Source organism: Panthera tigris, chromosome A1, assembly GCF_018350195.1.
Source record: "Panthera tigris isolate Pti1 chromosome A1, P.tigris_Pti1_mat1.1, whole genome shotgun sequence".
Taxonomy (NCBI): domain Eukaryota; kingdom Metazoa; phylum Chordata; class Mammalia; order Carnivora; family Felidae; genus Panthera; species Panthera tigris.
The window spans coordinates 148816541-148960719 of record NC_056660.1 but is presented as its reverse complement, the minus strand read 5'-3'; the positions used below and the strand labels follow the sequence as shown (position 1 = coordinate 148960719).

The 144179-nt window shown below is 36.9% G+C and overlaps 1 pseudogene; it reads left to right on the top strand.

The window, feature by feature from the left end:
* The first annotated feature begins 114162 nt into the window (after positions 1 to 114162).
* Positions 114163 to 114419, top strand: LOC107179418 (annotated as a pseudogene).
* Positions 114420 to 144179: the final 29760 nt, after the last annotated feature.

Here is a 144179-nt window from a genome sequence, read left to right as displayed (position 1 = left end):
GTGAGAATTACATTACACACATGTGGCCGGAATCCACAAGCATGTGTGTGCACCTGTACCCATACACACACATGTGCATGCGCACACACACACCCCATTTCTAGAGCTGTGTTTCTCAACCAGTAGCAGTTGTGTCTCTTGGAGACATTTGCAAATGTGTGGAAATGTTTGGGGTTATTATGATGAGGGAGGGACATTTCTAGCACTTAGTAAGTGGGATCAGAGATGCTAAACATCCTGCGATGTGTGGGACAGTCCTGCACATTTAAGAGCTATTTTAATATCAACAGCATACTTGATAAACATTACTCCAGAAGAAACTCTAGAAAGAGAACGTTATTAATATATAATCTTTAAAACACCTCTTCCTGTCACTGGTTGCTACCCAAATCTCTCACAAACATGAGATGTGACCCTGAAATGCTTTCTCTCTCCATTTCTATTCCTAACCACATAATATTTTCCTGATAATCGTGGGTGTTTACCTCTCTTCTTCTTCTCCATCCCATTCAGTGATTGATCACCTGCTTCCACTTAGTCTATCAGGCTTCCTGCATTTTCTCTGAATTTTCCCTTTTCCCCTAAGAGACTTCTGGAAATAGTTCAGCAGGCAACATTTTGCTCCTAAGGGGCTAGAAGAAGGAAGAGGGGAGAACTTGAGGACTCAAATGTTTCTGTTTTTTCCTATTCCGCATGCAGAAATGGCATTGAGGCTGCTGCTGTCAGCACCTGAAGTCTCAGGGAGAGTGAAAAAGACAGTGTGGAAGGGCTGGGTGGGGAATAGGTTGCCATTTCTGAAGCCGCTTTTACAGGCATCTTCCCCAAGGCAGGCAGAAGGACACCAGTACTGAGAGGGACCATTTCCCAAAGCTGACATTGTAAGTAGACACCTATGTGGTACGTGTCATCAGGAATCTATGCCTCTGTCTCTCTTCCGAATTGGGTTCATAGACAGATAGGTAAAGAGATGGTATTGTCCACATTAGTGATGTCTTAACTGCAACTGAAAATGTTCATTGTATATAGGTATATAGAATATTACGTTCTCAGTCTAAAAACATTGATAAAATAGGGGCATATGTTTATAAAAATAAAATTTCTCCCTGAATATGAATAAGCCACTAGCAGTGTTATATAAACTATTGAATAATTTTTATTATATAAAATCAATGGTTGAAGGAAAGAAGGAGTTCAAGTGAACATATAACATATTTTAAGTGATGATAAGAATCTTTGCAATTGCATATCTCAGTATGGTACTCAGATGGTTCTCTGAACTTGTACACTCACCAAATAAGAACTTTATATTTCAAGAGAATTGAAAGAGGAAGAAATTATCCTCATATTTGTCTATCTTTTCTGTCTTTGACTATGAAGATAGATTATAACCTGAAGAAGGGACATACATCATCTATGTTAGGGCAAGTTCAAAAAGTAGGAGACACCACCCAAACATCCCTATCTTTTGTTTAAAAACTGTTATGGCTCATACAGAGAAAGACAGATACCATATGGTTTCACTCTTATGTGGATCCTGAGAGGCATAACGGAAACCCATGGGGGAGGGGAAGGAAAAAAAAAAAAAAAAAAGAGGTTAGAGTGGGAGAGAGCCAAAGCATTAGAGACTGTTAAAAACTGAGAGCAAACTGGGGGTTGATGGGGGGTGGGAGGGAGGGCAGGGTGGGAGGGAGGGCAGGGTGGGTGATGGGTATTGAGGAGGGCACCTTTTGGGATGAGCACTGGGTGTTGTATGGAAACCAATTTGACAGTAAATTTCATATATTAAAAAATAAAAAAAAAGAAAAAAAAACTGTTATGGCTCATAAATTCAACCTTAAAAATCATAGCTTACATTTAGAAAGAAAACAAAAATTCTGTTTCATGTATAGGCATGTTGGAATAACCTAAGAAATGTCATAAACACATCACATTCTTATTTTACTTCTGTTCCCTGTGCTTCCTTATATGAGCAATTCAAATAAAAAGATAATAAAATGATATTCATAAAATCGAAAGAAAAATCCACGGGGAATGAAGAAACTATTAAATTTTTAAAAAAACTGTGTAGCATCTTGGGCTTTAAATTTATTGTTTCACCAAACAGTATTTACAAGGTGGGAAAAAGTGCCTTTAGTTTGGTAAAAGCTAACCCTGAGCTTTAACTTTAAAAGGAGTGCTTGTGAAAGTCCCCTGGGACATTGGTGTACTTGGATAGCTAATGTTCATACCCAGTTGTTGGTTGAAACACAATAATAGGAATCTGGTGTTAAGTAAAAACTCAGTATAGGCAGATCAAGAATAACACTCAATTCTGTACATTTGGAACCCTAGGTTTGAATTGTTATTTTGATGAAAGGGGATCTCTAGACCACTTATTCTATCTAGCCATCATGCCTTCACCAAGACTGCATTATTGAAAAATACAGTAGTTAAATATTCTGTAATCTTATTTCTGTGGCCGAACTTCTGCATGAAACTGAAATAAGGCAAGCATTCATTCCATGATGGTGAACTATAATGTCTTATTGGCATTATACATGATAATTCTACCATCTTCCTCATTACTGAGTCCAAGAGTAATGTGGCATTGCAGCCTCTTCACATTGATGGATGGAAAATGATTTTAAACTCTCGGTATAGATGGAAAGAGTATGGTGCAGATAGATTGGGTTGAGTACTTGATCATTCTGGAAAAAGCAATGGTTTAGGAATTACACTTGATTTTGAGGCCTGATTTAAGCTTTGCACAAGTCATTGAACTCCGGTAGCCCTCATTTCTGAAATAGGGATAATGCATCAACTCCTTTCCAGCTTCAAACGTTAGTTGTGAATAGTACTTAGCAACCTTCTGTAAAGCACCACCCCCAGTTGATAAAGTTCATCAGTCTGCTCATTTTGTGATACGTTGCAAACCATTGTGTTGCTGCACTTGAACTTTAAAAGGGAATTTTAAAATTGTATGTCAATTCTTTATTAATTTGTAAATGGCCCAGGTCTTATTCATCTTTTTATCCCTAGGACCTGGCATAAAGGCTGATGCAAAGTAGACATTAAGAAATTCATTCACTGAATGAACAAAGCATTTTTCAAACTGTCAAGACCATTTATTAATGGCATTCAAAATTAAATTTTTTCACCCCCATGTTGCCTTTTCTGCTTGTATTGTTTTTTCTCTTTACCTATGCTATTACCTAGTTTCAAGTTTCTTCCTTGAAATGTTTTAATATTAATGTAAATATCTATATGTCCATGTTGAATAGAAAAGCGATCTAATTAGACAAACATCCCTTTTTAAATGATACTGTCCACATAGCTAGAACCTCTTAAAATTAATTTCTAGTATTAAGAATATAAAAATTACAGAAGTAGTTAATTTTTTGGGGGGGTAGTATAAACATTTCAATATCAAGATATGACTTTGGGCCATAGAAGAGAGGGGCCAGGGAGGAAAAAAAAAGAAAATGAAAAACATAAAAAAGAAAAAAAATGGCAAAGAAAAAAACTAGTATTTTTTTTCCTAGCCCTCCACAGGCTGAGAGTGTGTCATTTTCAGTTTCTTAAAAGAGATAACTGAGACTCTGAAGCATTAAGTAACTTGCTCAAAGTCACATATTTGATTGGTAGCATAGCTACTCATATGTTTAACTAAAACTCTTGCAATCTTTCCGCTAAATCATTTTATAGTACTCCAAAAATATAGTTACTGGGTTCAAGATAATTTAAACTCTGCTGAAAAATTATTAGGAGTTCAGCCCAAAACATATATTCTCCTACAACCATATTTTTAAATAATAAGTACTTTAAAACCATGTTGCAGTCAAAAACACTTCTATTCTTCTCTATGTTAAGTAGAGAACATATCTTCATTCTGAAACTTAAGGTGACAATTCATGTCCTTGGTTTTTTAGTCCTACTAAAAATGTAGGAGTTTTTTTTTTTTTTGAGTTTTTTTTTTATGAGTCTACTACTGTTCTGAAATTCACAATCAGTCAATTTCTTGGGCAATTATATATGTAGTTTATGGACTATTCTATATATATGCTCTAACTGAATTAGAATAGTAGTATTTAAATAAATTTATTTGAAAGAAAATTTTACAAGTGGACAGATACAGATTCATGGCTTTCCTTTTTTTTTCTACCAAATAATTACAAATCTTCTTGTTATTCCTTTTTAATTTTTTTTTTGTTTATTTATTTGTGAGAGAGAGACAGAGACAGAGTGCAAGCAAGGGAAGAACAGAGAGAGAGGGAGACACAGAATCTGAAGCAGGCTCCAGGCTCTGACCTGTCAGCACAGAACCCGACGCAGGGCTCGAACTCATGAACCATGAGATCATGACCTGAGCTGAAGTCAGACACTTAACCGACTGAGCCACCCAGGCGCCCCTTATTATTCCTTCTGAATTGTGTCATGTTTTATTTTTCTACTCGATTCCAATACCTAATAAATTATTGAAGAAATTTCCTTGGAAAATACTAACATTTGAGAAAACAACCTCTGAAATGAATTCTCCCAAACATGGTGATTTTATTTTAATCAATGTAACTTATAAACCCCAACCTGCTACTTTACTAAGGGACTTTTCAAAAACTTGATGTGCAGGGGTGCCTGGGCAGCTCAGTTGGTTGAGCACCCGCCTGACTCTTGGTTTTGGCTCAGGTCATGATTCCAGAGTCATGGGATCAAGCCCCGCCTTAGGCTCTGCACTGAGTGTGGAGCCTACTTAAGATTCTCTCTCTCTCTCTCTCTCTCTCTCTCTCTCTCTCTCTCTCTCTCTATCCCTCCCCCCTGCTTGTGTGCTTTCTCAAATGAAAAGCAAAAACAAAAAAACCCCAAAAAACTGAACCTGATATGCATTGTGATTCTCTAGGAGCAAGATTAGGTGAAGCATATTTCTCAATTATGTTTAATTATTGTTACTTCTAATAGTAGTAGTGACACAGCTACTAACATATCCAGAATATCAATTTTGGAAATGTTGCTGTAACTATGTAACTTGAAGGGTGAGCTTGTGTGTATAAGCTTATATACACACAACACAAAACCAACAAAAAGCCTCTCCTAAGAAATAAACTAATATGTATTTATGCCAAAACGCCAAAATAAGGTTTTATGGTAGGCATAATTATAAGAACCTATAATTATAGAGATCATATTATATCAACAACGTTTATCAAGTATATCACTATATGTGAAGTGTTGTGCTATGCAATTTGAAAGACACAGAGAGTAATAATATTTGGTCTCTGACTTGAGAGGTTTAAGTTAAATGCAAAGACAGAGCATATAAACATTTACAAATAAATATAATGAAAAGTCAGTGTGTACATGTTAAATAGTAATAAACAGTATAAGAATCAGAGAGAGAGTGGAGAAACCCTCGTGAGCTCAGGTAGTCATTAAAGCTTCATAGAGATGGAAGGTTCAAACTAGACTTTGAACGATACACTGGAATTACATAGGTGGAGGTGTGGATGGGATGTTCTATGCAAGGGGATGGTACATACTCGATGATACAAAAAAAAGTCTGTTTGAGAGATGGATATGACTGAAGTGGAAGATCCCTGTGCAAAAGCAGGGATGAAGTGGGGAAGACAGTTGTTATAACTGACAACACTAGTTAGGCATTTAGACCTCATCCTATTTGAGAAAGGTTTGAATGACACTTTAGGAAAATCAGTTTGCAAGCTACACACAGTATAAATTGAAATGGGGTAAGATGGGGAGAAAAAAGTGGAACAAAGGCAAGTGGAATGAAGTCAACAAGACCACCACACGCATTTGTGCTGGTTGTGCACTGAACATTTCTGGGGTACTATTATATAAACATATATCTGTGTTCAGTGACTTTGCAGATAAAAGGGAAATAAGGAGAAAATGGTATCAAAATGGAGGACAGCGAGCAAAGAAATATGGCAAAGAAAGGTTTAAATTAACGCAGCATGTTAGGGCCCTGATTAGCAAGGTCAAACTATTTTTCAAAAAAAGGGAAGATCTGTCCATGTGTGAAGTTCAAAGAAAAGGAAGCAATGGCAGAATGATTAAAAAGAGATGTACTTAAAAGAACTGTTTTCTACAAAGGTTGAGATAGAAAGGCCAGATAGAGGATCTGGTCTTTGATAACATTTGGATACTTTTATTTTTGAACCTAGAAGGAAAGAAGCAAAGATGGATATAGATCATTCCATCATTATTTCCTCAGGGAAGTACTACAAATATGCCTATGGAATGCGATAGAGAAAGTCAGACAATTCTGAAACACCAAATGCTATTTGTCCACCTGGGAAGGTTGAGAATGGATTTTCATATGATCCTGGGACTAAATGGTTATACCTGCTACAATGCTGAATTTTAATATCTGGTATTTTAGGGACAACAAAATTAGCCCTAGTGTGCCCTCCAGCATACCCAGCTCTCTAACAATATATTTAGAGGGATAAGGGAGATGAGACATTCATTTTACTCATTAGTCAATAAATTTGTTGTTAATGTCATATTAACCTTATGCTATTAGGTCAGTTAATTCTGTGTTTAATTATACAGCTTTACCAATTAATTAAGTTATGTAATTAATCAATGAATATCTACTTAACATTTTACAATGATCAAAATATTGGGCTGGCATTTAGAGGCTACATGGACTTATAATATTTGGTCCTTATCCTCAAGGAGTATACTGTATAGGTGGAAAGACCATGCACACATACAAACACATACACTCACAAATAGGTATAATAAAAGCCAATGTAAAATACCAAATGGTTGGTAAAGCTAACAAGTATTGTGGGAACTCAGAGGAGAGAGTAGATGATCATTAGAGGGCAGAGCTTTGTAGAAAAGTGTGGCTGTCCTTTACCCTGAAAGCTAAATAGTGATACCTATTACAAAGTTTAATTTAAGTGTGTGATCTTGTTTATTTAAAAACAGATTTTTTTAACATTTATTTATTTTTGAGACTGAGAGAGAGAAAGCATGAACAGGGGAGGGTCAGAGGAAGAGGGAGACATAGAATCTGAAACAGGCTCCAGGCTCTGAGCTGTCAGCACAGAGCCCGACGCAGGGCTCGAACCCACAGACCGCGAGATCATGACCTGAGCCAAAGCCAGACGCTTAACCGACTGAGCCACCCAGGCGCCCCTGTGTGTGCTCTTGTTTAAAACCAAAGGGATATAATAATCCCGGGTATGTTTACTATAATTTGTAGTGCATGTTATACTCATGAGTTATGTTTTATTTATAACTAAGTTACCATTTTGGACTATCATAGTCTTTAACAGTAGACATTTAATTTTTCCCTAAAAGTAATACATGATTATGGTAGGAATCCTGGAAAATATAAAGTAGTATATATATAATATTATATACTTAAGTATAGATAAAACATGATCCCACCAGAGATAAATACTATTACTATATTGTCATAGGTTTTCCTATGGCAGGTTTGAATATTTTATGTAGCTCTTATCTGAGTCTGTCTTGTACTTCTTGACTCGATTCTGCCACTAGAATGTCTGTTCCCTGAGTTAAGTAATCTTTGTATTTCCTTATTAGTAAATCACCATTTCTCCCATATGTGTAACAATAAATAGAAACCATTGCTTGCTTTTCACAGTAGACCGTGAAATTCTCCCTTTTAAATTAAAATTTTCTGTAAATAAAAGTTTTTGTCACTCACAACCTATTTTCAAACCTAAATCTGAATAATACTTCTTACATGCATCTTATTGTAGTTTAAAGGCCTCTCAGGTATGAATTCCCCCTTTTATTATAAGTGATACTTAAAAATGAAGTGCTTTTTCTTGCTTATAGATACTTAAGTTTCTCTTGTACCCCTCCTCCCCAGATCATGTATGAGATGTTCTTTTTCAGAATCTTTTAAGTTTCCAAGATACTGATTCATTCTGCAATCATTATGTACTCTGGAGTGGGATGAAATTCTGAGAAAGGGTTGGCAGCTGATTTCTATGTAAGGAAGTTCTTAACCATGTTAAGCATAGAATGACCTGTCCTGAAACAAATGTCTGTAACGTTTGTTCCCACATTCTAGATTCTTTGAAGGTTCATGTGAACTGCTAGAGAGTGTTCCCTTAATCATGTTGAAGAGTCACAAATAGGATTTTGGACAGAGTTGGACTTCCAAATAATTGAATATTTGCTCTGCTGTCTATGAGCCAACATATTTTTTTTAAGTTTTAGACAAAAAAAAAACCTAAAAAAAATAGTAGCATACCGCAGGAAACTTTGCTCAGTGGCTTATACTTACGGGAGGGGGGCTTGCTGGATGTACTGAAAGAAAGTAGCGCATATCTATACAAAGGAGCATGATAGTTAGGGCTGTAACTATTCCTTTAAATTTACTTTAAAAATATACTTATGAACAATATTTTGAACATGAATAATAAGACATGCAGATGGTAAAAAAACTCTAATAGTTCTACAGACCTTCTTGCCAGAGGGTGTTACCAATTGTTGTGTGTGTGTGTGTGTGTGTGTGTGTGTGTGTGACCTTCTAGGAATAGTTTCTGTATGTATAAGCATACTTAATCTATTCTTTCATAGATGGAAATATAGTGCCCATGCCATTCTTCAAGAAACTTGTCTTTTATGTCTTCCACCTTTAAAAATTATCTTCATAATATACCTTGGGAATTATCCTATATCAGTGTCTATGTATATGTGTTATATTCATTACTATATATGTTTTTTATATAGATATACTAACATTTATTCCCCTATAGATGATTATGCAAATTGTTCCTGGCATTTTTATATTTCAAAAAATCTTCCAAAAATATTCTTCTACATTCTTATCTTTTCACATATATGAAATAATAGCTGTAGGATAATTCTTGTACATGCTACACAGATGACTAAGAGCCAAATTCTTGAGCCTTTGATTTGATGCCAAGATGTAAAGTTCCTGGAAGTTTATTCCAAGACCCATAGAAACTGAGCTCAGCAAAACTAGTAACATCATTTGAATGATCAGAAAATTTTGCTCGAAGGGAAATGATCAGTCAGCTGCTTGGGTTGTAGGGTAAAAAAACCTTAGTGAAAAAAAGACTTGGATGTAGTTCAAGTACTTATGAGTGTAGGGAGCTCTCCAGTGTACTGAAGAGCTGCCACAGGAAGCAGTCTGTTCCAGTAGACCAGAAACCTCAGTTTCCCAATTTTTGTCTCCCCTGTCTTTGATCTTGCCCTTGAGATTCTGAACATTTCCAAGTCATCTATAACCCCTCAGCCTATTCTTTCTCTGTTTTTAATTCACTTCATCCTCCATCTGCCTCAATCCAAGTCTATTATGCCTGTTTTTCCAACCGACACCGGCTGTGACCCACTTCCACCCTTTGATGTCAGAATTCCAAGATAAATAAGCTAAAAATGCAGAGGTAATGTCACTTGCATTTGACTGATTCCTGATAATGGTTTATATAGGTGTGTGTATGTGTGTATGTGTGTGTGTGTATGTCTGTGTGTGTGTGTACACAATTTAAAGGTACATCAGAAGTTCATACCTGAGTGTCTTGATCTTTCTATTGCTGAGCTTTGTTTTCCTTTCTAATAAAAGAATGACTTATTTATTCATGCTAATTATAACTGTCTGTAAATTTTTTGAGTAGCAAAGAATTCTTTTCCTTCCTGCTGAAGGCATGACAATGGATAACTTCAAAAAGCCAATGTATTTGTTCTATTACTTGGTTTTGACATTTGGACCACTTAATACATTGACTAGTTGTAAAGAAATATCAGAATTCCTACATCTTTCCAGCTGGAAAAATGCAGGGGAGGACATTTTTCTGTATTTTTGGTTTACATATTCTTGCAAATCCTCTCACTAAAGGACTCAGATTATAGGGGGCAGGACAAAGGGAGGGTCTGGTATAGTTCTCTCATCTAGACATATGAAAGGAGAGAAAGGGAAAGAGAAATCTTGGTTACAAGTATGAGGAAACATAGTCAAAGTTGGCATAAGCAAAAGGAAGTTATTAATGTGCCTGAATAGTCTAATAATGCATCTTGATTCAGAGGCTTCAGGTACCCACTATCACCTAAGTTCTCTATTTATTTTTGGCTTTGCTTCATCTGTGTTGGCTTCCATCTCAAATATGTGGTCCCTGGATGGTAGTATGGTCATCACAAAAGCTTAGCCCTACGTTCTCCCAGATTCAAATTCAATGAATCCCCTTTCCCACTCTAGCAAAAGTCTAAGACAAACTATCAGTGTTCTGATTATTTTTGGTTTTAGTCACAAGGCCTATCCTCAAACAATTATAGTAGATGGGGCATGAAAACTATTATCTATTTATTTTTGGGTCTCTTCTACCCTGTATCTGGTTGAGAAGGCTTATTATCCCACTTATAAAAAATTCAGGGAATTCTTATCAAAAGAATATAGAATGGTCAATGACAAAAAGATAAAATAAAAGTAAAATATACACGGGGCACCTGGGTGGCTCAGTCAGTTAAGTGTCAGACTTTGGCTCGGGTCATGATCTCATAGTTCGTGACTTTTTGCTTTGTGTGGGGCTCTATGCTGACAGCTCAGAGCTTGGAGTCTGCTTCGGATTCTGTGACTCCCTCTCTCTCTGCCCCCACTCACACTGTCTCTCTCTGTCTCTCAAAAAGAAAAAAAAATACACACACACACACACACACACACTATATAAAGAGAAATATGCTACATAAAGAGAAAATATACTAAGGGGGAAAACTAAGGGGTAAAAATTATTTAGTAATGTAATGAAAAACCAACACTTATTAAACTGTTTGTATTATGTCAATTGATCCCTGGTAGGTCTTGTCAGGTAGGAAATATTTTTATGATTTTTAATAATCATACATAATTAAAAATAAATTCTTTTTTAAAAGCAAGATATAAATTAGTTTTTTTCTGAATTAGAAAGTTGTATCTTGCTCTAAATTACCTCTCCTATTTCTCAAAAGATTCATAAAAGTGGGTGAAAGCTGTTCATATAAACTTGTAAAACTTTAGCCTGGGGACTGACATTATACTTGCTGAAAATAGATCTGAGCACTTTGCTTCTTCTAAACTTATCATACACTTTCAGAGTGCACAGCATATAAACAGTGACCCTTTTTTTTTGGCCTAGACTACCACTCAACCATTCCCTTTCTCAACTGGAGTGGTTGGACAGTGTATAATCAAAATTAGCTCTTTATATTATCCATATAAATCCATCCATGATGATGCTTGATTATTAAGAATCAAAGTAACAACCTATATAGATTGTTTGTATTGTTGTTGTTGTGTTGCTTCCAAAGGCATCCTTTCCTTCAAATTGCTACTGGAACATGGCAACAGTCATTTCCTGCCTTTGGCTCTTTGGATGGCCAGTAAACAGTGTTACTTTATACTACTTGTCTGTTGTCCATTTTCACTTATTTGTCCCTACTATCTTATCTTCATTCTGTTTTTGATAAAACCCTACTAGCAATTCTCTTCTTAACTTACTATTATAACACATCCAATAAGTACTTAGTTAGGTATGATGCTTCAGAAAATTCTTATCCTGGCTTCATATCACAGTTGTAATATTTTTGATGTTGCTTATTGTCTAAAATTGTAACTTGCCTTTTCCATTTTCTTTATAGTATAATAATACTTAACATCTATTTAGCATCGATACTTACCATTTCTTATGGCACCTTTCACATTAAATAACTATCTTATCATTAGGAAACTCAAACACTGATTTGGCTTACTTGAGAAAAAAATGAACAAAAATCAATGATTAATAATAAGAATCATCATCTCTTTCCTTTGAGTTATATTCTTATATAACAGAATATATTTGGGGACTGCTAGCATATGCACATACTGTCCTTTTGGAGTATATTTTCTATACATGCTAGTCCAAGGGAGATCCTAAGAGACATATTTTCTCAATTTTTGCTTAAATATAAGTAAAAGGATAAGGTGTATTTCTCAGTAATTCATAACAAAGTAATGTTGGAAATATAAGAATGTATAAGACCACCAAAATATAGGAAATAATAAGATTGGAGAGAAGAAAGTGAATGGATTTTATGGAGGAATAATTGGAGAATTAAGAAGAACTTATATACATCTTATTGTCCTTTAATTATTTGAAAGGTGTTAATCTTTTATCCCCCTTACTACATGGTAATTTATTTGAGTGTCAGGACCATAGAAATTCTCCTTTGAAATCCTAGGCCTTTCAATGTGGAGATCAAATTTAATGAATTTTGAATACTGAGACTAGAAAGATAGCCAATCCAAGTGAAAGAAATATTTATATATGGCTACCACTGGAAACCAATTAACAATCTCATCTACAGTCACTCAAGTTATTTATGTGACTGTGACAGGATAACATTTATTAACATCCTCCCTTATCTGAATCATCAAAGGGAATCCTGATGAACCTGCAGAGAGGAAGATTGGGCTAGGGAGGGAGAAGAAAAGACTGGTTAATTACATGGACCCTGGTGCCAGACTTTCTGCCTTAGGGTCTGGATCTGTCACTAACCACATTTGGAAACCTGGGAAATTACTTAACCTCTCTATAGCTTTGATGAGGGTTTATAATGGAATTTATCCTTTGGTGTTATTTGGATAAATAAATGGGTTAATATAGTAAAGTTTATAGAAAAGAGCCTGCAACTTACTAAATGTTAAATAAGGGCAAACAATGATTATGGGTAGGGATAAGAGAAAAGGCTTGACAAATAAGTTAATGTACAAAATAAAAAACCAAGAGAAAGAAAAAGAGGCAGAAAGAGTGGGAATGTGGGAAATCAGGATAAGGGGGGAGTTTGATAAAACATTTTGGGAAATGATGAAATGTGAAGAATGTGGAGTTCTCCAGAGCAGGAAAGGAGATAAAAGAGAGAAAAGACATAGGAAATGTTGCCATGATTGATCATGAATTGCATTTTCTTTAATATTCTCTGAGAGACACAAATAAAGAATAGGACTGTTTTTTAGATTTATTGCAGGGGAGGGAGAGGATTTGTGTAAATTGGATACTGTTTTAGAACTAAGCCATATAAATCCTCACTTTTACAGGTTTTATTCATATGTTCCTTGATTCTCTGTCTTTTCTGTCCAGTCCTTCTGGTTATTGAGTTCAAGCCATAGTCCTAGGGAAATATGAGTGAGAACAGAAATGCAGAGCTTATACGTCTGGGCTCATGGTTGAGAGGAGGCATGAAAACAAAGAGAATCTTAGCCCCCTCATGAGCTCATAGGTGTTGAGCCATGGACATTTATAGGCAAGTTTTATCATGATCACTATCATTAGAAGTAAAGAGTTTAAGCCCATCTGAATCTGAAAATGCCTCCAGCTGCTTTTTCAATTGTTTATATGTGATACTCATTACCACAGTTAGTATAGAAAACCAATTTCAAAAAGCAGTGCAGCTCTCACACAATCCTTATAAGAATGTGAGTTTTAATGGCTTTGGGGAAAGTAAAATAACATAGACATTCAAATTAAAAATCCACATATACTTTGATCCGTTGATCTAATATCTGGGGATCAATTTTAGAAAAATAAAAGCACAGTATGTAAGAATATCAACACACATACACACAAATAAATTAGAACTATGTTTGGATGAAGTGAAAAAAAATTAACAAGCACATGTATGATCCCAGTAGAAGGAGGGGAGATAAAATTGAAACCTGTATCAAAATATAAGATTATGGGCATTATAATATTAAAATAAAATGTAGAAAAGAAAATGGAACCCATAATTTTACTGTTAGTACCTTAAAAATGATTATACACTTGAAGAAATGATCAAAATGAAAAGGTAAACTTTGGGATGGAAGAAAATATTGCAAAATATACATCTAATAAGGTGTTAATATCCAAAATATATAAAAAGCTCATATTACTCAATAACAAAACAAAACAAAAAAAAAACCAATCCAGGTTAAAATCAGGCAAAGGACCTGAATAGACATTTTTCCAAAGAAGATATTCAAATGGCCAAGATGTACATGAAAATTTGCTTAGAGTCATTAATCATTAAGGAAAAGCAAATCAAACCACAGTGAGATATCACCCCACACCTATTAGAATGACAATTGTCAAAAAGAAAAGAGATAAATGCTGGTGAGGATGTGAAGAACAGGAATCCTTGTACACTGTTGGTGGGAATGTACATTGGTACAGTCATTATGAAAAACAGTGTGGAAGCTCCTCAAAAAGAAAAAAAAAAAATAGAATGCCGTATGATCCAGAAATGCTACTGCTGGGTATATATTCAATGGAAATGTCACTATCTCAAAGGCATATCTGAATCCCCATGATCAGCGCAGCATTATTTATAATAGATAAGACACAAAAATAACCTAAAAGCCTATCAACAGATAAGTGGATACACACATACCTATACTAGAAATACTGTTCAGTCATAAACAAAAAGAAAGTCCTGCCATTTATCACAACATAGATGGAGGGCATTACGCAAAGTATAATTAGTCGGAAAGAGAAGCACAAATACTATATGATTTCACTTATATGTAGAATCTAAAAACAAAAAAACAAACTCATAGAAAAAGAGATCAGATTTATGGTTACCAAAAACAGGGAGTGGTGGGAGGGGGAACTGGACAAAGGTAACGAAAAGGTACAAACTTGGAGTTATAATATAAATGCATACTGAGGATATAATGTACAATATGGTGACTATAGTTAGCAACTTTCATATATACCATGCGAGCAGTATTAAAAGAGTAGAACCTAAAAGTTCTCATCACAAGGTAGAAACATTTTTTTTTTTAACTATAGAGGTGATGTGTGTTACCTAAACATGTTGGAATCATTTCACAGTTTATGTAAGTCAAGTCATTCTGCTGTACACTTTAGATTTATACAGTGGGATAAACACACACCCCAGTGTTTATAGCACCATGATCTACAATAGCTAAATTATGGAAACAGCCCAAGTGTCCACTGACTGATGAATGGATAAAGAAGTCATGGTGTGTGTGTGTGTGTGTGTGTGTGTGTGTGTATATATATATATATATATATATATATATATATATATATATAATGGAATATTACTCAGTCATAAAAAAGAATGAAATCTTGCCATTTACAATGACATGGACAGAACTAGAGACTATTATGCTAAGTGAAATAAGTCAGTGAGAGAAAGACATACTATAGGATTTAAGTCATGTATGGAAGTTTAATAAAGAAATGAGCCAAGAGAAAGTAAAAAGAGAGAGGGAGGCAAATCAAGAAACAGACTTAACTAAAGAGAACAAACTGATGGCTACCGAATGGGTGGGCGGGGGGATGGTGAAACAAGTGATGGGGATTAAGGAGTCCACTTGTGAGGAGCACAGGTAGTGCATGGCAGTGATGAATCACTACATTGTACAACTGAAACTAACATTACACTGTATGTTAAGTAACTGGAATTTAAGTAAAAACAGAAGAAAAGAAAAACATAAACAATAAACCTATAGAGTGCTATATATCAATTATATTTCAAAAAAACTGGAAAAACATGATATTAAAAAGTAACTTTCAAACCTTGGAGGACATTATCACAAGGTGAAAGTTAATGAATAATAATAAAGATAATACAAGCTTTAAAAAGGAGGTGATATTTATAATTATGGAAGGATGTTGCACATTAGGACTATGCTGAGAAAAGAATATATAGTCACCCTACTGATAATTCACCCACAGCTACATGAATATTGAAACCCTACACAATTATCAGGACCACTGAATTTTACTTTCTCTGAGAATTTCAGATAATCAAAAAATGTGAGAATTCATAAGGAGCTTAGAGATATCATCTAGTCGTGTTACCTACATTACAGAAGAGAAATCTGAAGATCACATAAGAAAAAATGACTTGTCCTAGGTCACACAAGTCTTTGGCACAAAAGTTATAGAACACAGGCATTTGATTCCCAGAGTAATATTCTACTATAATAGTTCCATAGGTAGTACAAATACTATAAAAATACCATTATCTTATTATCCAAAGTCAGGATTTCTTGTTTTGAGGTAAATGGCGTTTCCATATGATGGATAAATAATGTAATTTTTCTCTTAGAAAGTTACAAAAATCAACCCAGAACAGAGTTTGTATGTCTGAGCACAGGACGCAATATTTTTTGCTATAGGTCACCCATCCTTTTTTAAAAAAATATTTTTATTTATTTTGAGATGGCAAGTAGGGAAGGGGCAGAGTGAGAGGGAGAGAGAATCCCAAGCAAGGCTCAAACCCACAAACCATGAGATCATAACCTGAGTCAAAGCTGAATGCTTAACTGTCTAAGCCACATAGGCGCCCCAGGTCACCCATCCTTTTATGAAGTTTATATTGTGTCATTTGCACATGAAGATTAACCACTTATTCAACAGTCCAATCTATATAGTTCCAGTAGCAGATTCACATGGTGCAGGTGTCATAGAGACCTGGAACTCTGAAGACATTGTAACTCACCCAGGATCAGCCTAGAGAAAGTTTCCAATGAGAAGGTTGTGGCTTGAGGTGCCCAGAGTGTAAGTGATTCATTCAGGGTCCTAATGGATCAGAGTAAGGAATAAAAAATTTTGGTGGTCACGAGTGCTGCAATTTTAAGTGGGTTAATCTGTGTAGGCCTTTTGAGAGGTGACCTTATGGCAGGAAGGAATACACGATGCAAGATAAAAGAGAGGATAGAGGATACAGGAAATTCCCTATGTCTCATTATTTGATTTTGTGGGTAAGACTGTGGGTTCCAGACTCAGATTGGCTGGATGTGAAGTCTGAACCCACTGACTGCATCACTTGAAAAAGTGACTTAATCTTTTAAGCCTAGTTGTCTTAATCCATCAAGTGGGGGGAATTTATTGGCCTTACCTTTAAAAGTTGCTGTATAAATGAGAGACTGTTAGTAGCATGCTCGGAATAGGGCCTAAAATATAATATGCAGAGACTAGGTATCAGCTGTTGTTATCATTGCCTTTAGTAGCAGACGCAGGACGCGCAGTATGCCAGGGACCTCAGGGATGCTTTCTCGACCTCACCGCCTTCAATGCCACATCCTCTCCATCACTATTTTGCAATAGGAACACACACAGCAGCAAAAAGATCAAAGCCTGCTTTCCCTTCCTTCAAAACTTTTGAGGTGCTCCTAAAGGGAGAGAGACAAAAGTTTTTCCTCTGTATTTGCCACCTGTCAGCTAAAAGACCCCAAAAGGGAAGAGCATTTATTTATACCAAGGATATTCTTACAACATAGCTCTTCTTAGCATTGCCAAACTCTTTGATGCTCAAATCCAGATATCTTGGTATTTGTACAGTACCCAGAATAATTCCTTGTTCAAAGTGACAGATTAATATATAAAAATATAGCATATACAAATATATAAATGTTAAATGACTGAATCATTGAAAGATTACAAAGATGGGAAGAAGGCTGGCATTGAAAGAATAAAACCATACAGGGAGTAAAGCTTGCAAAGCATGATTTGGTTAATTTAAAAAGTACATTGAGACGAATGGAAATTATCAGCCAGAGAATGTGGAACCATCTGGAAAAAAGAAACGAGAAACATTAGCCTAAAACAAGAAGGATGCCTGGAGTGAGAAGGGAATGGGGCAGAAATAGAGAGAAAAAGGAAAGAAAGTGGCAAGGAAGAGAAGAAGATGGAAAAGAGGTATGAGAGGCAGTCGTAGAATTTTATAGGAAAATAAAAACAGTAGATTGAAACGACTGGGGTTTTGGCAAGCAGGAAAAGACAACAGGCGTGACAAGCATGAAGCTGCAGAGAATGTCTGTTCACAGACTATTTGTGACTCACTGATGCAGCTATTTCACAAGAGATTTGAAAGACGATTGGAGAGAAAATTGAGGATATTATACACACAGGACTTTTTTATGGTTCATCATGATTATTTACTTTTTCTTATTACATATAAAACGATTCTAAACTAAAACAATGATCTCCCTTCAAAATTTTGTGTCACTTGTTTTATTCTATATAAAAAGCACATCAGATTGGAAATGTGTGGAAGGGATGCTTCTCAGCATTCAGTTTTATATCCCTGAAGCTAATTCCATTTCCATGCCAAGTAGATGTTGGAAATTTTCCGTTGACTATTACACAAATTTCAAAAAGCCAAACCATTGAGTCAGAGGATAGTTTATGGCCCATTAACAATACATTTGCTTCTCAGAACTGTAAACACGGCCTTATGGATCTTAATGTAATTGTTTAGGATGAGTGTGTTGGCAAGAACTGTTGGAGTCTGTTGACACAGTCTGGAAAGCAATGTGTTTTAAGCAAATCTGCAAAATGTTACCAACTCATTAAGCTAAGAGCTTTATGCCTCAGTGTTCTAAAGCAATTCTGTAAGATACATCCGAACAAGGCTGTATATCCATTTCTGGTTCTGCCTTGATTGATGTGTGTATAAAAGGGGCTGACTGTATTTCTCATTGCATTATGCTTATGGTATTTCATCATTATTGTTGCTTTTTTTCATTAAACATTGTTCTTTCATTCTGTTATATAACTAAAAGAATGCAGACAAGCATTTATACACATTCTATGGAATAGATTTGGCTGTATTTAAATATACCATAGGGAATACAAAAGTGCTTCCAAAACTATGTTCCACAGATGCAATATTAATACAAATACACTCCCATTCTCCTTGCATGTTCCTTTAAAATTCAGTCTACCATAGGTGCTTGCAACCAGAAGGGACTTTAGATATCATGCAATCCAACCTTGCCCTCACTGAGGTAATACTTTCTAGAGCATCTCTGTTGGGGAGACTAAAATTCAGTACATTTCAAGCGAGGTAGTCTTGATTCTTTTGAAGTGTTTTCAAATGCAAATGAAAGAAACACAACTCAAACAAGGGGCATTGGTTCCTAAAACCGAAAAGTTTAGCAGTGTTTCTCATTTGCAGCATGGGTGGTTTGAAGGCCTCAAATTATATTACTATCTCTCTTCACCTTTTAATCCTGCTTTTTTTCCAGATGAATTTCTCCCATCTGCTTTCTCTTTGAGGTGCCACTCAGGGGTCCAGCATTACATCTTAATATCTCCATGGCCAGCTCAAAGAGAAATTCACTTTCTAACGGTTCAAGTCAAACTTCTAGATTTGGATATAGCAGACTGACTTCTATCACAAACTCATCTCTAAACCAAACACTGGCACCAGGGATGAGAAATATATGGAACTCTCTAGTTAGGTCATATACTCACACACAGAGGCAACTACCAAACCAGAGTGATTTGTTAATTTAATTGGTCTGATCTGCTCTAGATTATTTTCAATTGCTTTCTTTCTCTCATCCTCAACAATACTATGAGACACAATTCTTTCTTTTACCTCATTAGTTGATTCCTTCCTTTCTACTGATACTGGTATTGCCTTAATTCAAATTGTTGTTAAGACTTTCCCTGGGACAATAGAGATACCTCTTTGTCTCTAGTCTTCTCTAAACTATTTTTTCATATTGTTTCCAGAGTGATTAAGTTTAAACTCATATTTCTCTACTGCCCCACACCAATCCATCTAACCCCTTTAAGATCTACTCATTCTTTTTATTTCTCAAATTCTACTTTAAGTCGAGATTAGTATTTCTCTCTTCTACTATCTCATGATTTTCTCTACTGTCATTTACATTAAGTTTTATACGTGTGTGTCCTCCACTAGATTACCAGTCATTAGAAGGCAGAAACTATATCTTACTTATTTTTTATCCACAAAAGTAGTGAGAATGAGGTCTTGCCCAAAGTTAGCTTTCACTAAATGCTAGCCAAATTTAGTGAAATGCCAAACTGTCCCATATAAACAATAAATATTTTAAGAATGCAATCTAGGCCAAAGTACTCAAGGAAAGGCACATGTATTTGGTATGTAAGATTTTATAGACTTATTGAGAGCCAGGGGTAGGTCTCAGTGTCTGGTTAATATCAGGAAGATATTTTTCCATTGATGTTTTGTATTTCTATAAATCTTGCAGGTGAAGAACTAACAACTGTAATTCTTAACTATATTTTTAAAGATGTTTTATTGAAAATATATAGCCATTGGAAACACAGGATAATATGCCCCTCTATAGCAAAATGTGTGTTTGCTTGTGGTGCATTATAAAAGGTTCGGGTTTCCTTCGAGTTTCTGTCCTTTCTGCAGCCCATTGCATGCACATGTGGCCCTGAGTTGATCCTTTCACAGCATACTGCAGGAACCAATATATGGAAATGGTGATTCTGTGGTTATTGCTACTATGGAGACTTACAAAGCCTTCACCTTGAACTCAGGTTTCTCATGTCTTCTGTCAACATTCATGAAACTATGGCAGGCTAACTTGTTCCTTTGTAAGTATGGAAAATATTAGAACCTTCACAGATCTGAATAGGCTGTGTCATAAAAATGCCCTAGAAGTTCTTGTGTACTTATGGCACTTTGATTTTTATAGTGTTATACCATGTCAATGATATACCACCAATGGTATGGCAGAATGCTAGCTGTGGTCTTGTATGACCCCAATGCATAATTTATATCTACAATAAAGTCAACATTTTGCTACAGTTATTGGCCACTTATTATGTACCAAATGCATTTCATGAATTAATTTATCATATTCTGCATTCCTTAGTGAATAATACTACCACCTACTATGCCTGGGGTTCTTTCCTAAGTTGTCACTCTCACTTTTCTCTATACTTAGACTTATATTTCTGGAAATGTATTATTTTTTGTCTCTCTGCTTTTCATATCCACACTTCCACCATAATCTCTCCCTCGATTAATGACAGTCTCCTAAATCTTCTTCTTCTCCTCATCTTGTGGTCTGTACCATCAATTCTGTATACTGAATCAGAGTAAACATTCCAAATTGGAAATATGACCAAATTACTTTCTTAAAAACCCTGTCATTGACTACCTTTGCCCTCGGGATAAAACCTATACTCCTAAACCAACTGCATTTAACAGAGACTCAAAATGATAGTAGATGAAATAAGACAGAAGTGTATTTCTCTCAGTTACCATTTTGGAGAATAGATCATGGTGATTCTGCTCATTGAAGTTGTTGAGCAAGAACATGCTAAAATAATCAGGATTTATCTAAGCTATATAATTCTTGATAAATTAGTTTTTTTTTCTTTTGTCTCTCTCTATTCATGAAAATACAGAGTGGAAAGCTTTTGAGAGGCCTTCTATTCCTGACTTTCTCTGAGTATAGGAAATATAATTTTGTAGAAATTTAGTTAAGAAAACAATAATGATCTTTTATTACTGAACTCTTCCCAAAGGGCTGGACACATCTGTTTCCCTGTGTCTTTTAACTAGTTTTATTTTTTTAATTAACATTTTATACTATCTTTGGTATGTAATCCTCTTCATATTATTTGTGGAAGCAGAATGAGTATGAATAAACACATAAAAACATTTTATATAATTTCTTTAGAAAGACATTTGCAGGAATCACTTTTTTTTTTAAGAGAAAGAAAGCCTGCACATGAGACAGACAGAGGGGGAGGGAGGGAGAGAGTGTGAGCAGCACAGAGTCCAACGTGTGCTCCATTCTATGACCCTGGGATCATGAGTTGAGCCAAAATCAAGAGTCTGATGCTCAAATGACTGATCTACCCAGGCACCCCACAGGGACCCCTTTTAAATGGATATGGATAGGAAGGGTTTAACCTTTGCTGAGAGCTTATGCTATCAGAAGCAAACCGTGACATATTTTTTCAGAGAAGCAAAGAAGCATTACATCCTAATTTTAAAAATGATTCTACAATTTTAAAAAGGAGCAGTCAGTAATATAAGAACTGATAAAAAATGGTGGTAGTGGTAGGGAGAGGGCTTAGAACACAAGGGAATTCCCAGATATTTGTTACTTTTTATACTTCTAAAAAATATTTTAGTTAATATACCCACTGTCCGTTTGTTTTCCCTTTCATCTTTGCAGATAGACCTGTATCTATATATGTATTCAAAATAGATGTATAAGTCTTGGAGATAAGAGGATAAATGAAGTCTTATGTCCTGGAAAAGGAAATTGGGATTTGTTAAACTTTAAAGAAAGTATCTCGGGTGAGGGATGGTGCATGTTTATCCTGACCTTAGCTTATAGAGAAAACAGTCTTTTTCTTTTTATATATGTTCTTGCAGTTGTAAAAACTGCATATAATATATTGACTTTGGCAGCTTGCATACACCTAGTCTTGCCAATACAGTTATTTGTAATTAAACTGACTTTCTTTGAAATGTTTAATTGGAATCCTTAAATTGTTCAGCAGACTCATAGCCCAATTGATTGCCTGTCTCCCAAAGGGCATCTCTTGACCACAAACCTCCAAAGTGCTAATTGCTTTACTGCCCAAAACTCTAAGGACCAGAAGTTTGTGAATTGATTTGACATCTGACTCAGTCATTCATTTACAATATATTTACATCACACATTATTACACAACAATCACAGATGCCCCAGTGTTCAATTCAGAATGCCTGCCTTAATTAATCCCAATATTTATTTTATTTTTTTTTTCAACTTTTTAAATTTATTTTTGGGACAGAGAGAGACAGCATGAACGGGGGAGGGGCAGAGAGAGAGGGAGACACAGAATCGGAAACAGGCTCCAGGCTCGGAGCCATCAGCCCAGAGCCTGACGCGGGGCTCGAACTCACGGACCGCGAGATCGTGACCTGGCTGAAGTCGGACGCTTAACCGACTGCGCCACCCAGGCGCCCCCCAATATTTATTTTAATGTGAAATGACTTGCTCTTTCTCAAAGACGTTGAAATCTGGAAAGTGGGGGTAATGGTGCTCAAGAGTGTATATGTTGAGCATAAGCCCTAGAAGCAATGCTGACAATAACGTTGTGGAATAAAATTTGGGAGATGTTTTCATTTCTTTCACTTTTAGACTTCTGTCCTTCTAGACAATGTGGACAACCTAATCCATAAGCAGTTTTGAAAATTGACCAGGTATCCTGAGCCTTAAAACAAGATGTTGAGTTTTGCATCACTGAAAGGTTATTTTAAAGTTAGTTATTCATTAAAAGTGGATAGAATTAAAGATATATAACCTCTATCACAAAATTTCTAATTAGAAGGAGAAGTACCTCACAAAAGAAAAAAAAAACATATGGGAAGCAGGCTGACAGTAGATTTTTCAATTACATCAATTAGAAGTAAAATTTTCTTCTTTTCTTAAAGAAAAAGATGGGCCAAACCAATATTTACTTTTATTTTTGCCATCTACTATTTTCAAAAGAAACAGAAGACAGTATAATGATTTATGAGATATAGACATATACTTGAGGCATGAAAGGCTCATATGACTCATTTATCACTTTAAGTACTTAAACTCTACATAGTTTACATTAATCTATTGATTTGCTTATTAATCACAGACAGAAAGTTGACTTCATTCATTTTTCAAATTTGAGCATAAAATTAAATTACCAAACAAATTCCAAATACCTAGCAAATTAAAGGCTATTTGGCTTCAACTCTGACCTTTTTGCTTATACCTTATTTTAATGTGTTCTCTGAAGTAACAAAATATAACCAATTACTCATCTATAGGTACCCTCTTATACTTGTTCACTTCCAACCTTTTCTATTGCTGGTCTGTTGTTCTGGAAAACATTTTTTTCTAAATATCTACAGCCAAAATTTTAACAATCTTTTAAGTCCCCTTTAAATGTCTTTTCCTTGTTTGCCACTGTTCTTTGGGGCGGGTAATGATTCGAGTAAGATCAGAAGAATATTATTCTCACTGTTGTGTAGAGGGGCTTAAGAGCAGAAACAGAACAGTTAAGAGGTTGTTGCAATAGTCTAAGGAAGAAACAATGATAACCTGGAATAGAGTATAATCAATGGAAAGGAGAGAAGTGGACAGATTGTATGTATATTCTGGAAGTAGAATTAATTGGTCTACCTCATGAATCAGATACAGACATAAATAAAAAAGAGGAATTAATAATAATTTTTTTTTCTTTTTGTCTTGAGCTAAATGAAGAAGGGTAGGGAAAAAACACATTTTCTTGTAAAATTGAAGAGATTATTTTAAGCCATATTAAATTTGAAATGTCTATTAGAGACCCAAATTGATGGGACAGGAAGATATCGGATACAATTCAGAATGTTAGAGGACGGTGTGAAGGCTGAAATTATGAATATGGGAAATGAAAGTATGGATTACCTTTAAAAGCCCTGAGAATAGAGGCAATTGCCTAGGGAAATAAGTAGAAAGGAGAGGACTCTGAAAGGATCAGAAAGGCCAAAAGCCAAAACCAAAACCAAAACACCACACACGCATACACACACACAACCCAGAAGGATTTGGTTTTGCAGAAGGAAGAACTGTTAACTAGTGTCTTATATACTAAGAAAACCTGGCAAAATATCCATTAATTTGGCAACATGGATATCATCTAGAACTTTGGCAAGAACTTTGATCAGGAAATATTTGGAGTGGAAGCAACATTGCTACAGGTAGAATTGTGAACTGAAGTTCAGGAAGTAGAGAAAAATTTTAAGAAGTTAACAGCAGCTGAAAGCTGAAAAATAGGGAAGAACGTAGGGCACAATGTACTGTTGAGGCAGGTTTCTCTTTTTAATAAGGAAGAACATGTCCATTAATGGGAATGACCCAGTGAAGAGGGGAAGACTGAAGACGCAAGAGGGGGTTGAGGTGGCAAAATTTTTAGAAAGACTCTAAGGATTCAATCCAAGGGACAAGGAAGGAGGTACTGGCCTTTGGTCAAAGAAAAAGCGGTCCTCTATTTTATTCTGAAGAAGAGAAGACAGATGCAGGGGCAGGTACATCACAGATTTCATTGTGGGAATGTGAGACCTGAAATCAGCTTCCATTTTGCCAACGAAGTGCTGCGTAAAGGCCTTCCAGCATGGGAGCTGCAGAACGTGGGCCTGACAACTGGAGGAGAGAGGAGAATTTTTCAGAGTTGCCTCTGCAAGTGGGAAAGTGAGTTTACTGCAGAAGCAGATAAAATTTCATGGGACACTATTGTATACCTAATTGAGATTTGAAATGGAAACTTCTCAATTTGATTCTGTGATTTTCTTCACTCACGTTCAAATGCATCTGGAAAGATGCAGAAGAAATCAGATTACTTTTTACTTTACATTGTAGTTAAATATTTACATATCTTATTTTTCCTCCATATAATAAAGTCATGAAGAAACAGTATGGAAAACAACACTAAAAATATAAAATTCCCATCTGTACTCCCCACAGCACTTAGCACATTGCAATCTCTTAATAAATTTATCAATACATTTTGGAATGAATGAACATTTTCCTTGCTGTCTTTGTAAATTGGGTCAAGGTTTTTTTTAAGTTAAAAACTATTATGAATCATTACCTAGGAAATGAATGTAAAACAGGAATGTCACACTTTTTAAAAATCAGATTTAAAATAAAATATAGTGTCTTTCCATTTTTTTTCTTTTGCATTCCTTTCAGTCTCTCAGGAAGCTTAAAGAATATGTCCTAATGAATCTCCAAAATAGTATCCCAAGGTGGAGAAGCACAAAAGTGGCTGAGAGACGAAATAGAGATGCAGAGCAGTTCAACAGATTGCCTCAGTGGACTGTAAACAGTACATATAGTGAAGGCGGGGTGGTAGCCTGGGCTTCTTGCTGCAAACACCAAACTGACTCATAAAAGAGCTAGAACTGTGATACTAGCTTGTCAAGCGCAATGTGACCTGAAGCAAATCTCGATATGGAAACCTGTTTGCATATTAGCAGAAATCCTTGCATTTAAACATCTTACTATGAAATCTCCAGTTGCTATTCAATATTTGGGTAACTTTTAGTTAAAATATTGGCATAAATTCATAGTAAGCATAATGGATTTTGAAAACATGTTTTCAAGACTGTCTTGAAACTAAAATATGCATAGATATTCATTACATAAACCATAAAACAACACAGAACCATGACTTGTCACTTTGGGAAATGAAGACTGGCAGTTGTTATTGTTTTCCTTTTAATTGGCCTTAAAATAATCCAAGTGAGTGATAGTAGTCTCAAAGATTCAAATACCTGACAGCTTGTCTTTATCTGAAAAAAAAAAAAAAGTTAAAAGAGCTAAAACAAAAATGATGAATGGAAGGAAAAAAATCTGCTGAAAAGTATTTGGGGAATTATTTGGCTTTTCTTTCTTCTCTCTTCCTGTCCATAGAGAAAAAGAATACATTAACTAATTAACTTTGATTCTGTTAAAGGAAACTTCAAAAGGAGAGAATTTTTTGCCTATGAAAATATATTATAGTATTATCATCACATGCTGCTTCTGTACTTACCAAGTTCTTATACATGCACACAAATGAAACTATCATTCGTTCAACTTATATTTATTGAATACCTATTATGTGATCTGCAAGAGCTGTAAACAAAGAACAAAAGATTATATAAAGATGGCTGATAATGTCCAGAATGGATGGCCGGAAAGGCCTTGCTGAGAAGATATTTGAACTAAAATGTGAATGATACAAGGAAGCAGTACATGAAAAGTTCTGAGGAGAGAATTTTTCAAATGGAGGCAGTGGAGGGGAGCTTCAGAATTTTTATATAGAAAGATCTTAGGGATTTAGTATTTAAGATGAAAAGCAGGAGCGTTCCTAGAATTTATCATATCCTAACTAGCACACTTCTTCTAATTGGACTGCATACTCATTTATTTTAATGAGATGGTAGAAATAAGCGAATAAAAAATATGATGATATTAAAACCCTCATGCAGTGTCAGATGAGTAAGGTACCTTTACGCTGCTCTCTGGGGATGAAGGAATAGCAAATGCTGAATTCCCAAGGCAGGAATGCAGCAGTATTAACTGGGAGTTTAGGAAGAAGAGTAGTGTGAGAAGAGATGGAGTGAGGTCAAGAATGAGAGAGGCAGCAGACCATGGGGAGGACTGGGTCTAGGACAAATTAAGGTAGATGTGTTTGATCTGCGTGCAGAGAGCAGCTGTTGGAGGGTTTTAAATACACAAGTAATGTGATTTTACATATGTTTATATTTATTCTGCTCTATGAGGAAAGGATTAAAGATGTGTTCAAGAGAAATCAAAGGTAACAGTTGGGGCTGTTATAGTAGTCTGGCTGGGCAATGATGGTGCTCTGAATAGGTGAGAGCCAAAGGAGATTGAGACGGTAAATGGATGTAGAAAGTATCTGGAGACAGAGCAGGCAAGACTTACAAACGGGTTGGATATTGGGGGTGGTGATGAGGAAAATGGTAGCCTCAGACTATTAATTGAAAGGAGAAAACAAAGCATATGTATGTGTCTCTTTGTGTCTATGACTGTTGATAATTTATATTTTAATACTACTGTGTACAGTTAAAATTTATTACACTAAGTTTTATTGTCTCTCAGTTATAATTTTGAGAGCAAAATATAATGTTGACATACTCAACTGAAGTACTTTCTTCAATTTGTTAGTGATTCCAGTGGAAAATAAATAATATGTTGAACTGCTAAGAAAGAAAAAGTAAAATAAAATTGATTTAAAAGTACAAAGTGATTTCTGATCTCTTTTGTATTCATTTGTGTCATTAGCTACCATATACTTGAAAAATTTATAATCTCTAGATAATTTGACAATTGTTGAAAGCTTACAAGATCTTAAATTAAAAATACAAATCAATTAGGATAAGATTTATGTATTATACCAGTAAACATAATATCTCTTAAATATCACTTTCTATTCATATATGGTGGCAGACTGCAAAGCACTTCATCAGTTACTGTGTTTTCTTTTTACGGCAATTATGTGAAATGCCAGAATAGCCATTATGATTATTAACCCATTGAGAATGCCAGGACTTAGGCTAAATGACTTGCTCAAGATTGCACAGATAATAATAGAAAAGCCTGACTCAAAACTCATGACCTCTAGCTCTAAATAAAGTTGCTTTTCTATTATAGGAAAGCATATACACACATACACACACACACAGAAATAGGTTTTAATTTAGAAGTATGCTTGTATATAAGCTGATTTATCATATCTACTAGGAAGCATTTCTACAATACATGTTAAGGCCATTAGATGTGATATTTTTGGATAAAATATAGATCTAAAAATATTTTGGAAAATTATAGAAAGAACAAAGAGAAATGTTTCTTCTGTAGAAAAATATGTACTGTAAAATTTAAGTCTTTAATACATTTTGAGTTAAGTTTTGTGAATGATGTAAGATAGGTGTCCAATTTAGTTATTTTGCATGTGAATATTCAGTTTCCCCAAGTCCATTCATTGAAGGGAATATTCTAATCCCATTAAGCATTCTTGGCTGTCAAATACTGTTTGACCATATATGCAGGGGTTTATTACTGGGCTTTCAATTCTGTTCTATTGGTGTCTTCTTTTATGCCACTATCATATTGTTTTGATTATACAGCTTTGTAATGTAGTTTGAAATCAGGAAGAGGGATGATTCTGGCTACTATCTTCTTCCTCAGGATTGCTTTGGCTATTGGGGTCTTTTGTAGTTTTATTCAAATTTTAGAATTGTTTTTTCACCTGGTCTCTGTGAGAGTAGGACTGACTCTGGACTGGTGTTAGCGTAGGGCTGGAAGCAGGTCACAGGGTTGCATCAGAATCCAGTTGGGTCTGAAGCTGTAAAGCCTCTTACTGGGGCCACAGACAGATGTGGCTCCTCCAGGGTCCCTTGGTAGATGGCACTGGTTGAAGGACCATGACCAAACAGGGCTAGAACCAGATCCTTAAGGGGTCAGGGCTGCCCTAAGTTGGCAGGTGGGACCATGTTTGTGTAGTCTGCCACCAGGGTGCTGTCCTGCCTTCCTGAAGCAGCTCTGTTGATATTGGGCTTCAACCAGGGTTTCACAACCTCCTAACTGGATCCCAAAGTTCTCACAAAACCACTGTATTGGTGGATCTCTTTCAAATCATTGTGTTAGATGTGAGCTGGGGCTCTCCTATTCTGTCATCTCGTTGACATTCTTGTTATATTTTTTATACTGTGATTTTGGATATTTCCTTATTCTCTGATGTATGGAATGTTACGTAGCAAGCAATGGTACCTTGAACTATGTTCTCTCTTCTGCATTAAATAAAACGCAAATTGCTCCAACAATTTCCTCAAATAAATTTTAAAAATGGGAATAGAAAAACTGTTGTTCATGATATATTTAGTGTATGAAATAATGACTAGAGAATATCTTTAAAGACTACTCCAAAGTAAAAAAATCCCTAACAAGGAAGGCAATGTTTCATCTTTACTAATTTTTTTTTTCAGATTTTAAATCAGACAACACTTAGTCTAGCTCTGTTCTAAAAAATAATTAACTTTGGTACTTTGAGTACTTTAAGGTACTTTGAATTAAAGTTGTAAAAACTTGAGGAAAAGGGAAGATGGCGGCATAGGAGGATGCTGGGCTCACTGTGTATCCTGCTGATCACTTAGATTCCACCTACACCTGCCTAAATAACCCAGAAAACCGCCAGAGGATTAGCAGAACAGAGTCTCCGGCGCCAAGCGCAGACGAGAGGCCCATGGAAGAGGGTAGGAAGGGCGGCGAGGCGGTTCGCGCTCCATGGACTGGCGGGAGGGAGCGGGGACGGAGGGGCGGCTCGCCGGCCAAGCGGAGCCCCCGAGTTGGGCTGGCAAAAGCGAGGGGCCGGACGGACTGTGTTCCGACAGCAAGCGCGACTTAGCGTCTGGGAGGCCATAAGTTAACAGCTCTGCTCGGAAAGCGGGAAGGCTGGAGGACAAAGGGAGGCAGAGCTGCTGAGCCCCCGGACGACAGAGCTCTGTTTGGCGGGGAACAAAGGCGCTCGCCAGCGCCATCTCCCTCGCCCATCCCCCAGCCAAAATCCCAAAGGGAACCAGTTCCTGCCAGGGAACTTGCTTGCTCCGTGCAAATACCCAACGCTGTGCTTCTGCGGATCCATCCCTCCGGCGGGTCTGACTCCATCCCGGTGCCACAGGGCCCCTCCTGAAGTGGATCACCTAAGGAGAAGCGAGCTAAGCCTGCCCCTCCTGCCCCTATGCACCTTGCCTACCCACCCCAGCTAATACGCCAGATCCCGAGCACCACAAGCCTGGCAGTGTGCAAGTAGCCCAGACGGGCCATGCCACCCCACAGTGAATCCCGCCCCTAGGAGAGGGGAAGAGAAGGCACACACCAGTCTGACTGTGGCCCCAGCGGTGGGCTGGGGGCAGACATCAGGTCTGACTGCGGCCCTGTCCACCAACTCCAGTTATACACCACAGCACAGGGGAAGTGCCCTGCAGGTCCTCACCACTCCAGGGACTATCCAAAATGACCAAACAGAAGAATTCTCCTCAGAAGAATCTCCAGGAAATAACAACAGCTAATGAACTGATCAAAAAGGATTTAAATAATACAACAGAAAGTGAATTTAGAATAATAGTCATAAAATTAATCGCTGGGCTTGAAAACAGTATAGAGGACAGCAGAGAATCTCTTGCCACAGAGATCAAGGGACTAAGGAACAGTCACGAGGAGCTGAAAAACGCGTTAAACGAAATGCAAAACAAAATGGAAATGATGACAGCTCGGCTTGAAGAGGCAGAGGAGAGAATAGTAGAATATCTTTAGAAGATAAAGTTATGGAAAAAGAGGAAGCTGAGAAAAAGAGAGATAAAAAAATCCAGGAGTAGAGGGGAAAATTAGAGAACTAAGTGATACACTAAAAAGAAATAATATACGCATAATTGGTATCCCAGAGGAGGAAGAGAGAGGGAAAGGTGCTGAAGGGGTACTTGAAGAAATTATAGCTGAGAACTTCCCTCAACTGGGGAAGGAAAAAGGCATTGAAATCCAAGAGGCACAGAGAACTCCCTTCAGACGTAACTTGAATCGATCTTCTGCACAACATATCATAGTGAAACTGGCAAAATACAAGGATAAAGAGAAAATTCTGAAAGCAGTAAGGGATAAACGTGCCCTCACATATAAAGGGAGACCTATAAGACTTGTGACTGATCTCTCTTTTGAAACTTGGCAGGCCAGAAAGGATTGGCACGAGATCTTCAGTGTGCTAAACGGAAAAAATATGCAGCCGAGAATCCTTTACCCAGCAAGTCTGTCATTTAGAATAGAAGGAGAGATAAAGGTCTTCCCAAACAAGCAAAAACTGAAGGAATTTGTCACCACTAAACCAGCCCTACAAGAGATCCTAAGGGGGATCCTGTGAGACAAAGTACCAGAGACATCATTACAAGCATAAAACATACAGACATCACAATGACTCTAAACCCGTATCTTTCTATAATAACACTGAATGTAAATGGATTAAATGCACCAACCTCATTTTAGATGTGAGGACACCTTTAGATTGAGAGTGAGGGGATGGAGAACTATTTATCATGCTACTGGAAGCCAAAAGAAAGCTGGAGTAGCCATACTTATCTCAGACAAACTAGACTTTAAATTAAAGGCTGTAACAAGAGATGAAGAAGGGCATTATATAATAATTACAGGGTCTATCCATCAGGAAGAGCTAACAGTTATAAATGTCTATGTGCCGAATACCGCAGCCCCCAAATATATAAAACAACTACTCATAAACATAACCAACCTTATTGATAAGAATGTGGTAATTGCAGGGGACTTTAACACTCCACTTACAGAAATGGATAGATCATCTAGAAACATGGTCAATAAAGAAACAAGGGCCCTGAATGCTACATTGGATCAGATGGACTTGACAGATATATTTAGAACTCTGCATCCCAAAGCAACAGAATATACTTTCTTCTCGAGTGCACATGGAACATTCTCCAAGATAGATCATATACTGGGTCACAAAACAGCCCTTCATAAGTTTACAAGAATTGAAATTATACCATGCATACTTTCAGACCACAATGCTATGAAGCTTGAAATCAACCACAGGAAAAAGTCTGGAAAACCTCCAAAAGCATGGAGGTTAAAGAACACCCTACTAACGAATGAGTGGGTCAACCAGGCAATTAGAGAAGAAATTAAAAAATATATGGAAACAAACGAAAATGAAAATACAACAATCCAGACGCTTTGGGATGCAGCGAAGGCAGTCCTGAGAGGAAAATACATCGCAATCCAGGCCTATCTCAAGAAACAAGAAAAATCCCAAATACAAAACCTAACAGCACACCTAAAGGAAATAGAAGCAGAACAGCAAAGGCAGCCTAAACCCAGCAGAAGAAGAGAAATCATAAAGATCAGAGCAGAAATAAACAATATAGAATCTAAAAAAACGGTAGAGCAGATCAACAAAACCAAGAGTTGTTTTTTTGAAAAAATAAACAAAATTGACAAACCTCTAGCCAGGCTTCTCAAAAAGAAAAGGGAGATGACCCAAATAGATAAAATCATGAATGAAAATGGAATGATTACAACCAATCCTTCAGAGATACAAACAATTATCAGGGAATACTATGAAAAATTATATGCCAACAAATTGGACAACCTGGAAGAAATGGACAAATTCCTAAACACCCACACTCTTCCAAAACTCAATCAGGAGGAAATAGAAAGCTTGAACAGACCCATAACCAGCGAAGAAACTGAATCGGTTATCAAAAATCTCCCAACAAATAAGAGTCCAGGACCAGATGGCTTCCTAGGGGAGTTCTACCAGACGTTTAAAGCAGAGATAATACCTATCCTTCTCAAGCTATTCCAAGAAATAGAAAGGGAAGGAAAACTTCCAGACTCATTCTACGAAGCCAGTATTCCTTTGATTCCTAAACCAGACAGAGACCCAGTAAAAAAAGAGAACTACAGGCCAATATCCCTGATGAATAGGGATGCAAAAATTCTCAATAAGATACTAGCAAATCGAATTCAACAGCATATAAAAAGAATTATTCACCATGATCAAGTGGGATTCATTCCTGGGATGCAGGGCTGGTTCAACATTCACAAATCAATCAACGTGATACATCACATTAACAAAAAAAAAAAAGAGAAGAACCATATGATCCTGTCAATCGATGCAGAAAAGGCCTTTGACAAAATCCAGCACCCTTTCTTAACAAAAACCCTTGAGAAAGTCGGGATAGAAGGAACATACTTAAACATCATAAAAGCCATTTATGAAAAGCCCACAGCTAACATCATCCTCAATGGGGAAAAACTGAGAGCTTTTTCCCTGAGATCAGGAACACGACAGGGATGCCCACTCTCACCGCTGTTTAACATAGTGTTGGAAGTTCTAGCATCAGCAATCAGACAACAAAAGGAAATCAAACGCATCAAAATCGGCAAAGATGAAGTCAAGCTTTCGCTTTTTGCAGATGACATGATATTATACATGGAAAATCCGATAGACTCCACCCAAAATCTGCTAGAACTGATACATGAATTCAGCAAAGTTGCAGGATACAAAATCAATGTGCAGAAATCAGTTGCATTCTTATACACTAACAATGAAGCAACAGAAAGACAAATAAGAAACTGATCCCATTCACAATTGCACCCAGAAGCATAAAATACCTAGGAATAAATCTAACCAAGGATGTAAAAGATCTGTATGCTGAAAACTATAGAAAGCTTATGAAGGTAATTGAAGAAGATATAAAGAAATGGAAAGACATTCCCTGCTCATGGATTGGAAGAATAAATATTGTCAAAATGTCAATACTACCCAAAGCTATCTACACATTCAATGCAATCCCAATCAAAATTGCACCAGCATTCTTCTCGAAACTAGAACAAACAATCCTAAAATTCATATGGAACCACAAAAGGCCCCGAATAGCCAAAGTAATTTGAAGAAGAAGACCGAAGCAGGAGGCATCACAATCCCAGACGTTAGCCTCTACTACAAAGCTGTCATCATCAAGACAGCATGGTATTGGCACAAAAACAGACACATAGACCAATGGAATAGAATAGAAACCCCAGAACTAGACCCACAAACGTATGGCCAACTCATCTTTGACAAAGCAGGAAAGAACATCCAATGGAAAAAAGACAGTCTCTTTAACAAATGGTGCTGGGAGAACTGGACAGCAACATGCAGAAGGTTGAAACTAGACCACTTTCTCACACCATTCACAAAAAGAAACTCAAAATGGATAAAGGACCTGAATGTGAGACAGGAAACCATCAAAACCCTAGAGGAGAAAGCAGGAAAAGACCTCTCTGACCTCAGCCATAGCAATCTCTTACTCGACACATCCCCAAAGGCAAGGGAATTAAAAGCAAAAATGAATTACTGGGACCTTATGAAGATAAAAGCTTCTGCACAGCAAAGGAAACAACCAACAAAACTAAAAGGCAACCAACGGAACGGGAAAAGATATTTGCAAATGACATATCGGACAAAGGGCTAGTATCCAAAATCTATAAAGAGCTCACCAAACTCCACACCCGAAAAACAAATAACCCAGTGAAGAAATGGGCAGAAAACATGAATAGACATTTCTCTAAAGAAGACATCCGGATGGCCAACAGGCACATGAAAAGATGCTCAACGTCGCTCCTTATCAGGGAAATACAAGTCAAAACCACACTCAGATATCACCTCACGCCAGTCAGAGTGGCCAAAATGAACAAATCAGGAGACTCTAGATGCTGGAGAGGATGTGGAGAAACGGGAACCCTCTTGCACTGTTGGTGGGAATGCAAACTGTTGCAGCCGCTCTGGAAAGCAGTGTGGAGGTTCCTCAGAAAATGAAAAATAGACCTACCCTATGACCCAGCAATAGCACTGCTAGGAATTTACCCAAGGGATACAGGAGTACTGATGCATAGGGGCTCTTGTACCCCAATGTTTATAGCAGCACTCTCAACAATAGCCAAATTATGGAAAGAGCCTAAATGTCCATCAACTGATGAATGGATAAAGAAATTGTGGTTTATATACACAATGGAATACTACGTGGCAATGAGAAAGAACGAAATATGGCCTTTTGTAGCAACGTGGATGGAACTGGAGAGTGTGATGCTAAGTGAAATAAGCCATACAGAGAAAGACATATACCATATGGTTTCACTCTCATGTGGATCCTGAGAAACTTAACAGAAACCCATGGGGGAGGGGAAGGAAAAAAAAAGAAAAAAGAGGTTAGAGTGGGAGAGAGCCAAAGCATAAGAGACTGTTAAAAACTGAGAACAAACTGAGGGTTGATGGGGGGTGGGAGGGAGGGGAGGGTGGGTGATGGGTATTGAGGAGGGCACCTTTTGGGATGAGCACTGGGTGTTGTATGGAAACCAATTTGACAATAAACTTCATATATTGAAAAAAATTAAAAAAAATAAAGTAGTAAAAACTTGTATTTACTAAAAATCACCTAGGTTTATCTTTTTACAAACCATAGGTAATGACATAAGATTTTTAAAGCAAATAGTGGTAACAAGAGTTTTCTTTGGTGATAATATCTCTTAGAGAAGGAGACAGATCAGTAAGTTACATGTTTATTTTCCTTCTCTTGAGATGTTATTACGTTCTACATATTTTCTTGAATAGATTAAAAAAAAGTATTAAATCTCTTTATCCTTTGGTTAGAAGGAGACAACGAAGGTTGGAAGTGAGTATTTTACCTAATAGATAAAAACTTCTCCCAGAGGTAAACTTTAAACTGCTGTGTGCAGCCTGTTGCTATTGGCAGGCACACATGAGCTCAACTTCAGACCAGCAGGACTTACAATTCACCTCCATGGGAGATGCTAGAGGTTATGCTGCATGTATACCCACAATAAGTTTCATTAAATAGTATTTATTATTTTCACTCAAAAAAATCAATAGAGACTATAAAATCTATGTAACCACTGACCTTTTCTACAGGGTGGAACAGTTATAAAATGCTTTTCTCCCTCTGGGGAGAAAAGGTGTTAAGTATGAGACATTAGAGGGCTTTAACTGGCAGCTTTCCATGGTGGCCCCATTGATATTTGGTCTTGCTGTAATGGAGTTTTTTAGGATGCTTCTAGGCACAAGTGATATTTAGGGATGGACTTAATTGTTAGTCTTTCACTGAGCAAATTTCCCATAGAAAGTAAAAGATTTGGCCTAGACCTTCTACTTTCTTCAATCAGAGCACTCATGACTGATGGAATGACGCCTGGTTGTAGGGAGGTACGTATTTCATTCAGACAGAGATGCTACTGAGGACCACAGTCCAGGGTTGAAGTCTCACCTGGAACTTTCGGAGACTTCATACAACTCACTTAACTAACATGTCTTCATAAGAAATCGGTCCTATAACTAGTACATTGTTCATTATTATCAGAAATAAGTCATTGTCTTTCCAGAGAAATGCACTGAGACATCTTTAGTAGCTGAAGACAGTGCTTCTCAAGCATTTTTTTTTTAAAGACTTGGTTTGGGACTTTAATTTAAAATCGTAATTAAGATTTATTAGCTTTCTCCCCAAGAGTCAATTATATCCTTATCCTATGTAGGTGCAAACCAAGAACAAATCATTAATTTTTGTAAAAGATATTTCATTGTTTCTTTCTCTATTTACCGAAGAGACTTAAGAAAGAAATCTCTCTCCTGGTTCTTAGCTTGTTTAGCTTGATAAAGAATGCAGGTTTTCATGGGTGGCAAATATAGTCTGTGAAACTTCTTGGGCTCATGAGCTGAGTTGTAGTAGGGACTCAGGCAAGTGATATTTCTAAAGGAATACCAAGTTCTATGGAATGGCTTTGGGTTTGTTCAAATTTTATTTTCATTTATTTACTATGCAGTGATGGCCAGAGCCTGGATTCAAAGAGGTCTCTTCCCAGAGCCCCATCTTCACATACTTGTGGGATATCTATGACCTTTGCCTCTGTACCCACTGTCCCCAGTCTTGACAGATAAATCTATATTAAATTAATAATTGCAATATCACCTTAATTATATTTACTGTTTTAGCCTTCAATGTGTACTTAACATTTTTAGTTAAGTCCTTTTTCTGCCATCATTTAACATATATTGGTGAGAATGTGCAGAAACAGGAAACCTCTTGCACTGTGGTGGGAATGCAAACTGGTGAAATTGCTCTGGAAAACACTGTGGAGGTTCCTCAAAAAATTAAAAATAGAATTACCCTATAACCCAGAAATAGCACTACTAGGAATTTATCCAAAGGATAGAGGAATGCTGATTCATAGGGGCATATGTATCCCAATGTTTATCACAGCACTATCAACAATAGCCCAACTATGGAAAGAGCCCAAATGTCCATAAACTGATGAATGGATAAAGAAGATGTGGTCTATATATACAATGGTATATAAGTGCATACTTGGCAATGAGAAAGAATGAAATCTTGCCATCTGCAGCAATGTGGATGGAACTGGAAGATATTATGCTAAGTGAAATAAGTCAGTCAGAGAAAGACAGATATCATATATTTTCACTCATATGTAGAATTTAAGAAACTTAACAGAAGACCATGGGAGAAGGGAAGGGGAAAAAATAGTTTCAAACAGAGAGGGAGGCAAATAATAAGAGACTCTTAAATACAGAGAACAAATTGAGGGTTGATGGAGTGGGGAGAGGGGAAAATGGGCCATGGGCACTGAGTAGGGCACTTGTTGGGATAAGCACTGGGTATTACATGTAGCGATGAATCATGGGAATCTACGCCTGAAGTCAAGAGTACACTGTATACCCTATATTTAGCTAACTTGACAACAAATTATATTTTTAAAAAATACAAACAAAAATTTCAAAGGAAAATTTACACTTTTTATATTTTTTGAATTTGAAATAACTTCCTATTTTTAAACAGACCAGTTTTCCATCTGCATAAACATTATTTTCATAGCATCCTTGCACAGGATAATGAGTTATTACAATATATTATTGGAAGAAAAAATGAGGGAGGAGGACATAATCTTTGATATGCTGAGAATTAATTCTCCAAATGGTCCCCATCAAAACATAGTCAAGTATTTTTTTTTTAAAGTTTGAGGAACTGGTGCGGTGAATTTGAATATTCCCGAGTCATCAAATGAAGATACGTAAGAATTATTATAAACAAACTATTTATCAAGGGCCATTTTTATTCCAGCCATTTTTCTTCTTTCATTTTCCTTTCCTCCTTTCTATGCTTTCTTCCTGATTTAGCTTAACTTCTCCTTCATGTATAAACTCCATGTCTCAACTTTAATATTGTTTTGCCTGTCCTACTGCAATTCATTTTTAAAGAATGGAAGAATGTTTTAGTTAAATTTATTCAAATATTCAGCTGTCCTAGGTTCTCAGAAATTTATACATATGACAAGTTTCCATCATTTAAAAAAAAAAAGCAGTAAGATTCTAGCAAGTAAGTGTTCTACTTCTGTTTGAAATTTAACAACCATGCTTTCAAAAGTTAATGTCAATATTTAGAGTGCAGTTGGGTTTATGTAGTTTACTGTCTGTCCATATAGAGTGGCATTTAAAAATTCAGTCCTCTACTATTCTTTACCAATTTTACTTGTTCTTGAGGTTTCCGTTCTAACTTAATCCCACAATGCCAAATATACTTCTGGGAAGTTAGTAGATACCTTTCTACTGCATGCATACTTATTGAGTTCCTAAAAAAGGCCCATATTTTAAGTTTGTATTAGGTTCCTAAAATAAATCAACTGGAGCCAAGATGGTCATTGCTGTCTCGATCAAAGTAACCAAGTGAACGCCAAATCTCACTCTACTGTAAACACAGCTTTTTAGGCATTTCTTACTAAGTGTTAAGAAAAGACAAAGTCTTGAAGATGACAAAACAAACACTTTGCGCTTGTGTAGTTCCCTAGAAATTCAATATGCTGTTAAATTATCACTACCAACTGAGAAAATAATGTGTGCTAGGCAATACGACAATGCTTTATGTATCTTATCTTTTTCAAAAACCACAAGCTTTTGGGACAAATTGCTTAGGTTTAGATTCTAAGTCCCAACACTGCCACTCACTACCTGCGTGATCTTAGGGAAGTTAACTAACCTCTCTGCAGCTCAGTTTCTTAATTTGTAAAATGGGCAGAGTGACATAACAGGCCTCAAAAGGCTGTCACAAGAATTATGCAAGATATTTACATACCATGAGCTTAGCTAGCACTATGTGTGGCACATATAAGTGCTCAATAAATATTAGCTTTAATTTACAATAATTCTGACAAATATCCTGAAAAGTTTGGTAAGGGTTATTTTTTCACACGTGTAGATGAAGAAAAAAAAGATTATAATCTTTTATTTATCAGGATAGTCTAGATTAACCTATGTAAATAAAAGCTCAATATCTCAATGACTTAAAAACACAGTTATTTCTTGCTCATGGTATCTGTCTATCGTGAATGGCTGGAAGCTCTGTTCCTATGTCATCATTGTCCTTCCTCCACGACAGGCTGATAGATTTCCCAAATGTTTTACATGATAGAGAATTCTGTAGGTTATTGCACTCACATTAAATGTTCTGACCCAAAAGTGATGCAAATCACTTCTGCTCACAACTTTTGGGCCCAAACTAGTTATATGACTACACCCAACTACAAAGAGCCAAGAAGTTTAATTCTGTCAGGGGCACTAATGACTATCATAGATCTCATTATCCATTAACTTAAATTATTGAATTCTTATAATCTGACAATCACTTTTCTGGGCACTACAGATATAGCAGGGAACAAACCAGATATGGAATAAGTTCCCATGAAGGCTACATTCTAATGTGGTAGTTAATAAAAAATAATAGAAAGCATGAATAAATGGATAATTATTTAATAAGAAAAATCAAATGTTAACTATGCAAAAAAGTTATAAAAGGACAATCTCATAAGAAGTAATTTGTTAGTAATTTAGACCGATGAGCAGAAAAAAAAAGTCTCTCTGAGGAGGTGACATTTGAAATAAGAACTGAATAGCCATTAAGAACTGGTCCCATGAAGATTGGGAGGAAGCACTCAAAGCAGAGAGCACAGCAGTGCAATAATTTCAAGGTAGAAACACATCTTTTGTATTTGAGCAGAAGGAACATAAGTGTGGAGACAGCATGATGGTTGAGGGAAAGAATGTTAAAAGACAAATGGCAGCAGTAAGCCAGGGAAAAGTTTTGTGTTTTTTTCTACTTGACGGGAAGGTGAAGGGTGAAACATTAAAATAGTTTGTAGTTTTAAAAGATCCTATGGGGTAGGGGCACCTGGGTGGCTCAATCGGTTGAGCGTCGACTTCGCTTAGGTCATGATCTCACTCACAGTTTATGAGTTCAAACTCTATAAGAGGCTCGCTGCTGTCAGTGCAAAGCCTGCTTCAGATCATCTGTCCCCTTCTCTCTGCCCCAACCCCATTTGTACTCTCTCAAAAACAATAAAACATTTACAAAAGAGAGAGAGGGAGGGAGGGAGGGAGGGAGAGAGAGAGAGAGAGAGAGAGAGAGAGAGAGAGAGAGATCCCACAGTGTATTGTGAAGAAATGGAGTATGAAAGGTCAAGAGAGGAAGCAGAAAGTGGACAGATATGAAATATGTTTTGGGGAAGATCTATGATCCTGTTAATGGATTAAGTGGAGGATGTAGGAATAGAAATGAACCAAGAATGATTTCTCAGGATTTTTGCCTTAAACATCTATGTAGATAGTAAATTAGCACTAAGATGGGGGAAATTGGGAAGAAAAGCAAGTTTGTGAGTGTGAATGGGGTAGGAATATGGAGATCTGCTATGATAATGTCAACTTTTGGATGCATAGTTGACATCCAAATTGAGACATAATAAAGGAAGTTATATATAGGAGTTTGGAGACTAGGTTAGGTTTAGATATATAGATGTTGAACAATTCATTAGATGATATTTAAAATCATGGAACTGAATAAAATAACCTTGTAAAATATGTAGATAGAAAAGAAAAAAAATACCAGCAGTGAGGCCCACATCACTCCAAAATTTAGTGACCATAAAAGGCAAGCAAGCAGGACACTGAGAATGACCAGTAGTAGGAAAATAATCCCACACTTAAGTTAGGAGGAAAATAATCCCACACTTAAGTTACCTTCTAAGTCTTTCAAGAAGCAATCAGTACCAATGAATGTTCTTGAGAGATCAAGTAAAATAAGAACAGAAAAGTGTCTGTTGGGCTTGGCAATATGGAGGTTATTATTTGCCTTACCAAGAGCAGTCTCTATGGAAGGGTATAAGAATGAACTTAATTGGAGTGAGTTAAGAAGAGACTTTGAGGTGAAAAAGTACAGATGAGACTTTCACTATGAAGAAGATAAAAATGGGGTGTTGATTGGAGGAGGATGTAGTGTCAGTGAAAGTTGTTTAAAAAACTGAGGGATGATAGATATAATCTAGAGGATGGGGGGCAGGGAGGAAGGGAGATTAAGAGAGAGAAGAAAAGAAAAAACTGATGGTGCAGACAAAGTTCAGGAACAAAGATCCTGAGAAGAAATGGGTGTCTGGAATCCAGAATACAAGTGGACTCCAGCAAGGATAGTTCATTCACAAATGCAGGAAATAAGGGAAGTATCTATGCAAACAGAGGTTTATTGGCAGATCTGTGGGAAGTAGAGGAGACACCTCTGGTTGGAGTGCTTTTTTTTTTTTTAATTTTAAGTATAAGATAAGATCAACAGCTGCATGTGAAATGGGGGACTACAGGTGGCTCTAGGAGAGAGTTCAGGGTGTGAGCTATTCAATTTGGAGAGTGGTAAAACCACAATAAGTATGAAAATATTGCTGTGTTGTGTTGGATGATCATTTTATCCCTGTGTACATGTTCATAAATATGTTCTCATTTGTAGTGAGATCCGTTAGACTGATTTATATTACTCTCCAACAAAGTTCAGTTGTTTGGATGCAGGGATGGACGGGTAAAATAGGTAAATGTAATCAGGACGAGGCTTTGCCAAGAAAGATGGAGGAAGAGATATGTGAAATAATTGTAATGGTAATTATAATGCTAATTAGCTCTAAATTTAGTACACAGAAGTGGGGCTATGACAGGTTAGAGAGTAGAGCTTAATGGTAAAAAAGTGGTATGGTGCTGAATTAAAAATCTTACTCTTTGGGGGTAGACAGGCATATAAATAATTAACTATAAAACAATGTGATATATCCTATCTTTAGGCAAGTTTAGAGTCCTATGGGAATAATTAATTCTGCCTGGGGGTAGGGGTTGGGGAATATATTGAATACACTAACCTCTTTCTAACAATTATGCCAAATCTTTAGAGCAGAGGTAGCCTTTTTACTACCTAGGCTGTAAATAACGTTTAGAATTTGGAGAGCCAGTCACTATGTTGAGAGCATATTTTTTCTACAACCCTCCCTTATGCCAGAAACAGAGATATCAGTTAAGAAACTACTATTGTAATCTGGGCACATGGAAATGAACTAAATTTTACCAGGTTCTCAAGTGATAACTGAAATGAATAAATGATCCCCTGTTGGACATTAGAACTAGGGGACAAAAAGAAGGAAACATAAAAGACGTAGTTTGGAAGAAGGGAAGAAATAGCAATACCATGCTTATATAAAAAAAAAAAAAAAAAAAAGAGCAGAGCCTGTCTGGGAGAAAAATGGCTGACACTGGGAATGAGAGATTTGAGCTGGTTATAAAACATGTTTTGGGATCAGGTGAAAAAATACAGTTGGTGAGCCAGGACTAGAAATGAAGACTGGGAGCCACTAGAATAGGAATAATAGTTGAGCACCATATTCATCAAGATGCTTCTCAGCCCCCAAACCTGTAATGGTTACTTATGTTATCAATTTTAACATTGCCATAATCTCTTCCAATCTAGACATCAAATTTCTTCCCTCACTACTTTTCTAGTCAGCCCAGACACCTTACCAACCTCCACATATTCATGCTTATATCTACCCCCTGCATTTGTCTTGTTCTGTTTCTTTTACCTGGAATGTTTTCACTCTTTCCTTAGCATGTATACAAATCTTACCCATCTTAAAATCTACTTTTTCCTTAAAACTCTACTCTAGACCCAAATTGTAGCTATATAACAGACATATAACTTCTTTTCACACTTAAGGTTAAAACTTGCTCTTGTAATAGCTCAATTTTTCGATGTGGTTAATTTCATTTGCCTAAATGGATTTATTGGCAATAGAGCTGTAATCAAAGGAGCACTGGATTTGTGTTCTTGAGTTCTGGCTTCAAATCTTTAGCTTTTTAACTTCACAGAGCAGTGCAAAACATTTTCCTTAATTGGTTTCTTTACTCATAAAATAAGGATTGCAATTCTTAACCTTCAAGGTTATTATTGGATTACATGAAATGGTGTGAAATATTAGAGTTTTTCATCATGGACCACAAAATCCACTCTAACTAGTTGTGATAGTTAGTATTTATTTATTTATTTATTTATTTATTTATTTATTTATTCATTCATTCATTCATTCATTTAGAGCAGAGGAGAGAGTAAGCAGTTGAGAGAGAGAACCCAAGCAGGCTCCATACTGGCAGTGCAGAGCCTAATGCAGGGCTCAAACTCACCAACTGAGATCATGACCTGAGCCAAAACCAGGAGTCAGACATTTAACTAACTGGGCCACCCAGCGCCCCTTGCGATGATTAATTTTATGTGTCAACTTGGCTACGCCATGGTACTTAGATACTTGTTCAAACATTTTAGATCTTTCTGTGAAGGTATTTTTTTAAATGTTTATTTATTTTGGGGCTCCAGGGTGGCTTAGTCACTTAAGTGTCTGACTTCAGCTCAAGTCATGATCTTGTGGTTGACGAGTTTGAGCCCCACGTTGGGCTCTGTGCTAACAGTTTGGAGCCTGGAGCCTGCTTCAGATTCTGTGTCTTCGTTAGTCTGTCCCTTCCTTGCTTGAACTCTCTCTCTCAAAAATAAGTAAACATTAAAAAAAAGAAAAGAATTGTCAACTTATCGATTATTAGAAAAAAATCGTGAGAACGGAAGTCTTCTGTTATTCCCCTTTGTGTACCTCTAAAGTCCCAAACTTCTGATATTCAGGTCACACACAGATTCTCTAATCATCTACTTTTATCTTTGTTCCATGTTTCTCCTCTCTCCCTGCAATGCACCACACTGTTAACATTTTAAAATTTAACTTCTGCCAGGACTAGTTTTCCATTTATTCCTGAAATCACATTTTAGGCACAATTTTAGTAGTAGGCCCATTGTTTTTATGACAATGTCTGGCATTTGGTTCATTGACTGATTTAATTTTGGGTCAATTGATTTAAAATGTAGACTACTGATGTAGAAATTTCCACAGTACTCTGTATTAAAGAGACTTACATTGGTAAGCTTGATAAATGCAAAAAGATAAAAGGAAATAAACACGTATTTGGATGGCCAACAAAATTAGCCAAGTTTCAGACCAGAAAGTATGAATACTATTTAAAAATTCTGAGTCAGGGGCGCCTGGGTGGCTCGGTCGGTTGAGCATCCGACTTCGGCTCAGGTCATGATCTCACGGTCCCATGAGTTCGAGCCCCGCGTCGGGCTCTGGGCTGATGGCTCAGAGCCTGGAGCCTGCTTCCGATTCTGTCTCCCTCTCTCTCTGCCCCTCCCCCGTTCATGCTCTGTCTCTCTCTGTCTCAAAAATAAATAAATGTTAAAAAAAAATTAAAAAAAAATAAAAATTCTGAGTCAGATAAAAAGAAAAAAAGAGTTGCTTTTTTTCCATGAAGAAATGGGATTTATTAACTTATCTGATTCTGTTAATCTCTCATGATGAAAATATTAGGGCTGGACCACAATGAAGTGAAGATAGGTATGCTAAAAGCTAACAGCTAATATAACTGAGTCCTAAACTTCATGCTAGTCACTGAGCTCAATATTGTAAGTGCAATTGATTTAATTCTCACAATAGTTTTTAATGCAGGTACAACTTCCCCACTGTACAAATGAGTAAACTGAAGAACTTGTAAGGTTAAGAAACTTTCCAAAGATATAATAAGGGCAGAACATTCGGGCTCTAGAATGGACCTCCTAACCTAGATTCTACTATTTCTCACTGAACAGCATTATTACTGGGGTGTTTATTTTTTGTTCTTATATATATATACTTTTCTTTGATTGCCAAGAGAAGTAAGAATTAGTGAAATTCAGCTTCCAAAGATTTTGCTATCCATACATGAAAGTTGCTCACCAGATCATTTTCTTTTTCTCTTTTTCGCCATCCACCTTACTTTCACCCCGCCCCCCCTTTTTTTGTCAAGTAACATATGAACATAATGTACGTGGCTCTAGACAAGGAATACCCTCTGGCTCCACCCTACTCTGGAATGAGAAACGGGGTACATACACTCTGATGGATGAAGCTCAGGGGTCTATGAGTAGCAACGACATATAAAGGTAACTCCTGAAGACTTGGCCCAGAAGGCAGAGAAGTATATAGTAAGTTTGGGGATGTTCATATGCTTATCAAGTGAATTAAATGTTGAGGACAGAGAAGCGAATCACCCAAATAATATATCACAGTGCATCTATCAGATGACTGTAAAAATTTTCTTTCTGTGGGAAGAGGAGACTCATTTTAAAACTAATTTGGTCTTTGGGGAGTGGGAGAAGGCTTCAAAAACATTTCAAGTCTTGGGGCACCTGGATGATTCAGTTGGTTATGTCCAACTCTTGATTTAGGCTCAGGTCATGATCCCACAGTGGTGTGATTGCCTGCTTAGGATTCTCTCCCTCCCTCTCCTTCTGCCTCTCCCCTGCTTGTGCACACGAGTCCTCCTTCAAAAAATAAAAATAAATTTTAAAAATCAAAAAAAATTTCAAGTCTTAACAGAATTACACAAATACAAAATTATATAATTACAAAATTTTTTTCAAGGAAATGATTATAAATTGGAACAAAATTATACCCCAAAATATATTATTTTCTTTTTTTCTTAAAGGATATTGTGTTTTCAGCCCAATAGTGTTGTATTTCAAAATGAAAGCCTGAATGACTAAAAATGAGAAAAGACCCTATTTTTATTGTTCTCCATTCTCTTTGTCCTGGGAGATTAATTATCAGTCATTTTCTTTGAGAAGTTTACCTTCTTTTGATGATTGAACAGAATTAGCTTAACAATGAGGAGGGCAAAAGTCTTATGATGGCACCACAGAATCTCCATCTGTAAATTATATGGTTATCTGAATTAGTTGGTCATTTTTTTTTTTTTTTTGGTGTGTTTTCTGAAAAGAAGCATGAGAATGAGGAAGAACAGCAATTTAAAAGTGTGAATGCACTGCTTTTAATATTGCATGTAACCTGGAAACTGAAGTTTTGGAAGTAAATTATAACAAGAGAGACTTCAATGGAGAATATGAAAGGAAACAGAATTAATCTTCAGAGAGTAGTTCTCACCATTTAGCTGGCTTGCGAGAGTGGACCCAGATAATATACAGGTATGCTGAATAATGTATTGGGTGTTTGCCAATCCTTCAAGCTGAATTTTCTTACCTCTGGGAGAAAAAGTCTTTTGTGTATAGGTCTTTGTTCTTTTTAGAGTCCATAACCCTGTTTTATCTGCAATCGGTGCTTCAGCAGGAAGTATGTCTGTTAATTTTAGAATATGTACAATGATAACATTGTGAGGAAAATGGTAGAGAGGAAGGGTAATTGAAGTGGAATTTTACATTTTTTAAACAAAAATAATGGAATATTTTGAAGTTCATCTAGGAAGATTCCATATGTTCAGTATAATACTGACCTCCTACATAGTTCTTTAAAATGCACCCAGTATATATTCCCATGAAGCACGGCAGGAGAGAAGTGATTTGCCCTGTTTTAACTATGGGAAAAAAATCAGGTAAAGAGGTCAGGTGACTTGCCCAAGAGCTAAATGGAATAAGTCCAAATACTTTAGAACTTCTGGCTTACCTCTAACTGTGAGTTTACCTACTTGTATATTGTGATACTTTAATTATAGCATTTAGGTGCACCTTAAAGTAGCACACTTTTCATGCCTCAGAAAGGTAACCCCTCTGAACATGCCTAATGAGATTCCTAGGGGTTGGCATTCTGAATGATTGTCTCTAAAAGATGGTAAATGTAAGGCATGTTATGTTGATATAAAAATGACTGGGAGCCAGATGCTCTTTCCAGGATTAAATCATGATACTCTGAGTATAAAAGCTACATAAATGGGGGCATCTGGGTGGCTCAGTTGGTTAAGTGTCTGACTTTTGTTTCAGCTCAAGTCATGATCTCACAGTTTGTGAGATAGAGCCTCAGATGGGGCTCTGGACTGACAGCGTGGAGTCTGCTTGAAATTTTCTCTCTCCCTCTCTGTCTGCCCCTCTCCCACTTGTGCTCTCTCTTTCTTTCTCTGAAAATAAATAAACTTAAAAAAAACTACAAAAACTATTCCTCATCTGCCTTCCTAAGTACCCACACCTCTGGTTTTTGTCTGTTTGTTTTTGAGAGAGAGAAAGAAATAGAGAGTGTGCAGGGGAGGGGCAGAAAGAGTGGGGAGACAGAAAGTCCCAAGCAGCCTCCACACTGTCAGTGCTGAGCCCGATCAGGGCTAAAACCCACAAACCATGAGATCATGACCTGAACCGAAACCAACAGTTAGACGCTTAACCGACTAAGTCACCCAGATGCACCTCCATCTCTGTTTTTAACCCCTCTTCATTATTCCTTTCCAGTCTCCACCAGGAACTCTGGATCCTCATGCTGGAACCTCGTTAGTATCAAGGGCTCCCTCCTGAGGTGTCTAATGCATAGATTTTGAAATCTTATCCAAATAACTTCCATGTTTTGGTCTTTACTCCTTTTCTCATCAAAACTGAGCTGTTCTCAATCTATTCCCTTAGGATATTGCTGTGCAGCAGGGGGTCTAATCCGCTAAATGTAAATGGGTTTTAACACCTCTCAAACCACAGCTCTCTTCCCACAGACTTAAGCATACATTAACTCTGTTACAGATGTCCACACTAAATGCAACTTTCACTCTCCAGCTCCTTTCTCACTCTGAGCCCTTTCCATACTGTTTTTTCTATACAAAAGAAAATGCTACAGTAAAGGCAAAGCGGGAATCTGTAGATTACATGGGTGGTAAATAACCACTTGATTACACCGGTATGCCTCATTTTTCTAAAGTTCACGTTATGCAGCTTCATTTTTATAAAAGACATATATTAGTACTTGTTTTCACTAAATGAAAGAAAGCCAAAGAGGATTTTTGCTTTGTGAAAATAACATTTGGTGTTTGTTTTGCAGAGAGTTCTGTTATAGAGGCAGTTTGCACCCTGAGCAGCAAGAGTGAGTCCATTAAACTCCTTCCCCAGAACTACACTCAGCATCTCCGCATCAAGTGGTCATAGCTTTGAACTGTGTCTGTGAACGTCTGTGTTTTATATCGACTTGTTTTGAGTTTCCATTAGCAAAATATGTCCTAAGGAATCAGAAAAGCCTAACAGAGGTTATTTATTATTATTATTATTATTATTATTATTGCATATGGGAAAGTTTGAAATTTTTCCATGCAAATTAATGGTAATTGCTTCTTTGCTTTATGCCATTTGAGCTTATGAAAGTTTTCATAGGAACGCTCTATTTTCGGATAGCAGGAGAAACATGTATAGCTTTCCTTGAGAGTATCTTCTCCCCCCTAATTAGGTGAAAACTCCTGGAAGTAATGCCTGCTGTTTTTGTTTTGTTTTGCTTTTAAAGCTTATTTATTTATTTTGAGAGAGAGAGAGAAAGGGAGAAAGAGGGAGAGAGAGCACACACGACTGGGGGAAAGGCAGAGAGAGACAGAGAGAGAATCCCAAGCAGGCTCTGCACTGTCAGCATAGAGCCCTACATGGGGCTCAAACCCATGAACTGTGAGATCATGACCTGAGCCAAAGTCAAGAGCCAGATGCTTAACTGACTGAGCCACCCAGGTGCCCCAGTTTTTACTGCTGTCATTATCTTCTTGTCACTTTTACAAACTGTTGCAATTATACCAATAATGAAATTATCAGAAATTTAATGCTTTTTCATTCAACTTATACTTTCATTTCACATATATGTCCACACATATGTGTATATTTGAACCATAAACTCAACTCTAACTCATGCTCTTCTTACTCTGTTTCACTATATTTCAGATAAAAGTAGGCACGTTGCTAGGTAATGCATGTGTAGGTGGCAATTGATTTAAAGTTTATTGTTCATATTTAGAACTTTTAATGGCATTCACATAGCTAGTAGTTAAAATACTTGTTAAATAAATGTTATTTCAGAGTGTAGAACTAAATTTCCAAGTTAGAAACTGGCATTTATTCCTTCCTAATGTATTTGTCTTCTGTATACATTGTTGGATATAGATGAGGAGTTTCTGAGTCATCAGAAAACAGGAAAACAAGATAGGAATGATCTGAAGAGCAATGATGCACATTAGAAAATGTCAATCAAGCTGCTACTGGGTTTAGTAGATAAATCTTCAAACTGTTTTGAAAAGACTGCTCTTATATATGAAGTTTAAAAATGCTCCTTTGATATATAACATTTATAATTCATTTCTTCCTGTTATGTTTTCATGAACTTCTGCAGAAAACTTCCCATCATAGTAAGAGTCACAAGGACAATTATTTTGACATTCTCTGGGAGCACTATTAACACATTGGAACAACAGGTACAAACTAGGACAGTCGGGTGGAAACCAAGGCAAATGTTTACCTTTCAAAACGTCCTATGAACATTTTAGCTCATCCACATAGAGAAGGCAAACACTATCAAGATAATTTCATCAGAAATGTGTTCTTCTCTCCTAATGTTTGTATTTAAACTTATAAATTATTAAAATGTTTTTATGTAAGTGTCCAACCCTGAAAAGTCTACTCTATTAAAACACTCTGAAGAACACTGCAAAAGCTCAAGTTTACTGCTTGAGAGACTTTTGTAACAGTGGGTAAGAGAATGGGCTTTGGTGTCAGACTTGGGTTTCAATGTTAGTTTCTCCCCTTACAATTATACAAATTTGGCCAATTAGACTCTATGAATGTCAGTTTTCTCATCCATTAAATGAGTAGTTTCTGAGTCATCAGAAAACAGGAAAACAAGGTAGGGATGATTGAAGATATTAATGGTAACTCAGTCAAAGATCTCATTTGGATTAAATGAAATAAGGTAGGAAAGTACTTAGTAGAGTATCCAGTGTATAAGTGGTCCAAACATGTCAGTGTTGGGATAGGAAATTGACATAGTCGCTGAATTTCCCTACTGCTTCTTCCCGAGTGTATCAAGAATGCACAATGCTGACCACTGCTTACCCAGGCCACTCCACAGTGTTGAGTTTGCAGTGAATAACACTGAGGGAGAGGAGGAGTAAAGTCTGCTTGTAGGACAAAGAGCAGGCTTGCTTAATGCCTGTCCTAAAACATGAGGTTCCACAAGTGTTCCTTAGCTGCAGTAAAAATCCAGATTATACACACAGAATTCATCTGGGCCTTCTACATCACTCCCATGGAACTTGGGGTCAAAGGGAACTAAAGCAAACATGATGCTCATGCCACTTGCTGGGCTATGCGTAATATATTTTTTTGTCTCTGATCCAGGGGTTTTTTATCTTGCCAGTATCCTTGAAATGTTAACAGGTTAACTTATTAGCTTTTAAGTAGGGTGAAAATCAAATCCCCAACTCAATAGTTTTGGTGACAAGGATAGGATACTGAAAGACATATGGCTTTCAGGTACAAGAAGGACAAACCCAAAAGGTCAGGTTCAGGGATCTGAAGGACTCCCTAGAATCTGGTAGCAAGTGCTCTTGCCCAAGCCATGGGCAAGAATGGCAGGAGTGGGGAGTGGACAGAATAAGGGTTTCTCCTTGCCCTATTAATGAGACAGGTGGTGAGAAGTAAGTCTGAAACAATCTGCCCCAAAGGTGCCTTGGTTATTACTCTCTATCCTCCAGGCAAGGATGTTATCATGACAGTGGGACATAAGCCTCACAGTGCCACCTGAAAGGCAAGGTGGCTTGTGGTTGTAGAGCTGAGTAAACTCTTCATCAAGAATGCCAGCAAAGATGACCCTATTATTTGACAAAGACCTTTGGTTGCGTCAAAAATGTAGGAAGTCTGATCTGCACAGGAGCTGCTGCTTGAAACAAAGTAAATGCAAAACCATTTCTTACAATGCAGAGCCAGCCATGTGCATGCACCTGCTGCAGCCCAACCTGGCTGGCAACAATGACAGAATACTGGGTATGGGATGAAAAGAGGAGCTGACGGCTGTGAGGTTGGAGCTAAAGTGACATGGATAGGGGAAGAAAAGTTCCCCTAAGCATAGATGCTTGGGTGCTGAGAGGTAAACAGGGAAGAAAGCAGTGCTGTTTGGATTCCACTCTGAAACAAGGGATCTAAGTGAGAAAAAAATTCTCTCTGCGCCCTGCACTCCCACACTGTCTTCTGTGAGACAGCCTCCTCTGTCACTCCACCCATCGTGAATTCTCTGCTGGGAGATAGTGTGAAATCCCTGCTGCCGTTGCTCTGACTCCTAACCCACATACTTTAACTTGTTGGTCTATGTTCTTTTAGGGGAAGATGGTGCTCATCTTCCACTGATAGGGTTTTTATGGGACTTACAGTCTCCAAGGAAAGTTAACGTGACATTATATGTGGGGCCCACTGGGCTAACTCACTGTACTGTTTTTGTGGCTCCCATATCTGAATGGTATAATGGAATAGTGTGTTAGATGCCTGCATGTCTCCATCTCATGAGTTCCAGAGGGAATTTTCTTGCTTGTACATTCTGTTGCATGTACTCTCTTTTCCAGGGTGCTCCAGCAGAAACAATAAAAAACCCGGGAAAGGGAAATCCTAATTTTAAAGATGCAAACACTCTAGGAACATTCAGAGAGGGCATTTTCCATTGAAACAGTGCCATCTATCTAAACAAGTCACCAAGTACACCCCCTTTGAAAGAACCATTGGCTTGCTACCACTATGCTCTTTATGGAACCAAATACCTTACGAGGATCTTGCGAGTTTCCAGTGTGAAATTTGTATTTATAGGTGAGTAAACTTGAACTTGATAACTAACAAGGTAGGTTGGACCTGATATGCTTCACCAGCCATGTGGAAATCACATATTTATTAGTGCAGCTAACCTGGCCCTGATATCATCTCAGTTTTACATGAAAAGGCAACTTTCTCCTTTAGGGGAAAATTATCACTCACTCCACTGGCTTGAAGTAAAGCAGCAGGAACAATGGGTCCCTAGATTGACAGAGGTTCCCCTAAATATCAGGGTCTGATACAATGATAGTTTAGCTAAGTTGACGCCTTACAGTGTCCATTGGTCTTTGTTACTGTTCAGCCTCAAGGTGAGGATTTGCAAAACCAAAAGCAAATGCTATCAATCCTTTTGGTGGGCAAATTCCAGACAGTGTCCTAACCCTGGTCAGTCCTCTCCTTGGTGAAACTGGATACATTTTATTGACTCTTGGGCTGTTCTGACTTGGCTATCTGGCTGCCACTTGGAAGACCTCACACTGGCAGACTAAAAACACTCCACTTTGGTGCCATTATAATGGCCCATCCGCTGATAAAACCAAATAGTATCAAGAAGATAAGCCCTACATCACCCAGGTCACTGCCATCACTATCTGGATTTATTGTCATACCAGATTTGATAACACAGGTACTGTCACAATGGATCTTATGCTTCAGATACAGAAGCCACCAATGTTTGTTAGACTTGTGATTCCTGCCAAGGTTGAACTATTTGCATTGCAGAGAAGGAAGAAAAACTGCTGGGGACATTGACTCTGTTTACTCCTGAAAAATTCAATACATTAACTTGACCCCCTCTTGGGGCTATTGCTATCTTGCCATTGCTGAAACTTGTTCAGTTTCCCATTTAATCAGCCAACTCCAGGCATAGTAATATGGGTCTTGAAATTAAACTGTGTCATGTTTTCAGCTTTCAGTCTATTTAGAGTTCAAAAATAGTATGCCTTTTGACACAAAGACTGGTCCAACATGGGCCAATTTTTAAGGTATTTGATGGGCATTCCACATTCCCCACCATTTTCAAAAATCTAGTATTGCTTGAGCATCTTTCTTAAAAGTCAACTGAAAAATATTTGACTCCCCCTACCTCCTTCCTGATCTTCCCTTAGTAAAATAGTTTGTTCCCTGAAAGCCACTGTGTTCAGAAAAGTGTTCATCTTTGTTTTTTTGTTTTTTTTTTTGGTTGACTTCTGGGTGATGATCAGGAGGAAAAGAGTTGGGGTTATATTGATCTATTTTGAAAATTCATAATTCTCCTTGACTACTCCGGGGCATGATGCTTACTTCTTTTCTCTAACTGTATGCAAAACCACTGTGTGCGTGGTATCCATCTGGCTCTCTGCCAACACCCCTATAGGAGTCAGAAAAAAGGGAACCAACACATCAATACATTATGCTGATACTCACTTGGCTTGTTATGCTGTGAGTAATAAAAATCCTTTGTCTTTGAACCAGGAGTCTTGTATCTTCTACCAGAATCCATAAAACAATAAGAGATTGATTCATCAGCTTGTAAGAAGGGTAAAATAAAATCTCAGACATGACAATTAGTGATGAACTGCAACTTTCTATTCTTAGGTTACTGGTCTGAAATCTGGGTGGTTGAAGCTTTCTTAACACCAACAAAAGGAATTTAAAGTAAATTACTAAGCCTAACTCAATTTGCAAGTTTTAAAGTCAATGAAAATTGATTTTGCGGTCTTTTTTTTTTAATAAGCTAATGATTGGGTGTTATGCAACACTAAAGAATATTGTCTATGAATGTCAGATCTTACCTTTTCTAAATTATAAATTTTATGATTATGAAAGAGAGATACTGAAGTTGGGGGAAGCTGTTCTATTATTGCTTACTCAAAATTGGTGGTAAAGAATTCAGCTAAGCAGTAGGTTCACACACCTTAATTTAAGATGCTTAAATTAAGATGCTTAATTTAAGATTCACTTTCCTTAAGATGCTTAAATTGAAACATGAAAAAGATTATAATAGAATGAGGATTTAGTAATACCTGGATTTTAACTAGGCATGTATTTTTTTTAAGAACTCTACTTTTCAAAAGCAATTCCTCTTCTTAGAGGTAAGATTGAGCTGTTCATTACATGTGTGCCTTTGAAGGAAAATAAACACCACACAACTTGAAGCCTTGAAAAATGTCTAAAGTGCTTCTTCATGGCTGTTAAGGCTATGTGGTCTTGCTCTCCTGCTGTTCACCACCCACTGGTCAGTCAACGACAGTCAATCAGCAAAGAATAGCAGCAGTAAATAACAGGAGAGATCACACACAGTTTAAACCGCCAACCCATGAGCTGCCTATGAAAGGCACATTCCTGAAGAAAGGCATACTTGATTCCTAGCTGGATTCTGTGATTTTCATCTTCATCAAAAATATCATATAAAGAATAAGATTCAATTAGAGAGACAAATTTTGTTTTTGTTGTTTTTTTGAAAACACATAAGTAAAAAAAAAAATTGTTTGGTTTAGGAATATGGCTCAGCCCTGTCTCCAAAATTTCCTGAGTGTCTCTAAGCCAAGTGATGATAAGTGATTGCCTTGATCACTGAAGAGTCAAAGTCCTTTGCTATAATTCTGGGGTGAAATCGTCCATTCTTATTCATTTTCCCCAGCTTTCCCTGACACTAGTGAACTATGAACTTGGTTTAGCAGCTTGTATGTGAGGTGCAGAATAGAAAAGGGGACTTTTGAGCTTTGGACCAATAATCACATTGACCCACTAATGAATGAGAGTTTTCAATTTCCAGATACATACTCAATAAACTGTATAATGCAAACATCCATTTAAACACACGCATACCTTTCTTTTACTTCTGTGTTGTTTGACAAGCTTTTATTTGTACATAAACATTAGATTTTATTTTGAACTTCTAAGGTATATATTACATTTTTTTTAATGTTTCAAGTTTTTATTTAAATTCTAATTAATTAACATACAGTGTAATATTAGTTTCAGGAGATTTTAGTGATTCATCACTTACAGTGCTCATTGCAACTGCCCTCATTAATACCCATCACCCATTTAGTCCATTCCTCCCTGCCATACCTCCCTTTCAGCAGCCCTCAGTTTGTTCTCTATAGTTAAGAGTCTCTTTTATGTTGTGCCTCTCTCTCTTCTTTTTTTTCCTTTCCCCTATGTTCAACTATTCTCTTTCTTAAATTCTACATATGCGTGAAATAATATATTATTTGTCTTTCTCTGACTTATTTTGCTTAGTGTAATATACTCTAGCTCCATCCATGTCAGTGCAAATAACAAGATTTTATTCTTTTTGATGGCTGAGTGATATCCCATTGTTTATACATATACCATTCTTTATCCATTCATCAGTTGATGGACAGACATGTGGGTTCTTTCCATAATTTGGCTATTGTTGATAATGCTGCTATAACATTGGGATGCATGTGTCCCTTTGAATCAGTATTTTTGTATCCTTTGGGTAAATACGTAGTAGTGCAATTGCTAGATTGTAGGGTAATTCTGTTTTAGCATTTTGAGGAGCCTCCATACTGTTTGACAGGGTGGCTGCACCAGTTTGCATTTCCACCAACAGCGTAAGAGGGTCTCCCTTTCTCCACACTCTCACCAACATATGTTGTTACCTGTGTTAATTTTTAGTAAGGTATATATTTCAAAGGCCATTATATCAATTGATTTCTTAATTTCTTAATATCTTTTTTCTTCTATGCAATATCAAGTATAAAGTACGTATGCCAAATTTTATGGAGAAAAAGAAAGGAATAATTACTAGAATCTAAGATTTTACAGTTAGGAAAGGAAAATAGTACATGAACACTATGCTAGGTCAATGTCAGATGTTTATATATACTTTAATGGAGATGCCAATAAAAAAATGCAACCTTTAGGAGAGCAAGAGGCCATTTTTGGCTTTGTGTGAAGGATGGTTCATGAAGAAAGTGCAAGTAAAGCTAGGGCCTGAGTGTTGGTAATGAGGCTGGAATACTTTAAATCACTATGTGGTTGATTTATTAGAACACTTGCCACTACTTGTACTCTACTTCCATTGTATTTCCAGAAGTGTGCCTGATAAGCTTAAGTTGTTCCTGTCTCAAAGCAGCTTAGGTTTTCCCCAGGATTCTAGCGTTCTATTCCAAGCACTTTGATTATGCCTACACAAACAAATGTATTTTACATCATGATCCAGTATACATAAACACATATATTCAACTAAAGCAAAATGTTGATATAACATTAGCTACCTGACTTATATATATATATATATATATATATATATATATATATATATATATATATATATATAATTATATACATTGTATATTATATATATATATTTTTTTAATCGAGGTAAAACTCCTACAGTGAAGCACACAAATCCTGTGTGCAACTTGTTAAATTTTTACATGGAGGTATATAATACCCTTTATGTTACCACAGCCTCAATCATGATATAGAACTTTTCTAGGCCCCAAGAAGTCTCCCTCATGTCCCCTTACACAAAACATTCCCCAAAGAGGTAACTGCTATCTGTAACTTTATCAAAACACATTAGTTTTGCCTGTTTTTGAATTTCATGTGAATAGAGTATCTGGCTTCTACCAATCAACATTATGTCAACAGTATGCAGTGTGCTGCATACTCTAATTTTCATTTAATTTAAGATAAATGACCAGTGTATTTTAAAATTGAGATAGAATTCATATGCCATAAAATTTACTGTTTTAAAGTATACAACTCAGTGGTTTTGCAAGCGGGCCTGTGTGTGTTGGGACATGCAACTTCCTCTTTGTGCAGGAATCCAATGTCAGCTAGAGGTGAGAGCGTAGGGCCTTCTCAGGTCTATTCTGCACAAGTGCCCAGCCCTGGATACATGCACAGTCCTCTCTATGTGTTTGGCCTTCTAGATTCTTAGAAATGTATCAGAACATTCCAAAGTTTTCAGTGGACATCAGTACTCAGATTTTCCTTCTAAGCTATTAGCCTATTGTTTGCCCCAGTTGTTATCTACTGCATTGGGCATCTCAGATGTTCAACAGTTGTCTCTGTTTTTAAAGCGTGCCTAGGAAAAAAACTGTTTTCACTAGTCAAGCTCCAATTAGATCATAAAAGTCCAGACTTGAGAGTGAATTCTTCCAGGGATCTACCAGACAGGTCAAATGGCAATTCTCTGCTGATATACCATGAAAAAGCTCCTTCCTTGTTGGACCCTCTCCAGTGGTAGCCAGTCTGCTGGATTCATTGTATTTCTGGCTGTTGGGCTATAAGTCTACAGCAGGCAAGATAAAATGCCACAAAATGACCTGTTTTTACAAATGTCCAGCCAAGTCCTCAGTTTGCTGAAAGCCTTTGTTTCATTTCCCAAGTTCTGAAAAAGTTGATTCTGACTGTTGGTCAGTGCTTTTATTGCTTTTATGGACATTCTTACTCTACTCTATTCCCTGACATGAACTCTACACCCATTTTTTTACACACTGTAATATTTTTAGTCTCTTTTATTGAAGTAATGGTTACCACCCACTAAATTGTTTAATGGCCTACTCATCAGTTGAATTCCACAAATTGAAAAATTAGGATTCTAGTCACCTAAAGGCATTTATGTAGTTTTAGTGGCAAGAAGCATACAATCTTGTAGAGCACAAAAATGAATGTAATAGCCTTAAACAAGGCTGGAAACAAACTAGCTTACAGAGAAATAAAACATGAGGGTCTTGGGTCCTGCAGGATAACTCAAGCTCTCATCCTGCACATTTGCCTTGATTATTGTGAGGCAGTAAGCCAAAATAAATTCGACTCAAATTATCTATATGAGGCTATTTCAAGTCTCTACTTCAGTTTTTATACATAGCTACTGTTATCAGCTAAATTGCTTCCCCCATTCATATATTGATATTCTAACTCCCAGTACCTGAGAATGTGACTGTATTTAAATATGGTGGGGTACCTGGGTGGCTCAGTAGGTTCAGCATCCAACTGGGGCTCAGGTCATGATCTCACGGTTCGTGGGTTCAAGCCCCGCATCGGGTTCTTTGCTGGCAGCTCGGAGACTGGAACCTGCTTCAGATTCTGTGTTTCCGTGTCTCTCTCTGTCCCTGCCTCACCTGAGCTCTGTCTCTCTCTCTCTCTCTCTCAAAAATAAGTAAACATTAAAAAAAGAAAGACAGGGCCTTTAAAGAAGTAATTGAGGAAAATGAGGTTGTAGGGGTGGTTCTTAATCCAATATGACTTTTGTATTTATAAGAAGAGGAGACTTGGATACAGAAAACATGCAGATAAAGGACAGAGTGTGTGAAGGCAGAGAGAAGATGGACATCTGTAAGCCAAGGAGAGACGCCTCAGAAGAAACCAAACCTGCCGACACTTTGATATTGGACTTCTAGCCTCCAGAACTGAGAGAAAGTCAATTTCTGTTGTTTAAATCACATAGTCTGCAGTATTTATCAGAACCCTAATAAACTAATACAGCTACTAGGTATATATACCTAATTTGTTTATGTCTTTTTTTCATTTATTTTTCTCACTTAATCAAAGTAACATTGTCTTCATTGAAATATTATGTATGAGGAGCATAAAGCCCTAAAACCACTCCCACCCCCAAAAAAGCCTATTTTGGCATTTATTTTGGAGATAATTATTACAGTTTTTGACTCTGACCTCATCAGTGGAATTTTCTTGTGGGTTTTGAATATTTTTCAAATCCTGAGTAAAATGTTAAGCCTAAAAAATCAACTGAGATAAGTATATCCTTGGAGCTCCTCTTTTCCCTCTCCTATGAGACACGGCATCCACCCTATTTTTCTCTTAGGTTAGGCTACAAGTTTCACACTGGAAGCCAATTGTTATAGAAGTGTGATCCCATTTTCTCTGCTTGATCAGTACTCTTGGGTTGCTGAACCTTAGTGCCTCCAATTCCAAGCTGAATTGCTTATATGAAGAGGGGATCATTTCCCCGGTTTGATTTACTCAGGTGGTTTTAACCCTATTTGACTAGTGACATTGCTTATTTGGGTCCAAACCATGCACTCCATTATAGAGAAGACCTGCTATGTGGAGGTTTACCCATTTTTTAATGTGACCCACCACCTGCCATGTTATTCCAACTGAGTTCAGTATGAATGCTCAATAGCTTCAAAGTTTTAAGGTCTATCAATCTCAACCATAATATGAAGAACCAAATCTTTGCACAATCTTCATATGTGCCAAACATCATTTTTGTGGAAACTGTTTTAAGCAACATTATTTCAAAGATGAAAACTTGTAAATAATATTTTCTTCTCTACAACTGTTTCTTTAGCTGTTTGTTTAGGATATTTTGGTGAGAAGGACAAATTGTTTTCCTGTTGCATAAAGCTTATTTTTTCTCCTTCATGTCATCTTGATTTATGGGATTTTTTTTACTTAATAGCTCCAACAAGTAATGTGCAGTGGATGTAAAAAGTTGGCAATGTTTAAAGGGCATCACTTCCATATGTGTCCAGATATTCTGGAAATAAACTACACCAAGAAATTGGAAATAAGCATGTCAGCAAACTATTAAGCTTTTATTAAATGCTCTAAAACTTTATGTACTTAGTTATAACATTTGTATCGAGCATGTGTGAGTTGTTGGTCTAGGAACTGACATTTACTGTTGTGTTTGGCTATGCCTCTATATACCAAAAGAGATAAATGACTTAGTTTGAAACATCTTCTATATAAATAAATTTTGATTAAAAACACTAAGAATAGAGTAATTAAGTAATAAATAAATTCATTTAAAATGCAACATCTGGCACTTGGAGATGGTATGTTTTTATTACCACACAAACAATTATAGGTAATGCAGAGGGAATGGGATTTCAAAAAACTTTATCCTAATATCAAAAAAAGAAAGTAGATAATAGTTGTAATGAGTCATTAAGACTTGAAAAACAAAAAGGCATATGGATACTCTGTTATATGTGGAAGAGATTCTATAAAACACCCCACATTATTTTGCTTATGTGTCTTTTGATTTCACTTTTATCATCATCAAAAAGACTAGATTCTCTTCTTAACCCTCCAGGCAATAAGGAATTCTTGGTAGCTGTTTCTATCACATGTGAGCTATCTCAGGAGAAGTAAGGTGCTGTCATGGTGTGAAGCTTCACAGTGGCTAAACATCCAAATCTAAAGATCCATAGGCATCTGGTTCGGTTCATGGTCAGAAGCCTGTAAACCAAGTGGTAATCTGTGCCTTTCCCTCTCTCTGAGCTGGGAATAGTTCAGCAGAGTTTAAGCAGCTAAGGGACTCTGCCTACTAAAAAAGATATATTCTCAATCTACTTTGACTGGTTCTGCCCACTTGGAAAAAATAAGACACATGAAAATCCAAATTTGAAAAAAAAAGTGGATATTTAAATCCTCAGAAAACATAGCATTCGTTTTCTTCAATTGATGCACCTAAGTGAATTTTAAAACGCAAGTTGGGGGGGGTGTGCGGTGCCTGGATGGCTCAGTTGGTTAAGCATCTGACTCTTGGTTTTGGCTCAGGTCATGATCTCATGGTTTGCAGTTTAAGCCCTACATCAGGTTTTGCGCTGGCAGTGTGGAGCCTGCTTTGGGATTCTCTCTTCCACTCTCTCTACCCTTCTCCCACTCATGCTGTGTCTGTCTCTCTCAAGAATAAATACATTAAAATAAACTTTAAAAATTAAAATAAAATAAAATAAAATAAAATAAAATAAAATAAAATAAAATAAATAATAAAATGCAACTTAGGGTGACTGGCTAGCTCAGTCAGTGTAGCATGTGACTCTTGGTCTTGGGGTTGTGAGTTTGAGCCTCATGTAGGCTGGAGAGATGACTTAAAAAATAAAATCTTTAAAAAAATTAAAATAGAATAGTATTCAACTTGATTTAGTTTGAATTCAGTTCAGTAAGGCCAGTGTCAGGCAAGGTTGAGAAGTTTTCACTGTAATGCAGGGGCAAATCCTGCAAGCCTAGCAATCAGAGTATAAGATAAGGTATAAGATTGCATGGGGTGGACTGGTAAAGTTAATGTCATTCAGGAGGGCTCAGTTTATTTATCTGTGTGATGAGAAATTTAGTCCCAATGATTTTGGGATCCCTTCAAGTTTCTGCATTTACAATTTACTGAATATATGTACTGCAGATATTAAGGAAAGGAAAAAAAAGTAGTGACTAATTAAAAAAAATTGCTTATCTGATTTTAAAATGGGAAAAGGGCTCAATATGGATTTAAGGAAATGCAAGATTTGCACTGATGTCCAGAGAGAATATTTAGTTGTAGAGAGCAAGAGAAGTAAGGTAAAAAGATAAATGATGTTGCATGCATGTGGGAAGACGAGTCTTGAGTGTTGAGGAAATGGAGTTGGTTAAATGGAGCAATAATGTATTTCCAGATGTTGGGAAGACTTAAATGATTAGCTAAGAAATTTTGATTGCTTCCTACGGGAAGCCAAGTCCTATAGCAGAAACTTTAGCAGAAAAGGGGGGAGTGTGAAAAGAGGCATTTTGGAAAATTATCCAGAAATGGTCAACACGGTAAATAAAGAAGAGTGGAAGCATGGCTACTGCAGAAATGAGAAACCAAGGGGCAAGGTCCAAGGTAGGTGCAGTGGGTGTGGAGCAACCCAAAGAACATCAAGATGTTATTAGAAGCATGAAGTTTTAGTTTTGTTCAAGAATTCTATTAATGATAACACAGAGGCCTGATGTTAACTCAAACTCTATCCAGGCTCCTTAAGGTTTTAAATGGCCCAAATTCTTTCTTTGTTCTGTTTCCCCAGGTAAGAATTTTAGGTTCAAATTGTGCTGAGTTCTAATTTATAAACAGAAGAAACTGACCATGAGTGTAAGGCAGAAGAGAAATTTACTGACAGTAGATTCAGTAACCTAGAGAATTACTAGGTAATCTAGAACCAGGTTAGAGATCTGCTAAGAGCTAAAAGGATTGAAACTACAATTAAGAGAGAAATGGAGTTGTACTTTTTTTTCTGGGACTGCTTTCTTTTCAGTCTTTCATTCCACTGACAAATTCATCCACCCTCTTGACTCAGATTCTCAAGTCAAAGAGAAAGGCTTGTTGCAAAAGTGGTCAATGTCTGCTTAGCCTTTGTAGAGTCAAAGCAAGGAGAAGAGCACAGGTTTCTAGACAAGTCTGGGAATTGGAGGTGATGGGCAAGTAGACAAGCAGGATGGGGGCCTTGTACCTTGCCCAAGAGCCAGAGTGACAAAGGATTTATTGTCCTTTCCTCTGCCTGGAAGTTTTCTGAGATAAAGATAATAGTTTTAGAATGTGTAGTTACAGATTTGATGGGCCTTGCATGCAAGGCTTACATAAACTACTGTGCATCTCCATAATAATGTGTCCCCAACCAGGATTCATTGCCTAACCACCCTTCATCAACACTACAGTATATGCGCATACACACACACACACACACACACACACACACACACAATCTCTCTCTCTCTCTCTCTCTCTCTCTCTCTCTCTCACACACACACACACACACACACACACACACACACACACTTTTCTTCCTTCTCCTGTGGTTCTTCTTTTACTGAATAACATCTTTGTCCACACAATTTTCCAAGACCATAATATAGGCAGCATTTTTAACTGCTGCCTTTCCCCTTTCTGTTACATTCAATCAAGTCCATGGACTCTTCTTCAAGATCTTTCCTTATTCAGAACATCACCAGTACATGCCTAGAGTATTGGAATTGCCCCTTAACTGGGGGCATTCTACCTTCCATTTCTACTCTCTGTAATCTACTTTCTGAATTGCAAATCTTGAAATCAGTTGAATATTTTCATTTTCCTAAGAATAAATTTAAACTTCTCTGCATAGAATAGGAAAACTTCTCATTTTCTGTCCTACTTCTCATTTATACTACTTTTATGCTCCATATCTAGCCACTTTAAGCTTGTATGATCTGTTTTGTTTCAAGCCTTTCCTCTAAGTGGTCCCTTTTTCCTTGATACCCTTCTCACTCTCACTGCATGAGAAATTCTTACTTATTCTTCATTATTCTTACATATTCTGCCTTCTTCATCATTGCATTATTCATTGTAAATGTGACTTCCTCCAACAACATTCCCCTAACCATTTTCTCACCTTCCCCCAGAATTTAAGCTGGGTGACCCTTTTAGGTACTCTCTTAGCTCACTGTGCTCTGCCATTGAAGCATTTGTGCTGGTTGACTTGTCGGTATCTCTTTTAAACTCTAGTCTCCTGTAGATGCCAATCTGTAAAACAGGGATCATAATATCTATGGTGGTTATAATGATTAAACACGTGGCACAGCACCTGCAATGTAGCAATTGATTAGCCAATAGTAACTATTACCACTACTTTCACTACTACTATGATTCACTATTCTATTCAGTTGGATACAAAGACTGCCTGTTCCAAGAAATTGTGCAAGAGGGTTTGGGAATAGAAGGTAGAAAATGAGGAATAAACAAATTAACTGGAATAAATGGAAGGATTGGCTATGTCTTCTCAAATTACTTCTTAGACACACTTCATTACCATTTTGCTCAAATTTAGTGTGGCAAAAACCTTGTCTCTGATGGGATGCATCATTTGGAGATGTGGGCTTTCCAGCCCAGCCCAATATGCTTGTCTCCCTCTCATGTCAGTGCCTGTCTCCACCCTATTTGAGAACAAGTCACTTCACATTCTCTGGCTCTCCAACCTTGTCAGAGGGAATGATAGATGTAGAACTGAAACAACCCACATACAATCACAAAGAGCAAGGCTGAGAATTACACTACAGCAAGTAATTAAAAACAATTCTGCTCCCTTGGAAACCATCCCCTGCCTCCCGTCACCCTGGCCTCTATGTCTTGGCTGCCTGTTTGCTGGCTTCTCTTTCTGCCAGCTCACTTTGGCTGGCAATGGCACACTGTGCATCTGGCAGTCTTTGTCCCTATTACTGAGCTCCTCTTCAGAGTTGCCAGGCTTTGGTCAAAGGCTGCAGGGGCACTTTGAAGCCCCTCCAAACATTTGGGCTTATAGTTGGGAGATTGGTTTATTATGATGTGCACTTAATCTATTTTTTTCCTGACCTGATGTATCCTAGCTGATTTATAATTTTATTTTAGAATAGGGATAAAAAGAAGACATTTCTTGACCTGCCAGAGGAGGGGTCCGAACTCTACATTTATCCCTATGTCACACATTCATATCCATCTCCAGAAGGAACGAGGTGGGTATATATGTAAATAGATACAACTGTAGCTAAGGCTACTTCCTGAGACATTCAGTCAGAGATGATTAAAACCAAACAGTCAGAATATCCTATTGTACATGGAGTTCCCTATTTGCAAGCTGTTTTACAAATGTTGTTTTAATGCTGTTTTCCGCAAGATCTTAGTCAGTTGTTTGGAAAATAAACCAGCAACTATTCTCTATAAATACCACAATCTGCCCTTGTTCTCCACTGCTGGCTATGGCCTTAATAGAAACCTTTTAGAACTGACAAGGGGAGAAAATTCTCTCACGGTGTTGCTCTTAGGATCTGATTCAGACAGAAAACTGAACTGGTAATTGTTGTAGCATCCAGCTAACTCCTTCCCTTTTGCCAATTTTCCCTTGAGTCTCAGAATCCAGTGTGCCATGGGGTTCTCCAAAACCAGCAGTGCTGAGGGGACGACTGGATGTCAACACTGCCCAGCTGTCTCTCTGCCACACCCACCCAATTACACAACAGGACAACCTTGTGCTTGTTAGAATTTTCTTCCCCCACTCCTGAACATGAGTCCTCCTTCATCCCTGACGGATGAAGGCTCAATAGTGTGTTTGCCCACATGCTCATCAGTGAAATGTCTCTAAGCTCTCCTCAAATATTATCCAGTCAATTCTGAAAATACTTCCGATGGGCCCTATTATGAGCCTGCTTTACATGAGTTCTTTTCTGATCTGTAGCAATTTTAATTTTTCAAAACTCTTTTCTTTTTATTTAAATTTTAGTTGGTTAACATACAGTGCAATATTGGTTTCAGGTGTAGAATTTAGTGTTTCAACACGTACATACAATACCTAGTGCTCATCACAACAAGTGCCCTCCTGCATCTCCAGCACCTACATCCAATTTCCTCATGAATCATTGATCAAATCTGGGGTAAATTTCCAGTCTATTCCATTTCACATTTACAGTCTATAGGTTAGGCCTGGTTTTCACAGCATGGGGGAAGATTGTACACAATTGAGCCACTTTGGAAAGCTGTTATAGCTTTATTTTTTTTTAACTGTACCAAAATGATAGGACGCTTTTAGCAAATTACTCTTACCAATGACATTCTCTCCTCTCTGTTGCCACAGGATCCTGCCTATTTCTCAATTGTAGTATTTTTCATAATTTGTTGTGTAATTTTGGGGGTATAAATAGAATTGCAAGCTTCTTAAAAGTAGTGACTTCTCTTATTTTTATTTCCATATTTTATTTCCAACCTAAGTAGGTACATAATAAATTCTTACTGAAGGGATAGATAAAAACCAAAACAGCATAGAAGCCACTAGTAAGAGCCACATGACAGGGAAGTCTTCCCAAATCAAAGCAAGGTCATCTATAGTTCTATTGTGTACTTCATTGTGCCAATATTATTGTAGAGCCTGTTTTAAGAATGATTGTAATTGCATTTTCTGTTTTCAAAAGATGTTCTCATTGCTTATAAGAAGCTGTCCTAAGCTTCTCAGTACACTGTGAGTTATTATATTTAGTCCTCTGGCATCTTCTTGAGGATCCCTCCTTTGAGGAACAACTGCAGTTAGTCCTAAAGTGGAGAGATAATAATAATAATAATAATAATAATAATAATAATAATAATAATAAACCTGGCTGGAGTATAAAATAATTTATGGGATGACTACCTCCAAGATTGGTTATTTCAGGGGGAAAAAACTTGAATTTTTAGAAAACTGACTTAATTGTGTTCTTTTGCAAGATTTAGCAAGCTGACAAATGGCATCATTACAGCATAGTGTTGCACTGAGCTCCATTCACCCTTCAGAGCTGGCTAAGAGCCCTCGGTAGACAATGGGCTGCATACAAGAAATGCACAGATGAGTTTAATCATAGGAACCACATCTGGCCCAGGCAGAAATCTCTTTAACAGTAATTGGCATAGAGTTGGGACTAGAGAAGCAGATGTTGCTTTGCAGTTTGAAGAATCGGCTCTAAAATCCACTGGAAACATGAACCTTAAATGCAACAGTTGAACTTTCAGTACGTGGCCAATTCAAATAGATTCTGAAGTTTTGGTCTCCTTTCAGTTCAGCCCACATATCTCTAGCAAGACAGGAGTCTGTGGGAATGTGTTGCTCATGGCCTTTGGGGCTTTCAAACAAAATGAATTTGACAGACAACACTTACTTCTATGTAAATGTGGGTAGGGCAGGGAGATGTGGCTGGATTGTCTCCTCATCATCTCTGAATGAATAAAAACTGAGTTCAGACAAAAATAACAAATTTCCTGCATCACTTTGGTTTTGTTCTCTCATTCAGGAAATGAACCAAACAAGTGGCAGTAGAAAATTTTCTTTGCTTGTGGGACAGTATGAAGGGTTGCTAAGTGTTAACCTCACTGTGGCAGAACCATGAAGTCTGTATTAACAGAAAGAATCAAAGAAAGCTTTCACACAGTCCTCCTGCTAATGGCTGGCAAAACTTCTTATGCCCACACCTACGGGAGCTAGAGATCATTTATCCAGGGGACTGGTGTTAGGCTCTAAAGTCCCCTCACTTCTGGGGCACATGCGTAACTCAGTCGGTTGAGTGTCTGACTCTTGATTTCAGCTCAGGTCATGATGCTAGGGTCATGGGATCAAGCCCTGTGTCGGGTTCCATGCTGAGCAGGGAGGCTACTTGAGATTTTCACTCTCTCTCTCTCTATGCTCCTCTCCCCTCTGGAGCCTGCTTGAGATTCTCACTTTCTCTCCATTTGCCCCTCTCCTCTGCTTCCCTGCTCTCCCTCTCTCTAAACTAAAAATAAAATAAAATAAAATAAAATAAAATAAAATAAAATAAAATAAAATAAAATAAAAACAAAATCCCTACACCTCCATCCCTAAAATGATACCACCAGGATTCTTTCCCAATTCATTGGAATTACTATAGTTTATTTTGGCAAACAAGACTAAACTTCCAAATGCAAGTTGATAGACGTTTGAGTAGAAGAAGAAGGTAGAGGGAGCACTCATGGGATGAGGATGAGAAGGTACTCAGGCACAGTTGAGGGATCGGGGTTCCAGAGTGAATACCAATCAACTAGCCAATTCTTAGGTATCTTAACTATCTACTTTTGGTGATGATACATTGACCCAATGTGATCACCCTGTGTGTCTCTTCATGACTTTTTTCATGGTTTCATACTGACACTGGGCCACCTTTGCTGAGCATTAGATCATCTCTTTGGTTTCTGATCACAAGGCTGATCTTCTTGGAGCTATTTCTCCCACTAATCAACCCCTCTCCTATACAAGTGCAAAGGCAGAGGTTGCCCCTTAATCACCTGGAAAATATATTCCCTTCCATTTCGCTCCATATCTAAATAAATAGGATAACACTGAAGAGTGATAGTGAGCTAGAGAACTGTATTTCCCTTTTACTTGATGCCTGATTACTTGTCAACATCTACCACTATAATGTAAATTCTATGGAAGGAAAGACAGTATCTCTCTTGCTTTTTGTTTTATTCCCAGGACATAGCTCAATGCCTATCACAGAGAATGAAAGCATAAATGAGTGACTGAATGACTGACCAAGAAAAAAACCCAGAATGTTCAATGGGAAGATCTATAAGGATCTGGGTCATTCATTCATTTACTCAAACCTATGTACCTTTCTGTTGGATAAACATTTTTGCTTTCTAATGGGGATCACAGTTTTGTGACCAAATGTTGACTTTCATCATGTATATGTAGAGGTTTCTTCCTCCAAAAGACCCAAAGGCCAATCTCGCATAAAAAGCAATCTGTCAGCTTGCTGATGGCTTCTGATCAGCTCCAGCTACACCACTGGGCTTCTTATTTTGGTAAAATATGCCTTTCCTAAATCATTGTGACAAGCTTGCAGTGAGCATTTGCTGCTAACAAAGGATCAGACTCCAAGACAGAAAGGGACTGTGCAGAATGGAAGAGAACATTTGCATCCCAGGATCAAAGCCAATGGACTGTAACCATACAATCATCTAATCCACTGAGCAGGACAGAGGTCACCTCCAGAGAGGAAATTTTCCTTCCCTGACAAATATAAGACAGAGGAGTTGCTAAAGTGCACGAGAACACTACCACCAGAGGAAAAGCACCCTGGAAATTGGACAAAGGTGCTGGAATATTTAATTACCACATATCAAGTCTAGCTGGCCAGAATATTTATGCTGTTGTTTATTTGTACACTTTATTTTGCTTATTACAGAAAATATTTAGGGTGAGTTTTCCAGAAAAATATTTATATCAGGAGTTAAAAATTATACCTGCTGGTATAGGAAGACCAAGGGGAGGATTGTTTGAAATGTATTTGTTTTGTAAAAATGTTTCTGCCTTTATGTTTCTTTGGACATATTTCATATTTTAAAAATTCATAACATTTTAGAATGAAACCACACTGTGAGACCTAACCCTGCCTTTTGATTGGAACTCTTTCTGATGCCTATACATTTCATGACTTTCCATATTTATGCAAATTATTAGTTCAAGATTAGCTATCAGTTTCAATATCTCAGTGAATCAGAGGTAATTAAGAGTTTTGGTTAAAGAAATAGTATATTTTAATAAATGAATGAGAAGGAAAAAATAAATTATATTTACTAAGTGAACATTTAAAAATTTTTAAATATTTGATTGTATTGAATTAGTATTGTGAAGTGTTTATACTAATTTGAGTCAATTGTTAGTGTAGTCAATTTATGCACATAGATGAAACACCCACTTTGTGCCACATAACAGGCTTGATAGAAGCCACCAGATTTTATGGATGTCATATGACCTTCATTTCTTAAGTAAAAACTATTATGAATAAAGCCTAAACATACAGAGACACCTGGGTGTCTCAGTTGGTTGTGTCCAATTCTTGATTTTGGCTCAGGTCATGATCTCATGGTTCATGAAATCAAGCCCAGTATTGGGCTCTGTGCTGGCAACATGGAGCCTGCTTGGGATTCTCTCTCTTCCTCTCTCTGCCCCTCCCTTGCTTGTGCCCTCATTCTCTCTCTGAGAAATAAATAAACTTTAAGGGTGCCTGTGTGGCTCAGTTGGTTGAGCTTCCAACTTTGGCTCAGGTCATGATCTCACAGTCTGTGAGTTCAAGCCCATGTCGGGCTCTGTGCTGACAGCTCAGAGCCTGGATTCTGCTTCAGATTCTGTGTCTCCCTCTCTCTCTGACCCTCCCCCATTCATCCTCTGCCTCTCTCTGTCTCAAAAATAAACATTAAAAAAATTTTAATAAAAAAAATAAATAAACTTTAGAAAAAATTTAAAAGATTACCAACACAAAAATTACTGAACTTCCATCTTTAAAAAAATCCCATTCATTTGAAAACACTGTGAAATTTATTTTATAAGCATTATCTAATATGTATTTGGTTCACTATGTGAAACCACATATTTTTTAATACTGTAAATATTTGACTATTTATATGCCAATTATATCAGTATCCAGAATAGTTGTTTTTTCTCACATTTGCCTCTTATAAAGTCATGTGAGTCTTCATAAACTTGAAAATAATCTACTGACATCATTCTGGTGTGTTAACTTCTCAGAGGGAAGGAACCTGAAGCCATCTCTTCCAGCCCTATCTTCCTGTTTATTCCATGTGTGGCATTATGCCATCATAGGAATTATATAGCATTCAAGTAAAACGTGGTCTTGTAACTATAAGAAATGCTAAGACTAGGTCAAAAAACACAGAGACAACTTGCCTGGACCTTTCTTGTGCCCTTTCCAGTAGCCCTAGGCTTACGTGGGTTTTCAGCCCTGTCTCAGAGCATCAGAGAGACTCTGACAAGATTAACAGCTTTTCTTCAAATAAGTCAGAAAGCTTTTGAAGACTCAGCAGCAGCAGCAGAAACAGCAAGTGTGTAGCAGGCCAAGTTTTTTATACCATACATTCTCTGCTGTCAAGAAGTTTAGAATCCTATGGAAGTTTTCATTATTACTAGATTGCAACTCATGTAGCTCTAGGGAATCCCCCCCCCCATTTTATTCCACCAAGGATGAAAACCACTAGGAAAGGGTGATCTCCATTTTCAGCTCTGCATTTCTGAACTTTGATAGGCTTATAAAGTGAAAAAGCAGAAAATCTTCACAGTTGAGATTTAGACATTGTGAAATCTACCCTTTAAAATTTTTATAATAAATAGAATGTGTATGTGTCCAACTCTTGATTTATACACCTGTATAAAAAGACTATACCTGTAGTTGGCTTTTACCACATTCATTCATTCATTCATTCATTCATTCATTCAATATTCACCTTGTTCATATTTTACGCAGTAATATAAAACATGTCCTAAGACTACAAATCTAGATAGGCAAAGTCCTTGATCTCAAATGACATCCAGTCAATTATGAAAGATAACTGATTTAAATGATGCTCACAGAATAGAAGCAGCTACACCCTGTCTAGTTTCTCACTTCGTGTCTTGCCTCATCTTTGCTGTGATCCTGATTCCACACTGCTACCTGATTGTAAACCCTATCTTTTCACTCGACGTCTGCTCATGCTCTTTGTATGGTGTCTGACACTTATTTTTAGGCTTATCCTTCCTGGTTCTGGCTTGCTGTTCTGTCTCTGCAATCCACTTCCACCTACAGTCTAGACATGAACCATTTGAAGTTACTTCTAATTCTATGATTTACACATTTGTAAAAGAATGGGGGAGGACCAGAAGAAGCATATGTCTTACATAAAAGTTAAAGTCTAGATATATTTCTTTGCTGCAGAAGTTTTCATGTAGCAAGTTTACAAAACTATATTCAGTAGAATGAGAAAATCTTTAAAAGTTTCTAAATATGAATTTAGAAAATAATTAATAGCACTTAAATCCTGGGTAAAATGGATTTAAAATGGATGAGAACATTCCACCCTCAGGAAAATATTGTCCATCTTATCTGTATCAATGAACAACTGAGGGATCAGTTGTATGCATTTTGGCTTGCAATTAGCTTTAACCCAAGGGCTTAAAGTTCATCAGCTAATTTTCGCCATCAGTAATTATTAAGATTTCTGATCATCATTACTATGGAGATGTGACATTTTCCTGCTAAATGTGATTTTGTTTTCCCTCTACATTTCCTCTCTTGGCTTTTCTTACTAAGTCCATTGAAAAGAAGAGAATAGAATAAAAGTAGATCAATGTGGCTAAGTGAAATAAGTCAGAGAAATACCATATGATTTCATTTATGTGTGGAATCTAAAAACCACATGAATAAAACAAAGAAAAGCAGACTCAGTCTCATAAATAGAGAACAAACTAATGATTGCCAAAGGGAAGGGAGGCAATGAGATGGGCCAAAAGAGTGAAGGAGAGTAGGAGATATGGGTTACTAGTTAAGGAATAAATATGTCACAGGAATTAAGCATAGGGAATATAGTCAATGGTATTGTAAAAGTGTTGTACGGTGACAGATGGCAGTTACACTTGCTGTGCGCATACCATAAGTACAACCTTGTCAAATCACTATACTGTATACCTGAAACTACTATAACATTGTGTGTCAACCATACTCAAATTTAAAATAAAAAAGGAAATTCTATAATATGCTACACTATAGATGAAACTTAAGGACATTATACTATGTGAAATAAGCCAGTCATAAAAAGACAAATATGGTATGATTCCAGTTATATGAAGTAGTTAGAATAGTCAAAAGTCAAAACCACCCAAATTATTTTGTTCTAACCATGTAGATTCCTGTAGAAGAGTGCTTTCTGGACAATGCCTAGTGGAGTGCTAGTGCTGATAGTTGAAAGAAAATAGTGCTTAACCTTTCATTCTCTATTAGCTTGTTCTGTCCAGTATGTCATAATATCTTAATATATATTATATATATATACATATATATATACATATATACATACATATATACATTATATATGTATGTATATATATGTATATAATATATATATAATGTATATATGTATGTATATATGTATCATAATATCACAAGTTATGCTACCACTAAAAAATTTATTAGGAGCTCAAAAATGTTGCCCAACTTGCTTCCTAGAAGATAACCAATGGTAAATATTTGTGAAGACACAGGGTCTACCAATTAGAATGTTTTGTGAGGTCTTTGCTAAAGATTCAAGGTTCCCATCCTTGATTTTTGTCAAGCAAAACTGGATAGGGAAACATTTAGAATTGCAAGCTGATACATATTTGGAGACTGTAGGGTTTATTTATTTGATGGTTGGTGTATTTTGATTTCTTCACATACAAAATTCTTTATTTGGATATTTTCTATTATAATTTGTGTTCATGAATAAATTAAGTTGGACAATTTTACTCTAGTCAGGGTTATAGGTATATGTGCCAGATAACCAGCTCAAACTTAATAATTTAGAAGTGAGAGCTTCAGTTAAAAAACACTGTCTGACTGTGAAGAGGACTTTGATGCTCTAATAGGTTGTTATAGCCTGTGCCAAAATGGTGTCATATGTCATGGCCTATCAGAGAACCATCTTGGCCAGAGGGTCAAAGTTGGGCAGTCCATAGTGCAGGAGGGCTGCAGAAGGGTCAAAGAAGCAGGATATATCTCAAAATGTCTGTGCTTGCTGTTTCTTCTTTAAAGACCTTGTCCCCTACCTCTTCTCTTACTTTCCCCTCCTCACTAGAGTTGGCTGCTAAGAAAGGCGCTGGTTTCTTGACAACCATCCTCTAACCCACAGTCATGTTCTGGATGTTTTCCCTCTGCTTAAGTACCTCTGCCTACAGCTTACTGTCCTAGCTTCCACAAGCTTTGAGTACTCAGCTCCATAATGATGCCTTCCACCTTTGCCCTGTATGCTGCAGGGTTGGGGGAGGGGGAGTAAGTAAATACAACTGTATGTATTTGCACTCTTAATTTCTGATTTTTGTTTACTCCCATTTCCAGAAACTCCTAAACTATTTTTCACACCAACTTGAAACTATTTTTTACATGCTCCTGTAAGTCTCACTCTAATTCCCATTGTGTTGTTTTGGTTTCCTAATTCAGTCCCCCAAGCTTTCTTAATCTCCTTGATAAGCTCATATTTTCTACCTCCCCTTCATGTATCATTTTTACCTCTGTATCATCTCAACTGGGTAGTGGAAATGACTGAGAACGTGGATGCTCTGGATCAATTGGTTCCTTAAGCAGTGACTTTAAACACTCCCTTTACTTTTCTTTCACTCAGGCTCATTTGTGCAATGGCTGAGTCAGACCAGATGATCTGTAAAGTTTTATCCCCTGAGTTCCATGACTCTATGACTATTCCTATTCCTGTTTCTCTTGCAACTTAGTTTTTAATGTCCATTTGCTGACAACTCCATCCTCCTCCCAACCTTTCCCCTGCAATACTGAATACCATTCATCAGGCTGTAATTAATCTAATTTGGATTTTGTTTCTTTAAAAGCATTCTGGAGGGAATAGAATGTGGCCTACCATGTGACTTATCCAAGGATAGATTCCATCAGACTTAGTTCTATCTCCTTGCACAGATTCCCAAAAGTTCCAATAGGTCCCTCTATGGAGAACCATGACTACTCCAAAACTTCCCTTGCCTATATCATCCAGCTTGTATGTAACATAGGTTTTTCATCAGAGAATTTTAAAATGCCTTGAGAGAGCCCTAGAAATGCAACTTAATATAGATGCAGTCTATGAAGAGAGCTGTCATCAGAAAGGAAAAAAACAATTTCTGCAAGCAAAGTGGCTACATGAAGAAACAAAGGTTACAAGTACTTTTGTCAACCTCATCAAAGAAAACAGTCCTATTTGTCTCTACATACACAAGGAAACTCCAAAATTAGAACTCAACCCTTGAATATACATATATGCTTGTACAGGCGTGAAGAATGATAAGTGGGAAAGAACAATATTTCTTTGCCAAGTTATTTCTTGTAAAGAAAAACAAGATTAGGCTACAGAGACATCATTTATAATATTTGCTGAAGATGTAAATTAAAAATCTTACCAGTTTTTCCTCTCTTCATTTTATATTTTAGAGCCAATGTAGTAGACAATGCTTATTAGACTTGTTATTATTTTGGAAAAAACAATGTTTGGCAAATAACTATTTAAAACCAACCAAAAATCACTAATCAAACTTCTTATACACTACCAATAATTTCTTCTCTTAGAAATAAATGAAATACAGTAAGAGGCATTAAATAACATAAATTTCTCAAGATGTAAATAACGTAAAATACTCCTTAAAATATAAACACAGGTGCTACTTTGAACTAAAAAAAACCCCTTCAATATTTTATTACTTATACCATAAATATGAACATTTTGGGCACTTTTCTTTCATACTCTAACCATGAAGAGACAATAAATATACTTAATACTTCTGGAAACAGCAATAAGATGAGGGTGAATTAGAAGGAACAAATTGTCCCATAGTTCAACTTTCAATTTCATTAATATAAACTATGTATCTACTCACATGACACTAACCAGTCCTGAGAGCTTGCTTTCACATTAAATTAGATATTTTAAAGGCTACTTCAGATAAAGGTGATAATAAATAAAGACAGGGTGGTAATAATGTGGATAAAAATGTGCTTGAGTTTACCATTACATTGATGGATAGATTCTATTTTTGCTGGGAACTTTCGTAACACTATTTCTGTCCAAATAGTATAGAAAAAGAATTCTATAGCTGTGTACCAGTTGTTCTTAAATTATAGCATGCATCAGCATCTCTTGAGGTTTTATTAAAACACAGATTTCTGGGCCCTACTTTCAGAGTTTTTAATTCAGAAGCTACTACTGCTCATCCAGGAACCGCACTTTGAGAACTATTGCTGTATAGGTTACCCAAAAGCCACCTAATTCATTCCCTTGATCCTGCACAGGAGATGGTGAACAAACCATGAGTCATGACCCATGACTGTCTGGACCCAACTATATTCAATATATCATTAATGATCTGATCTTATTTTGTTTTTTTATGTTTATCTATTTTTGAGAAAGGGACATATAGTGGGGTAAGGGTAGAGAGAGAGAGGGAGACACAAAATCCAAAGCAAGCTCCAGGCTCTGAGCTGTCAACATAGAGCAGGATGTGGGACTCGAACTCACCAACCCTGAGATCATGACCTGGATGTTCAAGTCAGATGCTTAACCGGGCTGAGCCACCCAGGCACTCCTATGATCTAATTTTAAAAGCAACTCAAATAAAGTAGAGAGACTGGTCATAGATCAGGGAGCCTTATGAGTAATATGAAAAACTATCTGGATGTTCATCTTGGTCACAGGAGCAGGTAACACATTACCAAGAGAGGGTCTGCCCCTGGGAGTTAGGACCTTCACCTCCCACTTTCTTTATCCACGGAGGCTCTTCAGGGAAACTGTTACTAATGGTGTCATGTGGGTGTCACAGCTTTCCCACTACAGCAGACAGGAGACTTACACCCAAAATAGATGGAGTCTAAGTGAAGGAAGGGCATGGGGGGTGGTGGGCAGAGTGCAGTGGAGCTTTATTTTATTTGCCTATGACTCCAATACCTGGTACTTGGCACACAATAGAAATTCAGTAAATGTGTGGAATGAAGTGAGATAGCTTTTGCCTTTGCTGTTTTTCAAAACATGCATGATGCTGGGAAAATCACTTTATCTACTTGAGTCTGTTTTCTAATTTGTAAACATGGCTGGGAGGAACATCTCCATTGCAGGATATCTTGAAAAGGAATGAGGTAATAAATGTACCTATACTCAGAAATGCACTATAAGTCTAAGAGATGTTTCTGTGTTGATCTTTCCAAATATTCCCAGATATTACTATTTCAGTAGCTGAAACAATGCCAGCTTTCTCATTGATATACTTCTATTCAATAAAATAGTCCCTCGACATTGTTAAAATAACATATTCACCTCTACTTCTTTCTAGGCGTGGAACTCAAATGTATTTTCATTAATTTTTTTTTTTGTTTTTAAAAAATTTTTTTTAAGTAATCTCCACACCCAGTGTGGGGCTTGAACTCAAAACCCTGAGATTAAGAGTCACACATTCTATCAACTGAGCCAGCAAAAAGCCCCCTCATTCAAAAAAAATTTATTTTTTCTTTTTTCTGCTTTATTAGACTTGTATTATAGCTTGGTATGAAAAACAAATCTTCATTTTGTAATTTTTGTTTTGCATAAAATCTAGAATTTATTCAGAGTTTTGAGGGTCAGTGGTATTTTACCAAGTAAATCAGTGACTACGTGGGTATAAATACAAAAGCATATGTGGAAATTTCACAAATAATGTTTTTAAAGTATGTGGATAGTTTTGGCAATTATTCTGAATAAACACATTGTTTCTTGCTTACATGTACATTTCTTTTCATGTCAAGTTTTTTTGTTGTTGTCATTCAGTATATCATCTTATTAAGAACATTTTCTTTTCTGTGTCCACTTCCTATTTTAAAAGTGAATCATAGAAGTTTCTCTATCCTCATTTCCTACTGATAATGCCTCATTCCCAGATATTTCAGAAAATATTATAATAGTCATATTGATAAAGTACAAGTGATGATAAGAAAAAGCAAGCAGTTAGCAATAACAAGGTCCTCTTTCTCTTTTCTTTCACTTTGAGTACAGTATTACTAAAGTTTATTCACTGCTTCCCTCATTCCAGGCACCATGTTGAGGAAATAAAGCCAAATATGATATTTGTTTAATTTGTTTCTTACTCTGACCACTCTTTCAGAGTTCCTCTACCACTTTCTCTTCTACTACCTACACTTTCATACCAGCTTTCTATACTTTTGTCTTTGGCTTTGATTCTCATTCTCTACACTGTCCTTGGAAATCTTATTCTGTAGGTTATAGACTGAATGTTTGTGCTTCCCCAAATTCATATGTTCACGCACTAACTTTCAGCATGGTTGTATTTGGTGATGGGGAGTCTAAGGAAGTAATTAAGGTTAAATGAGGTTGTAAAGTGGGGGCCTCAGATCTGTTAGAATAGCAGTGTTATAAGAAGAGACTCCAGAGAGCTTGCTCACTCTCCATGTTCATGCACCCAGGAAAGACCATATGAGGACACAGTGAGAAGGTGGCCGTCCATAACCCAGAAAGAGAGCCCCTAACAGAAACCCAATTTGCCAGCGCCTTGATCTTGGACTTCCCAGTTTCTGGAACTGTGAGAAAATACATTTATGTTGTTTAAGCCACTTAGTCTGTGGTATTTTGTTATGGCAGCCTGAGCAGACTAATATACCATCCTTTGTCTGTAACTCCCAAACCTATGCTGACAGACAACAAACTCAGCCCTCTTGTCTAAGCTCCAGTTACATATTTAGCCATCAGTTTGTAAGTCCTGAATGACTAACAGGAAGTTCATACTCAACATTTCCAAAGAATTCATTTTATCTCCCCTCAAACCTGCACCTCTGAATAGTTTACTTATCTGTGTAATAGTTTATTCATCACCTAAGCAAGAAAGTTGAAAATTGTTATTTCTTTATTGATGTCTGTCCTCTTCTAAGACACTTGAAGGCAAAAAGCCATGTCCTTGAACCTGTCTATCTCTAGAATGAGATTCAAAACCTGAAAGTATATAGGCACTTAAAATTGAATAATGATTAGGTACACTCTGCATTTTGCCCACTATACCCCTATACTTTTGAGCTATCCAGAATGACTCACTTTCCAGTTTCTGATGCCAATGGAACTAAACTATGACACCTTCTTGCCATTCTCCAAGCACCCCTTGCTGCTAGACTCACTCCAAATACTTTCTAATCCCACCAGTCTTGTAACCTACATTTTGAAAGGTAACTATCTTTAGTTTTTGGATTTGCCAACTTCTCTTTTTGATCTTGATTTCTTAGACCCTCTAAGGATTTTACCATGGAAATCCAATCCCAGATATTTATGTTTTGGGCATCTTGTACAAATTGTTTGACTCTAGCTCTAGTCATAAGACCCTGGCAAGAGTTACTTCAATCTTCTTTGAGGTGGGGTAGGCTTATCTACGTATCTTAACAATGATAGTAATAGTGATTTATTGAGGGTTTACTATGGGCTGGGTTTAGTGCTAAGCATTTTACATAGATATTCTCATTCATTTTTCATACTAATTCTATAAAGGAGATAGTTACTATTTCCATTTTGTCCTTGAGGAGACTAAAGTTTAGGGACATAACTTATTCGACGTCATACAGCTAATAGGTGACAGAATACAGATTGGAACCAAATCAAAGTCTTAAGCACTAAGCTTTGAAACACAACTAGAGATTTTCCGATTGTTAATTAGTAGATCAAATGTAAGTATCACATATGTGGTGTGAGCCCAGCTCAGAGTACATCCTGTCAATGCTGTATAAATTATCAGTATGAATGAGTCCAGAGGTTGCTTGCTCAACTATTGAGCAGTGGTCATTAAAACAAACACATGGGCTAAGACTAGGAGCAAAAATGATCTGAGTCCTGCAAGCCCATGTGGAATAGAAAGTTTATTATTTCAGAGAAATAGGATTAGAAGAGACTACTTCTGTCACATATCAGAAGTGATTTAAGAAGCTTAATCACCCTTGGGCATGGGATAGAGCTTCCCTTAATGTTTTTCAAGAGGAATGTCATGGGCTGAGTCTTCTGTCCTAAGTGCAGCTGTGGAGCATATAAAATAATTTGCCTTCCATAAAAAGCACTTGTTTCTAATTGGAAATGTAATGGATTAACCAAATGCCACACATGTGACTCTTAAGGAATCTATTTAAAATAATAACCTATTTAGGAATAATCACTTAAAGTGTATCCTCTCTAAGCTGCTCCTGGAGGCAGGACACTTAAATTAGTTTAACAAGAGTGTTGTAAAAAGAAAATTTACAAACTGCTTGTTTTATCACTCTGTTTTACAGTTGGCTGTTCTTGCAAATGCACCAGTGTTATTAGGTTAATTTTGTTCTGTATCCTAATGCATTGAATAAGAGGAAATGAAATTGTGTCTTAAACAGACACATTTTTCCTTGGTCAAATTTGGCAGGGACTGTTCAGGATAGTGTCTCTAAGAGTAAGGTCAATACCTCAAAGGAGGTCAAAGAATATCAAGAAATACCATGGAGAAACGAATTGAGAGAGCTCTAACAAAAACATTTTCCTTCCTATGAATAACCATGTATTCTATGTCTTAATGTCACACTTCCTTTGCTCTGTTAATAACTCCTTTTCCTCTGCCATCCACCTGTCTACCCACCTTATTAGCAAATTAAAGAATATTACATTGGACAATGAGTTGCTATGTGTGCACACATGTTATTGAGTGAAGAGTTTAGAGAAAATTTACCAACTAAAATACAACAGATAGAGGGGAATTTAAAAGTTATCATAAGCAGCCTTTTATTTACTTTACATCTCATAAGTAAAAGTTACGTGTATATATTCATTGAAACATGAGCATGTCCCCATAGAGCTCTTTGTCTATAGGGCATATATAAAGTGATAAGGCAATATGGCTGATATGGGCTATCCAAAGATAAAGAAAAATTTCATTGTGTATTAAAAAATAAACAAATTTAAGACCAATGAAATTACTTTTCAAGCATTTATATCAAATAAAAAATCACTTAGGGGCCCTCCAATTGGCCAAAATTTAGTACACGGGTTCTTAGCCTGGAATTCATAAACTCTCCAACTGCCCTCCAAAGGCTCTGTGAACTTTTAGGGGAAAATATATATATCTTTCATTTCACTATCTCTAACTAAAATTGATAAATGCCTTCAATTATTAAAATAGGAAAAAAATTACAACACAGCATTAGCAGCATCTATGATTTTGTCACCAATAGCTATCACAAAGATTTTCGTATCACATTAAAGTTACAACAAATATACTGAAAAATTGTTACACATATTTTGAAGTTATGATAATTATTAAATGTATCACTTGATCTTACTTAAATACTAGTAAAGAAGCACATATATTACTCCTGGTATGAACCATATAAAATTGTCAATATTTGTACATTTTCTACCTAAAAATGAAAGTTTTGTTTTGAAAGAATTTTTTTGTTAATTTTATGTGTTTCCTTTTATGCTTTGGAAACATTTTTTTTCTGAAAAGAGTTCCAAGGATGTCTCACACAACTGAAGGCATTAATGGTACAAAAGTAGTTTAAGAATGCCAGTGGTTAAAAAGTCTTGACTCTTACTTCAGACAGACATTGACTTGACTCCTAGTTTTATCACTCAATAGTTGTGTGACTTTGAGTACATTACTTCCCCATTTTTTTAAACTTTTTTTTTTTTAATGTTTATTTATTCTTGACTGAGAGACAGAGCATGAGCAGGGGAGAGGCAGAAAGAGAGGGAGACACAGAATCAGAAGCAGGCTCCAGGCTCTGAGCTGTCAGCACAGAGCCCGAAGCAGGGTTTGAACTCACAGGATATGAGATCATGACCCGAGCTGAGGTCAGAAACTCAACCAACTGAGCCACCCAGGTGCCCCAACTTCCCCATTTTATCAAATGAGGTCAAATGGAGACTATACACTGATTTCCTCATAGAACTAAGGAAGATACTTCATGCTCAATGGAATGATACTCAATACATGTTACCACTACTTTTATTTCTGTAACTGTATTTGTTGTTTTTCTTGTTTTAAAAAATTAAATAAAGATGTTTTGTGTGTGTGTGTGTGTGTGTGTATTTAAATTACTTGATAGTTATTATGGGTTGAATTATGTGCCCCAAAAAGATATGTTGGAGTCCTAACCCCTAGCACTTGAGAATGAACCCTTATGTGGAAATAGAGTCTTCAAAGAGGTAATCATATTAAAATGAGCTTATTAGGGTAGACCCTAATCCAATCTGACTGGTGTCTTTATAAAAAGGGGCAATGGAAAATGTGGACCCAGAGACAGACATGTACAGAGGGAAGACCAAGTAAAGACCAAGGATTAGAATGATGGGTCTATAAGCCAAGGAATGCCAAAGACTGTAGACAAACCACTAGAAGCAAAGAAGAGCCAAGGAAGGATTCTCCTATAGGTTGCAGAGGGGAAATGACCTTGATTTCAGACTTTGAGTCTCGGAACTGAATCAATTCATTTCTGTTCTTTTAAACCACTCAGTTTTTAGTACTTTGTTGCAGCAGTCCTAAGAAAGCAGTAAAATAGCATTTTTAATGTCTATTTTTGGTACATCTATTTGTATACTTTTTTGAACACAGTGCAGTTTCATACATGTATCTGTGTGTATATATGTATGCATTTCCCTATTTATCAATGGGTTCTTAAGGCTCTTTTTAAATTTCTTAACATGAATTAGAAATTAACATTAAAAAATACCTCATAGGGGTACTTGGGTGGCTCAATGGGTTGGGCGTCTGACTTCAGCTCAGGTCATGATCTCGCAGTCTGTGGGTTCAAGCCCTGCATTGGGCTCTGTGCTGACAGTTCAGACCCTAGAGCCTGCTTTGGATTCTGTGTCTCCCTCTCTCTCTGTCCCTCCACCACTCATGCTGTGTCTCTCTCCATCTCTCAAAAATGAATAAACATTAAATTTTTTTAAAAAAAGCTCATAAATGACCATACATTTTAGAATCATTATAAAAAGTACATGTTTAAAGTGCGATAGGAACTGAATTATATTGATGAGTAACAACAAAAAAGGCAACATAGACCAATGATGTTTTACTCCTCATTGGTTAGAATACACAAATTCTAATTTGTCATGAAACACTGCCCATTTAAAATGAAGTCTATGATCACTCTCTGTACAGAATGATGTCATTGAAAGGCCTTGCCTGGAAAAAGAAGCTGAAGAATCAATTTCTTTCTGTTATAAAAGAGTAGCATTGTGATCAAATTGGTGTTTCGCCTCATATAGTGTTGTGTTCTCTGTGCTATTCTAAAGGTCAGAAGGGGTTCCAGGAATTACTTGTCACCTGCGGTGTTTCTTAAGCAAAAGCACTAAAACCTGAAAAAAAAAAACTAAAAAGAATTCTTCAATGTAAGCTTTTGAGAAAACAATCATATGCCCTGATTTCTAAGATTTGCATCCATATGAAAAATATGTTGTATTGTCTTTGGAATATGGACATCATCGCCAAGGTAAGGTGCTTGTCAACCACTAATGCCTGAAGAACTTAACCATAGGTGCAGGAAAAACCTATGCTGTTTGGGGCCGGATTTACATGTTCTTGAATTTAGTGAGACAACAGCTATTCAAAATATTACTTCTCTTATATGCTATCTTTCTACAGCTAGAGAAAAAAATTACATTTTTTTTCTTTTTCTTAGGACATAATGTTTTCCCTTTGAGCTTATTTTGATGTTGTTTGAATGGAAATGAAGAAATGTACAGGACATAAAATCCCCACATAATAGCATTTATATTCACATTTTTCATCCAGACAATTTTCGTGCAAATAAAATAAGAACCCTTCTCATTCAAGTATTCCATGACACTATGTGTTCTGGTCTTGGTGAGAAGCCATGAAGGAATAAAGAAAAGGTCATAAAAGGCTGAGGAAAAAAGTTGGTAGTTTCAATCTTCAGTAGCTAAAGATATATTTTTAAAATCTCATCAGAGTGTTAACTCCACACTGCTACCTTAAATATTCTAAAGGATTTCTGCTTCCACTCATGAAGGATTAACTTCTAAAGAAATTACCCTTCTCCTCTAAACAATTATAAATTTAGGAAAAAGTGAAGTAATTGTTTTTAAACATTGGATTCTACACAGCACGGACAGGTGATTTCTTAGAAAAGGGGGAGCTGAACACTAGAACTGCCAATGGCAGTTTTTCAGGGCCTGGGGAAAGAGAGAATCCAAACAGCCTGGAGATCTTGCTGCCTTGAAGACACAGAAATGAGAGAGGAGGAAAGCGTAGGCACCTCAAATGTGCATGGCCAAGAACTGGAGAGGAGAGAGCTGTACCAGAGGGACCTCTGGAGATCAGGGGAGAAAGTCGTCCCCAGCCTTGGGCTGAGCACGAATCCGCACAGAGGGGAGGTGGAACTCCTGAAGGCAGAGGAAATAACCACAGGAGAGCGTAGATCAAACATCACCAAAGTCACACCAAGCAGGCAGTAGAGTCTGTGTTCCAAAATGCTAGAGGGGGAAAGATCTCAAGACACAAGGGAGAGCAACTTCACAAAGGGTCTCACTTTTGTGGTGGAGCTAATAAATCCCTTGAGTAAGGATGGGCTGAACTTCTGTTCTTAAAGCTGAAAAGCTTAAAAGTATCAAAGTTATTCCAAGTAACTTAACTGTGTGCTGAAAAAAAAAAATCCAACACTCTTTAAAGGACAACAAATTAACTCACAACTGTAAAATTCACATCTAATTAAAAATTACAAGGGTTATAGAAAAACGAAACTCAACCAGGAGAGAAAAAACAATAAACAGACACAGAAACAACAAATATTATGAAATTATCAACTTTTTAAAACAGCAATTCTAAGTATCACAAATATCAATATCAGAGTATCTAAATAGCTCAGTCAGTTAGGCTTCCAACTTTTCATTTCGGCCCAGATCATGATCTCATGGTTTATGAAACTGAGTCCTGTGTGGGGCCCTGAGCTGAAAGTGCAGAACCTGCTTAGGATTCTTTTTCCCTGTCTGCCTCTCTCTCTCTCTCTCTCTCTCTCTTCCCCTCCTTCCATCCCACAAAATAAGTGTATAAACTTAAAAAAAATATCAATATTGCCCTCATAATGAAGCCAACTCAGGCTGTCCTATTTTATTTTTTTTAACTTTGTTAATTTTTTAATGTTTATTACTTTATTTTGAGAGACATTGAGAGAGAGAGAGTGAGCAGGGGTGGGGACAGAGAAAGAGAGGGAGAGAGAGAATCCCAAGTAGACTATGTGTTGTCAGTGCAGAGCCCAAATTCAAGAACTCACAAATTATGAGAAGGTATTTGAGTATTAAACATAGTTCTCAGCTTCTCTTAAGCCATGGTAAAAAAGAGAGTAGGAATATAATATATATTTGCTCTTATTAAAAAAACAAAACAAAACAGGAGCACCTGGGTGACTCAGTCAGTTATGTGTATGACTTTGGCTCTGGTCATGATCTCATGGTCCACTTTTTTCTAAAATAGACCTTTTATACACCATACACAAAAATAAACTCAAAATGGATGTAAGACCTAAATGTAAGATGGGAAACCATCAAAATTCCCGAGGAGAAAGCAGGCAAAAACCTCTTTGATCTTGGCCAAAGCAACTTCCTACTCAACACATCACCGGAGGCAGGGGAAACAAAAGCAAAAATGAACTGCTGGGACCTCATCAAAATAAAAACCTTCTGCACAGTAAAGGAAACAATCAGCAAAGCTAAAAGGCAACTGACAGAATGGGAGAAGATATTTGCAAATGACATATCAGATAAAGGATTAGTATTCAAAATCTATAAAGAGCTTATCAAACTCAACACCCAAAAAACAAATAATCCAGTGAAAAAATGGGCAAAAGACATCAATAGATACTTCTCCAAGGAAGACATCCAGATAGCCAACTGACACATGAAAAAATGCTCAACATTACTCATCATCAGGGAAATCCAAATCAAAACCACAATGACATACAACCTCACACCTGTCAGAATGGCTAACATTAACAACTCAGGCAACAACAGATGTTGGCGAGGATGCAGAGAAAGAGGATCTCTTTTGCATTGTTGGTGGGAATGCAAGCTGGTGCAGCCACTCTGAAAACAGTATGGAGGTTCCTCAAAAAACTAAAAGTAGAACTAACCTACGACCCAGCAGTTGCACTACTAGGTATTTACTTCAAGGGATACAGGTGTGCTGTTTCGAAGGGACACATGCACCCCCATGTTTACAGCAACACTATCAACAATAGCCAAAGTATGGAAAGAGCCCAAATATCCATCTATGGATGAATGGATAAAGAAGAACTGTTATATGTATACAATGGAGTATTATTTGGCAATCAAAAAGAATGAAATCTTGCCATCTGCAACTACGTGGATGGAACTGGAGGGTATTCTGCTATGTGAAATTAGAGTAAGACAAGTATCATATGACTTCACTCATAAGAGGACTGTAAGAGACAACACAGATGAACATAAGGGAAGGGAAACAAAACTAATATAAAAACAGGGCGGGGGGGACAAAACAGAAGAGACTCATAAACATGTAGAACAAACTGAGGGTTACTGGAGGGGTTATGAGAGGGGGGATGGGCTAAATGGGTAAGGGACATTAAGGAATCTACTCCTGAAATCATTGTTGCACTATATGCTAACTAATTTGGATGTAAATTTAAAAAAAAGAAAAAATAAAACAAGTTAAAATAAAAATAAATATAAATAAATAAAAATAGTGAAATTTAAATAAATAAATAAATAAATAGACCTTCTAATTTGTTCAACTGACTAGGCACAGTACAGGCTTCAGGGTTATGCTCCATAAAGTTTGAATAGATGATGTTGCTTTGGCAAATTTTAAAGGCAGGTGTTCCCAATCAATTGTACTATAAGCAACATTGGCAGCACTTACACAGGGTGTTAGGTTTTGAGTAACAGTGCAACCTGATGGACCTGCCAGATTAAATAACTTGCTAAGGCTAACTCTAAAATAAGTGAATAACTGAAGTAGCTATTATTCAATAGAATTAAATTTTTAATAGAAGTTGGACAACTGCACACCAGGAGAATCCTTTTGAAGACCAGAGTTTGAGTATTTATTCCATAAAAAATTGGAAGAAAGTCCATCAGCTTGATCAGATTGATTGCAAAGTGAAGCCACTATAAAAATAATGTTATCTTAAATTCTCTTGGAAATATGATTTGATTGAAATAAAGATTTTAATAAAATAATTGTCAACTGCAAAATTATATCTATAATATCTCTAGCAGTAAGCAATCAGAAATTTAAACTAAAGAGCTATTGACAATAGCCTCAAGATTAGTAAATACTTCGAGATAAATCTGATAAAATATGTATCAATCCTGTACTAACAAGTATAAAACTCTGAGAGAATTAAAGAAAAGTTAAATAAATGGAGAGAAACACAGAATGTAGGGGGTCAGAAGAACCTAATAGTGTAATTGTTCCCAATCAGGTTTATTGATTTAATGTAATCCCTGTCAAAATCCCAGAACATATTTTTTGGAGAAATTTACAAGCTGATTCTAAAATTCTTATGAAAATGCAAAGGACCTGGACTAGCTAAAATAGTCTTGAAAAAGAATAACAAAATAGGAGAATTTAAACTATCTGATTCAAGATAAAATCAATATGCAGAAATCCGTTGCATCTCTATACACTATTAACATAGCAGAAAGAGAAATTAAGAAAACAATCTCATTTACAACTGTACCAAAAATAATAAAATATGCTTTAATAAACTTAGCCAAGGAGGTGAAGACTTATACTCTGAAAACTATAAAACACTGATGAAAGAAACTGAAGATGACACAAATAAATGGAAAGATATTCCATGCTCATGGATTGGAAGAACGAATATTGTTAAAATGCCCATACTACCCAAAGCAATCTACAGGTTTAATGCAGTCCCCATCAAAATACCGATGGTATTTTTCACAAAACTAGAACAAATAATCTTAAAAGTTGCATGGAACCACAAAAGACCCCAAAGAGCCAAAGCAATCTTGAAAATGGAGAACAAAACTGGAGCTATCACAATCCCAGGTTTCAAGAACACTACAAACTGTAGTAATCAAAACAGTACGGTACTGGCACAAAAATAGACACACAGATCAATGGAACAGAACAAAGACACCGGAAATAAACCCATGATTATATGGTCAACTAATCTATGGACAAACGAGGAAAGAATATGCAGTGGGAAAAAGACCATCTTTTCAACAGATGGTGTTGGGAAAACTGGACAGCAACATGCAAAAGAATGAAACTGCACCACTTTCTCACATCATACACAGAAATAAATTCAAAATTCATTAAAAGCCTAAATGTGAGATTTGAAACCATGAAAATCATAGAAGACAGCACGGGTAATAATTTCTCTGATACTGGCCATAGCAATATTTTTCTAGATAGGTCTCCTGAGACAAGGGAAACAAAAGCAAATATAAACTATTGGTGGCGGGGCGGGGGCTGGGTGGCTCAGTCAGTTGAGCGTCGGACTTCGGCTCAGGTCATGATCTCATGGCTCTTGAGTTTGAGCCCCGCATCAGGCTCTGTGCTGACAGCTCAGAGCCTGGAGCCTGCTTCAGATTCTGTGTCTCCCTCTGTCTCTGCCCCTGCCCCACTCATGCTGTCTCTCTCCTTCTCAAAAATAAATAAACATTCAAAAAAAAAATTAAACTATTGGGACTACATCAAAATAAAAAGCTTTTGCACAGCAAAAGAAACAATCAATAAAACTAAATGGTGATCAAGAATGCAAGACATTTATTTGTAAATGATATATTGGATAAGGAGTTAATATTCCAAATATGTAAAGGACATATTGAACTCAACACCAAAAACAAAGGCAAGCCAACTTAAAAATGGGCAGAAGATCTAGATAGACACTTTTCCAAAGAAAACATCTAGATGGCCAATAGACACATGAAAGGACGCTACACATCACTCATCATCAGGGAAATGCAAATCAAAACCACAATGAGATAATACCTCATGGCTGCCAGAATGGCTAAAATCAAAAACACAATAAATAAGTGCAGGTGAGGATGTGGAGAGAAGGAAACCCTTGTGTGCTTTTGGTGGGAATGCAAACTGGTACTGCCACTGTGGAAAACTGTATGGAGTTTCCTCAAAAATTTAAAAATAGAATTACCCTACAATTCAGGAACTGCAGTGCTGGGTATTACCTGAAGTATATGAAAATACTAATTCAGAAAGATGTGTGCATCTATGTTTAATGCAACATTTATGAAAGCCAAATTATGGAAACAATCCAAGTGTCCAATGTTAGATGAATGGATAAAGAATATATGATATGTGTGTGTGTGTGTGTGTGTGTGTGTGTATATATATATATATATATATATATATATATATATATATATATATATATATATAAAACCAAGTATATATATAATGGAATGTTATTTAGCCATAAAAAGAATGAAATGTTGCTGTTTCAGCAACATGGATGGATCTGGAGAGTACAATGCTGAGTGAAATAAGTCAGTCAGAGAAAGACAAATAACCATATGACCTCACTCATATGCGAAATTTAAGAAACAAAACAAAGGAACAAAGCAAATAGGAAACAAACCAAAAAGCAGACTCTTAATAATAGAGAACTGATGGTTGCCAGAGAGGAGGTGGGTGGGGGATGGATGAAAGAGATGAAGGGGAGTAAGAGTACCCTTATCATAAGAACTGAATAATATATAGAACTGTTGAATCAGTAAATTGTACACCTGAAACTAATATAACATTGTATGTTAACTATACTGGAATTAAAATTTTTTTAAAAAAGAAAACACAACACACACACACACAAATAAAGCTATGTTAATCAAGATATTGTGGTACAAATATATTAATGAAATACAGTTCAGAAATAGATTCACACATGCATGGTCAAATGATTTTTAACAAAGGTTGGAAGTTGATTCACTGAAGAAAACAATCTTTTTAGCACTGTTGACATGCTAGAAAATTTGGATACCCATATGTGAAAAAAATCAACTTGGATTTTTACATTGCACCATAAAAATTCTTTTGTAATGCATCACAGATCAAAATGTAAAACCTAAAGCTATAAGATATCTAAAAGAAAACGAAGGACAGAATATTTGTGATGTTGGATCAGGTAAAGCTCCAAAACATGGTCCAAAAAAGAAAAATAATAATTGGAATTCACCAAAATTCAAACTTGTTTTTTAAAAGACACTGATAAGAGAATGAAAGGATAAGTCACCGACTGAGAAAAAGTATTTGTGACTCACATATATGTTAAAGGACTTGTATCCACAATCTACAAAGATCTCAAAACTCATTAATAAGCAAACAATTTAAAGGAAACATCGAACAATTGAACTCTTTTCCAATGAGCATGTATTTATGGCAAATAAGTGATGATGTGAAATGAAACCCAGTGTCATTAGCCACTAGAGAAATGCAAATTAAAATTATCAGTGAGGTACAACTTAATACCTGTTAGAATTGGTAACACTAAGAAGACTTATCATACCAAGAGTTGTTGAGGATATGAATAATCTGGAACTCATATTCTGTATAATAGCTGGTGGGAATATAAAATGATACAACCATCTTGAAAACAACTTACCAGTTGTTTAAAAAGTTAAAGATACACCTGCCGTATGACCCCACCATTCCTATTTCAGATATTCAAGAATTCAAAATTTCTGCCTCACGTACACTGCTTCTCAGAAAAATACCAGCAGATATTCTTCAGCATATTTAGAAGATAAACCAAGAAGAAAAAAGAAAATGGCCCAGGACAAAGGGCTCACACTGAGGAGAGAGGCAGGGTTTGTAGTAACGGGAAGTTTCAGGAAAGTGGGAGGTCTGCAGTGAGAAACCTGACAAGACTGGAGCAGAAAGGTGCTTTTTAGAGGAGAGAAAAATCACAATTGATAGATTATATGATACATTTAACAGTGTGGAAAATTTTATTAAAAAGTAGAAGGGAACTATAAGGGATAAGAGAGAAATAAATGAAAAAATAAGGAACTGATGCCAGAAGAAAATGAAAAATTTACTGACCAGTATATAGTCTTAATATACTGTCTCAGGTATGAACAGTATTTTTATACATATTAATTAAAACACTAGATATTAATTTAACTAAGAATTGTTATATATTTTATAGGAAAGATTGGGTAAGAGAGAAAATGAGTAAGGGAGCTGAATAATTTACTATAATAAGTATTTGTTGCAAACCAACTCAAGTCAATCAAGTTCTGAATAAACCCTTCGATGTTTTTTTTTTTTTTTTTAATTAACACAGAAGCCTCCAAAAATTTAAGTCGGTGAATTTTAGCTATTTTTTAACATCCTCTAACCACACTTTAATGAAAAAAGCCAGTCTCAGAACAAATTATGTCACATGTTTTCACCTATTACATAAATATCAGCAAACAGGCACATAAACAGTTACACAATTCAGAGGGTCTCTGTTCTCATATTTTCAGGTGTACTGACCACACCCAGCACAAAGTTCATAAGAGACTAACAAGAAAATGTTGTTGTTGTTGTTTTTCCCATGTTTATTTATTTTTGAGAGAAAGAGAGTGGGAGCCGGGGAGAGAGAAAGAGACAGAAAATCCGAAGCAGGCTCTTTGCTGTCCGCACAGAACTTGGATATGGAGCTCAAACTCATGACCTGAGCTGAAGTTGGACGTTGAACTAACTGAGCCACCCAGGTGCCCCAACAAGACGATGTTTTTAAGGCAAAACTCAGTTAATCTTATCAGCAATTGACAACCAGAGTCTTCTCGAATTAGGCTATTGAGAGGACTCTCTAGGAATTAAACTTGGCATCAACCTTAAGCTCAAATTTCAAAATTCAAATTTCAAATTTCCCTTTATAAGCCACTAATTCACCAATGGAAACCTCACTTTTTTTACATTTATTATACTAATTATCAAATCCTGTGGTGTAGGGGGAAAAGAAGCAAGACAAACATTTGTAGTGACAGCCTCTAGAGGGTGGGTTTCCGTAGCTGTGTCCAAGAGATGACTAGAGTTGTCACCACACACAGGATGCCATTAAAACAACACATACATGTCTCATTCTGTGCTGAAATATTTTTATTAAGTTTTTTATTTTAATTCCAGTTAACATATGGTATTAGTTTCAATACAATAATTCAGCACTTCCACAACTCACCCTGGGCTCATTACAAGTTGTGATAAAATATTTTAAAGTATTATAGATAGTATGATGAAAGCCAAGAGATAAATGCTGAAAATGAATAAAAGAACTAGAGATATAAGCATATTATTTAGAAACTTGAATGTACTATGAAATTGAAGCTTTAAGAGTTTCAAGTGGTGGTGCACCTGGGTGGCTCAGTTGGTTGAGTGTCCGACTTCCGCTTGGGTCATGATCTCACAGCTCATGAGTTAGAGCCCCGCGTCAGGCTCTGTACTAACAGCTCAGAGTCTGGAGCCTGCTTCAGATTCTGTGTCTCCTTCTCTCTCTGCCCCAACCCACTCGCATTCTGTCTCTGTCTCTCTCAAAAATAAACAAACATTAAAAAAATTAAAAAAGAAAAGTTTCAGGTGGTTACCCCTAGAGATTGAGGGGTGAGGTGATGTGCAGAGTGGGGCAAGGAAACACCTCTGCATTTCATTTTAATTCTTTTGGTACTATTTAAATAATTTTCAAGCCATACACAAGTATTTCTTTGCTAAGCATAAAATTAATTTGAATAAGATAAAAGATGAAAAATAACAGCCAGGATAGAAATCCTTTCTTGGGGAAATGAGAAGCGCTTCTGCTCTCCTAAGTGGGAGGAAAGGATAAAAGCTTCCAGCCTCCCTTTTCTGAAACGTTTCAGAAAACGTTTCAGTTGTTCCTCGTATCCACTATGTATGCAGGCATTTTTGTCATTCTCTTTTGAATAAAGGGTAAAAGATAGGTAAGATGATAGTAAAATTAAAACTGCACACTAAATGGAATATAGATGAAGTACTGAAAGGAATGTGCTTTGCTTCAAATCAACAAAACCCCACAAAGTGTTCAAGACCTTGGATCAAATAAAAATGAATAAAACTACTTAGGAAATTCCCGGTGTGACACACAACTAGGTTGGGTAAAGCCTTTATAAGGAGAACTAGAGAGACAGAGCTCATCCAGGCCTGAGGTAGCCCATAGGTACAGAGCACCCATCCTGTGTCAGGCATTGCCAGCTGCTGCACCAGAGCTCAGTGATGAGCATGACAGCCCCCGTTGTCAATGTGTTCATATCCGAAGACAAACACAGGATAGTCTGATGGATATTATCCAAGATGTTGCTTGCCATGGTAGTCTTTAAACGTGCATGTTGGTACACAGGCCTTTTTTTTTTTTAACTTTTTAAAAGTTTGTTTATTTTGAGAGAGAGAGAGAGAGAGAGCGAGCAAGAGAGCACACAAACAAGTATGGTGGCAGAGAAAGAATCCTAAGCAGGCTGTGCACAGTCACCATGGAGCTCAAAGTGGAGCTTGAACTCACGAACCATGAGATCATGGCCTGAGACAAAATTAAGAGTAGGATGCTTAACTGGCTGAGCCACCCAAGCACCCCAGTATATCTGGCTTCTTATAAAAGGTTTCTCCTACTAGGAATGAGTGAACTCACTTTTGGAAGAACTAACTTCCATTCACCAAAGTTCTTTAAGACTTCACTCAAGTTTCACCTGTGCTTTGAAGCTTTCCTCTGCTTCCCTCACTGATTTAGAGCCCCCTCCCCCACCCCTGCTCCTCTCCTTCAGCCCATGTCATGCATATTTCCATCATGGTACTTACCAGCTTAGCTCTAATTGTTGCCTTTCTAGACTATCTTTTCCAAACAGACTGCAAATTTTTTGAGGACAAGGATCAGTAGTCCTTATCGTTGTTAAATAATAACACAATGCTAGGGACAGAGGTGCTCAGTTAACGTTTGCCAACTCATTAGTAAGAAATTTATTCTGGGGGATGCTAGTGGAGACATGGGTTGACATCTAAATTGAAATTTCAGTATGAATAGGAAGGCATTTACAGGCAGATAAGTGTAAAGCACATTTTAGAGAAAGGGAGAGTGAGTTCAAAGATACAATGATTGAAACACCATGGGGTTTTCAGAAAATTGCTTACAATTCAATTGCTATAATTAAATGTAATTCAGATTGCTGAGAAGGGGGAATATTGGAAATACGATTGCAAAAATAGTCAGGGATCCAATCACTAAAAGCTTTATGCTACATTTATATGGGCTTCATCCTGTATTGTCAAGGGGCAATATTTACATTTAAGCAGAGAAGTAATAAGATGTTTACCTTTTTTTCACAAATAAAAGAGTTTATTTTTTTTTAAATGTACATAGTATACATTCATCATAAAAATTCAAGACAATATAGAAAAAATATAAGGAAAAAAAGGTTAAGGTTAAGAAATTACAAGAAAAAATTTTTAAATGTCTACCTCCTTGACAAATCACCAGTAATATTTAGGTGTCTACCTTTTCATGCACCTCTTTATATATACCTTCACATACGAAATATACATTTACATAAATTCAATTATATAGTATATTCTATTTTTATTGTGCAAACATTTTTAATTCTCTCCTCCTGTTTTAATGTATCTACTCCTTTCCACTTCTTTTCCTTCATTCCCACATGTTTAAGTGTATATATGTAAATAATCATGTATAAATATGATTTTTGCCATTATTTGAGAAAAATGAGTTCATGCAATGTACTATTTTCTTCACTTAGCTTTTGCCACTTCATATGTTGTGAAAACCTCTCTACATCAAGTAGTATAGATCTAACTCAGTCTTTTTAATGGCTGTATAATATCCTGTGATATGAATGTACTAGAACTTATTCAACCTTCCATCTGCTGAAGGACATCAATGTGTCTTTGGATTTCGATACTACCAACTATGGTGCAGTAAACTTCCTTATAAGTATAACCCTTATCAATTGTTGTCAGAGTAAATTCTCAAGAGAAGGATTAATAAAGCATAAATTTAATTTTAATAGATAGTGCCGGAATTATTTCTAGAAGTGGGGGGATTGGGGAGCAGAGAGAGGTAAACACAGAATCTGAAGAAGGCCCCAGGCTCTAAGCTGTCAGCACAGAGCCTGACATGTGGCTCGAACTCACAGACGGTGAGACCATGACCTGAGCTAAGTCGATGCTTAACCGACTGAGCCACCCAGGCGCCATTTTTCCAATTTGTGAAGTGAGAAGTAGTGTCTTATAATTCCTTATTTGCTTTTCTCCGCGACGAAGAGTCAGCATCATTTTATACACGCACTGGACATTTGAATTGCTCACGTGTCAAGTGCCTGTCAATTGCCTGTCAATATTGTTTGCCTATTATCTTACTGGGTTATTTAATCAATTTGTAAGAATTCTTTCTAAAGTATAGATATTAAAACTCCTTTGCAGACAAGGCATTTTACAATCATTACGACAAGTGAAAGAGTGAGAGTAGGCATTCCTGGAGGCAAGAAAATGGCAGACAAAACTACAGAAACCAAGTCCAAATGACGGATAATAAGCACCCAAACTGACCCTGGCAGCGCTCACGGAAAGCAAGACGATGGGATGTGGGGACTCCTGTTAGGCATCTCCTAACCAGAGTTTACTAATCACAGAGCCCTTGGCCTCTTGCACTTCAACTTCCATCTCAGTTCCCAGAGAAGATACAATACATATCCTGTGAAAGCAAAGCCATGACTCCAGTTAAGAGAACGAGAAAAAACTCTCCCTTCCACACCAAGTCTTTGTGTGTAAACCAAAGACCTTGTACTCCTTGTTAGGTTCTTTGACAATAAATACATTTGTGACTGTCCGACTGAAAGATGCCTAATTATCCTTTGAATATCAGAAGAAATCATGTACTTTTTTTCAGTAGAGCTTTTTCTGTGAAGTTTTTATTATTTTTACTTCTTGAAAAATGGGTCACTCATATTTTGACATGTGGTAACACTCTAATGAGTAGGAAACATGATTTCTTAACCATAATTTCTTAAACATTTCAGAGTTACATCACAAATGAGTTTCCTGGAAGAACCAACCACTAGCCATGGGTTTCTAGTGAAATCCTTGGCCCTCATTTTAGTGAATAGATTCCATAATCATTATAACTGCCATATCCAGCCTTACTTGGTAGTGGAAAACAGTAAAAAGTTAGCTCTAGCTCCTATTTCCATGTGCTGTTTGATGTGACTTCACCCAGAAATGGAAATCTCTAAATAGTATTAATATGCAACAAAGACACTTAGAAGAAAAATTGTTAAAGATTTCAGGGTGAGGTATGTATGGTTATACTCAGCAAGCAATGTTTTGGGAATAAACTGTTTATTTAAACTATTTGTTTAAAAACTCTTTGGGACACTTTAAAAGAAAGGTGTTGTGAAAATCCAAAGAATGATTTATTCATATGCTTCAAAAGAGAGGAATTCAGCATGACAAAAGATTGGAAAATTCCAAAAAAAAAAAGCTACTTGACTGAGGTACCAACTATACAGATGAATAATTTTATGTAGATTTTTAAGGGTAAATTTTACTAATATAAATCTAGATATGAAGGATGCCCATTGTTTACCTTTGTCTTACTTTATTCTAAAAGAAAATTCTATGACCTTAAATTGATGTATTTTCACACAACCCTACTAATAATAAAAATAATTCGTTTTCTTTCCTAAAGTTCTTACTATGGCCATTTAATCCTCATAATTGATCCATGAGAAAGGGAGTTTTTTTTTTCTTCCAGTTCAGAAAGCATCACAAAATGGGTATGTTGTCTAAAATCACAGAACAAATAAAAAATAGCAGCGGAGACTTGCTCCCAGGCAAGCTTGATTTACACTGTCTGCATTTGTCCACTTTTCTAAAACTATTCTGGCCATGCAATTCCTGCTGTGGAGTCTTCTTTTCTCAATCACCCACTTTCCAAAGACCATGCACCAACAGAGACATAAGTGTATCAACCATAGATAAGGTGGTCATGCGCCCTGAATGTTTCAACAGCATCGGACTTTGAAATAAGACTGCCATTTGCCCTTTAGAAATTCAAGGAAGTAGAAAAGTGCTAGGCAATAGTTACTTCATCACTCAAAGATGCTTTGGATGCATAGTAGAAATTCAAATGAATGTTCATTTCTCTATCTTTAGAGCTCTTTCTCCAAGCTTATGGTTATTAACATTCATAATCATGATTTTCTGATTTTTCTGTCTCCTTCACACGATCAGATGTATTCTACACAGATATTCCCTGAGACACAAACCACAAATATCATCATCCCTACATTGCTGCTGTGTGGTACAGAGGGGGCAGTGTTGTTTGCAAAGGTCTACAATCTTAAAGGGGTGGAGACATGTCTAGAACCCACATATTTTGACCTTAAGGGCATTGTTTATGAAAGAATTCATTTGAAAAATACTTTGGTTGAAGTAGAGGAGTTCTCCTTCCCCCAACAATGCCAACTCAGTTCCAAAAAGACCACTTGTGCCCTGAAGCTGATATTTGTTTTATGCTGGGTGGCATAGAAAAGAATAACAGAAAGCCAGCCAAGCTTCATTGAGCACATTTATTGTTCAATGACAAAGCTGAAATCACTTTGTTCTATCAGTTGACTTTCCACTGAACTCTGAAAAAAGTAAGCAATTACTTGGTGCATGCTATTTATCAGAATGAATGCTTGCTTGCTTTATTGTAAGCTTCCAGATTTGATCAGTCACACTAGAAATGATAATACCCTTCAGCAATTATGGTATTTGTCATTTGTTGCTCTATTGTATATTTCCCTAAGCTCCGGATGAAAAACAAATCTCTTTTGAGTGTTCCATGTATAAACCATTCAGTAACAGCTACAGTAGGAAGGGCTGCTCAGCACTGATGAAGCTTGCTTAACGAAAGTAATTGTGGATTTCCTTTCCCAGTTTTCAGCCTGAAACTTTCCACACAGTAAAGTCCAGGTGGGCATGGTGGGGGAAGGGGCTGAATGTGCTTTAGATAGATGGTTAACTTCTGGCAAATAGCTTTTTATCCGTTGCTCTATTCTACTCTTTCCAGGAAACCAAAAGATTTGCCTGTTTTTTGACTTGGGGAATGTATTGTTTCTTCTCATTTTTTCAGTCTTGTAGAGAAAATAAGTTTGTTCTTTTGGGGATAAAACTTAAGTTCCCATCTAAAATTATGGTTTGAACATTTTTTTCTGATACCAACTATTCACATTAAAACTCTCTTTACTCAGTAAATGTATAATGACTATTTATCTTTGGACAACATTATGGGGAGACAAATATGAGTTCATAAAGTCGTTTCATCTTTTCCCTGATGTAGAATTTGTGACCTAGTACCGTGACTAGTACGGAAAGCTGGGATGAAAGAAAATACTTGCCACTCCAAATAACCAGGAAAAGCTTTATTATTAGAGGAATAAAAGGGAGAATGATAGAATTTTCAATGTATTCAAAGATAAACTACTTTCTTCTATGTGTATTTCAGTTCCTTCCAAGTATACATATGTGGCTGAGATTTGTTGTATAGAATTGTCAGCTATAACTCTGTCAAAAGTTGAGAGGTATCTACCAAAAATTATGGCAGTAATTCTAAAATAGTTAGCCTATAGTTCCTCTTGTTCTCTGTATCAAAATATCAATATAAATTTTCCTAAAGGGCCATTCTTTAACAAAACAAGATCATATATTTTTGAGAGAATAGAGTTTTTCTATTATCTGTTGAAAAGGAAAGGCATCTATCTATTCCTTCCAAAATTATATCAAATTATTAAGTTTAACATGAAAAAGAAAAGGCAAGTAATACCCTCAGACTTCTCTACACAGGACTCTGTTACCTGATTCATCAGTAGTGCACTCCTAATAACTCTGAGGCTTATGACATTCTGAAGGCACACAAAGGAAAGGTTAGCAGTAGTGACTAATGTTTTGCATTGAGTTAATGAAGTCCGGTCTGTCTATAATAGATTCTTGCACACAGAGTAAAAGGTATAAGTAGAATAGTACTCTAAACTGTTCTAGATCACTGCTAAAGGATTTCTCTACAAAGGATTTCTTTGTCATCACAAAGGTACTAAGTAGACTAGAAATAGAAGAGTTGTACCAATTTCTTCTTAATGTTTGCCTAGAGTTTAATTTGTTTGAGAGGTCAAGCCTTATAGTTTCTTGAATAGGAAATCAGACTGAAATTAGGTGGAATACCTTACAGCCAGTGGGCCTACTTTGGGAGTTACTATACAGAATAAATCAAAGTCCTTTTTCACAAAACATCTCCTCAAATGTCTGAGGGTAGCAACCATATTTCCCCTGGCATGAATGGCTTCTTCAACCATTCCTCAAATGACATGACATCAAGTTCCTTCTACCACTCTCCCACCTTTCCAAATTATCCTGGGGAGGCCCAACTGATTCCAAGTAAAGAAATGTTATTACCGATGTCATTCTAGATATTACAGTATAAGAAATATCATCATGAATATGCCTTCAGATCACATTAGTTCTTGGAAAATAAATCACACAGTTGAGCCATACTGAATTTGCTGTCAGCCAATCCTAGAATTCTTTCCCATGCATGCTATTGCTAAACCAATTCCCCTCGTTGTGCTTTGATCCAAATTGTGTCTTTTGATTCTGGTTCAAGGCCTGTAACAATCCCTGTCAAATTTTGTAATGCTTGATTTTGCTTATTTTATACTATTCATTTGAATCCAGGTTTTGGCATCATTGTTTTCGCTGTCCATCTTGGCTTCATGTCACTGGCACATGTGTAAAACACACACTCAAGGTTCTCACATGAATTGTTGATATAAGTTTTAGGACATAAAAGGACATAAAATAGGACAGGGTTAGGTATTGTTATATGATATCTGATAACTGCCTCAAAGTTATCCATTAAGTAATCAACATCTTACAATGACTCAAACAGGTACTAATATATATTTTAAATACTCTGACAAGTATTATATGCCATGTGCTGTCTGTCTTATGCCTTGATGAATTCTAGTTACATCCTGCCTGCCATGTTTTTCTGATTTATAAGTCAACTTACTCATTGAAAGTTATGGCCCTTGCTTTCAAAATATTTGGTTATAAAAACAGGAAACAAATAATTTACACACACTTATCTGGGTTTGCACTTTCATAAAATGTATTTTTATGTCTTTTCCACTAGAAACCCCAAGTTTTTGTTAACTGTAATAAATAAATTTCTTGTAGAGCTCAAATTTATCTTATACATTGACAAAATCAAGGATCTAAAGGTTCTATTTTCTTTTCTTTTCTTTCTTTTTTTGTTTTAAGAGACAGAGAAAGCATGAACATGAGCAGAAGGAGAGAGAGAATCTTAAGCAGGCTCCACCCCCAGCCACCGAGTACTCCCAAAGGTTCCATTTTCAAGGTTGGGTCACACCTGTGTTCATCAACTGTAACTATTTATATAAAGATTAATGAGCTTCTGATTACCAAAGACTTCATATCTTTCTAATAAAATGACATAAATTTTATAGTAGTTATATTTCCTTTTTTCTCTACACTAATTTTTTTTCTTTTCTTTTCTTTTCTTTTTTTTTTTTTTTTTTGCTGGTCATAAGAGCTTATCTCTTTTTACCCAATTATTTTCTCATTTCTTAGTTACAAATTTGATGGTCTAGAATGCTAGAAATGCTATTCATTAATGCCTGAGCTCTTGTGTCCACAGATACTTCTAATACTCTCTTTTAAGGCTCTAGTTCAAAGTAAGTCAATTGTCCTGAGTATAGTTCTCAAAGTACATGCTGGCCTCACTGTCATTTCTGAAATCATTTATTTTTTCCACTCAAAGTTGCTATTCCTATATTTGATATCTAATGCAGCAATAACATTCCTAATGATTTCCTAAGAATTTACAACCGCATGACTAAAGATATAACATACCAAATATATAAAGTAAGAATCCATACAAATATAATAATATTGACCCAAAATTAATAAAATTGAATTTCATAGTCAGAGTTTTAGGAGGGTTACATTAATAGCTATATTATTAAATAATTACATAATTAAAATAAATTGTGTGTTGTATTATATAGTAAATTATTATATAGTAAATGGGATGAAAAATAAAATCACTAATAAAGCGTTAATTTTATAAAAATAAAAGATTATAATGAAAATTTACAGCATTAAATCTTACTGCATGATTTATTTCACTATCACCATTCTTAGAACAAACCACTGTAAGTACCAGATATTTGTAATATAGTGCACCTTTAGTATCATGCTGACTTCATATAAAAGGCTAGCATAATTCATATAACTAGACAACCATCATTCCCATCAAGAGCTATCTCATAGTATCTAAACTAGGTCTTACCTTGTGATGAACAATAGGGCAGTCTTTCAGAGTAAGCAACCTAATGACTTAGAAAGATCATCAGATCCCTATATACTATAACTTGCCCCAGAAGTGGGGACAAGAAAAGACTGGAAGGAAATATAGAATCAAGATCTAAGGAAATGGTTCTCACCTGGGACCAAGTTTGCTCCTCAGGATACGTTTTTGGTGTCACAGTTTGGGACATGCCACTGGGATCTATTTGGTTACTAGCCATCCTGGACTACTAATAGCACTAATGCAGAATAGCACTAATGCAGAAACAACTTTATATTTTAAAGCTAATTTTTTTGTTCTTTTTTTAACCTTAAGGGCATGGTACCTTGTATAAAGTCAATCTATTTTATACTGAAAAATCAAGGGACTGCCCATGGGATTATACCACCAACACTCTGACCTTCCTTTTTTCTCATATTATTAACAACCTTCTGAGCAGGAATTAGTCTTTATTGTTCAAGGTTACTTCTGATTAAACCCCTAAAAGGTCATAAACAAACTGCAAAAACACTCCTCCATAATCTCCTAATAATATAATCAATGTTAGGAAAAACAGTAAAACATATGGTTTGTAAAATGAAATGTTAGACTGTGTTTAAATGTCAGATTGACTACATAATCCATTAAAATGTGTTTATACATATTTCTCTTCAGAGCTCGATTGTTTTTCTAATATTTAAAGAGATTTCCCGCAAAAAGATTCCAACTCCTGAAATGTCTACAAAATAATATCCTCAACTGTATGTGAGAAAGACTTCAACAACTTGGATAATTGCCAGGAAAACAATGGATTTTTCCAACACTCTTTCAAATGTTTTGAGAAATGGGTTTTAAAGGTCACTGTACCATTGAGTTCATTCTCTGTTCTTAGTTCATACTCAAGTTTGTCTCATGTGCTGTTGGAAAATAATAAATATTCAGGCATGACACAATGAATGTTCTAAACCAAAAGAAAATCTAAAATATAACTAGGTAAAGTGAATGAAGTTTTGTAGACATTAGATCTTTTTCAAAGATGCTTTAATAGAACTATCTCCAACAATACTCATTTTCTGCACATGATCAAGCACCTTGTACCTGGAGAGGACTATAGCACCCAAGGGAGACTGAGGATGAAGTGAGGGGAGTGGAGGCAGAAATCAAAAAAGAGAATTTTTCATTGTTTTCCTATGAAGGCTGAATAGCACAGCTATCTGTTTTGTGTAAAACAGAGAATCCAAAGAGTAGCTTCAAGTATCACTGGGGTTTCAGATAGATAGAATCAATCTAACAGGATATCACAGGAGGACAGTTTCAATTTCTTTCCCGTGTCCCTCTGGAGTTTAAAAGAGAAATAAGGAAAATCTATAATGATGGTTTTAATGAAGCACAAGTGCTTCTAATATTTGGAATTCATATTTCTGTGATGCTATAATATTTATGGTGGAAATATTTATATTCTAGCTTAGTGATCAAAGGAGATAAAAAATTCATTGTTTAAAGAGAATTGAGTCGGAGTTATGACTAGAGTATACTTTTACACATTCATTCGACTAATATTTGTTAAGAATATATGTCCTGTGCAGATGATAAAAACAGAACGAAGGAGGATGTCAACCATACCTTAATTAATGTTTCCAGGGATTAGAGTGATAATAATAAGAAGGCTCTTTGCTGCTTCTCAGAGAAATGGATCAGAGCACACGAGTGTACATGTTAATATAAGAGGCCCAAAGCTCTTTTATGTTAAAAGACAATGTACTGGTTATGAAAGTAGTGTTTCTCAGTTTTACATCCTTTGTTCTCAGCTTTGGGATACTAGGGCTAGGATTCAGCAAACTGCTCTTGTGTTTGCCACACAGCTATGTAAAGGGGTGTTAGCGGAGCCTGGGAGGCTGGAGAGCAAGAAAGGGTGGGTTCTGGGGCTGGCTCCCTGTGAAGGTCACCACAGCCATTCTTGACCCCAGCACCAATAACCCCAGGTTTTTGTTCACTACCACTTTAAAAAGCCAAGCTTCATGGTGCCTGGGTGGCTCAGTCGGTTAAGCGTCTGAATTTGGCTCAAGTCACCATCTCACGGCTTGTGATCTCCTGGTTTGTGAGTTTGAGCCCCACATCAGACTCTCTGCTGTCAGTGCAGAGTCCGCTTTGGATCCTGTGTCCCCCTTTCTCTCTGCTCGTCCCCTGCTTGCTTTCTTAAAAATAAACATTTAATAAAAAAGAAATAAAAAGCCAAACCTCATGGTGTTCCCCCTTGGAGTCTCCAGGATTCCCTGGCAGCGCTTGAAGGTCTGAGCTACACGCTGTTCCACCTCCAAACTTCTAAACCTTTATAGTTCCTGCATCTTTCTTCCTCCAGGCCTAAAAGGCATAGAGCTTCCTGTATAGCTTCCACTGCCATGATACATCAGTGTTTTCTTGTCTTTTCTGTCTTTAATACTAGTTCAAAATTATTTATAGTGAATTCTTTCTGTTAAAATAACAAGTGGTTTTTGACTGGACCCCAACTGATAGATTAAGTACTTGACAGCATGTTGTGCTGATTTCTGCTAAAGCTTTAACATTAGATGTTATCAGGATCATGACAAACCAAACAGCACACTGTCACATATTCAGGGCAGAGCACTAAAGTTCTTTTGGTTGATGAAATTTTGGGAGTAATTGTATGTGGTACATTATTTAAGCACACACACCTGTCTTTTTTTTTTTAACGTTTATTTTTTTGAGACAGAGAGAGACAGAGCATGAATGGGGGAGGGTCAGACAGAGGGAGACACAGAATCTGAAACAGGCTCCAGGCTCTGAGCTGTCAGCACAGAGCCCGACGTGGGGCTCGAACTCATGGACCATGAGATCATGACCTGAGCTGAAGTCAGACACTCAACCGACTGAGCCACCCAGGCGCCCCCAAACACGCCTGTCTTAAATGCGTTGCTATTTGGGAAACATTTAACATTTAGTGGCTTAATATTTAGAAAACAGACACATTTAAATGAATAAGATCAGATAAAAGATAGGAAAGATAAAATGGTACTGTTCCGCAAGTGGGTAGGTACATGCTATGACTATCTGTAGCATTCCTGTGTTACATTTAGTCTCCGAACACTCATTCAGTAACAAACATTTGCCATAATAGGTCTCTATTTTCCTGGTTCTTATGGAGGCGATGTTGATGTTGGTTCATTTAGTCTTACATCTTCACTACTGCCCATGGTTTACAGCACAAATAGGGGTGTAACAGCACCACGTTCATCTTACACGCAATGACATTAAAAAGCACATTCTGAATACAGTTGACTCTTTAATTTTAATTTTTTTAATGTTTTATTTTTATTTTTGAGACAGAGACAGAGCGCAAGCAGGGGAGGGGCAGAGAAAGAGGGAGACACAGAACCTGAAACAAGTTCCAGACTCTGAGTTGTCAGCACAGAGTCCAACACAGGGCTCAAACTCATGAACTATGAGATCATGACCTAGCCAAAGTCCCACATTTAACCAATTGAGCCACCCAGGTGCCTCTGAATACAGCTGACTCTTGAACCACTCAGGTTTGAACTGCCTGGGTCCTCTTAGACACGGATTTGTTTTCCCCATAAATACAGTACAGTGCTGTAACGTATTTTCTTTACATTTTATTTTCTCTAGCTTACTTTATCACAAGAACACAGTAAATAATGCATTTTGCACCCAAAATATGTGTTAACTAACTGTTTATGCAATTGGTAAGGCTTCTAGTCAACAGTAGACTGTCAGTTGCTAACTTTGCGGAAGGTGAAAGTTCTATGCAGATTTCGACCATGCAGTGGATTGGTACCCCTAACCCCGTATCATTCAAGAATCAACTGTACTTCCATTCACATCACACCAGGCTGGGGGTAGCATCTTACCATTTGCCTGGTTTGATCCCTATAAAGTAATCATGATTCACATTTGCAATTTTTTTTTCAAGTGCAAAACTGCCTTACCAACATAACTCACTAGACATTTTACTTGATTAGAGTTAAAAAATTCAGTATTTCTCCTGGATGATATGTGGGATTCATCATTTTTTAAAAAGTTTAATAGCTCAAAAAAGGTATTAATATTCTCTTCTAAAACTCAGAATACTTGAATGATTGGCATTCTTCTGTACCAGATTGGTATTTTTGTACTTTTTCCCTGAGATCGTAGGAGAACTTTATCCTAAAACACCAGTGAGAACTTCTGTGACTTTTGTGGGACTGTGCGTTTTGTGTTTGTATGTGCTATTAGACATACTCTGAGCAAAAGCAATCCCTTTAATTTTCCACTTAGAAGACAGTCTTTCATAAATAATGCTACTTTTTAAAATACTTATGTGATATGTGTAGAGGGCACTTTCAGGCAATAATCTTGATCAATGGAAACCTAAGTAAGGTGGAAGCTGAATCCAAGCAGGTTCATTAAGTGGCCCACCTTGAAACAGTCATAGGTCCTAATTGACCAATTACAACCAGGCACAGTTCCTAAAATTACCAAAAAGGGAAAATTCCATATAGTCCCATACCTCCTCACTCAACTCTATAATTGTGGGTCCACTGCTTTGTGGCAGTCTCTCTTTTGCTGTCCTGTCCACAGCTCCTTTGTGGTGTATTCAATAAACATTTATCTCTCCACTTCTGCTTTGGGTGAGTTCTTTCACCACCTGCACCACTGGCATCCATCTTACTGGGTTGCCCCACATTTGGTGCCCACCCATCCAATCAGGAGATCCCCACAATATGTATTTGGTTAATTTATATTCATAGTGAACAACTTTTTTTTCCCAAGGAAATTTTCTGAATCCTGTAACATCCATCTTTTCCCCCCACACCTAGGTCATGTCAGAGTGGATAGGACTTCTGCTACCTTCTCCATGTTTGCAAAGATACCATAAAACTTTGAAATTAATGGTTCCTAACCAATCCCATGTTACATTTATCACATTCCCCACAACTGTGAGTCTCTTCTAGGATTCCACTAAGAACATAAACATTGCTGGGAAGCACAGTTTATGAGGCCTGCTGTGTGGTCTCTGTTGATATTTCCCCCAGTTGTTTAGATACATAAAGAGATTTTCTTCTAATCATCACACAGATGTGTTCAGAAGTATGCCAGATCCTTAGACAATCACTCTGTAGGTACATTGATTCCCATGAATATTATAGCAAGTTATAGGTGAATATCCTGGTGATATATTTTTAAAGTTGATTTAGAATTCGGGGTGCCTGGGTGGCTCAGTTGGTTGGGCGTCCGCCTTCAGCTCAGGTCATGATCTCCCCGTTTGTGAGTTCAAGTCCCGCGTCGGGCTCTGTGTTGACAGCGTGGAGCCTAGAGCCTGCTTTGGATTCTGTGTCTCCCTCTCTCTCTCTGCCCCTCCCCTACTCACACTCTGTCTGTCTGTCTCTCTCTCAAAAATAAACATTAAAAAATTTTTTTGTTAAAAAGTTGATTTAGAATTCATTATAATAAGGTATCTTCTGATTCTGCCAATAAATCCAGAAGTTCTACAAGCTACTTTAAAATGCTGAGTGTTGCATGCCAAAGACCTTCGTAGATGCTTCCTAGATCCTTATTTTAAACACACAAGGAAAAAAAATAAAGCCTTCTAATTAATGTTAAAGATAGAATCAAATATTTCTTCTTCTGAATGAACCTCAAAAGGGCTTTTCATGTGACTTTGGTAAGAACTACAAAAGTGAGATGTGATTCTTTAGTCACTGTAGAAAAATACTAATTTTAATAATTATTCTCACAGCTTAGAAGTGTGATATTTAGCCAAGGACCACTTTTATTTCAATGGTGTATCCTGATCTTGAAAAGTCTCTCATCATTGCTTTCAATTTCTGTATTACAACTTACTATTTTTCTTTTCTGTAAATTCAAACCAGCATTTTACATGGAAGTTTACAGAGTAGGAAATAGAAACTATGGTATAGTAACAATGAAATGATGGCAATTTCTACAAACAACAAAGACTAACAACCATGAATCAACTGTGCTTGTCATTAAATGAAGGCTTATGTTCCACCCAAGTCACCACTGGGGGTGACAGGCCATGCTCCCCAAAGTCCTTTGTTAAATTCTGCATCCTTTCTGCCAGGACTCTTCTCTATCAGTTTCCCATTTTGATCAGTTCTTTAGATTAGCTTGTTATGCACTTGCTCCTTTAGAAGATGAAATATAGGATAAGTCCTCTTGCCTGTACTTGAGAGTACAGGAGAAAGAGTAGGGGAGACTGGAGGGAGAGAAATTCCAGCTGTGTGGCAGAAGGAACTTTGCATGGAGCAACATTTGTGGCTAGACAGGAAGACTTACCAAACTTAATCTTCACTGACCTCACAGTTTTGCTTGGGACCTGTACTCTGTACCAAAGAGGATATTCAGGACAAGTATTTCTGATTTACATTTTAAATGTCCTATAATTCTTGCTCAATAGTAATAATCAGAGAACAAACGGCATAAAGAATCCACTGTATGCAAGACACTTAAAGTGCATTTCTTCTGGAGAAAGGACCACACAAAGGCAAGTGACTGAAGGCAGAGAGGGTGTGAGAAAGGAGAACTCAAGAGGTTTTAAGTTACAGACTAATTGGGTAGTTTGTTAAAGCAAATAGGAAACTGGTGCTATAACTGGAGTTGGTTTATACACCCACTCTCGTAAGACACAGGCAAACAGGTAGGTTCACAAAATATTCCGTGGTAATATAAAGAATTCTCCATGTGTTCCAATAAAAAAGATTTAAGAATTAGTTATAATGGTATCCAAACCAATAGAAGTTAAATATATAAAACACCTTTTAGAGATTAAAAGACAAATGGTCCTGGGGCGCCTGGGTGGCTCAGTCGGTTGAGCATCTGACTTCGGCTCAGGTAATGATCTCACAGCTCTGAGTTTGAGCCCCACATGGGGCTCTGTGCTGATGGCTTGGAACCTGGAGCCTGCTTTGGATTCTGTGTCTCCCTCTCTCTCTGCCCCTAACTCACTCACTTTCTGTCTCTGTCTCTCTTAAAAATAAATAAACATTTAAAAATTTTTAATAAAAAAATATAAATAAATAAATAAATAAATAAATAAATAAATAACAAACAGTCCTTTAACTGTTTTGTATACATGAGAGAATAAAATATCCAAATAAGCCATTAGCTTTTTCACTCAGGTTTTTTGGGTGAGAAACCACTAGGTGACAGTGTGACTTTAGGACAAAATGAGCACATCTTTTCTGTGTTCACATCAACCCTAAGATTTGAAAATTTAGCATTTAGGCTTAAGCTATGTTATTTTGAGAGACAACAAAAACTACTACTTCTAGAGTTGCTTTCAGGTTTAAAAAATGAGTTTAAAAGTTGAAAACAGTTTCTACTATTCCAGTTGACTCAGTTTCTCTCTTCATAGTAGGATGGGGTTTTTGATAAGAAATTATTTAAAGGTTGTTGGGGCGCCTGAGTGGCTCAGTCGGTTAAGCGTCCGACTTCAGCTCAGGTCACGATCTCGCGGTCCGCGAGTTCGAGCCCCGCATCGGGCTCTGGGCTGATGGCCCAGAGCCTGGAGCCTGCTTCCGATTCTGTGTCTCCCTCTCTCTCTGCCCCTCCCCCGTTCATGCTGTGTCTCTCTCTGTCTCAAAAATAAATAAACGTTAAAAAAAAAATTTAAAAAAAAATTAAAATTAAAAAAAAAAAATAAAGGTTGTCATCTCCTTGGGTGTTGTAGAAGATTCTTACGGGAGGGGACCACACTATAGCACCTTTCTTTTTAAATCTGAGATGTTCATTTTCCTGATCTGCCTTCAGGGAAAGCATAACCCAGAGAGGCAACAAGTTGAGAGAAATAAGGTATCTTAGGTCACTGCTGTCCCCAAACTGGTCTCCTGGTATAAAATATGGACTCGGATAATCTGAGGCAATAATATGAGTCTGCCATTTTTATAGGCTCTACCAAACTGGTGGATAGTGGACATTGTATGTTTTTTTGGACCCAGCTTCAAGTGTTCTCCTCTTACTCCTGTGAGAATCTTTGATTTCCCTAGATAAGGGCATTTCTCCAGAGAGTAGACTTGGTTGAGGGAATGTGTATTCACCCCGTCCCTCTCACTGCCATAGTGCAGTCAGAAAAGGCAGGTAGATGACTGAAATTGGGAGGTTTGACTTCTCAATAGATGACAAAGTTACAGGCATAGTTGAAAAGTCAGTCAGCTTTATGTCGGCCAAAGTGTTCCTCTCTCTCAGACTCTGAGTTGTTCAAATCTTTCCAATAAACTTTACTTTTTCCCTTAGGTAGACAGTCAAATTTTGTTGCATATAATCAAGAATCACAATGAAGAATCAATGAAGACACATTAGGTCTTCAGAAAGTGACTTCTAATTCTGTGTGAAGGTAAGCAAATTCCCCTAAATAGAATAAACCCTGCTAGTAATGGCTCTATAAAGAATTATGTCCATAAGGACAAGATTAAGGATAAAGAGAATTATAGCAAAAAGCAAGGACTGCTTCAGACATTTGGAAAATAAATAAATGATCTCAACAATAGTCTGACCCAGGGCGTGGCATGGAACAGATGTGGGAATGACACAAGAGTCAAATGGTGAGTACAGAGTAATAGAAAAAAATGTTGCAGTAACTAGATTCTAAGATATTTCAGCCTGAAGAAGAAGACGTAAGGGTTAAATCAAAATATGAATAAGTACATGAAACCATTACATTATTCAAAAATATTTACTAAAGGTGCAGCACATGTCTTACATTACGTAATTGCCTTTCTTCTCCCTTAGAAGATGAGGTTAGAAAGAAGAAGTCACATTCTAAAAAAGATATTCTACTTGAAAATAATTATTTAAAGGCAGGGGGTGGCTGAAATTTTATATGGAAGATCTATGGAAGAATATTTTTTTCCACTCTAGAATGATTTAAATATAAATCTGTATTAGGAAACTCTGCGTATTCTGAATTCTACATAATAAGCAAGTATTGTTATAATAAATTTTCTTTCAAGGAACCCCCACTGCATAGAACACGGCCATTTAGCATGTCATCAGAGGAACAATGGCATCATCAATACCTTGGCTCTTGTTAGAAATAGCAAAATCTCAAGCTGTTCTCAGGATCTATTGGCTCAGAATCTGCTTTATAACACAATACCCAAGTGATTTGAGAAGTATGAGAAGTTCTTATATTGAGCACAGAGAAATATTTTATTGAGTCCAAATCTCCTGGTTTCTAAGCTACTTTTTACAAGTCAACAAGACATCTTTAGAACATAAATTACTTGTGGGTGCCCAGGTGGCTCAGTCAGTTAAGTATTCAACTTCGGCTCAGGTCATGATCTCACAGTTCATGGGTTCAAGCACAATGTCAGGCTCTGTGCTGATAGCTCAGAGACTGGAGCCTGCTTCGGATTCTGGTCTCCCTCTCTCTCTGGTCCATCCCCCACTCATGCTCTGTCTCTCTCAAAAATAAATAAAACATTAAAAACAATTTTAAAAAGGAACATGAATTACTTAGTTCTCTAGCATTTGTTTCATACTTGAAGTTCTAGGCTAAAGTAACTAATTATGCTGACAAGTAATATTCCAGGTTGAAACAATGTGGTCATTTGAAATGATCTTTAGACTCAAATCCATAAATTAAAATAATTTTAGTGAAGTCAATCTTCTAATTTATACAATCATGATACAGAAAGTTAGAAGGATAAAAACTAGCATGCCTTTATTTTATTTTATTTTAATTTTATTTTATTTTAATTAATATATGAAATTTACTGTCAAATTGGTTTCCATACAACACCCAGTGTTCATCCCAAAAGGTGCCCTCCTCAATACCCATCACCCACACTCCCCTCCCTCCCACTCCCCATCAACCCTCAGTTTGTTCTCAGTTTTTAACAGTCTCTTATAGCATGCCTTAATTTTAAACAAATGGTTGTATTTAGCCACAAGAAGTGAATCCCCTATAATAAGAATTTACTTTACTTTTAATAATATCCATTTGAAAAATTTAACAGATGTGCTAAATACATATGAGACATACACACATCCATACAAACTTATAGATTTGTCTCCAGAATCCAAAATACATGCCCTTGTATAGTCCCCTCCTATGCTGTACTTACAGCACAATAGAATATGGTGGAAATGATGAATTTCTAAGATTGGTTATAAAAAACATCAACACCTCCACCACGTTCCCTTGGACCACTTGCTTTGGGGGAAGCCAGCGACCATGTTGTGAGAGCACTCTAGCAGCCCAACAGAGAGGTCTATGTGGTAAGGAGTACTAATTTGCCAGCCACTTGAGAGAACAATCTGTAGAAGCAGACATCCCTGCAAAACAGTTTGGGTGCAGACCCTGGACCGGCAGGAGACCACTCCTCCTTGACCCACAGAAAGCAGAAGTAGAAGTTATTATTTTCCTTGAAATAATTAGTTATGCAAAAAAAAAAATAATAATTCTAGGTATATAGATTTACTTGACCTGAGATTGGTATCGCATTATATCATAAAACTGTACTCTATAAAGCAGGTTTTAAAATCAGTTGTAGTAAGTTTTTAGAAATCATCTAATGTAGCACTTTATTTCCAGCAAGGCCTCACTTAACCCATTCAAGATAAATTTACATACTTTATCTGAAGATTTAGGAAGATATTTTCTAGCAGTTGCTATGAGGATCATCAGGAAGAATTTAAAACAACATTTGGTCGGCCATGAGTGTGTGACGGTAAAATACAGAAGTGGTTATTTTTTATGTACAACTTTAAAGTCTTGAGGGCAAAAAAATTCAGTGCAGACTCAAACTTGCATTCCGGTTTCATTTTATTATTTTCAGGTGACTTCTTTTAACACACTGCACACGTTTACCTCATTATTTTTCTCAACATAGTTTTATTCATATAAATAAGAGTTATCAGAAAATAAGGAAAGCCATGTCCTAATAAAGAGGTGCCTGAGTCTGAACAAAAACCAAACTAAGAGTGTATATATGGAGGATATGTATTTGTGGTTTTTAGACTAACTAAATCCAAGGCTTCTGCGGCCAGGGATTCTGTCTGATGGTGTTACAAGGAGGTATGTGAAGTGGCTTTTTGCTGGGTGGGAGAATTCAGTAATTCACCCTTCTTGACAAAAGCTGAAGCCAGATAAAACTCACCTCACTCTCTCACGGTAAACAAGAGGGAGCCAAAGTCTGCTGGAGTTATTCTAACAGAGAAGAATTCTACAAGATCAATACAAATTGTTGACAACCTCATATAACATGCAGGCATTATCACAGTATAAGGAAGAAAATCATCATGAAAGGCCAGCAACAAAACTACCCGGAACTATGTAAGTACAGTTCAAATGTGAATTTGAGTCCTTGTAGATTGATAATGAATAATAGCAACAATTAATAATGAAGAGCTTCACATTAGGAAGAGTCATTTCTCACCAACCAGTGTGGGATTGGATGAGAACAGAATTCACGAAAGATAAATAGAAGCTATAAAAAAGGAGAGGAGAGAAATCTGGGCCAGAACAGAGGCAATTCTCTCAGTCACAATCAACAAAAGTTTCATCAGTTCTCAGTAAAAGTCAATAACAAGTTAAAACCAGCATTCTACTCTTTTTTATTTATAGTTTACAGATGTAACTTGTTCAAGTTAACTGCATAATAAACTACATAGATATCATTCTAATAGGTCGTGGTCAGTTTGCTGATTCTCAATTCCTTTGTTATCTTACTTAAGTCTCAAGTTTAAGACCCCCTTGAACTTGGCAGACAATGTATCACAAAGTTTTGATACTCATAGAGCACAAAGAAGCACCATCTCCATTATCATACCTGTCTGCATATCTGGGCAATAAATATCGTATAGGCACAAGGAACAATATGGGCTCAATTAAATTGTCATTATCCAGAGTATACATATACATATTTTGTTATGTGAGAATTGAACAACCGAGGTAAAGGACAAAATTTTGGATGCTTAACTGTGTGGGTTTAATTATTTTCTGAATTCGGTATACAATTGTTCCCCTGTCAAAGGGGGGAATGTGCGAACATTAAGATATCAAAGACTATAGTTAGCTCTAGGTATGTATCATCTTAGGAATATATACTACTGTAATTGGATTATTACTGCCCTTCAGAGTGGGGCACATGGTAGTTTGTCTCTTTCTGTAAACTTAGGAGAAAACTTGATTCTGGGAATTTGGTCTTTGAGGAAAGTAGCAGCTATCTCTAGAGAAAGGAGAGGCTCATTTTTTATATCTGCTGTATAGTTATGATCGTGATCCTTCTATTTCAAGGACATCACTTTCTAGTCAGAGCAATGAGCTTTCTTCATCCCCAAAGGCCACCCAGTAACAATCTTCCTCATCTATTTTCACTGAAGCTACAGGCTATTGTCCATGCATCAAGAAGCTGTTTTTGTTTTGTTTTGTTTTGTTTTTTTCCTGGTTCTGTGGCAGATTCTCCACGAACCCTTGTGGCAATTTTTTTTTTCCTTCCTGCTATCTGTTTTCTCAAATGCAGAGATGTGTTCATTCTTTTCCTCTTCTCAGCAGGATATGGCTGGAAAAGATCTGAGAGCTTCCTGGGAAAACAAGTCACATAAATGCCAGATAATATTTTTTTCTTTACTAGGTTAATTCTATTTTAAGGGGGAAATTGAGGAACATGGGCAAAAAAGAAGGTGGCTTCAAGCAAGTTTGGCAAATGTTTTAGGAGACTAAACTGCTCAGTCCTGATATTTAAGGCATTAGCAAGAATAAATAGAAATACTCAGCAAAACTCTTTTCTGGGTATATACTGCAGTCAACACAGTTGAGCTCAAGAATCTAGAGACAGAAGAAAGCCATAAATCTGAATGCAAAATGTTGGAATAAAGTGTTGGTGGAAAGAACAAAAGGAAGAAATAGAATCTCAAGACCTAAGGGGAATTTAAAATATTTACATTATGCTTCTATTTCAGCAAAGTCTGATTTTTCACTCTTCACTGTGTACACAGCCAAGATTTTTGGTGAAGAGTTTAAGAAGAAGCTTGTAGTTCTTTTGTCTAATCTACTGGTAAGAAAATTTCAAGGTCTGCTTTCATGTGCTTTTGAGAAGGATTTCATTGTTACTTCCAATGTGTATATTGCATCCATTTTTTCCCTTTTTGTTTCAGTTTCTATAGTTCAGGGTTTTGCGTCCTCATCATTTGTATCACTAACTCGACATTCTTCCTAAGCCAGTCTATTTGACACATTGTGACCAGAATAGTCCTATTACTGTGGCTCTTCCACTCAAATCTTTTAGAGATTGCTCATTTTTACCAAACTAAGTACAAGTGTCTTGTTTGGGCATCCAAAGTCTACCATGGTTTGTTTCTAACTTACCTCTTTTCATCTTCCACATGTTTCTAATATCAGATCTTAGGTCTGGGTTGTTCCCCATGCCCTGAACAGGCTAGCACTTTGTTTACTCTAGACTTCACATACACTTTTCTCTTAGACCAGCATGTTTCTCTTATCGTTTTAAAAAAGATTTTATGAAAACCCATCTGTGAAATTTCAGACCACGTCCCATTTCCTGTCTCTACAATAACTTGCCTTATCCCCTCATTTGATAGTAAGTCTTCCCCCATGACATGAGATTACAACATTTATACGTCCTGTTCACATAACCACTTACATTTTAATTCTTTCATTTATTTTCTTTGCCCTTTCGAGTCATTAGTCTAATTTGGATTCAGGGATATGAAGATGTAACACCTAGCAGTTATTCTTCTTAAGTAACTTACAGGCCACTGAAGAACACAAATGTGTAAGCAAACAATTAAAGTACACTGTGGAAATTGCTGCAAACAAGTGATATGGAAGTACCATATGAGCAGAATAGAGGAATACCTAAGACTATTTAAGGAAGTAGCAATGGAATCTAATGAAAACAATCATATCAAAGTAATATTAGTAAGTAACACGAAGTGCCATGATAGACATTTTAGGTACCATACAATTCCTTCAAATACAATTATTCTCACCACTTTCAGATAAAGGAACTGAGGCTCAGAGAAAAGTTACCAGCCTACATAGCTGGTATTAGCATATCCAGGATAACACTTAGCTCTGTAGGAGAGAAAAGAGTCAGGAGTCAAAACCAAATAGGGTGGCTGAGTTGCCCTGGGGTGGAAAACAAAACGAGGGGCAGGATGGTTTACGTCTCAAAGGGACAAGAGTGGGAATGCCTGGAGTCAGTCCCGTACAGACAGTCTTTAATAACAGATTTCTTCTGGGGAATAGCTGAATTTGTGGTTTTGCTTCAGCAAGATGTGAAAAAGAGGCTATGGAAACTTCTGTGATTCCAGACATGCTGATGGAAGAGGGCCCACCAGGAAATCCTCCCAGAAGAACAGGTCGGATTAATTATCTTTGTGGCCCTAGTCCTCCTCCAATGGCTGGTGGATGAGAAGGTCAATGTCTACTCTGAGCAGGAGACAACTGGACATGTACATTCATAGCAGAAGGAAACCATCAAGAAGCAGAGGGCTGACCTTGCTGGACAAGTCATTGAATGTGTGCACCTGAACATGGATTGCTCTGTGTCTAGACAGACAAATGAGGTCATTCTGGGACTTGCCTCCCCAGGGATCTGGCATGACTAACACGCAGTTCTACAAATGCACGTGTTCATCTCATTATCTTTTTTGAGTAGTTTATGAAAGTATTAATATAGTTTTAATAAGTAAAATATTTTTAGGTTACAAAACTTGACTTCTTATTTTGTATGATTAAAAACTGCAAATTTGAAGAAAAGTAAGAGGTGTGTATCCAGTGAAACAAACAAACAAGCAAACAAAGCCAGAAAAGGTGGAGGAGTGCTGAAGTGGCAGGAGAGATTCTGCCCTCCAGTAGAGAGCAAGTTAGTTTATTTGACATGCCAGGTCTTATCAAGTTTTCCTTCTCATCTGTTGCTTACATAGTTGTAGCCACACACTGAAGAAAAAGTTCTCACTTAGACTGAGCAGACACACAGGGTGGCCTCTGCCAGGGAAACAGAAGCAGCGGCAAACTGCATAGTCTTTATTTCATGTTCACCAGGTATAAACATCAAAGCATGGGAGGAAAACACAAGGAGCCTCCAGACATAGACCAAACACACATCTGGTGTTTACGTGAAAACATGCAGGGAAGATGTACAGTTTTAAGGACTGCTAGGCAATTACAGTGGGTCTGCCCCTTAACTGGCTCCTGGGAGATCATGGGGCCCTGTTATCATAGTGCTATCGTGTTCGACAGCCTCAAGACCAGAATATTGCTGATGTTCCAGCCATTACCCCAATCGCTTTCCTAGCGCTTGCAATACATTCTCTAGAAATAACTCCACATACAGTAGTGTCTTTAACTTGTTTATATAAATATTACTGAGTGTAGGCTGCAAGAAAATGTAGACTCTGCCAGGTTAAAGTCATTGGAATCTTAGGCAACTTAGTAAAAAAAATCCCCTCTTCCCATGCAGATTTGAAATAAATTGGAGCTACAGAGGAGGTCAAGAGATGGATGTGAAATCATCTTTTTAAAAAATATTTATTCATTTTGAGAGAGAGAGAAAGAGAGAGAGAGAGAGTGATCACCAGCATGAGCAGGGGAGGGGCACAGAGAGAATCCCAAGCAGCCTCTGCACTGTCAGCAAGGAGCCCAACCTCATGAACAGTGAGATCATGGCTTGAGCTGAGACCTGAGCTGAAATCAAGAGTCAGATGCTTAACTGACTGAACCACCCAGGTACCCCTAGAGGTGAATTTATCTTAGTGTTAAAGGCTTGGTTGGAAGCCAGTGAACCAAATGGCCTGAAAGAAACTTGCCTATCTTGTTCTCAGGCAGGTATAAAACATAGCAGACCTCACTGCAGAGGCCCAGCTTTCCCCACTGGGCATGCCTCACCTGAGCACACACAGGCTCTCAAAGGAGAGGGAAGGGGAAGGGCCAAGACAATGCCAGTCATTCCTGCTCCCAGTTGTACAGTCCTTAGATGCTCATCATCCTCTGGGAATGAGGACCAAGAAGAAAAAAGCAAGGCATGTTGCCCAAATGGACTCTCCACATGGAAACACATAAAAAGGGCAAAAGATTTTTACCCCCAGAGAAAGTTGCTTGCTATTAGTTATGGTTTTTCTTATGCAAGGCTATCCAATTGGAAATAAAAGTACAGTAAAAGGAGATTAAACTAAAAGTTAGAAAATGTGACTTCCAGTAAAAACTATGTCACCAATTGGTTTTGTGGCCTTGAAAAAAAACCGCCTGGGGTATTTCGTCATCTCCTCATTAGAGCTTTGGACTAGATCATTTCCTTTCCGCTCTAAAATTCTAAAATCCAGTCATCTAGGAGACTGCTCTCTTCAACTCTACTGCTCTATGTGTGGAATGAAAAACGTGGACAATCATTCAATGTTTAACTTTCTCTTAAAGCTTTTACTGGCCTTTTCTGAGGCCTGTGGTTTGGATTCAAGGCCGAAATGGAACTTAAAGAAGATTTCTAGCTATAAAGTATAGTAGGACACTGCAACAAAGTCACTAAATTCTGAAGCTACCCAGGATCTCCGTGGACTTTGAATCACCAAGAGATTTGTTGTGAAGTTTCAGGATAGAACTTCCCAAATGCACACACTTTGGTTTGGTTTTGTTCTTTCAAAAACCTTGCCAAAATATGGTTAGCTTTCTTTACATGGTTATTACTTAGACTCAAGTTCTGCTTTATTTTGTATATGCCTGGACTCCAGAATTAAACTCAAAAGGTAGCTTCAAAAATATTCTATACTTCTTGACATATGGTGGATAAAATGGGAAAAAGTATTCAAGCGTGTAAATCATGGGACTTTAGGACTATCGTGTATTAGTGAACATATATTGAAATTATTCTGGAAGACCAGATCCCTTGTAGAGAGGTAGCATAAACACCATTTTACACATGTGCTGAAATAGCAAAGTGGTGAATTTGTTGGTTATGATACATACATAAAATACCGTTAGTTACTTTATAGTATAGTCATGGATTTTTCAGTATGTGTTTAGCCCAATTCTCCAATTCTTGGCCTTTCCCAAAATAATGCAAATCTCTGAAATAACGAATAGAAATTGAAGTGAAAGAGAACGACATTATTCAATTAGAATGAATACATTTAAGGACTAAGAAATTGGGAAAAAATAAAGGCAGTGAGGTTATAAAGCTTATGGAGTTTTCTAAGCACAATCAGGCAAGAACTGCTTAATATTCACAAATTTCTCCCTGCTCTTTCCCGTTATTTAAAAAAAAAAAAAAAACAACTCCAAATTTCAGTACCTCTAATGAAATTGAATTTAAAATTTAAATTTGGGAAGGTGGAAGTGACCTCTAGCCCAAAGCTCTCCTCTTAGAGATGAGGAGACAGATTCTCAGAGCGGTTCATTAAATTGCCAAGGCCATAGAGACCATAAACAGTGGAGCCAAGAGGAGTTTCAGGTTTCTAATTCATTGTTCTTTTTGATAGTTGGTGCTACTTCCCTGTCTTTAATGAATTAACAGAAGAAAGGCCTCCACCTCTCCTTGAACGTGCTGTGGTGTCATAAATTCAATTCTGGTCTCCCAATTAATCATGTCGGAAAGGCCTCCCCGCCCCCTCACCTCTTTTGAAATTCAAAAAAAGAGTAATCCAGTGAAGGGAGACCTTTTACTTTGCTTCTTTGTGCTTTCTCACCTTTTGACCTTTCCTCTGACTTCCTGGTATTGCTTGGGCTGGCTGCACAGTGTTTTTCTACCTGGCGAAAGATCATTCTCCCCATCCTGCTGATGCTCAAACAAAACCATGCTATGCTTTCCTTGTCTTCCTCCTTTTATGATTCTTGCCTTTTCTTCCTCCTTTGCTTTCTCCTTCTTAATTAGGTTCAAGGCAAGGTGGATGTCTGCTTCCAGTCCATTGTCCTGGAAATGAAATCTATGGCAAGGCCATCAGAGTTCTTTTTAAAACACAGACCTAGCTGTAGACACTGAATGCATTGAGAAATAACCCCCAAAGTTTTGTGTTTCTCATTAACTTTTAAAACCTTTGCTGACTACACATGCTCATTACATCGAGTTGTAAATGATGTTTGAAGAGAATGATTCCAGCCCACTCAGTGCACAAAGAGAATACAAACAAGCATTTGCAATTGCTTTTTCAAGGTGATACATGCTATAATATTGAGCTGAGTTACTGCTATAAAGTTTGAAGTCCCAGAAGTCTCAAACCACTGGAAAACAAATATGAAATGAAAATATATAATTTGTTTCATGTTAACTCTCTCACCTCCCACCGACTTATTAAATACAGGTGAAAGCTTTCTTCTCTACGAAAAAGTGCCACATGAGGAACTCTGACTTCATGTTCCCTCTTCCAAATAGCTTTGCTTTCTTCTCTGACTTGTTATTAATAACTCTGACAATGCTGGAAGCTATAGCTATAAAGTGACAAATGCTGGCTGTTGAATAAACAGGACAGATGTCACCAAGAGCCACTTGTTTTCCTAAGAACACGGAATTTGTTTTATGTTGCCATTTGTAATAAATATTATCATAGTTTTATCTTTTATCTGAACATTGCAGTGGTCCTTGGGTGACTGCAAAGGTGACAGTCTTGATGGTCGTAGTTATGTCTATCCTTATAGTCCTCTGAGCAGCGAATCTGTCCTATCAAAAGACCCTTAATCCACGACCAGAAACTCCACTGAAGATCGTCTTTTGAAAACCTATTTCCATCATGAGGCAAGTGTTTTAATGAGGGGAAAATGGGTCCAAGTGTCATATGCAGCCTCTATGCTTAACTTGATACAATGGTATGAGCAACGTAGATACTACCCTAAAAATATTAACCCTATAGCATTAAGTACAAAATTATAGTGCATTATAAGGAAACAAATAGCTCCAGGGAAAACACTTTAATATTGAATACCTGGAAATAATAGGCCTTCACACACAAATCATGCTTTTGTTGAGTAAATGATTCATTTTTGGAATAGTAAATCCCACCCAAATTCTTGAACAGATCTCTATAGGCTATCAGACTGAGAAAGAAAAAAGAACCTAAGAGCAACAAAAACAGTGATGTCTAGCCAGGCCTCCCCTAGTGTGAATTCTGGAAGCCAAGTTTGCTCAGTAGAGACTTTCCTTGCTGCCTCACATGTCACTGTCTCTCCTGGAGTCACTGCCAAGCTCTTCTAGGTTTTCCTTGATCAACATAATAGGATGAGATGGTGGTATCCGAGCGTGCTATGCCTCAATTGGACTTTTCTTCCATTACTAAGATCACTGTCATTTCTTTGCTGCCATGGCCACTGTGCAGCTGTCTGCCATTTTCACAGTCATAGCTCTGGCTCATGTGCCCTATGTAGAGTGCTCAACACAGGACTGCTGCTCACTGTCCCTGGGACATTGGGACAAACACCCTTTTATTGATACCTCTTCTTCCAAGAACCAGCTCTGAACCCTCCAGGTTTCAGGGTGTTCCTGCTTTTCTCCTAACCTCTATTTTCCTAAGATTAAGCAGCACCTGGGAAATGTATCCGATTGAAAAATGCGCTGTGTTCCCCCATGACCAGACAATTGAGGTCTTTATTCTGTGACCTTCTTTTCTTTTTTTTTTTTTTTTTTTTTAGAGCTGGAGATAGAAGCTGAGGTGTATTAATTCTTTTAAAATTTTTTAATTTGTTTACGTATTTATTTATGAGAGAGCGAGAGAGAGAGTACAAGCAGTGGAGAGACAGAGAGAGAGGGAAGGGAGACACAGAATCCGAAGCAGGCTCCAGGCTCTGAGCTGTCATCACAGAGGCCAACATGGGGCTTGAACCCATAAACTGTGAGATTACGATCTGAGCCCTAGTCAGATGCTCAACTGACTGAGCCATCCAGGCGTCCCTGTATTAATTCTTGATTTCTCCTCATGAGAAAACAAACTGATGTTCTATCTGCTTATGTTATCCCCTCTCCTTTGAGGTTAAATTGCTAGATATTGTCAAAATTCTTCCGATAAAACTTGCAGAAGATTTGACCCTTTGCTTTTGGGAGTCTCTTTGAGCTTTGAAATTATATTGGATTTTTGCCCATGGATTTTAGATAATTAACTCCTGAACAAATCATTAGTGGGAAGTACAAAGTGTAGTACACTGAAATCCGAATGCTTGCTTTAAAACCATTGTCTTGTCATCTACTATTAGCTGTGTGACTTTGACAAGTACTTCGTATATTAGCTGTGGGGATTAAATAATATATGGAAAGTACTGATAAAAATGTTCAAAACAATATCCAGTTAGAGGACATTATGGGAGAGAAAACCCCATTTATAATAGTAAAAAAGATTAAATACCTAGAAATAAACTCAACAAGAAATGTACATATGACTAAAACTTTAAAATTCTTCTGAAAGACCAAAAATTAGACTTGAACAAAAGGAAAGATGATTTTTTCTTGAATATCAAGATCAAGACTCAATGTCCTAAAGCAGACCATTCTCCCTAATTTATAAATTATGCAAAATCACAATAAAATGCCAACAACCTTTATTTAGAGAAGTTTATATTAAAATCCATAATGAAAACAAACATGTAAGAATAACCAGGATAAAACTAAAAATAAAAAAAACTCCAGTGGAGACACGCCTGCGTGGGTCAGTGAATTAAGCATCCAACTCATGATTTTGGCTCAAGTTATAATCTCAGGGTTTGTGGGTTTAAGCCCTGCATGGAGCTCTGTGCTGACAGCGTGAGGACTGCTTGGGATTGGGATTGTCTCTCCCTCTCTCTCTGCCCCTACCCTGTTTGTGTTCTCTCTCTAGGTCTCTCAAAATAAATAAACAAACTTGGGAAAAAAAGCCTACAACAGAGAGACTAACCCTATCATTCAAATATCCTATAAAGAAAGCCTCTGTAACTACAAGAGTTTGGCATTGTCACATGAATAGATGGACACATCAGTGAAATAGAATGGAAAGCTCAGAAATATACCTAAGTAGATATGCAAATTTTATATATTGTAAATGTAGCTTCTTGAATCATGGGGACAAAAATGGACTTTTTAATAATCAGTATTGGATTGTAACCACTGGGTAGCCATTTGGAAAAAAAACACCACAAAACTAGAACTATACCTCACACCTTTCACAAGACTCAATTCCAAATGAATTAGAGAGCTAAATGTAAGAAAATGAGGCAGATATTAAAAGAAAACATGGGTGAATTCTTTAATGTCAGGGTAAAAAAAAAAAAAAACTTTGTGACTAAAACTCAGAAACAGTAAAAGACTGATAAATTTAACTACATAAAAATAAAAACTTGTACCATGACAAATACATCATAAATGAAGTCAAGAAAGAACTGATAATCAGGGGGAAACCATTTACAGCATGTACCATAGACCCAAGGTTAATATCCCCAATACATTTAAAAAAACCACCTCTTAAAATTGCGCAAAAGACTAAAAACCTATAATCAGAGGGGTGCCTGGGTGGCTCAGTCAGTTAAGTGCCAGACTTCAGCTCATGTCATGATCATGGTCTCACAGTTTGTGGGTTCAAGCCCTATGTCAGGCTCTGTGCTCACAGCTCAGAGCCTGGAGCCTGCTTTGGTTTCCGTGTCTCCCTATCTCTCTCTCTGCCCTTCCCCTGCTCATATTCTGTCTGTCTCTCTCTCTCTCAAAAATAAACATTAAAAAAAATTAAAAACCTATAATCAAAAAACTCACAAATACTTATTTTTTAAATGGTCTTTAAACACATGAAAAGATACTCACCCTCAGTGTAATACAAATCAATGCAACACTGAGGTACCACTTACCATTTATAAAACTAGCAAAAATTGAAAACAACTAGGTTTATTAGCAAGACTTTAGGAAAATTGGCACACTCATAAATTGTTGCAGAGAATGCAAACTGGTGCAAGTCATCTGCAGAAAAATTTGTCAATAAGAAATCTACACATGCCCTTATTTTTTAAAGTATAATTAATATACAATGTTATATCAGTTTCAGGTGTACAACATATTAGTTCAACAATTCTACACTTTACTCAATGTTCCCCATAAGTAAACCTATGCATGCACATTTTGATTTAACAATCCCATTTCTAAGAAATTATTCTAAGATACATTTTAAATGTAATGAAAATACCTATGCATAAGGTGATTCATTGCAGGATTGTTTATAATTCCAAAATATTATAAGGAATATAAATATCCAAACACTGAAGAGTGGCTGAATACATTATGGTACATCCAAAGAATGGAGTACAACACATTTGTAAAAAGGAATGAAAAATATCTCTATGAAATTGTAAGAAGTGTTTTCTACCATATTCTGCCCAGTAAAAAATATGTTTCTAAAGCAGTATTTATAACAGGCAGAGTAAGTTTTGAATGAATGAATGAAACAAAGAAAGAAAGAAAAGAAAGAAAGAAAGAAAGAAAGAAAGAAAGAAAGAAAGAAAGAAAGAAAGAAAGAAAAGCAAAAAAAGCTATATGAAGTATACAAGGATCTGTTCATTTGTGCAGCATGAAATATATGAAATATAAGAATACACTAAAAACTAATGAGATTGGTTTCCTAGAGGGTATGGATAGGAATGTGGTGAAAATATCGGAGAAGAGATAGGGAGGATGGTCACTTCTCCATGGATTCCTTGTCAACAGTTTTGAGTTTTAGATGTCATCGTTTCACATGCTCAAAAATAAAATAAAATTAACCTCAATGTTGGTGGACTCTAAAATCAACTACAAACAGTAAAAAATGAACTAACTGTATCACAAGTAAGATAACCACATGGAAGCAGGTGAGGAAGAACAAATCTAAGTAGTTCTTAGATTTGAACTAATCTAAGTCAAAATACTATTTTGACTGTATAAATTAAGGCTAAGGACAAGAATTTTATACAAATATCGTACTCTAGGTAGTGAACTGTTTTTCATGGCAGATGGGTTAGCAAATTTGAAACTACTTCATGTGTATTCTAGAACTGAGAAAATAAGTGAGTATATTCTAGATAATGACAGCCGGATTTGCTACCTCTTGAGGAAAAGGAATTACAAGTGGAGAAGTGGGCAAGCCTAAGATGGATATTGTGGTGGTGGAAGAGTCAGAACTCAGGATTTTCAATGTTTATACATATAAAGAAACATAAAATAGGTGAAGATGTGAACATATAAATACATGTATTTCCTAGCTCTATTCTCTGCAAAGGCCGAGAAGCAATGACATTGCAGTAGCCATAAGTACACCTCACTTCCACATCTTGGTCTCAAACACGATTCTCCAATACAACCAATCAGTACCCCTTAGAGAAATGGCTGGGTCCAAGACCGGGGCAGGGAAAGTACAAGTTGAATCCAGAATGCCATGTGGTTTCAGAAATTAAAGAAACACTTAAAAATTAACATGCACAGGATGAAAAGACACAGAAGCCAAGCTGAAGAAGTCCCCATGACCAAATCTAGAATAATATAACCAAAAAATAATTAGAATAATGGATTATAAGTTCATGGGATGAAAAAATGGCTGTAAGTTCATACTGAAGTCAATGAATGAATGAATGAATGAATGAAAAGGGAAAGTTCTTATAGTAGAATTCCAACTTAAAAATGAAGAAGGGGTTGGGGCGCCTGGGTGGCTCAGTCGGCTGGGCGTCCGACTTAGGCTCAGGTCATGATCTCACGATCCGTGAGTTCGAGCCCCGCGTCGGGCTCTGTGCTGACAGCTCAGAGCCTGGAGCCTGTTTCAGATTCTGTGTCTCCCTCTCTCTGACCCTCCCCCGTTCATGCTCTGTCTCTCTCTGTCTCAAAAATAAATAAACGTTTAAAAAAAATGAAGAAGGGGCACCTGAGTGACTCAGTTGGTTAAATGTCTGGCTCTAGATTTTGGCTCAGGTCATGATCTCATGGTTGTGATGTCAAGCCCCATGTTGAGCTCTGCACTGAGGATGGAGCCTGTTTATGATTCTCTCCTTCTCTTTCCCTGTACCCCTCCCCCAACCTCTAAAAAAAATAATAATAATAATAAAACTGAGAAAGAAATGATGGAAATAAAACATCACCTTTTGGATAATACCACAGAGGAGAGACCTGGTAGACACTATCTTAACCAAGTAGTCAAACTTGACATCACTGGTAATAGAACATATCAAAATTATGTGCCTCTGGATTCATAAGAAGAGAACATGACTACTGTAGTATTCTTGTCATATATACACAACCTGAATATAATCATTAAGAAATATTAGAAAACTCAGATTGAGGGACATTTTACAAATAACTGGCAGGTATTCTTCAAAAGTATCAAGGTATCAAATAAGGAAGACAGAAGAACAATCAGAGATTGAAAGAGATTAAGGAAAAATAACAACTAAACACAATGTGTGATCCTTCATTGACTTCTAGATCAGAAAAATGACATGAGATAATTATTGATATTTGCATAAGATGAGTATATTATTTGAGGATTCTGTGTTGTTAATTTACTATCTTTAATAATTGTACTATGAGGATTCAATGTATTAACATTTGAAGAAATTCAAGAAAGGGTATAAGGGAACTCCCTTTGTAGTACTTGGGCAGTTTTATGGTAAGTCTGAAATTATTTCACAATGAGAAAATTTAAAACTAAGTCTTAAAAGTATTGAAAAGTGAAAAAGTGCTCAAAGATTAACAAGTATTACTTATTATGAGTTTAGCAGTCTTTCTAATGTATGAAAGCTTAATTCCAAGTTGAAAGGCTTCAGAAAGATTTTCCTTTAATTAAGCTCTTTTCAAAGGGTGCATTTTGAATCACCTATGAACTGTCTGCAGCACAATCACCTATTTTCCAAATGCATATCAGAGCCATTCCAGACCACTTGACTTACAAAATGATTCTCTGCAACTTAACAAACTCAACACCCAAAAAGCAAATAGTCCAGTGAAGAAATGGGCAAAAACATGAATAGACATTTATCCAAAGAAGACATCCAGATGGCTAACAGACACATGAAAAGATGCTCAACATCACTCATCATCAGGGAAATACAAACCAAAACCACAGTGAGATATCACCTTACACCTGTCAGAATGGCTAACATTAACAACTCAGGCAACAACAGATGCTGGCGAGGATGCAGAGAAAGAGGATCTCTTTTGCATTGTTGGTGGCAATGCAAGCTGGTGCAGCCACTCTGGAAAACAGTATGGAGGTTCCTCAAAAAGTTAAAAACAGAACTACTCTATGACCCAGCAATTGCACTACTAGGTATTTACTCCAAGGGATACAGGTATGCTGTTTCAAAGGGACATATGAACCCCAATGTTTATAGCAGCACTACCAACAATAGCCAAAGTATGGAAAGAGGTCAATATCCATTGACTGATGAATGTATAAAGAAGATGTAATATATATATATATATATATATACACAAACATATATATATATATGTATATATATACATACACTCAGTGATCAAAAAGAATGAAATTTTGCCATGTGCAACAATGTGGATGGAACTAGAGTGTATTATGCTAAGTGAAATAAATCAGAGAAAGACAAATATCATATGATTTCATTCATATGTGGAATTTAAGAAAACAGATGAACATAATAGAATAAAAGCAAACATAATATAAAAACAAAGAGGGGGACAAACCATAAGAGACTCTTAAATAGAAAGAACTGAGGGTTGCGGGTGGGGTGTTGGGTAGGTAGATGGGCTAAATGGGCAATGGGCATAAAGGGAGGATGAGCTAAATTGATGAGCACTGGGTATTATATGTATGTGATCAATTACTAAAATATATTCCTGAAATGATTATTACACTGTATATTGGCTAACTTGGATTTAAATTTTAAACAAAGAAAAAAAATGAATAACAAAAAATGTGGTTCTTTGCACAGTAAGAACTTTTTGATTTGTATGGCTGAGGAAAAATACTTTTACTTGTCCTTACCTTTAAGCAACAGGTTAGTTGGATATAAAAATTTATTATTTCCCTCTCAAATATGATTCAGTGTTGTTGGAGAGGAGTCTGAGGTCAGTCTAAATTTCTTTTTAAATGATCTTTTTTCTCTCCAAAAGTGTATAGGACTTAGTCTTGATGTTCTTAAATTTCACTAGTGTTTTCATGTTATGGGTTTTTCAGTAACTATTTTGTTCTTTACTCTGTCCTTTTATCTGAGAGTTTATATCATTCTGGGTATAAATCTGGAAGATTACATTTTTTCCCAAATATTTCCTCTGTCTTGTTTACTTTTATATCCTGTTCTGAGGAGGCCCTTTTTATATGGGTCTTAACATGTCTCCTTCCTTTATTCTTTCCTGAGGACTTTGGGAAAGTTCCTTGACCATTATATTCTAGATCAAAAATTTATTTTTTAGCTTTCTAAATTCTGCTATTCAACCCATCTACTGAATTACTTCAACAATTTTTGTTTAATTTTTTTGTTAGAGAAAGAGAGAGTACATGTGTGTGAGTGGGGGAGAGGGGCAGAGGGAAAGAAAGAGAGAACCTCAAGCAGTCTCCATGTTCAGCACTGAGCCCGACATGGGGCTTGATCCTACGAACCATGAGATCATGGCATGAGCTGAAATCAAGAGTCAGACATTTAACCAACTAAGCCATCCAGGCACCCCAACAATTATGTGTTTTTAATACTGAGTATCTTCAATTGGGTTCCAAAATCTTTATGCCCCTTAGGAAATCATTATGTCTATATGTTATATTCTTTTCATATCATTACCTCTACTAACTCTGTATCAGCTATTCTATTTGTTATCTGTCTTTCATAGTACTTTAAGTCCTCAGAAGTCATGCTGATTTCCTCTGTCAGTTCATCTTTCATTGCTTTGGCATTATTAACTGTTCTGTCTGGTAGTATTGAAATCTTTGGTTCTCAAAGTGGTGTCTAAAGACAGGACCAGCAGCACTGGCATCATCTAGGAGCATATTAGAAAGACAGTATTTCAGGGAATTCCCAAGTTATTAAATCATAATCTGCATACTAATAAGACCAGCCACGTGATTTGTTTGCACTCTAAAGTTTGGAGAACACTGATGTATACCTTAGCCCAGGTTCCTTCAAGTGACCTGGGGAGGGGTGCCTCTTTTACAGTCTGCGTTTAATTATCCCTTTTTCTCTCTCTCCTGAAACAGATTTCCCTTGTCCTCAGGTACCACCAAACTTGTCTTTCTCAGGCACTGTTTCTATTCAGGGACAAATACTGTCTGATATAAATTGCTAGCCCAGTAAGTAAGAGAGAGAGAGAGAGAGAGAAGAAAGAATGCTGGGTACTAACCAGATTGCTTGTCCCCACCCTATAGAGACTCCTACTCTGTTCTGATTTTAGTGGCCAATGCCAGTGGCTGCTTTCCTGTTCCTCAAAGGAACAGCAGTGTGGAGAAGAAAGGTAATACTAGAACGCTCACTCATTGCCCTTTTGGGGGACGCTTCTCTCTACACTAGGACTAAAACATCCTCTTTCTTCCTATGTACTTTTAGTTTTGTGTAAATTGGCTAAATAGCCTTCTGACATCCATCAAACACCTGATCAACCTAGGGCCAGATTGTGCTAGAGAAAGGGAGCCAGCAATGAAGGCAAATTCAACTACTTTTCTAGAAGCTGACTCAGGTAATTCTGAGGTACACTAAAACTTGAAAACTAACACTCTAGTCTTTTTCCCCCCTCTTTTTATTATACATGGAGACCTTTGCAATTATGTCATTAGGAGACTTTTTCAAAGTATGGTGATATTTCAGTTAATTTTGAGGTTAAACTTATTTGCATTTGGGCTGAACTGATAGACTCATTCAGAGGGGTTATGTCAATCTAGAAAAGTTATTTCTTATAAGGGTATAGGATATGTACCTATAGATTCTATGGCTGAAGTAATTATTTTAGAAAAGATCAATAAAGGCATTTACTAGGATTGAGGGAAGAGTTGATTTTATGTATATTCTAAACCAGTTTACCTCTGTAGCTAAAAGGTACTGTGCAAATACTTACAAGGTTTTTAATTTTGCATATCCTGATTTTTTTTCAAACTAGCTCAATGTAGGAAATTCTCTAGGAATGAGCTAAGGCTACAAAACAGTAAGTCCCCATGAACACACAGAGAGCCACCTGATAACGAACAATGGGGAATAAAACTCTTAGCCCACTGGTATGTCATCAATGATGTGTTTTTTTTGTCTTTCCTTCCTTTTTCCCTCCCTCCCTCCTGTCTTTCTCTTTCCTTTACTTCCCCACTTTTGAGGTTCTGCTAACTAATTTTGATATATTTTGCCAAAAAATACAGAAAATGTTGGTTAACTGCAGGGTCAATGCTGTGCACACAACTACAAAGAAGGCACATTTTCAATTTCCACTTGCCCAGATTGAATTTCATCTAAGCCTTGCGCTTCCATAACGAAATTCTCTTTTGTCTTCCAAAAAATAGCTAACCACAGTAAGACATCTCACGTTCCAAAATAGTATCCACTTCAATCTTTCCTCAGTGACTTGGATGAGATCTAACTCCATCCTTCTCAAAATTCTCGTAAGACTTGGATGACTTCCTGGTCTACCTGCCTCCTTTAAGCCCCTGGTCTCCTTCTTTTCTTATAGATTTTTCTCATTAATGAACATTCACCTTCTCCTTATTACAAACTCTAGGTAAAATCATTGTCTTAAGTAGTGTGGTGCATTTTTGGTCCTTTACACCCCTTACAATACTGCTTTAAAACTGTGTATTTTTCACCAGGGTGGCTAAAATGAACAAATCAGGAGACTATAGATGCTGGAGAGGATGTGGAGAAACGGGAACCCTCTTGCACTGTTGGTGGGAATGCAAATTGGTGCAGCCGCTCTGGAAAATAGTGTGGAGGTTCCTCAAAAAATTAAAAATAGATCTACCCTATGACCCACCAATAGCCTGCTAGGAATTTACCCAAGGGATAGAGGAGTGCTTATGTATAGGGGCACTTGTATCCCAATGTTTATAGCAGCACTTTCAACAATAGCCAAATTATAGAAAGAGTCTAAATGTCATCAAATGATGAATGGATAAAGAAATTGTGGTGTATATACACAATGGAATACTACATGGCAATGAGAAAGAATGAAATATGGCCTTTTGTAACAACATGGATGGAACTGGAGAGTGTTATGCTAAGTGAAATAAGTCATACAAAGAAAGACAGATACCATATGGTTTCACTCTTATGTGGATCCTGAGAAACTTAACAGAAGACCATGGGGGAGGGGAAGGGAAAAAAAAAGGTTAGAGAGGGAGGGAGCCAAAGCATAAGAGACTCTTAAAAACTGAGAACAAACTGAGGGTTGATGGGGAGTAGGAGGGAGGGGAGGGTGGGTGATGGGTATTGATGAGGGCACCTGTTGGGATGAGCACTGGGTGTTGTATGGAAACCAATTTGACGATAAATTTCATATTTAAAAAAACCTGTATTATATTTTCCATCCATAAGGAGTTCTCTATGTGGGATAAGTTTGTTTCAGCGAGTAGCTATATACACAAATAATTCAAAATTTTGATTCACTGACATATTTGACTCTTTCTCTACCAATGTGCTTTTTATTAACAATGGGAAGTATTTTTTTTGTAACGTCACCAATACTGATGTTCATTCTCCATTACATAATTCACTCTGACATCATATAAAGGTTAGAGGACTTAGCAACAGGAAAAGATTCATTTTTCCTGATTGGCTTTCACTCATCAGCTAATGGGATGCTATAACCAATTGTGTTTTCATTTCTGCTTTGACTGACCAGGAGCTCAGAGATAAATGTAATGATAAATTTTAGCTACTATATTTGCCTAGGACTTTTTAAAATTAATTTTTATATGCATGTAGTCAACACACAGTGTTACATTAGTTTCAGGTGTACAATATAGTGATTCCACAATTCTATATGTTATGCTATGCTCACCACAAGTGTAGCTATATCTGTCACCACACTACACTATTACAATACTGTTGACTATATTCCTTGTACTGTGACTTTTATTCCTGTGACTTATTCCATAACTGGAAGGCTGTAACAATGAGAAGTATTTTAATGTTCAATTTCTAGTATTCTTTTTTGCTGGTTAGAAATTTAATTTCCTTCAGGCTAAGAGAAATTCTCTAACATGTAGGCCATATATTGCACAAAATTTAAACTTCTGGTGTATAATTTCCTCTGAACCAAAATGAAAATATTTTATATTTTCTTGCAGCCTTTTTTTTTTTTAAGGAACAGTGATCTTCAATTACTCATAGGCTTTAACTAAAGTTGTATCTGTCTTATGTCAAGTCCAGCCTTTTTGTCAAAAACTAACATTTTTCTAACACCAGTGGAAACACAACCTTCTCCTGTTTGAAGAATTAGAGCTCTATAAAGGCTGCCATGTAAAACCAACTAAACAGCCTAATCAGTTCAAGCTCTGGTGTCTGACTAGAATGTGCTTGTAGTGTCAGGCTCTCTTTTTACTTTGAATGTTGTTCCCTGTCATCACCTCCTACACAGCCTCTGCCCTTCTAGTCTTATCTCTCATAAGAGGTTAAGAAAAATTGGAAGGAGTTGCTGATCAGCCAGCAGGAACTGTCAAAGCATCAGTCATTCTGGCCTTCCTCCCAAGAAACAAAACAAATTATTCTCCCAGCCAGCCTCCTCACTGCCCTCTGGGCTCAGGTCTAAAACTGTTTGAACTCTCCCATATGGCTCTCAACATGTGATTGTGTCATTCCATCAGGAAGCCACTCAAAGGGCATTTTCTCAGTTTGATTTATATTTTCCTTTTATCTTTAATATGCTCCCAGGAACACAAAGTCTTTCTTTGTCCTGCTTTGTCTTCCTTGCTCGCCTAGTTTCCTTTTTTTTTATGTTCCATAGTCCATTCATTTATTACATTTAAGGGCAAGAAACACACTAAACATTTTTGCTTGTTCTAGATTTGATATTTTCATATCAAGGATTCTATTTTAATTTGCATTTGTGTAGTGTCTGTGTGTGTGTGTGTGTGTGTGTGTGTGTGTAAAGAAATCTCATAAAATTTAAAGACTCTCCATTAAACAATCACATCTGTGGACATTAAAAAAGAAGGAACATGGGGCACCTGGGTGGCTCAGTCCGGTGAGTGTCTGACTTCGGCTTAGGTCATGATCTCAGGATTCATGGGTTCGAGCCCCACATTGAGCTCTGTGCTGACAGCTCAGAGCCTGGAGCCTGCTTCCGATTCTGTGTCTCCCTCTCTCTGGCCCTCCCCCACTCACGCTCTGTCTCACTCTCTCTCTCTCAAAAATAAATAAACATTAAAAAATTTAAAAAAAAATAAGGAACATTTCCCTACAAATATCTTAAGCAAGAGGTCATATTTCAATATTTGAAAACATCAGGGAGCAATGGCATGTGAAACCATGGTTTGTTATGTTTTGTCTCATCTATTCTAATAGTGGTATATCTTATCTTAAAATACAGAATGCCATAAAACAGTTGCTGCTGTTAAAGAATTTGAATCCCACCGTGTTGGCAAATGAACAGGACTTGAAGACAGACCTTAGAGAATGTAGACCTCAGAATTTTATTCTCAAAATGCCTAGGGATAGATTTCAGCAGTCTTAGAAAATGAAGAAATTTTTATAATTCACAATAAAAAACCATGTTGAGAACTAAAAAAGGATAAGACTTAATCAGAAGAGAAAATGGGTTTGTACTCATTCTATGTTTCTGGTTTTCCATATCATGTTCATTTTCTTCTACCAATATTCCAACTATTAATGGATTCAGTGTAAGATTGAGTAACTCTTCCACTTGGTATTTGGATTTCCTAAGAAAGATCCCTGATGACCTGTGGGAGACAATTTATTTTCAAAGGAGGGAAGGTTCTCTTACTTCTCACCAGTTATTAATCCCAACTCAGAATATCTCCAACTTTTCTTAATCTAACAAATGTACTTCACAGTAATTAATTCTGCTTAGTTTCACATGGACTCATAGCTCCCATGGGTTAGGTTTCATCTTTGTAAATGATGCTGAAATCCAGAAGGCAATAAAACACATTTGGTCCAGGGAACAGTGTGGGGAAAGATTCACTGAAAACATGTGGAGCATGTCGTGGTCTGTAATGCTACTATGTATCATCTACACATACATGCATATATAATAGTATTCAATTGTTACCACCCTTGTCTTATTCAATAGGAGATTTCCAATTGAAATATAAGGTAAAAGTCCTTTTACTTTCTTTAAAAGGTACTGAAAGCTTTAAAAGGCACAGAAGTGATGAACATCAGTGTATTAATATCATTAATTATACAAATCAAGTGCTTTAATCCTCTTCAAATTCTTAAGTAAAGCCAATTATTTTACTTGCTACATGTTTCTCATCCTTAGTCAGATTCACTTAACTGCTAGTTAAATTTAAATGCACTACTGAGCATGCCTTGACTCCATGTACTTTAGATTGGTTTACTAGTTCACTCATGGGTAGTTGAATAGTTACTATGCTCCCACCACATTAACCTTTGAGGAAATAAAAGTGGAAAAAGTAAATGCAGTTCCTACTTTCATAAACATTATATTTTCATCTGAAATAGCCAGTTAAATCTTGATAAACTAATGGGAATATCTTTTGATTTTCCTCAAAGAAGTCAAATTAAAAAAAAAAAGTATTTTAAAAGTAATACCTATTGGGGCCCCTGGCTGGCTCTGTCAGAGAAGCATGCAGCTCGATCTTAGGATGGTGAGTTGAGACTCATGTTGGGTATAGAGATGATAAATAAACAAACTTAAAAAAATACCTACTGTGTGCTGGGTACAAGAGATTTAGGTATCAGTATGTCAGGGAGACAATCCTGTCTTTCACAATCCTTAAGGTCTTCATTGATTGTTTAATTGCTTTTTAGTTGAGGGTTTGTTCAGAGTATTGGCACATAAAGCAAAAATAGAAAAAGCCATAATACCTTGAATTTTCCTTAGGAAGGTGCCATATTAGAGATCAACATACCATTGCTGCGTAAATCCAACAGACACAATGCCACTGCCCTCCAGTCCTAGAATTGCAGCAGACTGCTGTTTGAGGTTGAAACCAGATGAATTGTTAGGGTCTGTCATACACCCCATCCTCCAAAAGTATATGGTTAAAAGTTAGTATCCTACTCAGCTTGGATGATGCTTCTGTGGTAACAGAATTGTATGAACTGAGACCCTTTGTGGAAAGAATGGATTCACGTTTGCCAACTCATTCATTCCAGGGCATGAGGTCAATGAGCAGAACATTGAATAGAAGCACCTACACTACTGAAGTTCTCAGTCTCTCTCTCTTCACTCTATGCTCATCCAAACTATACAGATAATCTCAGAAAAGGTTAAATTAGACTCAAATAATTCTGTCTCAGCTATCTACAGTTCTTGGGTACTGAATCATTATGGATACTACCAGATCAGTTTGCAAGTAAATATTTCTACAATGTTCCCTGTGCTTCCCCTCACCACTTGATCAGAGCATACTGAACATAATTTAACCTTTTCTTAGTCAACATAAATTGTGAGTCGATAACTATGCTTGATTATAACACAGTGATCCTCTAAGTACAAGATGCAAAACAGATTCGGCAAAATGGCCGTATATAAATTTTTTTGCCCTCTTTAATTATTAGTACTTATTTCCAGTTGATCTCAATGTGCCTATCTACTTGTCTGTACTATCCAATCTCTTCCCTTTATAGTCTTCTGGGAAACCAGAGAGCCAAATTCGACGAGATTTGTATAAAATAAAATTAAGTACACTTAAGCAAAGTCCTGATAAGTTTTTGTGACTGAAATGCCTTAAGATATAAACATGGTGAGCTCTCATTTAGGAACTCTGAATATGTCCACCATAACACTGTCAGGTGAAAGTGCTATATAACAAAAGTGTAACTAAATGACTGACTCAATTGAAATGTCTAAACCAGTTTTAAGTGGAGACCAGCCCACCGCGAATAAAACAGCTACAGCAAAGGGATCCATGTTTTGATTCTCAGATGTACACAAGCTTATCTACATTTATGAACATTTACTCAGAGAATAAGTGTAATTGGAATGCAAGGACTGACTTACCCCTCTTTGGCCTTTACTCAATGTGGTTTCAATGTAACTTGTAGCTACATAGCTGCATTAATTAAAACCATTGGTTTCAGGAAAAGGGGAACATTTATGCATTTATTTATTCAATAAAGTATTTTGTCTTAGGTATTTAGTACTGTTTTAGTTGAAAATATTAAGATGGCAAGATGTGTATACTTTCAAGGGACCAGCACAAGGCAGAAAAGCCAGGGTAAATCCATTTTCAAGAAGACATCATAAGTCTGCACTTGAAGGCATCCTTTCTGTTCTTTTGTTTTTGATGTAATGATTTATATATTATTCCATATTATCTACACACATAAATACCAATACCCACTGCCATCCCTGCCGTGGAGCATGCCAGGGCTGGGGAAACTGCTTTTATTTTAAAAAATATATAATAAAGAAAACATTCTCATTTTCTGTGTTTCTATGTTTTCTCTATTGTATTTGTGTCTTATGGCCTAGAAATTGGACAGAAATAAATAACCAGAAGAAGGACAGAAGTTATGGTGTCTTTTTTTTTAAATTTTTTAAATGTTTATTTATTTTTGAGGGAGAAAGAGAGAGAGAGAGAGAGAGCTTGAGTCGGGAGGGGCAGAGAGAGCCAGAGACACAGAATTGGAAGCTGACTCCAGGCTCAGAGCTGGACACACAGAGCCCAATGAGGGATTTGAACTCATGAACCATGAGACCATAACCTGAGCCAAAGTCAGATGTTCTACCGACTGAGCCACCGGGGTGTCCCAGAAGAAGTTATGGTCTTGATGGACTTCTGGTCCAGAAGCAAGTAGAGGTCACTGGGAGTTTGGCCCACTGTACAGTAAAAGACTAAAAGTGTTCCATGTGAAGGGAGATTGGACCTGTGTCAATGGAAAGGTAAGTTAACCCTGCACAAGAAGGGAGTATGAAACAAATCTGTTGGAAAGATTGACCTGGATCTATAGCTTAAACAGCATTTCAGCTTAGAGAGGTAGGAGGATGCAGACATAACTTGTAGAGGTAAACTAAACCAGTATGGGAGTATGGGAGGCATACTAGTATGAGAGGCATAGTATGGGAGGCCAGTATGGGAGGCATACTGGCCATGGTATCTAACATATTGCGTGGAAAGAAACCCCATGTATCATTATATCACTGAGCAGAGTTTATGGTCCTCAGGGCTCTGGGTGGAGTCAACCACAGGGTTCAGTAGGGTGAGAAAGATTTCCCATTCACATGAGGTTGCAATCCAAAAGTTCAAAGAAAAATACTCTATCAGTATCAAAATAAAGATTTGATTCTAATGACATTAGTTAACATGGGAATCTGAAAAACATATTAAAATAAGTATTTTGAAAATATCAAGGAGATTAATAAAAGAATAAAAGAAAAATAAAGGAATAATAATATGTTGAGAATATCGAGGAGATAAATAAAAGAATAAGAAATTATGGACAATGCTCATTTGGCATAGTCTAAGAGCAAATTAGTCAAGTGGTTGAGTACTTCACCAGAATCCACCTAGTTTACTGGTTTGCTAGTCAGATAAAGAGATGAGAAGAAGAGGCATGGAAGATAAAGTGAGACTTGTAAAACTTCCAGAAAGGAATAGAGAAAGTGATGGAGAATCCATACTTGCAGATATAATAGTTGAATGGTTTCCACAATTGAAAATAGATACAGGTCCGCAAGTTGAAAGTACCCTTCAAATGCCAAGAAAAATAACCTTAAGTTCTCACCAAGACTCATAATAACGAAGCTGTAAAATATGAAGAATAAACAAAACACTACTAGAGAGACGGAGAGAAAAATAAGTCAAATACACTCCAGCTAACTGTTTATCAGCAACAATAGCTGCCAGAACATAATGGAACAACAGCTTGAAAATGCTAGGGAAAAATAACTGTCAGCATAAAATTTTCTATCAGCCAAATGACTACACAAGAATGTGAGCAAATTAGGGTATTTCTGACATAAGAAGACAAAGAACTTACCACGCACAGACCCTCACTGAAAGAACCAGCCAAGCATTCATTCGACAAGAAGGAAAAAAACAAAAACAAAACAAAACAAAAAATATAAGAAAAGTGTCAGATGTAAGAAAAAAGAATAGGCTAAAACCACACTGAGAGACAACCTATTTGTTTTTCAAAGGAAATTGATTGAACTTTCTAACAGAGTAGCCCCTAGTTACTCTATTTTGGCTTAAGTTAAAATTAAATAAAATAAACAATCATGTGTGCATCTAGCCACATTTTAAGTGCTCAATAGCCATGTGTGGCTAATGGTTACTATATTGGATAAATGGGGGTACAGAACATTTCCATCACTTCAGAAAGTTCTATTAGATAGTACTAGTGATAACTTAGGGAACTCTGGAAAGCTATGCAATTTGCATTCTTAAAGTACCAGAAAGAGAATAAATGGGTAATATACCTACTAACTTGAAGTCTATCAGCTTAGGTGTGTGGGTATTTTATATATATACATATATCACATTGTTTAATGAACAGTTTAATCAGTCTATCATTTTTCCAGTTCTTTATTTTGTGTGCCCATCAGTAGATGGAGTAAACCAGCTATTTTCACACAGAAATCACCACACTGGGTACGGTTTTGCTAATCTTAGCAAATCTGCCTCAGTTATAAAATCTTTAAGGGCACACCTTAGAAACAATCAACTTGTAAAGTCATCTTTTTGTTTGTTCATGTTAAAAGAAGTCATATATGTTTGAACTACATACAACCAAACAGAGACAGAGAAAGAGAGAGAGACTGAGTGCGCACATGAGCGGGGGAGGAGCAGACAGAGAAGGAGAGAATCTTAAGCAGGCTCCAAGCCTAACACAGAGTCCGCAGCAGGTTCAATCACACCACCATGAGATCATAACCTGAACCGAAATCAAGAGTTGGACACTTAACTGTTTAACTGACTGAGCCACCCCGGAGTTCCTAGGCTTCATTTTTCAATAGGAAAAGTTGCACAAAACTGAAGTAGTCTCTGTGTCTCAAAAATGAATAAGTAATCAAATAAAAAAGTAAAACAAATACACAAATGCGGAAATAAAATATATCCGGGTGCAATTGTAAATGCTGTGTGGAGTTGAAAGTACACTTTTAAATTTTTACTTAAAACTTTGGGTTTTCAAGTTTTAAATCTCAAAAACTACAAATGGGTATGCAGTGAAAGATTTTCCACCTTTCTTCCCTTCATCCACAAAGTCTCACCTCTTTACCTCCTCCCAAAGCAGGTAACCACTCTTGATGCTTCTTTATCCTTTCAGGGATGTTTTAAATAATAAAGTAAATATACAATATGAATATTTTATCTCTATTTTGCTTAAATGGCAGCATGCTGTACACAGAGTCCTACAAATCTTTTTTTTAAGTTAATATATACTAGATATCCTTATGTATTGTATATAGAGGCTCTCTCCTCATTCTTGTACACCGGAGTATTTCCAATGTATGGATGTAATATAATTTAACAGGTTGAACAATATGAAATCACTGATAATTGTTTTAACAACAGTTTCGTGTATTTTATCATATATTTAATGCCCTAGTGAAAGACATTTTATGTTTCATGAATTAAGTTTTACCAGAACTCAGCCATATCCATTCATCACGTGTCATCTATGCAGTTTTGTGCAGCAGAGCAGTTACAACACAGAGCACATGTCCTGGAAAGTCCAATTTACTCCCTGGATAAAAACTGAAATCCTTATTGTAAATAACTTAATTATTTTCCATTTGAAGAACCTGAAGACACCATACAAAATTGGCCTATGTTACCATAAAGTTAATTTTCTGTTAATGGAGATCATTCTTAACAGCTCTAGCTTCACTTTTTATATACTCCCGTAAAAACTTGGAATTAAAATAAAAAAATAATTTAGAAAAAGAGTCATTGATGTCAATGAAAACTTGTCAATGTTTTGACTTTGGGTATAGTCTTCTTAAGTAACTAGTAACTGAAGAACACAGGTTTTCAGTAGATTTCTGTCTTCCGGTTCTCGTATGTTCAGCAATATTATGATTTCTCCCCTGATAGATAGTAAATACAAAAAATATTTCCTGCATACTAATTTTTCTGCATCTACTTTGCATAAAACGAAAATTCTGCACTTAATTTTTTACTTAACATATACTTTCTCTTTCATAGTTCATTGTTAACAGTTTATTGGAAAAACTTTTAAGTTTTACTCTCAATAACAAACGGTTTGAGATTGACACCATACATGAAGTGACCAAATATACAACACGTCATTTAGAATATTCTTCTGCTCTCTATGGCATGACTGTTCTGCTTATATTTCACACACACACACACACACACACACACACACACACACTTCACTTACACCTGTCCTTTAATTTCCCTGGTTGCTCATCTAACTTGCTATTGGGCAGTCTTGTAACTCATGCATCTCCCAGGTTTCTGCAGAGGACTCAGCACAAATGGTTAGATGCCAAAGTGTAGGCAGGGGCAGTGGTTTCCAACACTCCCCTCAAGATTGAGACATGAAGGAGTTAGCTGTCCCTGGCTGCTCCTAACGTTGTCTTCTAAATGGGCAGCGAGCATGCTGTCCTGGAAAGGAAGGTGTTAGTTACTTTGGGCCTCAAAGAGCTTGAGACACAACAAAGAGAGTCTCGCATATTTTAGCCAGAGTTATGTTCACTGCATAGCTGTTGATGTCCAGATTCTCCCCCAAACATGCTACAAGGATGGACTTGACGGATTTGCTGTGAGGGTCCTGGCATTTCTTCCGCCGTGTATTGACTGCGCTAGTGTTGAGGCAGCTGAGTTCTGTGTGCCTCAGCTAGCACTGCAGGCTCAGACAGGCAGGGAGCTAGGGGAAGACATGTAACAGCTCGGAGCTCTGCGGCCCCGCTTCACCACCTACATTCTGTGGATCTATACAGCTCTTGGAGAATGTGGCTCAAGTGGAGGAATCCTTTATACCCAGTCACCAAATGTATCTTGACAAATGAAGAGGAGTGAAGAAAGCAGGTTGAAGAAGTTCATGCAATGAGTAGGATAGAGAAGAATTCAGAATAGGATGGAGAAGACTTTGCTTCTCTCCAGGCTGAGAAAGGGAACTGCAGTAACAGCAAACTCAAAGGAGGATCAAAAGTATCATTCGCATTCACAATTTTTTAAAACACGGAGCTGAACAAATATATCTATGTTGGTCAAATTCTACTTAGGGGCCTGAAGTCAGTGACCTGTGAAATCAACCCTTTATTCCATAAATGAGGAAATAGATGCCAATAAAATTTAAGTGACACATCCATGGGACATGATTAATCAGTGACTACACGAGGATCAGAAGGTATGTATTCTTCCTATAATCGACTGCAAATTTAACACTAACTTCTTTTAACAACCATGCATAGCCCTGACATTCATAAATGCTTCCAACTATGTTTTAATGCATTTATACTTGCTGAATGGAGCCGCTCTTAGAGTAATGTGTTTGATAAATTAATCCCCCTTCTAGTAAAATACTGCATTAATCCCGAGTTGGCAAGAAATTGCAGCCCCTCCTGAGTAGTACATCTCACAGATGCTTAAAAGAAAGGCCATGTGGGTTTTTTTCAAAAGCATCTCAATCCCATTCTTGCAAACGTGGCCCTTCTAAATATACCTCCACAAGGACAGTGCACTGATTATGCAAATGAATTCACTGTTTTTCTAGGTCACAGCAGGCCTACTTCTACATAGAATGTGCCAACAGGAATATCAGGGGGTTCCTGCTGCCAGAATGTAAATGCCTTCTACTGACAAAACTTGACCAGAGAGGAAAGATGTCATGTAACTCTTTAACTTCCCACTCACTTAAGAGCCACAGTCTGAGGCAGTATTCGGCCCTCTTTCCCCACTTCCCCCTCCATGGAAATGTTGGTCATGTAGGCTTTCCAACTAAAGGAGTAAGAGTTATTGGTTAAAATGCATTCCTCCTATTCTGTCATTAATTCTGCACAGTCTTATAAACTGGGTCTCAGATTCCTCATCTGAATAATTGTGTTTATTTTGGAATGGGGATAAAGATCAGGTATTTAACTCTGGTAGCTAACACCTTGTTAACATATCTGGAGAGAACTTGATCAAATAATGCTGGCTGTTTGGTTTCCTCAGATGCAAAGCAATCACCAGCATTGCTATTATTTAAGATTGCTGGGAGGGTTCATTATATATCGTAAAATGCTTTAAAAATGTCACTAATGTTCTAATACAAAGCACTTCATTATTCCATAATTTCTCTTCCACAGGGGTCAAAACAGAGCCTTTTTATATATAGATTTCCAGGTGTAATGAATTTCTCACCATAATAGGAATTCTCATTGCCATAATTATCCTTCAATAATTGGAAATGAATGTGCCCTTTAGGCAGGGCGGCATAAACACTAGGTGTGGACTAGGAGCTAGTAGGGACCAGCTCTGGTTCTGCTCCTTATACCTGTGGGACCCCCGACTTGCTTCCAACCCCAGTGAGCTTCAGTTATTTCCATAAGAAATAAACCTAATTCCATCAAAAAAGTTTATAAATCAAAAAAGCTTTGGGGGGGGGGGCGGGGAAAGCCAAGCACTGAATGTTGTTATGCTGCTAGTACAACAGTTTAAGAGCACTGAGGTTAACGTTAACATATTTTGTTGCTATTTCCTTCCTTCCTGGCCTTTACCTCTAGTCTTTCCTTGGGAAAATTTTAGGAAAAAAACAAACAATGGTTCCCTTTCTGGAGAAACTTGCATTTAAAGCACAATCAAGATTTTATTTCCTGGAGGTAACCTCACCTTTCATTTTGTGTGGCACTCTAGAATTTACTCTCTACTTTCAGATATTAGATTTGATATTAAATACTCAGAGACAGTGCTGTTTATGATTTTACTACTTCTCTGTGCATGAGGCTGGACAACAATGACTGTACAACTCTTCCCTATATACTCTCCATGGAGGTTAACATCCAGTCTGTCTGTCAGCTGTGCTCAGCTACACCTGAAATCTTTGTGTGAACGTTATAGAACTTTCTCTAGATGTTTAGAGACCTGCCCTTTGACCTCTCAGGTCATACAATTTATGTTTAGCAAAATGAATACAGACTTTGGAGATAGACTGATCTCAAATCTCAGTTCAGCAAAGCTGTGACGCTAGGCACAACAGGTGGCTTCTTGGAACCTCAGATTCCTGACTTAAGGAAGGATTACTTAATTTACTGCATCAGGCTGGTATAGGGGTGGAATGAGATCCTAGTGGAAGAGGTCTTGGCATAGAGTAGGAATTGAGAAACTGTTCACTTTCTTTTTTCCTTTCTCTTTACCTCTCTTTTAGCTGACTTATCATTTTCTTGATCCTCTTACCAATATTGCTTCCAGAAATGACCATCTGTCCTCTGGCAAACTTTTTAGTCTTTAGCCTTTTGATTACACATTTAACCAGTAGGAAGATTCAGACTGCAACTATGATGGCAAGTTCAGGGTAAGAGCCCTGGCCTAAGCATCAGGAAAACACTGTCCTGCCCTGGATCTGTGGGGGAGGTGTATGGTCTTGGGCAAGTCACTTTGGTATTACCTCCCTTGTACAATAAGGATGCTTAATATTTATCCTACTACGTCAGAGGTAGTTTGTTACCTCAGATAACAAAATTATTTGAAAACATTGTGAAAAGTTTACAAAATTAAAAAGGAAAAAGAATATGATCACGATCATAATTTTGTTAATCTGAAACCTGTCCTAGAAAATTAAAGGAGGTTTCTCTTTAAAATAACAATGCAAGAGGGCAGCTGTGCATTCCCTTTTCCAATCCAAGAATGTGGGGATTTCTCTCCTTCAATGTCACGAAAGCCTGCAAAGTCCCTTGGCAGTGTAAACTGTTGGTAGCAGTAATGATAAAGTGGTCCAGAATGCTTCAGGATTTCTGTGAAAGGGATGTTAATGATTAGATTCAGGAATTCATTCTCAAAGTTTGTTACAGCTATGGAATAGTGGGAAAAAAAAACTTTTCTTCATCTTCAGAGTTGGCAAATAAATGAAACTCTATCAAGAAAGTTTGATTTCATTTTTCTTTTGAGAGACAGAGAGAGAGAGAGAGAGAGAGAGCACGAGCAGGAGTGGGTGAGAGTGGCAGAGGGAGAGAGACAGAGAATCCCAAGCAGGCTCCACACTCAGCATGGAACCCAACAAGGGTCCCAATCCACAACCCTGGGATCATGACCTGAGCCAAAATGAAGAGCTGGACACTCAACCCAGGCACCTCAGGAAAGTCTGGTTTCTACCTACAGAAGTGATGTGTTACCTCGGAAACAAATTACTAGAACCAAAATCAAAACCAAAGAATTCATATCTCCAACTCTGATGTGCAGACCTCAGGACCCCCTCACACAGAGTTAATCTCCAGACTCTCCCTAGTTTAGTGGTAATAACAATTTTGACCTCTGCCTGAAATATATGAAGTTTGACATTAGCTGCAAATCAAAGATGTGAGGAAAACAAGAGACTTTTTTTTTTTTTTAGCTAGGATGTAACAATTTTCCATTCAAGGTGAATCATTGACATCTCTCTACAGGAGAGAAATTCTGCAAAGTATTGTTTGAGGCTGAGCCCATCACCATTCAACGATGATGGTACTTTGGTTTATTTTTCATTTCAAAGTGTGTGTATGTTATTTCCCCTTCTATCCACTCATTTCCTGTCTATGAACTCCTTTTTACCAGAAGGGGTTTGGGCAGAACAAAGGCATCAAAAGAAATTCAGGCAGGCGTACACAATGTTAGCTGAACACATAATGGGAGTTAGCAGCATGACTCAGGAAGAGAGATTTTATTCTATCACAGAAACTTTCTTCAGTTCAGAAAAATTAGGATAGGATAAAATCAAAGAATGAAAACAGGATTACAAAGTTAATGAATTTTTAAGATTCTCTCAATTAGAGACACTTTTAATTGTCACTTGGGACTTGAGTTCATTGAAGATGCTTATATTCACAAGCAATCTCTAAACCAAGGACATAGAATAAGAGTATAGCCGATACCTTTGTATCTTGAGGCTTAATGACGCCATTTAAGAAACTATTTTTATTCACTCATTCAATAGATGTTAACTGAATACTTGTCATGGGTCAAGTACCACTAAAGAAGAGACCATATTAGTGACCATGGTGGAATACATATGTTCACATCTCCACTGGATTTAGTTCTTTTGAGGTGGGGTTGGTTACCTTTGCAGATAGATCTACTCCATTAATCCCTAATAACCTTGGTTTTTGCCATCTACTATAGACAGAGGGGGGAAAAACCCGGAATTAGGCAGGAGTGGTGGACGGGAGCTGCTTATCGTTGTACTAAGGGGGGAAAGCTTTAGATTGTGAGCCAGGGTATATGTGGGGTGGGGGAAATGGCAAGGGGAATGCATTTTTAGCACAGTCAAGTCAAAGATATGTTAAAAGGAGGAATACAAATCTCATATAGCCCTGGTTAAGTTTTCTGGGCAAATTATTTAAACTTTACAGTGCTTTTTGTTGTTGTTGTTGTTTGTTTGTTTGTTTTTCCTCTATCTTTAGAAAGACCAAGTAATGGCCAAACTTAGGGAATTTCCAACGTGATTTTTTCCTCTACCCATCAGGCCAAAAATCATCCTTCCCTTCAGCTAGTAGCAGAGATTAGGCTACACAATTTACAAGATGTAAAAGAGACATTGGTGCAAGAGAATTTCCAAGGCAAGGGAGTTGTGATTTTATAAAGGAATAGGGTTGTGGAGAACAAAAATATGGGAGTGTTGTGGATACTGGTTTTTTTTTTTTTTTCAAGTGACGGACTTCGGAAGAAAAAATGACTAGAATTAGGAAAGAAGGCAGTATTCATGTGAGACACTCTAGATGCTACAGAATGTCTGATCAACCCCAAAGATCCTGGTAATGAAGCTCTGTTTTGTTAAGGTACAGAGACACAGAATGGTAAAGAATACTTTTTGAAAAAATAAAATTCCTTTTCTGCAAAGAAAAAATGAATATGCATTGAAGATGTTAAGTAATTTATAAATGAGGAAAGCAATAAATTTCAAAAGAAAATTTATATATATGTGGTATGTGTATATTTTTAAATATATATATACACATACACACACACACACACACACACACATA